We start from the raw sequence: 144,179 nt of genomic DNA, 5'->3' as shown, positions 1-144,179 counted from the left end.
CATGTCATCTTGGTGATTTCCATTTCAAAAAACAGCCTGATGTTTAAAAAAAATGTTTAATGTTTATTTTTTTTTTTTTGAGAGAGATAGAGCACAAGCAGGGGAGGGGCAGAGAGAGAGGGAGACACAGAATCTGAAGCAGGCTCCAGGCTCTGAGCTGTCAGCACAGAGCCTGATGTGGGGCTCGAACCCACAAACCATGAGATCATGACCTGAGCTGAAGTCTGGCACTTAACCGACTGAGCCACCCAGGCGCCCCAACAGCCTGATTGATGGTTTTTATAAAGTTAAACATTCACTTAACATGTAGTTTAGTAATCCCACTCCTAAGTATTTATCCAGGTGAAATAAAGATAAGTTCACACAAAAGCCTGTATACAAATGTTTATTTGTACAATTATATGTTGCTTTATGCTATTTATCCCCAAATGGAAACAACACAAATGTCCTTCACCTGGTGAGTCAATAAACAAAATGTGGCAGAACTGTAAATGGAAAACTACTCAGCAATAAAAAGGATTAAATTCCATACACACATGGATGAATTGCACATGTGTTATGGGGTGTGAAAGAAGCCAGACTCCATTTACATGACATTCTGGAAAAAGCAGAGGATCAGAAACAGAGCCCTGCCTTCTAGGAGTTGAAGATGGGAGAAGGGGTTGAGTACAAAGGAGCACAAAGGAATTTTAGGGGATAGAGAACAGTTCTAAATCCTGATTGTAGTGGTTGTGTGCATCTGCCAAAGCACAGTATGGTACACTTAAAAGGGTGAGTGTTACGGTATGAAAATTATACCACAATAAAAAATAAAAAAGTTTTTAAGTGTTTATTTTGGAGAGAGAGAGAGAGAGCAAGCTGGGAAGGGGCAGAGAGAAAGGACGACAGAGGATCCGAAGCTGGCTCCCTGCTGATACAGCCTGATGTGGGGCTCCAACTCAGAAACCTTAAGATCATGACCTGAGCCGAAGTTGGATGCTTAACCGACTGAGCCACCCAGGCGCCCCCAAAAACAAAAATTTAATACTATTTTAAAAATCAGCTTTAGCAAGAGGAAAGATACAAGTTTACACACATAAGAGAATACTCAATCATTGTGGAAACCAATTATTTTTAAAAACAAATACCATTGGTTTTATTTAAAAATTTTTTCCAGCTTTATTGAGGTATAATTGACAAGATTATATATATTTAAAGTGTCCAACATAATGACTTGGTATATATAAACACCGTGGAATGATTATCACAATCAAGTTAATTAACACACCCATTGATCCACAGTTAACTTTGTGTGTATGTGGTGATACTGCTTAGGATTTACAATTTTAGCAAATTTCCTAATAGTTATTATTTACTGTAGACACCATGCTGTGCATTAGATATTCTTACTCATAACTGAAAGTTTATACCCTTATAGCAACATCTCACCCTTTTTTCCACCAATTAGTCCATGGCAACTACTATTCTATCCCTGTTTCCCTGAGTTTGACTTTTTTGTTTTTGTTTTTGTTTTTTTGATTCTGTGTAGAAGTGAGATCGTGTGGTATTCGTCTTTCTCTGTTTGACTTATTTCCTTTCTCTGTCTGACATTTCACTTAGCATAATGCCCTTAAGGTCTATCCATGATGTTGTAAATGGCAAGAGTTTCTTTTTTCTCATGGCTGAATAATTTTCCACTTTATATAACACATTTTTTTTATCCCTTCATCCGTGGACACTTAGGTTGCTTCTGTATCTTGGCAATTGTAAATAACGCTGCAACAAATACGGGAGTGCAGGTACCTATTTGAGATCCTGGTTTCATTTCCTTTGGATATATACCCAGAAGTGGGATTGCTGGATCATATTGATGAGGGAGCCAAAAGCAATCTAAGGGCAAAGCACGAGCTAACACCCACAACCCCACCTGCCCACCTCCCTACTCCTGTGGTAGGACATGTGTGACATTCCTCAGGCACTCCTGGCTGCCCAAGAACAAAGGAAAGAAAAATGGTTAACTGATAGAGATCACAGTCATGCAGGACATGAGTCTTCATAAGTTTACAAATGTTTTAGTAAATTACCAGAGAAAGGAAATTTTATCAATAGCTTAATCTCCAGTGGTGGCTGCCTGCAAGTCTGTAACCCAACCTTGACCTGGTTTAAGAAAACCTGAGGAACAGGGTTCTGTATGGTTTTGCTCCACTTGGGACTGGGGGCATGGGAGCTGATGCCCTTTTCCTCGTTTCCCAAGAGGGATCCTCCTTCCTTATCAAATTTAGATCGGCGTTGATTTGCCCAGTGTTTTCCTTTTCTACATCTGGGACTATCTTTATTGGGTAACTTACTGGTTTGTCCCCTGTTCGTTGGTGACGGTCCTTTTGCATGTGCCCTGGTTTTCCACATTTAAAGCAAGCATGAGAGGCTGGAGATGGCCTCATAATAGCTGCAAGAATTTGTGTGCTATGTGTCTCAGTTCCCACATTTTGGCACGCCCTAATGAATTCAGGGATACCTTTGGCTTGAGTACGTATGCCAGAGAGAGCGGCCTGCCAGTCTGCATTAGCATTTTCATAGGCCAATTGCTGCAATAAAACTTGAGCAGTTTCTTCATTATCTATGTACCTGGAAATACTCTGTTGTAACCTATTCACGAAATCAACCTAAGGCTCAGTGGCTCCCTGCCATATGGTGGCAAAGAAACCTCTTTTTGTTTTTATGTCAGGGACTTGGGACCAGGCAGCAATTGCAATAGTAGAGCACTGTTGGAATAACCTATGATCGGCTTGGGCGTGATATAATGGCCTGGAGCATTTCCACTCCTATCAGAATACCTAAATCTTGATTATGAATTGCCTGTGTTGTGCAACCCACTTGATATTCTAAAGTCCACACAGCTGCCAAGTGGCTTTTGCACCACCTCCCGGTTCTACTATACTAGCCAAGGTTTTACTCAAAGACATACAAGGTGATAATTCATGGAAAGGACTTTATGAACTGATAACTTGGGGAAGGGGGTAAGCATGTGTTCTCCCATTAGGATCACGCTAGGCACCTGCCCGTCTGATTAAACCATACCATGAGTTGGAAGGATCAGCCCCTCAACCCTCCTCTCAGATGGCCAGAAAGCAGTGTAACACGTTCCCTATAATCTCCTTTACCAGGACATAGCTATTTGATTTCCCACATGTCCTGAGAATTGTTTGTTGGTATGCCAACGTTGGAATTGGTGACCAGAACCCTAAGGACCTTTGCATATATTTTAGTTGGATTGTTTTCTTGCTGTTAAATTGTCTGAATTCCTTATATATTTTGGATATTAATCCCTTATCAGATAGATTAGATATATCATTCAATATCAGATAAATATTTTCTCCTACTCCAAAGGTCACCTTTTCGTATTGTTGATGGCTTCCTTTGCTGTGCAGAAACTTTTTAGTTTGATGTAGTTCCTCTTGTTTATTTTTGCTTTTATTACCTTTGCTGTTGGTGTCCAGTCCAAAAACTATCACCAAGACCAAAGTCAGGGAGTCTACCCTCTATGTTTTCTTTGAGGAGTTTTATAGTTTCAGGTCTTAATTCAAATCTTTAATCCACTTCGAGTTAGTTTTTGTGAGTGGTATAAGGTTATAAGGTAGAGGTGTTTTTTTTTTTTGTTTTTTTTTTTGTATGTGGATATTCCGTTTTCCCAGTACCACTTATTAAAGAGACTCTCTCAGAATTTTGTGTTCTTTGTGCCCTTGTCAAAGATTAGTTGACTGTATATAGGTGGGTTTATTTCTGGACTCTATTCTCTTCCTTTTTTTTTTTAATTAAAATTTTTTTCTATGTTTTTATTTATTTTTGAGAGAGAGCATAAGCCAGGGAGAGGCAGAGAGAGAGAGAGAGGGAGAGAGAGAGAGAGAGAGAGAGAGAGAGAGAGAGAGAGAATGAGAGGGTGAGGGGCAGAGAGAGAGGGAAACAGAATCCAAAGCAGGCTCCAGGCTCTGAGCTATCAGCCCAGAGCCTGATGCAGGGCTCTAACTCACGAACTGCAAGGTTATGACCTGAGCTGAAGTGGGAAGCCCAACCAACTGAGTCACCCAGGTGGCCCTATACTCTCTTCCTTTGATCTGTGTATCTATTTTTCTATATGTACCATACTATTTTGATTATAGTAGTTTGAAATCAGGAATATACCTCCAGTTCTGTTCACCTTTCTCAAGATTCCTTTGCCTATTTGGGGTCTTTTGTGGTTTCTTATTTTTTATTTTAAAATAATTTTATTCTGCCTGGAAATGGTGGTGATGTTCTTACATTCTGTCCACCCAAAGGAAGAGGAACGAAATTAAAGGGTCCAGAATTTTCCTCACCATATTGTCATAATTCTTTCTTTCAGATTCCAAATAATTTGCATATGAATTATATCATGTGATCTCAAAACTGCCCCATGAGGGTAAGCTGAATGAATAATTATATCTCATTTTATAAACAAGGCTCAGGTTAAATATTTAGCCAGTATTTCCAAAAATGATATGTGTACCTCATTCATTTTCTAGAACTTGACAAGGGCCTAGTACTAAGTGCCCCCTGCTCTTCAGTTGCTCACAACGTTGACATCTTCAAGGGAGTGACCATGACTCCAGCTAGGTATGACCCCAAACCTGGCACTTAAAGACACATAAATGTCTATAGTGATACTTATGACTAAACACTTACTGAGAATTTACTTTTCCAAAAGTATAAACTTAGATTATTTGAAGAATTAGTATTTCGATTAGCATCTTAATTAATAAGCATATATATATACAGACACACACATACACACATGTATATAGTATCACCACATGAGTACAAAGAGACTGCTAACTGTAAACTGTTTGACCTAGGATAAGTATCTTTATCTTTCTAGTTATAAATTTTCTCATCTGTACGATGAGAGGACTGTGCATGTCCATCTCTAAATCCTGGATTGGATTTGAAGACATCAATATGAATTCACGTTTACCTTACTAATAGATACAGATGGACAAATACAGAAATAATTATGAATATGTGTGTATTCATGTGTTAGTATATGCACATGTATTTCCAAGTTCTGGCCTCTGAAGGGCCTAGAAAAAACATCCCAGTATCAATGAGCACACCTAGCACCTAGTTTTTGGGTTCTAATATAATTCTCGAATAAGAGGAACCAGGACTCTTGGGAGAAATGGCCCCTCCCCTGCTCATGCTCTGTCTCGCACTGTCTCTCAAAAATAACTAAATGTTAAAAAAAATTTTTTTTAAAGTGTCAGGGTACTGAAAGACATTTCAAAATGTTAAGCATCCTTAAGCTCCTCAATCACTTTTTAATAAAAGTATTATTTATTGGGGCGCCTGGATGGCGCAGTCGGTTGAGCGTCCGACTTCAGCCAGGTCACGATCTCGCGGTCCGTGAGTTCGAGCCCCGCGTCGGGCTCTGGGCTGATGGCTCAGAGCCTGGAGCCTGTTTCAGATTCTGTGTCTCCCTCTCTCTCTGCCCCTCCCCCGTTCACGCTCTGTCTCTCTCTGTCCCAAAAAAAAAAAAAATAAATAAACGTTAAAAAAAAAAAATTAAAAAAAAAAAGTATTATTTATTATTTTATTTTTATGTATGTATGGAGGTATATTCACAATTTTATTTAATCCTTTAAAAAATTTCTATTTTAAAAAATATGTTGAATTTATTCATTCAATTAATTAATTACTAATTTACTGAGGTCTTACTGTATTTTAAGCAGCCTGGGAACATACAGAGTAATTACAAAGTCTCTTCCTCCAAAGAATTAGTAGTTCAAGGAGGAAACAGGGGAAAGAACCAATTGATACTACACAGGTGCCAAAAATATTCACCAAATAAAATTAAGCAACATACCGGGTACGATAAGGGTGCAAAAGGTCACCTGTTTCAAATTGGAGATCAGTGAGAGATTCCTGGAAGATAACAGATGAAGTGAATCTTGAGGGTAAAAGAAGTGCTAGCCATTAGGGCAAGTGGAGAATTTACCAAGAGGAGGGTACAGCAAAAGAATGTTTAGAGAAGCATGGAAAAACACAGCACTTCGGAAAATTCCAAGTAAGCAGTATGGAGGATGTTTATATCCTATTGTATATTATATTGCCATTGACAAAAGTAACAGGGCACAGACTCAGTATTAAGCAAAATCATCTCATTTATGAATGTACTTACCATTAATATACCATAAATCTTGCTAGTGGAGACTATAAGCTCAATCTGCTCAGCTACAGGAAAGAACTTATCTAAGTGATTTCAAGAGGTCTCTTTTGACCTTATTTCACTGTTTTCTCCTCTCTACAATGGTAGTCTATATTTATTCAGCAAAGAAAACAAAATTGCTAAAGTAAGTTATATTTTAAAAATTTTTTTTTAACGTTTATTTATTTTTGAGACAGAGAGAGACAGAGCATGAACGGGGAAGGGTCAGAGAGAGGGAGACACAGAATCGGAAACAGGCTCCAGGCTCCGAGCTGTCAGCACAGAGCCTGATGCGGGGCTTGAACTCACGGACCGTGAGATTGTGACCTGAGCCGAAGTTGGCCGCTCAACCAACTGAGCCACCCAGGCGCCCCGCTAAAGTAAGTTATATTATGCTTTATTAGAACAACTTAATATATAATTAAGGGAAAACATAGTAATTTAAATGAATGATACTATCCAATATTCTTCCTCTTTCTGAGAAAGTTTCACTACAAAGTGGCTCTGGGTCAAGCCCTGAACCAAAAAAAAATGTATTTCTTTATTTTTTTAAATAATTTTTAAACTTTAGAATCATTTTAGATTTAAGAAAAGTTGCAAAAATAGTAGAGTTCCTATATACCCCACAGCCAATTTCCTTTATTGTTAACATCTCCCATTACTATATTTGTCACAACTAATAAACCAATAATGGTACATTCTTATTAACCAAAATCCATACTTTATTAATATTTCTTTAGTTTTTTTGAAAATGTACTAAAATTTAATCATTCATAAAAGCTGTCATTTAATCTGATGGTAAAATACCAAAAGCAATATTAGAGTTGATTTATTATATATTTTAGCTTTGAAAACCATAGAAATCAGTTATCCCAGTTTTTTTCCTATAAAAGACTCATTTTTGCAAAGGATTATGCACAATTTTAATTAGAATATCATGACAAGGGTATTTCATAATTTAATTTTGAGAAAGAGACCGACCACGAGTGGGGGGAGGGGCAGAGAGAGAGAGGGAGACATAGAATCCGAAGCAGGCTGAGCTGTCAGCACGGAGCCCTATATGTGGCGCTCGAACTCACAAACTGTAAGATGATGACCTGAGCTGAAATCGAATGCTTAAGGGACTGAGCCACCCAGGTGCCCCCATAATTTTTTAAATACAAAATGAAGCCAGTGACTCAAAAAGTTATCTGGTGCAATGGGTTTGAGGGGAAATTTCATAATATATATCATTACAGATATGAAGTATAATAGTTCAACTTTTTTAGTGCTGGACAGGGAAGAATCATGATAAAGAGGTCGATATGAAATCATTTGATTACAGTAATACTATCTAACATTTGAAATGCATCCATGCTCTTTTTTTGTAATCATATTAGAGTCAAGTATATTTATTTTCACATCTGTTATAACTGCTATTACAAAGGAGACATACTATTATTTTCCAAGTGATAATACAGAGAGCAATTTTTTTTTTCTCCAGGGAAATTGTGCAAGCCGATACAAGATTTAAACTCTTCACCTAATATATAAAACAGGAGAAGCCTCTTCAGATTTAATTTCTGAAGTTTGGAATGCTCGTATTTCCCAGTTAGGCCACAGTTCATTCCTGTAATCTGGCCCAGAGCTGCTGCTTACTGCGGGTCTAAAGCGGCAGACAGGATTTCTTTTTGGGCTTCTTCTTTTCTACTGGTGTTTTTCTTTTTTCTTTTAAAAAAATTTTTTTTTGATGTTTATTTTTTAGAGAAAGAGACAGAGAGAGACAGAGTGTGAGTTGGGGAGGGGCAGAGAGCGAGAGGGAGACACAGAATCCAAAGCAGGCTCCAGACTCCCAGCTGTCAGCACAGAGCCCAAAGTGGGGCTCGAACTCACAAGCTGTGAGATCATGACCTGAGTAGAAGTCAGACACTTAGCTGACTGGGCCACCCAGGCGCCTCTCCCCACTGGTGTTTTTCTATTTATATGTCTGACCAGGTCATAAAAGATCTTATTAATGTTGATCTTTAACTTTGTAGTAGATTCTAAAAAGGCATGGTCATACCACCATCTTCCTAACCCTTTTTCCTTTTTTTTTTTTTTTTTTTTTTAACCATCTTGCTAAATTCTGACCCTGTTCTTTGCCAACTACTTGCTCATCTTCCAGGTCACATTATTGCCAGCTAAAATCATTGGATATCTTCTGCGTCCTTAACCCATACAATCAGTTCCTTAAGGTCCTATAAGTCATTAAACACGGACTGAGCTGTAATAGGATATGCTAGTGCAAACCCTTGGCCGTTGTTCATACACAAATCCCTCATTGCTATAAATTCCTCTGTCCTGCTGTGTCCAGGATTTCAAGCATACGCTGTTGGCAATCTACTTTAGCTTGCTTTCTGAAGAATTCTGGAGGAATCTTCTATTGTTGGGTCATATTTTTCAACAAAAATTCTGGGAACAAACTGAACTGTGAGATCAGATTTCCCATGCCTCCTGAACCAAGGACCACTAGCTTATACTCACACATGACCTGGTCTGTTTGAATCCTGACAATCTACTCAATGCCACTGAAGTTACAGTGACACACACACTGTTATACACAGAGTAAACACCCTCTGATCCAGTCATCCCACTTCTGGGAATCTATCCCCCACTTGGGTCTGGGCCTCCTCCTCCCTCCCCTACACAGTGGCTGTGCTGTGGCTCTGCTCAGGTTCTGGGTGGTGGTGGTGCTGGCAGTGGTACCTCCAGAACACACTCACATGCCTAATATTTCTGTAATTTTTACTTGGTGTCCTTTTTATGTTCCAGGATCCTATCCAATGTTCATATGCAAATGATACAATGGGAAAGGGATATAACCTTTCAACATTATTACAAATGCAAAGGATGGTAAAGTGATGAATATTAGTACACATTCATCAGCGACGAGGGCTTTGTATCTTGAGTTGTTTTTAGATACATTACATTTAGATGTCAGGTCTCTTTAGGCTCCTCTGTACTATGACAATTTCTCAGACTTTCCTTGTTTTTGATGATCTTGATAGTTTTAACATGGTTAGCTATTTTGTAAGATATTCCTGAACTTGGGTTTGTCTGACATTTCCTTATGATTAGACGGTGCTATCATTTTTGGGGAGGAAGACCACAGGGATAAAGTACCCTTGTCATCACATATTAAGGCTGCATGACTATCAACATGACTCACTGGTTATGTTCATTTTGATCATGCACCTGAGGCAGTGTTTGTCAGATCTCTCCACTGTAATGTTATTTTTTTCCCCTTTCCATACTGTTCTCTTTGGAAGGAATATACTCTCTGTAGCCTATACTTAAGGAGTGGGGAGTTATGCCCCATTTCCTTGAGGGTAGAATATTTATATAAATTGTTTAGAATTCTTCTGTATGGGAAATTTGTCTATTCTACTCCACTTATTAAATTATTCAATCATTTATATATATCTGTATGGATTAATTGATATTTTTTATATTTTATTATAATCCAATATTAGGTCATCTGTTTTGTGGCTCAGATTGTTCTAACTTTGGCCACTGAGACCACTTTAGGTTGGCTTCTGTATCCCTTTGACATACCCCCATCAGTTTGTTTTTTGAGCACTTTCTTACTTTCTTGGCATAATAAGACTCTGTGTGTGTGTGTGTGTAATATGATGGGAAAGTGATATAATGGGAAAGTGATATAACCTTTCAACATAATTACAAAAGCAAAGGATGGTAAAGTGATGAATATTAGTACACATTCATCAGCAGTGAGGGCTTTGTGTCTGGAGTTGTTTTTAGTTTGGTTTCCTATTCATATATTACTTTTAGCTTGGTTTACAAGTTAACCAATGATTTTTTCTGTAACCTTGCATATTATAAATAAAATGAGAGAGTCAATGAAGTTATAATTACATACTTTTATTTAAAGAGGAAATAGGGGTACTTATTGCTGATAACTGGTAATTACATTATCAAAGGGCTGTTCATTCAATAAGCTTACATGTTAAAAAAGGCAGATTTATATGTTAAAAGAAGGAAATGAAAAAGAAGTAAGCAACCTTTACTTTTGGACTAGAATAATCTGCAGATTGTAAGATATTGAGTCCATTTTTAAAAGATGATAAATCACTAGTATCACAAGTTTTAGGGAAGGGAAAAGACCTAAGAAGTAATACCATTTCTTTGTTCTCTAATTTTCAAAAGGCACTTCTACCTGTAAATTAGGCCAATAGTTAAATAGCAAATAGTTAAATGAGCAAATAGTTAAATGATTAGGAGCAAGTTGTAGTTCTTACATTTCTGGTTCTCTTATGTGCATTTACATTGGGAAATAATAATTTCTAATGTTTCTTTAGCTGTTCAGATTTGTCCTTTGGTTATATGACAGGCAGCAATGTGAAAATGTATTGCATGACAGCTTATTTATCAATACAAACCTGGCTGGTACATCTAGTCCCATTGCTGATGAAATTTGGTGTGCCCAATAGCTAACACTTGTTTAACTTTGTGAGACAAGAACAGAATAGAGCTTCTACAAATGAGAAAACAAGATCAACAGCAGTCCTGGGATATAAACGGGAGTCTGCTTTTCATTTGCTGTTTTTCAGAACTACATTGTATGCCATTAAGAGAACTGTTTTTTTTTTTAAGTTTTTTTAAAATGTTTATTTTATTTTTGAGAGAGGCAGAGACAGAATGCGAGTGGGTTAGGGGCAGAGAGAGACGGAGACACAGAAGCAGAAGCAGGCTCCAGGCTCTGAGCTGTCAGCACAGAGCCTGATGTGGGGCTCAAACTCACGAGCTGTGAGATCATGACCTGAGCTGAAGTCAGACACTCAACCGACTGAGCCACCCAGGCGCCCCTAAGAGAACTGTTTTAAGCAGACTGCCCCTGTATTTAGTTAGTATCAATTTTGTTTTAATACATAAATAACCTCTTTGAATATTGACTACTTAGACTCTGTGTGTGTGAGGGAGTGGAGAGGAGAAAGTAAGAGTGAGGGGAGACAAATGACATTTGTAGGCCATACCACAAAAGTTGGCAGCTATGGATCATATTTTCTAAGGCAAAGTCTTGTTGGATCCTAATATGGGAACTAAGAGATCAAAAGAAGATCAGACAGCTAACTTAAAATCCCAAGTTTTTCAGCCAAGTCAAATCTATTCACAGATGCTGGATTATTAGGATGACCCCTGAGCATAGAAAGTTGAAGGTAGTTTCTTCATTGAGAAAATAAAGACAGATTGCTTAGGGGAAAAGAGTAAAAAGGATGAGGTATCAGACACACTAGTGAATCACTAGTGAAATAAAATGTTTTAAGTGTTTATATATCTTATCTTAGATGTATATAAGACCATTAATTCTCTGATCTCTCAGGAAACCTACATTTAGTTACAGTATTAAAAACAAAAGATTGATCTATTTTTTTTTTCCTTAGAGAGAGAGAGAGAGCAAGAGCACACTCAACAGAGGGGCACAGGGAGAGAGAGATCTTAAACAGGCTTCATGCTCAGCATGGAGCCTGACACTGGGCTTGATCTTACAACCCGGGGTTCATGACCTGAGCTGAAATCAAGAGTTGGACACTGAACTGACTGAGCCACCCAGGTGCTCCAAGATTGAACTTCTAATAGAATATCAAATCCTATAAGAAGCAGGGTTCCATGGAGTCACCCAGTATACAGATATTGACTTCTCCCCACCATAATATTGACAACATTTATCAAGCACATACCACATGTCAAGAAGTCTGCTAAGGACTTACAAAGATGACTGAAAGGATACTTGAGCTCATAGTCCAGGGGTTATTGAAAGGAAAAAGTGGTGGGTCACAAGAGGACGGGAGGGAAATCAATATGAATGAAAAGCTAGAGTCTCACTGTAAGGAAAAGAGGAAAGAAGATTAATGCTTTGGCAAGAGAAAAGTAGATTCCTGAACAATGTGAAGCCAAGAGCTGTTCAATCTCATCAGATTCTGAAGGCATCTCTAGATGCAGCTTTCCAAAGAAAACTGGGGCAATGACAAATGGGACAGCTAAAAGTAGGTCACAATTATAGCAAAGAAAACAACAGCCAGCATACACTTAGCCATTGTTATTGTTGAAGTCGTGGAATTAGTGTGTTCGATAACTCTTGTCATCAGTGGCTTCCTGATACGATCTTCTGTGGTGAGGATAGCTTTTCGGGCTCCATCCCATTTTCCAGGGCCTTGTAGACGATACTGGATTGGAGTGCAGGGTCCCCAGATGATCTGTATTGCCAATTTAGGGTCAGTGAAGGCCAGAGACAGCAGACTGGGCCTGACACCCACGAGATCAGCCAGCTCTTCCATGGTATCTATATAGTCTCCCTGAATGGTATGGCGTTGGCTCTCCACATACCTGAAGCAGAGAAGACAGAAGCCATGGCCTGTCAATGATTCAGTCAATTAATCAGTGCTTTCTGATTGCCTGTTATTGGCTCCGTATTTGGCTAGGAGCTGTAGAAAACAAAGAAGAAAGGAAAGACATTGTCTTTATCCTTAAGGACCTTATAATCTACTGGAAGATAGAAGATAGATACACATAAAGCACAAGAAAATATAAGATTTTTGGTATATTGTGTGGTTTTAGATTGCTAAGTAGAAATGTTAGAAGAGGGTAGTTAAAATAGAGCAGTATGTCCTTGAAAGATGTGGAAGACATATCTGCTAGCAAACAGCAAAGTGTTACAAGTCAGGGGAGCAGCAGAGTGAAGGAATAAAGCAGGAATGAATGTGGAATAGGAGCATAGAATATCTGTGGGTGCTACCTACAGTAGAAGAGTCATGTTGTGGAAAACAAAGATGGATAGAGGCAAATATAGCAGATTCAGAGAAGACTCTGATGTTATGAGAAAACTCACCACAAAAATTCTCAAATTTGGGACCCTCAATTGTTTTATGAGGCAGTGGTAGTGGGGTCCACAGAGCAGGACTTCCCCGGGCCAGTGCTAATTTGGAATCCTGAAAGGAGTGGGGGGATGACTTATCCCACAAGAGGTAGTGGCCATCCAAACAGAGCCAGGTGGAGGCATTACACCAAGTGCAGATTTGAAGAGCTAGAACTTTTTAGAGGGAAAATGTGGTAACAGATACTTGTGGCAGGAGTGGGATTTAGAGAGCTCACTGGTAACTTTTCTTCCTATAAAGAAAATAAAACAAAGAAGAGTAGGACAGAAAGGAAGGAAGAGAAAAACCAAATCAAACTAATTGAGATTAGATGGGATTGCTTGAGGAATCCAAAAACAGGGACAGGAAAAAAATGATAGAAAATAAATTTGAGGTAGAATTAGTGAGATAGAATTTCAGAGGAACTGACAGATGGTCAAATAGCAATTTCCTGAAATGGGACTAGTTTCAAAGAGAAGTGAAGACAGGAAAGAATTTGAGAGCTTCCCCTTATGGATGTTATGTTGGCTGAAGGGACTGTAGGCATACATTTATCCTTCAGTGGTGGGTCAAGAGCTGAGTATTCATAAAGGTTTATCAAAAGGGATTCACTTGTACCAGCCTTGTAGGGTTGTTGGGAGGATTAAATGAAGCCATGCATATAAAACACGTAGTGTGCGTACACAGTTGACCCTCGATAAAGGTTAAATTGTATCTTTGGGGACTGCTCACAGTCAAAAGGTAGTTAGACAAAAATAAGTCTGGGGAAAGAGAGGCGGGAAGTTGAAATAGGATATTTACTGCCAGAAAAGCAAGGAAAGAAAGCACTCCAAGAAGGAAGAGACATTTACAAGCACCAAACTCACCAGTGAGAAGAAAAATGGAATTGGTCATAGATGACCTTCAAGAGAACAGTTGCAGAAGGATAGAAGTTACAATACAGGAGGCTTAGGAGGAAGAAAAGAATGAGAATTTAGAGCATATAATGTAGAATATTTATTGTAGAAATCTGGCAGTGAAAGGAGAAAAACAGCAGAATACCTGGAAAGGATATCAGGGTTAATTAAAAACTTGCTCCTCGGGGCACCTGGGTGGCTCAGTCGGTTGAGCGTCCGACTTCGGCTCAGGTCATGATCTCACAGTCTGTGGGTTCGTGCCCCGCATCAGGCTCTGTGCTGACCGCTTGCTCAGAGCCTGGAGCCTGCTTCAGATTCTGTGTGTCTGCTCTCTGCCCCTCCCCCGCTCACGCTTTGTCTCACTCTGTTTCTCAAAAATAAATAAATGTAAAAAAAAATAAAAATAAAAAAACTAAAAAAAAAAACTTGCTCCTCTTCCCAGACAGGGGAGAGTTATGCTAGTAAAATCAATGAAAGAAAACCACCTCTTTGGGCCTGGAATGATTATACCCCTAACTTTTGCACAAAAATTTAGGAACTTACCATCAACTTCCACTTTGTCCAAATAAAAATCACCTAGTGTATAAACTCAAGTTCCGAAATTCAGATTGCTAAATTACCATGTTGGCCCAAGCATTAAGCAACTAGCTGATGTTACCACTTTCCCAGATCACAAAGACTGTTCACACCATGAGCTGCTGTGACCTGAGGGTGCTGTTACATGATGACAGCTGACAAAGTAGCCTATGCTGGTTTGTTTTTTTGTTTTTCTTTAAGGAGTCTCTATGCCCAGTGTGGGGCTTGAACTCATGACCCAGAGATCAAGAGTCTGATATTCTACCAACTGAGCCAGCCCCGTGCTCACCTGTGTTGATTTGTAGATACACCTACAGATTTGTGACTGGGCCATATTTTCTTCCCATTAAATCATTGACCCTCTTCCTTTGGCAGCTCCACTAGCATTTCAAGTAATCCTGCCAAAATTAATACACCTGATTTTCCCTCCATGTACTTTTTCCTATCTTTCTTTTAGGTTCTAATCATAGGATTTTAAATGCTTTTCTGTTCTTTTCCATGCATATTCAAACCATTTGGTGCTATTTCCCCATTTTATTGTCACACAAACTATCATTTCCCTTCCCTTCAAAATATACTCTAAATCCTGGACCACCTGCGTGGTTGAGTCAGTTAAGCATCTGACTTCGGCTCAGGTCATGATCTCACAGTTCATGAGTTTGAGCCCCACATCAGGCTCTGTGCTGACAGCTTGGAGCCTGGAGCCTGTTTCAGATTGTGTCTCCCTCTCTCTCTGTCCCTCCCCCACTCGTGCTCTGTCTCTGTCTCTCAAAAATTAATAAACATTAAAAAAATAAAAAAAAAATCTAAATCCTTAAAATAACATGAGGAAGATAAACATAGTCCAATATTGCTCTAATTAAGAACTAAGAAGGAAATTACCACACACTCTCTTACCTTTTTGCCATTTGCTCTTGAACCTTAGCTATCTCTGCTTTCATTTTGCTTTGTGAGGGCAATGTCTTTAGCCCTAAAGAGAAAAATCAAAATTTTAAGTGTAAGATTACCTCACTGACAACAATAATCCTATTAACAATTACTATGCCATGGAGAATTCAAAGAAATACAAAATAATTTTTCGTACTCGAGTAGGTTACAATTCACTGGATCACCTTCCCCTATCACCACCACAATATGATGCCATTAAGGACGGTAACTTACTCTATTCTACTATCTCTTTGGGAGAGATTTCTCCGATACTGTCTTCCAATCAATATCTTCCTCCTCATCTTCCAATTGGGAAATGAAATATGGACATAAGGAAATGATAAATGGTCCCAAAAGTATGTGAAAAATAAAGAGCAAAGTAAAGGCCAGGGTACATTTGTACTCTTAGTAACAAACAGGCTTTACCACAGAGAGAAGGAAGTAAAAATGAACTCTTGATCCCATTTTATGACTAAAGTCCTATGAAAGATAAGGCTTTCCTCTTCTGTTTGGATTTTTCACAATTTCAGAGGCGGCCATTTCATCTTGAAATGGCAACAGCTGACAAAAAACACTTGGCGTGGTTGTTTTTAATTTTAAACTGATTTTGTGCAACCCTCAAAGTTTCACTCCTTGGTTCTGGTCAACCCTTTGAAGTGATACTGAGCAAATCAAATCCTTCTGCCATGGGACATTCTTTTTTTTTTTTTTTAATGTTTATTTTGAGAGAGAGGGAGAGAGAGAGCATGGGGTGTCGCAGAGAGAGAGAGAGAGAGAGAGAGAGAGAGAGAGAGAGAGAGAAAATCCCTCTGTGCTGATGGCACAGAGCCTGATGCGGGGCTCGAACCCACAAACTGTGAGATCATGACCTGAGCTGAAACCAAGAGTTGGATGCTTAACCTACTGAGCCACCCAGCTGCCCCTGGCATGGGACATTCTTGAAATATTTGAAGGGAACAATCTCCTATCTCCCCTGAATCTTATCTTCTATAGGTAAGCCTCTCTAGCTCCTTCAGTTGTACTTCAAATGGTAGGTACATTTTCAAATCCCTGAACCATTCTTGTCTCTCTCCTTTTCATGCACTCCAGTTTCACTTGTAAAATATGTCTTTGGGTATGGGCTGACCAGTTTAGAGAAGAACAGTTGTAAATTCTAGGATATTACAATTCTTTAATGATGCTAGATATAATTAGGCCGTTTAGAAGCCATATCATTCTCCTGATTCATGTTGAGCCTACTATCCCAAATCCTAAAGTTTTTTCTCATGTTCTCCTGGCCAAAACTGAAACAGGGGATGTTAAAGGGGGAAAGTAAGAATTTGAGAGGTTGAATCTTATACATTCTGGACTAGTCTTTAACCAGGTCTTAATTTTTGGCTGAAATCAATCACACCATTTCTATATTTGCTTTTCTCTATAATGACTTTTGCTTCACAAATCTATATCTATATCTATATCTATATATCTATATATCTATATATCTATATATCTATATATCTATATATCTATATATCTATATATCTATATCAGTTGTCTAAAATATAGATGAGTGGATTCTAGTCTGGAGTGCACATTGGAATCAACTGAGGAACACTTTCTTAGCGATCTATGTCTGGCCTACCCCAGACTTTTAAAATAAACATCACCAGGCAAAGCATGCCTATTTTGGGCAAGATTTTCCAGGAGATGCCAATATATGTCTATGGTTATAAATTATTACTTTATATTCACTCAAGAATAATTTTTGAGCACTAATTTTATGCCAGGCACTATTACAGTTATACATACTTTCTACCTATTTAAAAGCAAGAACATAAACATAATTAAACATACCATTAAGTAATTAGTCAACTTGTCTGGTCACTTACCTTTAAATACTTGAGTGACCCAGCGTCCTTGGAGCTCTGAAATCGGCATAATGGCACCCAAAGGCTGGATCAAGCCTATGATTGCAAGAGTTGGCTTTTCCAGGTTAGGAGGGAAGACATTTTTATATAGGGATATCTTGTTTTTGACTACTTGAACAGAATCTTCAAGAAAAGGAAAGGCAAAAGTATAGCCTGTGGCAAAGATAACAGCATCAATGTCATCCTCCCTGGAACCATCTTCAAATAGGGCGGCTGTCTCTGTGAACTCCTTCACATTTCCTTTCACCTTCACCAAGCCAGAAATTATACGATTTGGCAGTTCATCATTCACTGTTGGATGCTGACTCAGAGCTCTGTGAGTGGTGATAAAGATCAAAAGGAGAAATGAGAGTGAGATAGAATGTTAGTAACATGTAAGTAAAATTCTACTTTGATGGAAGTAGTTAATATGTCAATGGTCTCTCTCTTGGTCTATCCATGAAATGTGGGAAAGGTCTAACATATACCAGCTTGGAACAGATCTGGATCTCAGAGCAGAAGTTGGGCCCTAGATGGCACTGAAAGAGAAGACATTGAAGAAGTAAAAGAAAAATGGTCTTATTTGAAGAGTGTATCTATGGTTTCTCAAGGAATAGTAATATTTTCAGTGATATGAAATGGCCACAGGCCTATAGTTTCTATCCATATGTCAATAGGTCTATAAGACTGGACTATCAGCGTTCTTTTGAGTCTCATTTCCACTTTCAAACCACCATGAGCTAGAATTAGACCATCATTTTGCAAGCTGTATAATAAATTACATGTATTTAGCAATTTGTAAATGGATTCTATATACACTCATTTATTTGAGTCTTACATAAACTCAGTGAAAGACCCAGCACAGGGGTCATTATCCAGGTTTTAGAGATGAGGAAATTGAGGCCTAAAGAAGTTAAATGACTTACCCAAGGTTACACAGTCTAGGATTTGAAAATTTATATCAAAAAAAAATTTTTTTTTATGAATTCTCTTGGGATCCCCTGGGCCTGCCTGTTAAGTAATATTTCCTAGAAACAGCATTTATCTTTCTCTCCAAACTTATTCCTTTTCACAAATAGTACCACAATCCACGTAGTTTTCCAAGCCACAAAACTGTGAGTCTTCTATCTGTTCACATGGGCTTTCCCTTTCTCCTCTTAATATCCTCAGAATAGTTTTATCTATTCTCTGTGTTACCTGGACTGTTACAAGGGCCTCCTTCTCCATTCCCCTTCAGTTATCTTCTACATCATTTTTGGAGTAGTTGTTCCAAAATGTATTTATTATTAGGTTACTCACTTGTTTAAAATCTTTCAATGGCTCTGGACTGTCTTCGCTTCAAAAGTTTTATTTAGCAGAGGATACACAGGTTTTAATGTACCTGTTCAGTGAGGCTGGAGAGGTACTCAATCACTCTTTGATCTTTGCCATTTTATTATAGTCCAGCCAAACCAGGCTACGTGCAAGTCCAAGAGCAAGATGTATTTTTCATTATTCTAAGACCTTGTACTTAAGAATGCTACTTCCTGGGGCGCCTGGGTGGCGCAGTCGGTTAAGCGTCCGACTTCAGCCAGGTCACGATCTCGCGGTCCGTGAGTTCGAGCCCCGCGTCGGGCTCTGGGCTGATGGCTCAGAGCCTGGAGCCTGTTTCTGATTCTGTGTCTCCCTCTCTCTCTGCCCCTCACCCATTCATGCTCTGTCTCTCTCTGTCCCAAAAATAAATAAACGTTGGGAAAAAAAAATTAAAAAAAAAAAAAAAAGAATGCTACTTCCTTACCCTATTTGCTTGACTATCTCTTATTGTTCTAAAACCCCAATTCATTTTGTAATCACTGAAGTCATGGATGCTACAGTTTCCATAATTGGGTGAAATAAATGAGTGAAAAGTTGTTGAAGAACATAGTCTCAAACTATCACCCGACTGATTAATTTCAAAGGAAGAAAATCTTTACAAAGGAGAAACCTGGTAGGTGCCACCTTATTCAAGGGATCAAATTTAACATCATTAATACAGGATAAACTGATGTCATGTGGCTCCTGGTGTGATCTACCAAGAAGGCAAAACCTGTAAATATTTGTAGCAAAGATGTTTCACCTGAATATAATAGTAAAGGTGGAACTATGCAAGTCCGAATTTTGAGACTTTTTATAAAACAAGTGGCTCGATTCTTTTAAAAAAATGTATGTCAAAAAATGGTGAATTATTTCAATTGAAGAGATTAAAGAGATATGACAATAAAATGCAATGGGGTAATGGGAATGCAAGCTGGTGAAGCTACTCTGGAAAACATTATGGAGGTTCCTCAAAAAGCTAAAAATAGAACTACCCTACGACCCAGAAATTGCACTACAAGGTATTTATCCAGAGGATATGGGTATGCTGTTTCAAAGGGACACGTGCACCCCAATATTTATAGCAGCACTATCAACAATAGCCAAAGTATGGAAAGAGCCCAAATGTCCATCGACGGATGAATGGATAAAGAAGATGTGGTATATATATACAATGGAGTATTACTCGGCAATCAAAAAGAACGAAATCTTGCCATTTGCAATTATGTGGATGGAACTGGAGGGTATTATGCTAAGTGGAGTTAGTCAGAGAAAGACAAAAATCATATGACTTCACACATATAAGGACTTTAAGACACAGAACAGATGAACACAAGGAAAGGGAAGCAAAAATAATATAAAAACAGGGAGGGGGACAAAACATAGAGATTCTTAAACATGGAGAACAAACCGGGTTACTGGAGGGGCTGTGGGGGGGGATAAATGGGTAAGGGGCACTAAGGAATCTACTCCTGAAATTATTGTTGCACTATATGCTAACTAATTTGGATGTAAATTTTAAAAAATAAAAAATAAAATTAAAAAAAATAAACCCACACTTACGTGATCAATTAATCTGTAACAAAGGAGGCAAGAATCTGAAATGGGGAAGAGACAGTCTCTTCAACAAATGGTACTGGGAAATTTGGACAACTACATGCAAAAGAATGAAACTGCACCACTTTCTTATATCATAAACATAAACTTAAAGACCTAAATGTGAGACCTGAAACCATAAGTGTCATAGTAGAAAACATGGACAGTAATCTCTTCGACAGTCTTAGCAACATTTTTCTAGATAGGTTCCACAGGCAAGGAAACAAAAGCAAAAATAAAGTTTTGGGACTACACCAAAATAAGAAACTTTTGCGCAGTGAAAGAAATCATCAACAAAATTAAAAAGCAACCTACTGAATGGGAAGATATACTCATAAATGACATATCCAATAAAAGAATAAAATCTAAAATATGGAAAGGACGTCTATGACTCAACATTAAAACAAAAACAAAAAATTTTTAATTAAAATTAAATTAAAAATTATTTTAAAAGGCAGGAACCTGAAACAATTGTTTTACACAATGTATAAGTAGGAAGAATTTCAGGAGCAGCATGGTATGATCAATTGCTATTTAAAATATAATTTAATGTTTAATGTTTTATTTTAATATAATTTAATGTTATAATTTATTTTCATGTTAATATAATGTTGCACAAATATATATGCAATGCTGTATATTTAGATATGAATGGGGGTGGGGAGGAGCCTGGGAATCTAATGTCAACGTGTGGGGTGTAATAAATAAATAAAACTTGAAAGTTAAAAAAAAAATGCAGTGGGGTAATACCTGAAAGGATCCTGGATTTAAAAATAAAAGAGCTATAAATAGTATTATTGGGACAATTTAGGAAATTTGAATGTGATACATTAGATAATAGTATTTTATTAATGCTGAACTTCCCATGTGATCATGTATTATGTTTATGTAGGAGAATGCCCTATTTCTTAGGCAATATATGCTAAAGAATGTAGGGTAAAGTGTGTTAGAGTGGCTGTAACTTACTCTCAAATGGTTCAGGAAAGAATATGTAGTATTCATCTATGGATGGATGGATGGATGTGATATAATCAGATGGATAGATGGGATTTACCTATCTTCAGAGAAAGGGAGAGAGAGAAAGCAAATATAGCAAACTGTTACTAACAGGTGAATCTAAGTGAAAGGTGTATGGGTGCTCATTGTACTTACTATTTTGTAGGAAGTAAATCTGAGCATTTAAAAGGATAAAAAATTGGAGGGAATATATCAAACTCAACACCCAAAAAACAAATAATCCAGTGAAGAAATAGGCGAAAGACATGAATAGACGCTTCTTCAAAGAAGACATCCAGATGGCCAACCGACACATGAAAAAATTCTCAACATCACTCATCATGAGGGAAATACAAATAAAAACTATGAGAAACCACCTCACACCTGTCAGAATGGCTAACATTAACAACTCAGGCAACAACAGATGTTGGCGAGGATGCGGAGAAAGAGGATCTCTTTTGCACTGCTGGTGGGAATGCAAACTGGTGCAGCTACTCTGGAAAACAGTATGGAGGTTCCTCAAAAAGCTAAAAATAGAACTACCCTACGACCCAGAAATTGCACTACAAGGTATTTATCCAAAGGATATGGGTATGCTGTTTCAAAGGGACACATGCACCCCGATATTTATAGCAGCACTATCAACAATAGCCAAAGTATGGAAAGAGCCCAAATGTCCACTGATGGATGAATGGATAAAGAAGATGTAGTACATATATACAATGGAGTATTACTTGGCAATCAGAATGAAATCTTGCCATTTGCAACTACGTGGATGGAACTAGAGGGTATTATGCTAAGTGAAATTAGTCAGAGAAAGACAAATATCATATGACTTCACTCATATGAGGACTTTAAGATACAAAACAGATGAACATGAGGGAAGGAAGCAAAAATAATATAAAAACAGGGAGGGGGACAAAACATAAGAGACTCTTAAATATGGAGAACAAACAGGGTTACTGGAGGGGTGGTGGGAGGGGTTGTGGGAGGGGAATGGGTTAAATGGGTGAGGGGCTTAAGGAATCTACTCCTGAAATCATTGTTGCACTATATGCTAACTAACTTGGATATAAATTAAAAAAAAAATAAATTTAAAAAATTGGAGGGAATAAAGCATTCAAAATCAGCTTCTAGAAATGCTTTCATAGTCTCCCTCCTTGACTGTGTGGACTCCCATCCTTCATACCCCCATAGCACTCCATGCATTCATCATATTCTATTGTCTGTCTCCTCCTTAGAGTATTTAAGGTAAAATCCATTTTTAGAGTCTGACATTTATTGTGTGACCTCAGACAAATTAGTTTCTCTAAGTGTCAATTTTTATAACTGCAAAATGGAAATGAAAAATAGTACTAACCTTTAGGGTTGTAATGAGGATTAAATGAGATAATGTATTTAACTCCAGTCTAGCACTGTGCTTGTCTTATATTAAGTCCTCAAAAATAAAGTGTTGTTATTTTATTAGCATTACTATTAGGTCTTTAGTCTCTGTGTTCTCGTGCCCAGTATAATGCTTGGCTCATTACGCGTGTTCAGTATTTGTTGGATAAATGAATGAACACTGCTCTCTGCTCCCATTTTGTTGTTTTTACTGGGCATCATGTAAAAAGAACTTGTGGGGTGCCTGGGTGGCTCAGTGGGTTAAGCATCCACCTTCAGCTCAGGTCATGATCTCATGGTTCGTGAGTTCGTGCCCTGCGTTTGGCTCTGTGCTGACAGTTCAGAGCCTGGAACCTGCTTTGGATTCTGGGTCTCCCTCTCCCTCTGCCACTCCCCTGCTCGCTCTCTCTCTCTCTCTCTCTCTCTCTCAAAAATAAAATAAAACCTTAAAAAAATTAAAAAGAAGTTGTATCTGAGGAAATAATAAAATGGTTAAGGTCATGGAGAGTCATAGCTTGAAGATTACAGATGAGTAGATCTTGGACTCCTATGAGGGCAAAATAGAAATCTGATCTCAGATCTGTGGATTTTCTTTCTTTTTCTTTTTCTTCTTTTTAGGAATCTTTGCACTCAACGTGGGCCTCAAACGCACAAAACCCTGAGATTAAGAGTTGCATGCTCTTCCAACTGAGCCAGCCAGGTGCCCCACAGATCTGTGGGTTTTCTTAATGTATGGGTAGGAGTAGTTCTGTTAACCTGTGCCAACAGTCCTTGTTCTTGTGCCTTGGCTATTACTGCCCCACCCCCATCCTGGTAACATACCTGTGTTTAGGCTTTAGGCCAAACATTTCATGGTCAAACCTTTGGTTCATCTTTTTCTCCAAAAAATTGTTTGCTAATGATTGACCACAGATCTTCAAAAGAAAATGTTTAAATCGAGAAGAGACTAACACATCAAGGGGATATCCATAGTCTGCTACACGATTCAGGACCCAAGATCCTCTCCTGGTGCTGAGGAAAACCTGGGGCATGGAAAAAAAAATGGTTTGCTTTTGCCATTCTCTGGCTCATAATCCTTTGATAGCACCTGCTCTCTTCAAGATTAAGTCCAGACTCATTCATCTCTCTTTTTAGTCCCTGCACGATCTTTGTTTTATTTTCTGCAGTTTTCCTTCTCAAACACTATGTGTACAATTAGATTAGGGCATTCACTAAGAATGTGTCTTGCTCTGAACCACCACTGCATTTCTGCTTAATGGCATTATGCCTCCTTGAAAAGTCGCCTATCCTCTTAATTCTCCAAAGCCTATTTATTGTTAAGATCCAGATCAAGTCTGCCTCCTCCATAAGACACTACTGACCATTCTGGCTGACAATTTTCTCTCCATCCTCTGAGCTACTCTAGCACTTACCACTTGTCAACTCATTTAAAATTATGGAGCAGTTGAGCTGAAATCAATTGCACATCATTTAATCCAAAACCTTCAGCCTTTTTTGCCTTTGACATTGTTAGCACTATTACCAACACAAAACAAAACACCCCCCAAAACCCCAAAACAAACCCACACCTGTTATTTATCATTTATATCCATATTAAACTTTTTACACTCATTTCTGTCTCTCCAAATGTGTTTCCTCCACGGTGGGGGGGGTCTAGCATACACATCTTCTAGTCTCCCCAACATATCATCCTCATTGTTTCCATTTATTGTTTCCATTTATTGAGCATTATGACCTGTAAGTGATTGTGCCAGGGCCTTTATCTATATTTTATTTAATCAATACAACAGTCCCTTGAGGTAGTTCTTCTTATCCTCATTTTATGCATGAGAAGATGAATAACTTGCCTGAGATCATACAGCTAGTAAATGGAAGGGCTGAATATCCAACTCAGGTCTGAGTCACCCCAAATCCTGTGCTGCTGAAGAATTGTTTCACTGACTGCTTAAAGGAAAAACTGTAGATCGCTAATCAAACAACAGGAAGCTGATAAAGTTTTGATATTAGTTACTTGGCAAAAGTACCTCCTTCTCTACAAGACTTTCTGGGGATGTAATTACCTGCTTTATGGTCTTTTGTCTAAGCTCTTCCATAAAACGGTGACCTGTCTACAGAGGGATGATAATGTACTTTACACATACCTTCTCACTGATGGTAACCGCATGGGCTCTCATTATTGAGCACTTTGACATATCATAGTCTAAGTATGCATGGTCCTAGGAATCACACAGCTTTATGTGCAGTCTGTATAACTTTTGTTATAAAAGTATATGAGTCCTATAAATGCTCAGAGTCTCAATTAAAAGGCTCCCTACATACAAAATTGTGACAATAATACATCGCAAGGCTGTTGTCAGAATTAGTGTTTTTGCAAAGGGTGTGGCATATGGTAAACATTCAATAAATGCTTAATGGTTATCATCATACTTCTTATTTCAGTTTTCTATCTATACCTTGTTTTAACACCATATTTATAAGAAAAAATGGATTTATAAGAAAAAAATGTGAGGAGAGTTGTTTTATAAGAAACAGATATGTTCTCTTCACAAAAGCATTATACCACAAGAATTATTATACCAAAACTTCCTTGATATACTGAAACTTACAGATCCACTTAAATTTTTTGATTTACAAACAAATTCTAATAAATACAATTTAATACATAAAGCAAAAAGTTAGAACCTGGCAAGTGAGTGTCTTTGGCTTGCTTTGTGGGATGTCGGCACTGCCCCTGCCACGCAGACATGGTTTTGCTGTGCATTGTCCCGGCCTTTCTCAGACACAGCCACCTTACCTCCACCCGCTCTAGATGCTTTGTTCTTTGGCAATCTACAGTTCCTCAGTGCATGGAAGTCTCAGCGCCCTTATAACTGACCATTCAACGTGTTTGGATCCCTACCATATCCTTGCACAATCTTTCATCATTACACCTACACACATTTTAACCCTTTTTTTAATACCAATTTCCTGATAAAGCTTGTTGAATTGATGCATGGAATAACATATGAAATTACTTTTGTGGTGATGGATGGGGATAATACTGAGAAGTGTTATTGAATGGAGTTTCTGAGTAAAGGTCACTTAACAAAGTTGCAGCATTAAACTTCTATTGAAAAATAGTAATTTAAAACATATTTGTGGAGAAACACAGCTTAATTAAAGTTACTAGAAAACAACCAGACATTCCCCTATTGCCAATAAAGTTATGATTCAATAAAGACACGAATAACAAAATGTAACAATGACACATCTTTTTCTAGGAATTTACAATGAAGGCACTCTCTTCCTAGTTCAAAATCTATGATAAAAAAACAAAACAAAACAAAACAAAACAAAAAAGACCTCTAGGACATAGAAATTGCTTTAGGGTGAATGTCCTTCTATTACTGAACTGTATGCAGAGCTGAGGTGAACTTGCATGTACTACAGCGTGGATGCTTTCCATACTGATATCCACGTTATCTTCGGAAAGATTAGACTGCTTCTTTTTTTCCATTTGGGGAGAGGAGAGGAAAATTCCCCCACCATCCTATGAGCACAAAGCCTTCAGCTAAACCAGTGTGCTTTCCTTCACGTAAGACTGTGGCACTTCTGCTGTCCTAAACAAGAGCCACACTCTGAAGGCTGCATTTGACCAAACTCCCCAAGGAACTGCATGGTCTTTAAAGTCAGAGGCACATTCAGAAGAGACAGCTGATTGGGATCACTGGGATTCTTTAGTGTGAGGTCAGCTGAATGATGGGAATCTAACAGGGAATGTTGGCTCCCTCATATCATCAACATAATGTTGCCAACTGAGGTCACAGAGCCAAGCCCTGTGTTTGCTGCTATATGGGCTATATGAAGAGGTATTTATACTCCATGTTGGGTCCACATACAGCTTCTTTGGTGAAGCAAAGTAATTTACTGATTCAAACCTGCTTGGCTGTGTGGGAAATTTCCACAGCCAGATCCCCTCCAGAATTTCCAATGCCAATTACAATGACTCTCTTTCCAGTGAAACTCTCTGGATTCTTATAGTCCCGGCTATGGAAGTACTGTCCTTTGAACTTCTCAATTCCTGCAAGGGAAGGGAAAAGAATTATCCAATGAGGTTTATCTGCTATCATTTGTCAAATCATTCATTCTGTTAGCGGTGTGTAGAGTTTAAGCACACATCTCCACATAGTCTCCCTTTACACAGCTGCACTCTTGCCTTCTGAATATATTTGCCTATTTTCTTTTCTCACAGTCTCAGAGCAGAATCTTGTGATTTCCTTATCATGAATAGTTGGCTTAACTCAGGATCTGTTTATATTTTGGACTTGTGGACTCCCAAATCCAAACTCCTTCAGAAAATCTCCATTACCTTTTATCTTTTCATCCTCTTTAAATACCTACTTTTGGGGTGCCTGGGTGGCTCAGTTGGTTAAGCCAACTGACTTGATTTCCCTCAGGTCATGATCTCACGGTTTGCAGATCAAGCCCTGAGTCAGGCTGTTCCATGCCGAGGGTGAGGAACCTGCTTGGGGCTCTCTCTCTCCCTCTCCCTCTCCCTCTGCCCCTCCCCTGTTCCTGTGTGCACACACACATGCTCGGGTGCACTCTCTCTCTCTCTTTCTGTCTCAAAAGAAATAAACTTAAAATTAAATTAAACACATCCATTTCAATTGGAGTTTATATGTTTTCATATACTCTAGAATATAATAAATAGAGTGCTTTGTTTTTTTCAAAATGAAAATCCAGGTCAAAGACTATAATTCTTTCTTGAAGTTTTAATTTCTTCCTTAGAAACTCAGTATTCATTTGTTCCCTCAATTGCTGAAAAATCCTTCAACCTTCAAGTTCATGTTCTTTCTTTTGATCCTTAGAAAAACTAAGGTTGTTGTGAAACCAAAGATAGAGCCTTCTAATTTTTCTCTAGTCCCCGAAAATGTTATTTCTGCCTCCCAAATGGCAATAATCAAAGTCACCCCAACATCTTTTAGGGGAACATGTAGAATTATTATAAGCCCTTTTTTCATCCCAAGGTAGGAATCACTTAGACCACCATTTTCCCATTCCTCAGAGATCAATCACGGGCATGGCACACAGGCTTCCCTCCTTGTAGACTACTCACCAGGGAAGCTTTCCAAGGGTAAGTGAGCATTGGTGTGATGGCCGGTGCAAACCATGACTCCATCAAAGACATTTACCTCCTTTTCCCCTTCAGATTCTGTAACTACCTCCCATTGGCCTGAAGTGGAGAAATCAGGCTGCTTCTTCACACTGCACACAGTGGTCTGAAAGAAAAGTGATAGCTACGGGAGACTGTAACCATAGCCTGTACAGTGGACATCTTCCCTGACATGTCTCTCTTTGCAGGGTATTAACACATATGATATCACATATGATGTCACAAGTATGATATCACATAATAGAGCTAATGCAGGAATATTTAATTTTCATATTTCACAAATAAGAACTTTTTTGTTTGGGGCTGGGGTCAGCGTGAGAAAACTCCCGTGAGGCAGGCTAAATAAAATGGCAGGATAATGCCGCACTCTCCCCTGCTTCTAGAAAAGTGCAAATTACTAGTTCTCTTAGACCAGTACCTAACATGTCATGCGACACTCGAATAGAACTTCGGCCTCCCCAGTGCTTCTGAGACACCTCATGTATTAAGTGCCTATTCCTCCCCTGACCTCCAGACAAGTCCTATTTGAAAGTTGTTGAGGGGTGCCTGGGTAGCTCTGGGGCACCTGGGCGGCTCAGTCAGTTAAGTGTCTGATTTCTGTGCAGGTCATGATCTTGCAGTTCGTGAGTTCAAGCCCTGCGTCAGGCTCTGTGCTGACAGCTCAGAGCCTGGAGCCTGCTTCGGATTCTGTGTCTCCCTCTCTCTCTGCCCCTCCCCTGCTCATGCTCAGTCTCTCTCTGTCTCAAAAATAAATAAAACACTAAAAAAAAAAAATTAAAAAAAAAAGTTGTTGAGAGAGTAGATCCAAATAGTTCTCATCACAGGGGGAAACAAAAAGGTAGAAGATTTAGGCTTTTTGCCAGTTGTCAGAAATAGCTGTGTTGTTGTTGTTGTTGTTTTGTTTTTTATGGCCATGGTTAAGGATGACAGAAAAATCATGGAAGACTTAACAGTAAGGAACCATTGGAGTGATCTAGTACAACCATCTTGTTTTACAAACAAGAACATTTTTACAAACAAGAGACATCAAAGTTTAGGAACTTACTTGCCTGAGGTCACAAGTTGATTAGTGGTAGAGCAAAGACTAGGACTCAAATTTTCATTCCCCATTTCAGTGTTCTTTCTTCTACACCAGAGTTAACTTCTTGGCTTCCTCAATAAGTTCCCGATAACTGCTTCACTGGGTTGTTGTGATCACATAAAACTAATGCATTGGCAAGTACTTCAGAAAGTATAAAAGGCTAAGCAGTAGCAGGTAAGTTGTGGCGGACTGAGAAGGTTTTAAGTTCCCATATCTGTCAGTTCCCCTCTCTAACCGGGAAAACATTTCCCCTCATTTGTTTTATTGCAATTAAATAGTATAAAATGAAGGAATGGAACCATTGTGGCAGGTGGCTTCCAAGATCTGAAGCCCAAAATATACAGAAAAAGGACCTCTCCATGGATATATTTCAGGCACAGAGAAGACATAAGAATAGAGTTGTTGTCTGGATAGGATAGATACATGGGCATATTAAGCCAGTCTTTACTTGTAAACACTGGTAAATGAAACCACATTATTCATTTATTTGACAACTTCAAACACAAAGACACTCACAAAATTTCCTACCTTGAATCGAATATATTTTAGAAGATCAAATTCTTTGGCATACATCCTGAAATACTCCAGGACCTGGGAGTTGTGCATGAAGTTAGGATAATGATCTGGGATGGGATAGTCACTGAAGCACATCATCTCCTTAGAAGTGTTGATGATCACTGATTTGTAAATGCTGGCCCTTCCTTCTTCAGGATTTTCCTACAGTAAATAAGAAGCATTCATAGCAACTTGAGAATTAACTTTATGGTTTATAAACAGTCACTAAACATTTGAAAAAGTTTCTGAAAGAAATGCCAGTGAAAAAGTTATACAGACACATAACATCCCTTCACATCTCCAGGTATTTGTGCCCTTGGGTAGTCTCTTCCCCTTGAATCTGAGTGGTCTCTATTACTTGCTTTTGACCAACAGCATGAAGTTGGAATGATACCCAATAGCTTCCAAGACAATCCTAAGGAGTCTTGCAGCTTTTGCCCTCTGTCTCTTAGAAAGCTTGATCTGGCAGGAGTCAGCAGTTATGTAAGAAGTCCAACTACCTTAAGCCACCATTCTGTGAGTAAGCCCAAGTCAGCCACATGAAGAGAATGTTTGGGAAACAGAGATATGCAGCTAGCCCTTGGAAATTCCATTTATCCCAGCTGAAGTTCTAAATATGTGAGTGAAGAGACCATAGCAGAAAATGAATTTGGAGACATCTAAACTATAATTTTCTTTAAAAAAAATTTTTTTAATGTTTATTTATATTTGAGAGAGAGACAGAGAGAGAGAAAGAGAAAGAATGTGAGCAGGGGAGGGGCAGAGAGAGACGGAGACAGAACCTGAAGCAGGTTCCAGGCTCTAAGCTGTCAGCACAGAGCCTGACGTGGGGCTCGGACCCATGAGCCATGAGATCATGACCTGAGTTGAAGTCGCACACTTAACCAACTGAGCCACCCAGATGCCCCTAAACTATAATTTTCAAATCTATGTAGGAACACTGAAAATGGCCTATGATACAATTTCTAGTTAAAAAGGTAATATTACAAAATTAAATTCACATTCTCACCACCAAATGCATAAAACTATGTATGCATAGGGCAATTGTATACCTATGTCTACCCACATTTATATAATTATACATTGTATAAGTTTTCTCCTGTTAGGTAGTTCTCTCTGAATATATTTCACTTATTTATTTTTAATTTTTGTAATGTTTATTAATTTTTGATACAGAGACAGCACAAGCAGGGGAGGGGCAGAGAGAGAGGGAGACACAGAATCGGAAGCAGGCTCCAGGCTCTGCTGTCAGCACAGACAGGGATGTGCTGCCCAGCACGACGCAGGGCTCTAACTCACTGACCGCGAGCTCATGACCTGAGCTGAAGTCAGACACTCAAACGACTGAGCCTCCCAGTGCCCCTATTTCATTTATTTTTAAGTCAGTATGGCCTGAAAATAGGAAAAACAAGTTGATTTACGAAGGAGGTAGTATTTTTTTCTTCTGTTTTTGTGAAATGTTGTTTATATAACGCCCGTACATGACTTTAAAAAAAAAAGCCTTCAGCAAACTAAGAGAAAATTTCTTCAATTTGATAAAAACAACTGACAAAATACCTACAGCTAACTTCATAACTTAATAGTGAGAAAATGGACAATTTCCCCCTACAATTGGGAACAAGGCAAAGATGTCCTCTCTCACCACTCATGTTCAACACTATACTAGAAATCCTAGTTGGTGCAATAAGACAGGAAAAGGAAATAGCGGCTGTACCAGATTGCATTCCCACTAACAATGCAAGAAGGTTCCCCTTTGTCCACATCTTCACCAGCACCTGTTGTTTCTTGTGTTGTTGATTTTAGCCATTCTGACAAGTGTGACGTGATATCTCGTGTAGTCTTCATTTGTGTTTCTCTGATTATAAGTGATGTTGAGCATCTTTTCATGTGTCTGTTGGCTATCTGTATGTCTTCCTTGGAAAATGTCTATTCATGTCTTTTGTCCATTTTGAAATTGGATTGTTTTTTGGATGTTGAATTTTATAAGTTCTTTATATATTTTGGATACTAGCCCTTTATCAGATATGTCATCTGCAGATATCTTCTTCCATTCTGAAGGTTGCCTTTTAGTTTTCTTGATTGTTTCCTTTGCTGTGCAGAAGCTTTTTATTTTCATGAGGTCCCCAGAGTTTATTTTTGCTTTTGTTTCCCTTGCCTTAGAAGACATATCTAGAAAGAAGTTTCTATGGCTGATGTCAAAGAGGTTACTGCTCATGTTCTCCTCTAGGATTTTTATGGTTTTATGTCTCACATTTAGGTCTTTAATTCATTTTGAAATTTTTTCTTTAAAAAAATTCTTTTTAAACATTTATTCATTTTTTAGAGTGAGAGAGACAGAGCATGAGCCGGGGAGGGGCAGAGACAGAGGGAGACACAGAATCAGAAGCAGGCTCCAGGCTCCGAGCTGTCAGCACAGGGCCTGACGCAAGGCTCGAACTCACGAACTGTGAGATCATGACCTGAGCTGAAGTCGGACACTCAACTGACTGAGCCACCCAGGCACCCCTTGAATTTATTTGTCTGTGTGGTATAAGAAAGTGGTCCATTTTAATTCTTTTGCACGTTGCTGCCCAGTTTTCCCAGCACCATTTTTGAAGAGACTTTTTCCTGTTGGATATTCTTTCCTGCTTTGTCAAACATTAATTGACCATATAGTTGTGGGTTCCCTTCTGGTTTTTCTATTTTGTTCTATTGATCCATATGTCTGTTTTTGTAGCAGTACCATACTATTTGGATCACTATATATATAATATATATATATCATATATATATTATATATATATATTATATTCAATATAACTTGAAGTCTGGAATTGTGATGCCTCCATTTTTGCTTTTCTTTTTCAAGATTGCTTTAGCTATTTGGGGAAAATAGTATGGAGGTTCCAATAAAGTTCCAATAATAGTTAAATAGAACTATCCTATGATACAGCAATTGCACTACTGGGTACTTATCCAAAGAATACAAAAATACTAATTCAAAGGGATACATGCACCCCAATGTTTACAGGAATGTTATCTACAGTAGCCAAACTATGGAAATAGCCCAAGTGTTCATAGACTGATGAATGGATAAAGAAAGTATGGTATGTATGTGTGTACACACACACACACACACACACACACACACACACACACATATTGGAATAATAACCATAAAAAGAATGAAATCTTGCCATTTGCAACAATGTGGATGGAGATAGAGAGTATTATGCTAAGTCATAATGACATAATCAAAGAAGTCAGAGAAAGACAAATGCCATATGATTTAACTCGTATGTGGAATTTAAGAAACAAAACAAACAAGCAAAGGGGAAAAAAAGAGAGGTAAACCAAGAAACAGATTCTTAACTACAGAGAACAAATGATGGTTACCAGAGAAAAGGTGGGTAGGGTGATGGGTTAAATAGGTGATGGGGATTAAGGAGTGTACTTGTCATGATGAGCAATGGGTGTTTTATGGACGTGTTGAATCACTATATTGTTTACCTGAAAGTAATATTACACTGTATGTTAACTAACTGGAATATAAATAAAAACATAATAAATAAACAAAAATAAATAAAGTGGCATTAAAGCAAAAAAAAAAAAAAAGGAAAGGAAATAAAAGTATACAGATTGGGATGAAGAAATAAAACTATTTTTATCCATAGGTGGCATCACTGTTTATGTAGAAAATCCCAATGGATTAAAAAAACAGAAAAAAACCCACAACAACCTGGAACTAATAAGCAAGTATAGCAGGGTTGGAGGATATAAGGTTAATATACAAAGCCAATTACTTTCCTATATGCCAGAAATGAGTGATTGGATTTAAATTTACAAAAAAAATACTATTTACAATTGGACCCACAAAATTAAATACTTAGTCATGAATCTAATAAAATATGTGTAAGACTTATATGCAGAAACTATAAAACACAGATGAAAAAAATCAAAGTTCTAAATAAGTAGAAAGATCTTCGGTGCTTGTAGATTGAAGGACTCAACATTGTTAAGATATCAGTTCTTCTCAAGGTGATCTATAGGTTCAGTGCAATCCCAACCAACATCCCAGCAAGCTATTTTGTAGACAGTGACAACTTGATACTAAAGTTTATATTGAAAGACAAAAGGCCTAGAAAAGCCAACTTTGTTCTTAAGTGTATACTGTGCATAGTGACTTTCTTTCAAAGAGTAGAGTATGGGAAGGAGTGTATAGTATGGCAAGGGAGAAAAAAGACGAGGGACTTTACAGTGGCAAAATCTGACAAACACAAGGTCATCAAGGTTAACATCAATAGTGGTAAGTCATATTGAGAGTACATACTACTGATGTGATACGATGAGAATGTTACTTTACCTTTATGGTCTTCTTCCCCCAAATCCATAGCCGCAGTCTAACGGTGACAAAAACATCAGGCAAATCCTGACTGAGGGACATTCTATAAAATAACTAATAATCCTCAAAACTGTCAAGGTCATCAAAACAAGGGAAGCTGATAGGGTGCCTAGGTGGCTCAGTGGGTTAAGCGTCCGACTTCAGCTCAGGTCATGCTCTCATGGTTTGTGATTTGAAGCCTCGTGTAGAGCTCTGTGCTGACAGTGTGGAGCCTGCTTGAGATTCCCTCTCTCCCTCTCTCTGTGTGCCTGCCCTGCTCATGGGAACCCATGTGCATGCACTATCTCTCTCTGTCTTTCAAAATAAATAAATAAACATTTAAAAAAAGGTACAATGTCATCCTCATTTATCACCTGAGAAAGCTGGGGTAAAAACTATAGGGAAAAGGTCTCCACATCAATTGCAATGAGAAATAAGTAATGGAGACCTTTATTGAGACCACAGACCAATAAAAGAAGAATCTCTGGATGCACTGACATCAGTATTTGTTAAAGTTTCCCAGGTAACTCTTCACAGTACAGCCACTGCTGAGCACCACTGCTCTATACCCTCTTTGAAGTGCTTCTGTATTCATTCGTCTTTTTTTTTTTTTTTTGGTGGGAAGAGAGTTAATAAATTTAAGAATTATTTATTTATTTATTTTTTAATATTTATTTTTGTGAAAGAGAGAGATAGAGCGCAAGCAAGGTAGGGGCAGAGAGAGAGGGAGACACAGAATCTGAAGCAGCCTTCAGGCTCTGAGCTGTCAGCACAGAGCCTGATACAGGGCTTGAACTCATGAACTGTGAATTCGTGACCTGAGCCAATGTCATGGGCTTAACTGAGCCACCCAGGTGCCCCTAAGAATTTTTTAAAAGCTACTCATATAAGGGTATTTATTACTTAACTTTATATTTTAGGTATGCCTGGGTGGCTCAGTCAGTTAAACACCTGACTCTTGATTTTGGCTAGCGTCATGATCTCACAGTTCATGGGATTGAGCCCTTCATAAGGCTGTTCACTAACATTGTGGAACCTGCTTGGGATTCTCTCTACCTCCCTCTCTCTCTGCCCTTCCCCTGCTTGTGCTCTCTCTCTCTCCCTCTCAAAAATAAATAGGGGAGCCTGGGTGGCTCAGTCAGTTGAGCATCTAACTTCAGCTCAGGTCATGATCTCACGGTTCGTGGTTTGAGCCCTACGTTGGGCTCTGCACTGACAGCTCAGAGCCTGGAGTCTGCTTCAGATTCTGTGTCTCGCTGTCTCTCTGGCCCTCCCCTGCTCACGCTGTGTCTCACTCTTTCTAAAAAATAAATAAACATTAAAAAAATTTTTTTAATTAAAAGTAAAGAATGTTTTTATATTTTAAATTAACATTTATCAATACACCACATTTTACATTATATTGTATACACATGGTAGCTTTCTTTATATTACATATATATATATACTCTGTTTTTTAAGATACTATTTTTAAATAATCTCTACACCCAACCTGGGGCTCAAACTTACAACCCTGAGATCAAGAATCACATGCTCTACTGACTGAGCCAGTCACGCACCCCTACATATGCTGTTTAGAGCTTTACAACTGGAAATGTAGTTCTCAGATTAGCAGCATCTATATAACCTAGGGGCTTATCAGATATGCAGAATCTTTGAAGGAGCACATGCACCCTAATGTTTATAGCAGCACTATCAGCGATAGCCCAAGTATGGAAAGAACCCAAACTGATTCATCGACTGATGAATGGATAAAGATGTGGTATATATGTACAATGGAATATTACTCGGCCATCAAAAAGAATGAAATCTTGCCATTTGCAATGACATGGATGGAGCTAGAGGGTATTATGCTAAGCAAAATTGGTCACAGAAAGACAAATATCATATTATTTCACTCATATATGGAATTTAAGAAACAAATGACGAACATTTGTTTCTTAAAAGGGGAAGGAAAGGAAAAATGAAATAAGATATAAAAACAGAGAGGGAAGCAAACCCTAAGAGATTCTTAATTATGGAGAACAAAGTGACAGTAGCTGGAGGGGAGGTGGGTGGGGGGATGGGGTAAATGGGTGATGGGCATTAAGGAGGGCACTTGTGATGAGCACTGGGTGTTATATGTAAGTAATGAGTCACTAAATTCTACCCCTGGAACCAGTACTACACTATATGTACACAACTAACTTGAATCTAAATAAAAGTTTGGAAGAAAAAATTTAAGAAAGAAATGCAGAATTTTGGCAGCACTCCAGATTAATGAATCAGAATGCATTTTGGCAAAATCTCCAGTGATTCATATGCACATTAAAGTTCGAAAAGCACTGCTTTGGTATGCTTTAAGGGTTTAGAAAACTCAGATTGACTAAAGACTCTTTTTTTTTTAATTTTTTAACGTTTATTTATTTTTGAGACAGAGAGAAACAGAGCATGCATGGGGGAGGGGCAGAGAGAGAGGGAGACACAGAATCAGAAGCAGGATCCAGGCTCTGAGCCATCAGCCCAGAGCCCGACGCGGGGCTCGAACTCGCGGACCGTGAGACCGTGACCTGAGCTGAAGTCGGACGCTTAACCAACTGAGCCACCCAGGCGCCCCTAAAGACTCTTAAAAAACGTATTTCCAGCATTAAATACGTATTAAATCCTCAGCATTCATAAGGAGTTTATCATTTTAAAGCTATTTCACTCCTAAAGTAATATTAAAGTGTGAAGAATCAAAAAGATACATTTCCCATTAGCACCTACTTTCCACTATCAGTCTGATCTAATGTTAATGAGGAGACCAAGAAATGACTGAAATTAATGTCTTGAGAACTTATAAGTAATTATTACTGCAAAGTATTCAGCAATAACAAGAAGAAGGCAAGTGGAGACTGAATCCTACTCCTGTTTTGCAAGTGGAATGGAGACATAGGAAAAGAGATGGGAGAATGCAAGCGACAGTGTCTGAGAAGAAAAACATGTATGCTGAATCTCTAAGACCTATCACAAGAAAAAGAAAATGGCAGCCCTGAGTGCCCGATGTCTTACTGGACACGTGGCAGCAATGGTAGAATTCCAAAGTGCTTGGGATGATCCTATGTGTGAAACCCCCAGTGAATCACAGAAAGGTTGTGGGGGCGAGGAAGCAGGACTCCAAATAATAAGCAAGGGGGTGGTAGAAACAGATCTCAGAGGAAATTCTTGACAAAACAACATTGGCATGTAAGAGATGTTTATTTCCAAATTAATGGATGTTTATAATACCTCAGGACCCACAACTGTATAACTGTGGAATATATGAGAATGAAAGTCTCTATTTACATAAGCATTCTTTTTTTTTTTAATGGTTGTTTATTTTGAGAGAGAGAGAGAGAGAGAGCGAGCCTGCACGCTCGTGAGTGGGGTGGGAGCAGAGACAGAGGGAGACACAGAAAATCCCAATCAGCTCCGTGCTATCAAGCGCAGAGCCTGACACAGGGCTTGAACCCACAAATGGTGAGATCACAACCTGAAATGAAATCAGTTCACCACCCAAGTATCCCTCCACAAGCATTCTAAGCAGCCAATCAAGACATTGTGCTTCTCAAGGAATTAAAAAAAATTTTTCTTAATGTTTATTTATTTTTGAGAGAGAGAGAGACAGAGCCAAGCAGGGAAGAGAGAGGGAGACAGAATCCGAAGCAGGCTCCAGTCTCTGAGCTGTAAGCGCAGAGCCTGATGCGGGGCTCGAATTACAGACTGCGAGGTCATGAGCCGAAGTCAGAAGCTTAACCGACTGAGCCACCCAGGCGCCCCACGGATTTATTTATAAAGCATAAATATATTTGACACTTAGCATGTGCCAGGCATTACACTTGGCTCTAGAAATATAGTGTGTGTGTGTGTGTGTGTGTGTGTGTGTACATGTATGTATATGTGTAAGTATATTACATACAATATAATAATGGGCACAGATGTAGTCTGTCTTAACAGAGGTTAGAGAGTTATGATGAAATATAGCTAATTTATTTTTAAGGAAGCAAAGCCCGATGCAGGACTTGAACTCATGATCCATGAGATCATGACCTGAGCCAAAGTTGGACGCTTAACTGACTGAGCCATCTAGTCGCCCCTCAAGTTAAGTTTTTAACAGAGAACAAGTTTAAACCACTTTGGAATTAAAAGCCAGAAACCTGATAATCAGGTAGAATGGGGTCCTGAAGTGATTTCATGCCTGATCAGTCATTGCCAAACCTGGCTGTGATGCTTACCAAAGACACCAAAAGCTTGGGCCCCACTCCAGGGTCTCTGAATAATAATAATAATAATAATAATAATAATAATAATAATAATAGGGGCACCTGGGTGCCTCAGACATTTAAACTTCTGACTCTTGATTTTTTTCTGCTAGTAGGTACAGACACAGGATTTGAACCCAGGCTATGATTTTAACCTCTATACTAAGTTCTGGCTGGATTTCAAAAGTATGATTTTCTACTAATTACCAAAGACTAATTAACAGCCTTTTCAGCTTGTGCCCAAAACTAAGGCATGGGGGTTCTGCCAAGGAGTATTCACTCTAGGTCTGAATAAGGACTATTGTCAAATAGAGTTTGTTCCTCAAGACAGAGTCAAGATGCTATAAAGCCATTTTTAAGCAGTTGGTCAACATTGTCTTCTTTTATGAAATCTGAAACACATCTGGACACCTTAATGCCATTCACTGGTTTAGAAAGTGATTTTATTTTATTTTTTAATGTTTGTTTATCTTTGAGAGACAGACAGAGACTGAGTGTGAGCAGGGAAGGGGCAGAGACAGAGGGAGGCAGGCTCCAGGCTCTGAGCTGTCGGCACAGAGCCCACCCAATGTGGGGCTCAAACTCACAAACCATGAGATCATGACCTGAGCTGAAGTCAGACGCTTAACCAACTGAGCCACCCAGGTGCCCCTAAAAAGTGATTTGAAAAGCAAACCCAAATGCATGCCACTTTGAAGATCAGTAAAGGAGGTTGGTATTCTTTGGCACATAATTATTTTAACTATCTTTTAAGTAGATGATACCTAAACTTAGTAACAAGTTGTAGGACTGGATGTACATATTAATAACTCAATTTTAAAACTGAATATATGCAAGGACAAGAAATCCCAGTTGCAGGCACCCTCTGCCCTCTTAAGACAGGCTGTGAGTTTGAGCCCCGTATTGGGCTCTGTGCTGACTTGGAGCACACAGCAAATATATTTATGCTTTATAAATAAATACTTGGAGCGCCTGGATGGCTCAGTCGGTTAAGCTTCTGACTTCGGCTCATGACCTAGCAGTCCGTGATTTGAGCATCGGGCTCTGTAACATCGGGCTCCGTGACATCGGACTGTGCTGACAGCTCAGAGCCTGGAGCCTGCTTCGGACTCTGTCTCCCTCTCTCTCTCTGCCTCTCCCACCGCTCATGCGCTGTCTCTCTCTCTCTCAAAAATAAGTTATAAAAACATAAAAAAGTTTTTTACATTGAACCAGAACTGAAAGAAGGAGAGGGGACGAGAGGGGAGTGGAAGGATCATAAAGTTAGAGAGGACTGAAAAGGGGATCCCCGGAAGGAGTTGTAAGCAGGTATTTCAAGATCACTTACTTATTAATGCAGACCAGGAGCAACCACTCTAAATTTTCTAACTACTTTACATTTTCTTTTCTTTTCTTTTTTAAAAATGTTTATTTATATGAAACAGAAAGACAGAGAGGAAGTGCAGCGGAGGGGCAGAGAGAGAGAGAGGGAGACACAGAATCTGAAGCAGGCTCCAGGCTCCGAGCTGTCAGCACAGAGCCTGATGTAGGGCTTGACTAAGAACCGTGGGATCATGTGAATGACCCTTCACCAACTGAGCCACCCAGGCACCCCACCACTTTACATTTTCTAATATTTGTTATTTTTTTACACTCCACCCTCACACTGCCCACCTGCAAGATTGTTACTCTCTTTCAGATAGCAGCAAAACTCATTAAATGAAAATGATCTCTGGGGCATTTTCATAGACATCAGTAAAGAAACCTGTGTCCTATTTTGCTGCCAGCATAGGGAAAGAAGAACCTGAATAGCACCTGAGGTGGTAGCAGCTGAGAAGAGGTCAGCAGGTTGAATTCTTCCAAGTTTAATCATTGTTAAACCCATCATATATTTACTGATGAAAGATAAAATATCTTGTTGTTGAAGGAGGTCATCAAGAGGTAATGATCACTGGTTGACTAAAAGGCTAGGCTTAGGCAGTTGGAGGCTCCTCACCCCTTCTCCTATCTTTGGGCAAATCTCCATTGAATTCTGGGTAAATCAAACAAGTGCTGAGGGGAAGGATCAACTGGCAACCAGTAAGCCTGTCATCCTTGCAGACTGGTAACTGTGAAACAATATAAATTGCCTGTGGGGCACAAGGAACTAGGAGAAGCAATCCAAAACTGCAGTAAGTGACCATAGTGCTTTCAACAGCCCAACATTGCCAGTGAAAGAGTCAGATGGCTCATGGTGAATGACCACACACTACCTAGAATTGAACAAGGTAGTGCGTCCCCATCCAGACAGCTGTGCCCAACGTTGCCACCATCTTAGATACCTTGGCCAGAGTCCTAGGAGTGCACTGTGCTGCACTGGACTTAGCAAATGCCTTTTTTCAGTATACCCCTGACCACTGAGTCACAAGACCAATTGGTGTTTACATGGGAGAGGCAACAATGGGCCTTCCAAGTGCTTCTCCAAGGTTACCTGCACAGCCCTACCCTATGTCATGGGATGGGAGCCTGAGACCCACCCTGGTCTCCTCTCCATATCACTAAAATGGGCCCATTACATTGATAATACAATGTTAACATGGGAAGACTTGCTTCTGCTGCAGGACACCCTGGAAGCTTTATTGGAGAGAGAGAGGATGGGCAGTGAACCCACAAAAAATTCAAGGCCAAGACATCACTGTAAAGTTTTTGGGAGTTGTCTGGTCATATAAGACTTCTGTTGTCCCAGATAGGTGCAAGCCTATCCAACCCCTAAGAATGTGATGCCAGTCTTTGTAGAGATTTAGGGGCTTTGGAGGACTTTTATTCCCCAGCTGATATAGTGTCCCCTTACCTTATATCACCTGGTAAAGAACAGTAAGACACCCCCCCCCCCCAACTGGGGATCAGAGCAGTAAGCTGTCTTTGAAAGGCCAAAATGCTAGAAGGCAGGTTAGTTCTGAGCATCGCTCAAGCAAGACTGCCATTTGAATTAGATGGGTCTGTGACTCCGGAATATATGAGCTGGACACTGGCAGAAACAAGAGAAGGGGAGAGTACTCCTAGGAATTTGGGTCAGCTCTGGAAGCAGGCAACAACCTGACATACCACCATAGAGCAACAGCTCCTATCAGCGTACCAAGGTCCCCTTCAGGTTAAGCCTCTCACTAAGGAACAGCACATTGTGGTAAGAGCTTCCCTATCTATGAAGGGATGGGTTGAAAATACGTTCCATTGACCCACCTCTGCTATGGCTCAAACTCCCACTGTGATTGAGTGGCATGCCTGTTTGCAGCAGAGGAGCACCCTGTCCAGCAGCCTACTAGAAATGCAGGTACAGTTAGGACCTGTGGGGTATATCGATCCTCCAAGTGCCCCTGCCCCTATACCTGTTGTGTCCCTGTAGCCTGTGGGGAGGTAGTGGGGAAATTTTGGCTGATGTCTGGTACACAGATGGGTCTAGTCCAGGAAATCCCTCTGTGAGGACTGCAGTCACTACTTAACCCAATAATGACACCATCTGGATGGAAACAGGAACAAAGAACAAAGTTCAGCAGCCAGTGGGCTGAACTCAGAACAGCTTGGCTGGCGATCAATCGCTCGTAAGTTCTAGCTGTTAATCCTTTGTTAACCCTTTGCACTGACAATTGGATTGTTTTAAAGGGATGAGACCCATGGCTTGGACATTGGGAAGCCGAGGGGTGGATGATCATGAATAAGCCCTTGTGGGGATCAGGATATGTAAAAAGATGTTTGGGTCTACCTACAAGGGGCTGTGGTACAGGCTCTCTTCTACATCCCTGCTTATAAAGTATGACATCCCCTGGCAATCAGGAAGCTGATACCTTAGCCCATATTGCCCTTGAACTACAGTGACTCATGTTTTGTGTGTTCTAAACAATGCCAAAGGTAAATACCAAAGGAATCTTGAGTCACCCACCAGCGTTCTCAACCAGTATGGGACTGGCAAATTGATTATATCATCTCCGTCCCTCTGTGTAAAGGTTGTACATATGCCTGGTTTGTGTGGACACTGGCGTCTGGCCTAGTCCAAGCTTTCCCCTGGCACTATGCAAACCAGGCTGTCACCATTAGGGGATTATAGAAACTGAATATCATGTATGGATACCCTCATCAGTAGATGTGATGGTGGGGGGGGGGAGGGTCCCATTTTAAGGGTCATGATGTGCAAGACTGGTCAAAGTCATGACAGTGAGGAGTGCCTGGGTGGCTCAGTCAGTTAAGCATCTGACTCTTGATTTTGGCTCATGGTTTGTGAGATCAAGTCCCACATCGGGCTCTGTGCTGACAGCATGGAGCCTGCTTGGGATTCTCTCTCCCTCTCAAAATAAATAAACATTAAAAAAAGAGTCTTGACAGTAAAAAGAGGTTCCTGCTCCCAAGCAGCAGGGTTGGTAGAAAGGAAAAATGGAATATTAAAGGAGCAGATGACATTACTAACAGGTAAAACCACCTTGGCCAAGTAGACTAAGGTACCATTCCAGGCATTAACACATTTTCATAATCAACCAGTAAGACCTGTTGCCCCAACTCATACCAAGGATCAACAAGTTATGCTGCTGAAAACACCAAATCCCATCACACCTGGGAAAGGCATTATCTACTGGAATTTGCAGTGGGAAGTTCTGGGATTGGTGGTTATTTTGCACTCCTGGGTGAGGAGGAACTAGTCAGTCTCCTCTGGGATCCCATTGTTCTGCTATAAGCTTAACCTGTTGTTGAAACATACTATACCTGAAATGGAACAGGTACCATTAAAAGAGGGGGAGAAGATGGGGGTCTTGCTCTGGCATAACCCACCCCTAATCCATCTCACGCCTGACAGTGCCGCCTCCCCTGGCCAACATGGATGGTATACATGACTTGGTCAAAGTCCTAAAACTGTAGCCACACTAACATCTAAAGATGAGGCCTTGGCATTCTTGTAGCAGGGAAATACCTCCCCATACAATTTCCTACTAAACATCTGTTTGACTTTAGACTCTGATGCTCCTTTGGTGTCCAGTTGCAGGATGGGCACCTGATGGAAATATCTTGCTACAGTGGGCCCACTCCTATGTCCAACAAAGAAGTCAATCCAACTGATGGGTATGTGGGCAGCTGCCCCCCTCTAGCTCCTCAGGCTTGCCACGGTGGGTATCGCCCTTCCAGGAAAGGGACTAAAAGGCCCTAACACAGTACATTAAGAAGGATGAGCTAGGACTAGCACTCTTGATTTCATCACTCTTGATGTTACCAGTACTAATCTGGAAACCTGGCCCATGGCACACATGATCAATAACACTGGGCATGGGTCTTCTTTTTCTATCAATTAAACTACACATTTATTAAACTGCTGAATGGATTGGTTCTAGAAATACCACCACTGAGCCAGATCTGGGATAAGTTTATGGACATTTGAACACCTGGGCACCCCTTTATTAGGAAGAGAAAAGTCATTCTAAACAGAACCAACCCAACTGTAACAGGAATATGAGATAGACATCATGGGAACTGTGTAATCATCCTGTCATATTAAGGGAAAGTGACTGGTTTGGTACTGACTGGTCACATCACCCGGGTATTTATTGGGCAGCCACCCAAAGGGGCTCAGTGGTTGTGTGGCACAAATCTTTGGCTATGGCTCCCACCTGGGTGGTGGGACCACTGCACCGTGGGGTTTCCCTTGGCACAGGGGAGAATCGCCCCCCTCCCCACCACCATGGTAACAACAGTTGCCAATTTCTCTCTTCTCAAGACTAGGTAGGTACACCGTGTCTTTCACTGACATGGATTATTTGGCTGTGGCTGTTGTCTTTGTTTCCTCCATTGGTTTGGTGGATGTTATAGCACATATAGACGCCCTTACTAAATTCATCCAGGAAATATTAAATGATAACCAACAAAACTTGTCCTTACTGAATACTGAAATATCTCTAGTGAGAAGAACTGCCCTCCAAAATAGAATGGCTTCGGGCATTATTTTTGTCTCAAAAGGAGGCACCCGTGCCATTATCCGAACAGGTATGCTGTGTGTTCATACCTGATGAGTCTGCTAATGTATCGCCTGTACTAAATCACATGAGAACACAAGTGAATCCCTGAAGGAGCCACCCCCAAGCTAGGGAACTTAATAAATCAGTTGTTGGAATCATGCAGCTCTTGGTGGAAAAAATAATTGTTTTGAGAATCATTATCTTAATCTGTGTTTTCTTTTGCATGTAACCACACTGTTGCTATGGTATCTGCCCCCCAGTGCAGACAGACACCAAATGAACCACCTCCATGATACTGAAACCCCTTGCTGACTGCTTAGGGGACACTATGGAAGAGGGGGTTGTGTGACATTCCCCCCCCCCCCCCCCCCGTAAAAGCTGGTCAGGAGAAGTGGCATGTTGGGAGGAGGTCATCGAGAGGATGTAACCACAGGTTGACCCAGGAATTGGACCCTCGGAGACTTCTTGGAATGTGCATTCTGCTTGCCTTCCTAGTGATGTGGTGTTGAGACCATGTGCATGGTACTGATGGAAGCCAGTTGATGCCTCTGTATGAATTTTTAACATGTGGTGGGTGCAGAGATCTACGTGTATTACTGCTGCCCAGGACAAGCCTCATATTTAAGGTCCCTTGCTTATTTAAACCTGCCACCTACCAACCTGGAGTGGCCTGCCACTTTTTTGGGTCTTTCTGTGTGCTCAAGTTTCAGATTACACCTGGGGAGCTCCTGAGGTTGCAAACTAACACTCCTGTGTTAGTTAGTGGCAGAGAGGTTTACAAGTATTAAAGAACCAGGAGACTTACCTGGAACCTCCAGAGTCCTCCGATGTCGTGAGTCCTTTCAAAACAGACTGGTTCCAAGCCTTCTTCCAGGCAGCACTTGATAGAAGAGAGCCCGCTTGCACCTCCTCCAATCACAGCAATTCTTTTCTTAGTCATGGTCTCCAGATGTCTTCACCAGGCTGGATCAATGTAACCTGTCCAAAAAAAAAAAAAAAGGACAAAAGACAGAAAGCACACATCAGTTAACACATTTCGAGGAAGAGAGACCTTGGTCTCCGCATCCAAATAAATGCTGCCTCAACAGGTGCTTTGGGGGAAGCCAGATTCTGCCTTCCCTTTGGCTGTAGGGAATGGCTGCGCAAGGGATATGGGAGCCCTGCGTTTGCAAGACCCAGAGCTGAGAGCCCCACTGCGGTAACCCATCTCACTGTCTTTTGCAGCACTTGGCCGATCTTTCATCTGTCATGCAGGGGTTACTCTGCCCTTCAGCTGTTATCAAAGACTGATAAAGCAACTGAGTGCAAACAGCAACAGCCAATGGGGAGGAGCCATTCCTCTCCACCTCCTTCCAGCCAAAGCCCAGCCACTCAGCGGCACCCACTCCCTCCTGCAGCGAAAATATAACGTGGGCCAACCCTGCTTTGGGCAGAAAAAAATCCTACAACCTTTATTTTTCAGCTGTGGCCACCCAGACACGCAACTACCCTCCCTGGAGACGGAGTGGCCCAGTGTCTCTATCCCTCCCCGCCCTTCCACATCCACTTTTAACTTCCTGGTATCTGCCTTAAAGTGACAGACTCCTCCTGGTGAAAGGAAACTAGCGACAACCCCAAAGCAAGTCTTGCTCTAAAGGCTTGAGTGGAGAACGCCTTTCAGGAGATCTGTTAAAACAGACCCCAGCACCCTCCTTCCCCCTCCCACATCACTCTCACCTCACAGAGTGGCTCTTTAGTTCCCCGCTGGTGGTAGAAATTTACTTACAATACCTGTGCACTAAGCTGGCTGCTGGGATTCAGTGAGAAAGGGATTGTTTCCTCCTTAGAGGAGCTTATAGTTTAGCAGAGAAGTCCAAACATAAACAGAATTTCAATAAAATAGAAAAACTTTTTAAAAGTGGTTTCTCTCACAGAGTTACATATGTGATTAAAAACATAAATATCCACTTTGAAAATAGAACTTGAGGGGCACCTGGGTGGCTCAGTCAGTGGCCAAGAATCTGACTTTGGTCAGGTCATGATCTTACAGATCGGGCCAGTGAGTTCTAGCCCCTCCTGCACGCGCATCCAGCTCTGTGCTGACAGCTTGGAGCCTGGAGCTGCTTTGGATTCTGTCTCTCTCTCTCTCTCTCTCTACCTCTCCCCTGCTCATGCTTTGCCTCTCTGTCAAAAATAAACATTAAAAATACAAAAAAAAAAAACAATTTTTTTCAAATGTAAAATCATGCAGAGGAGGCCAGTGTAAGGGATGTAGGATTTCACACACCAAGTCAGAATCAGCGCCTGTCCAACCCAGGAGTCTGCTCTGACAGATGTGAGGGGTTGTTGGAGATAAGCAGTGGCTGATGCCATCCATCCATCTGTTTACCTTCTACTTACTCTCTCAGTCAACTTGGCTTAAGATGGTTTGATGTCAATAATGTCAGCCCTGGGTTTTGACTTGCTGGCCTCCCCCAAAAGCATCCTCCATGGACCGATAATTATCATTTCTCAAGGACTCACCTTGTGTGTTTCAAAAAGCCTGATGGGAGTGAACCCATGTAATTTCTCAGCAACCCCATGAGGCAAGCATATCATCACCCTCATCTTCCCAGTAAGTGGAAAGGCAAGGATGCAAACCACGCAGTTTAATTTACAAATGAGTTATTCATAAATTGGATAATTTTGAATGTACTAGAGATGCCTAGGTTCAGGAAAACAGTGAATACTTTTACAAACTGCATATTAATCTCTCCCTTATTGATTTACTTTTCCAATTTCAGAACAATGCAAGAATTACTTTTAAAACTTAATATTTTAAAATGTAATATTACTTTAGTTCTTTACTACTTAGTGTTTTGCAGTCAATTACAAATAATTAAGGACCCTGCTTCAGATTCTGTGTCTCCCTCTTTCTCCGCTCCTCCCCTGCTTGTGCTCTTTCTCTCTCAAAAATAAATAAACATTTAAAAACAATTTTTTTAGTTTATTTATTTATTTATTTAGAGACAGAGACAGAGCGGAGGAGGGGCAGAAAGAGGGAGAAGAGAGAGAATCCTAAGCAGACTCTGCTCTGTCAGCACAGAGCCCCACACAGGCCTCATACTCAGGAAACTGTGAGATCATGACCTGAGCCAAAACCGAGAGTTGGATGCTTAGCCAACTGAGCCACCCAATTACTTTTAAATTTGGAAAATATGTTTTGTATTATTTTTAAATTACTTGTAAAATGTTTTAAGCCTTGACTCAAATTCTGTTTGGTCTAACTGCCAGTTTGCAAATGAGAGGATTTCTTCACGGGGCTGTAACAATACGTACAAACTAAAATACGGGTAGGTTCTACCCAGTTACTCATGCTATTGGGAAAGAACAGTAACACAAATAACAGGATTGATGACAGTGACTAATTCCAAGGTAATATATATGAGGCTTTTGAAGGAGTGTGTGTACATGCATGTATGCATGTGTGTGTGCATACATGTGGAATTGTCCTGAGGAGTTTCTGCAAAGGTCTAACCCAGGAGGGGCTTTTGAACAACATAGCCTTACCTCTAGTCAGAGGTTCTCCCATGTCCTAATTCTGTTAAGTCTGCATTTTACATTCATTCAATAAATATTGCGCTTTGGAGGCCACTTCTTTTAAGATGGCAGCCGTAAAAGAAGGATCTTAGCTTAGATCTTGTTTGAAGAACTTCCAAGGAAATCTGCCTGATCAGCACCGGACTGTGACATGAGTGAGAAATATACATTTGTTGACTTAACACTTGGAGATTTGTTATGGTAGTAACGCCTGCATCAATTAACCCTGGCTACTACAGGAGTCACTTACAGCATAGTAGCAGCTATTCTACGCCTGCTATGGGCTAGGTTTTTTGTTAGGCACAGAGGAGGGAGGGAAAAATCATACCGAAAGGACCTGAAGAGATCAAGCACAGGCATTGTGGTAGACGGAAAACATGGTCCCAAAGAGATCCATGTTCTAATCCAAAGAACCTGTGGATGTTACTTTATATGACGAAAGAGACTTTGCAGATGCGGTTAAGGTAAGGATCTTTCAGATGAGGAGATTATCCTGGATTATCCAGGGAGGCTAATGTAATCAGAGGTGTCCCCATAAAAGGGAAAGTGAGGAAGGTTTGATTTTTGAGACAGAAGGCCACATGGATGGTTGAAGGCGGATGGTATGCTGCTGACTTTGAAGACGGAGGAAGGGCCCAGGAACCACAGAATGCAACTCTAGAAGCTGGAAAAAGTAAGGACACAGATTCTCCCCTAGAACCTCTGGAGGGAGCACAGCTGTACAGACACTATGATTTGGGGCCCAAAGATACCATTTTGGGTTTCTGGTCTCCAGAAATGTAAGAGAATAAATGTGTATTGTTTCAAGCCACTAAACTTGTGGCAGCTAGAGCTGCTCTAAGAAACAAATACAGATGTGGTAAACCCTTGCACAAGATGCGGATACAGAGATTCGTTCAAGCGTAATCTGAAGGACACGTTCTGTGAATCAGCTCACTTGAGATGAAACGTGGGGCAAGCATCCATGCTGTGTTTCCCGTGGCTCCTGGCTGCACGCCATACTGTTATAGAACGAGCAATGGAAGACCCTGCCCTTCGTGATTTTCAAAGATGGTTAGAAACACAGACTATAAATCCATTTAAAAGATTTAAAGATACTTTAAAATACTATTAATGGGGCACTTGGGTGGCTCAGTTGGTTGAGTGTCCAACTCTTTTTTCTTTTTTAGAGACAGAGTGTGGGAGGGGTGCAGAGAGAGAGAGAGAAAGAGAGGGAGGGAAGGAAAATCCAAGTAGGATCTGCACTGTCAGCATGAAACCCTATGCGTAGCTCGATCCCAGGAACTGTGATATCATGACCTGACCCAAAATCAAGAGCTGGATGCTTAACCAACTGAGCTACCCAGGCATCGGACTTTTGATTTTGGCTCAGGTCCTGATTCCAGGGTTGTGGGATGGAGCCCCGCATCAGGCTCCACACTGAGTTTGGAGTCTGCTTAGGATTCTCTCTCTCTCCCTCTGTCCCTCTCCCCTGCTCACTCTCTCTCTCAAATAAAAAAAAAAAAAAAAAACTATTAAAACAAAACAAAACAAAACAAAAAAAACTAGGGACAACTCCCCAGTGAGGGAATGATTGGGTTCTAAAAAGTTTTCTAAACAATTGTTGAAAATCAAAATGCATTTTCCCATAGAAACAATGTTACATTCTATGGTTAAGGCTCCAGAAGAGTCATAAAAATCTTAAAGTAGCACAAAAGACAACAGGTTAAGTTAAAATCCTGAATCAATAGGGTATGAAAGTTTTGTGGTAACGGCTCCAACCCATTCACATAGAGAACACCACTCTTACCTAACGAGTCCTCTCATTTACTCCTCAGGCAGAAGGGTCCTTTTTCTGGCATGTACATGTAGAATTGACATGTATTAGTTTCAGGTATGCAGCAGAGTGACTTGATGTTTATATATTGTGAAATAATCACAGTAAGTTCAGTTAACATCCAGTAGTCTTACTTGTTCTTGAACTTTATTTAAATAGAATTATACAGTATGTACTCTTTGTGCTTGGTATTGTTATACAACTTAATGTTTTTAAGATTTATCCAAGTGGTTTGCATGTAACAGTAGTTCACTCTTTTTTTTTCTATGAATATACAATTTGTTTATTCATTCTCTTATTAATGAGCATTTGGATTAATTCACTTTTTGGTATTATGAAGAAGGCTTTTTATTTTTCTGTAAGTCTCTGTGTGTGTGCATGAGTACACGTGTGTATTTGTGTGTGTGTGTGAACATGTGTTCTCATTTTTCTCGTGTGCCTGAGTGGAATTGCTAGGTCATCACGTAGGCATATGTTTGATTTTTTTTTTTTTTTTTTTTTTTTGAGAGAGCATGCAAGCAGGGGAGGGGCAGGGGGAGAAGGAGAGAGAGAGAAGCTCAAGCAGGCTCCATGCCGAGCCCAGAGCCAGATGCTGGGCTCTATCTCACAACCTTGAGATTATGACCTGAGCAGAAATCAAGAGTCAGACACTTAACCGACAGAGCCACTCAGGCGCCCCAGTATATGTTTAATTTTAGCTGAAAATGCGAAAAATTTTCAAAAGAAGTTGTACTATTATACACACCTCCCGGCAGTATATGAAAGTTCCAGTAGCTACATAGCCTCTCAGCCCTTGGCAGTATTACCATTGATGTGGGTGTGTGATACTATCTCATGGTGTTTGAATTTCCCTAATGACTAAAGATGTTGAAATTCTTTCCATTTAATTTTTTGGCCATTTGTGTGTATGTGTGTGTGTGTGTGTGTATTTTTTTTTTTAACGTTTATTTATTTTTGGGACAGAGAGAGACAGAGCATGAACGGGGGAGGGGCAGAGAGAGAGGGAGACACAGAATCAGAAACAGGCTCCAGGCTCTGAGCCATCAGCCCAGAGCCCGACGCGGGGCTCAAACTCACGGACCGCGAGATCGTGACCTGGCTGAAGTCGGACGCTTAACCGACTGCGCCACCCAGACGCCCCATGTGTGTGGGTATTTTTATTTGTAATGTTTATTAATTTTTTAGAGAGAGACACAGAGTGAGAGTGGGGGAGGGGCAGAGAGAGAGAGGGAGACACAGAATCCCAAGCAGGCTCCAGGCTCCAAGATGTCAGCACAGAGCCCGATGCAGAGCTTGAATTCATGAACTATGAGATCATGACCTGAGGCGAAGATGGACGCTTAACAGACTGAGCCACCCAGGGACCCCAGTATATATATTTTTTGCCAAGTGTTTGTGAAAATCTTTTGCTCATTATTTAAAAGCTGGGTTGCCTTATTATTGATTTGAAAGACTGCAGTCTGCTTACAAACCCTTCACATAACTATGCATTTTAAATATTTTCTCCCAGTCTGTGACATAACTTTTCACTTTGTGTCTTTTGATGAGCAGAAGTTTTAAATTTTGATGAAATTTATTTAACAGTTTTTCTTTTACAGTTAGTACTTTTTACTCCTATTTAAGAAATTTTTGACATCCGAAGCTCATATAGTGTCTTGTGTTTCCAGCTAGAAGATTCATAATTTTAGATTTCAAATTTAGATCTATGATCTGTTTTATTTCTTTTTTGAGAGCGGTAGAGGCAGAGGGAGAGGGAGAGAATCTTAAGCAGGCTCCATGCCCAGCATGGAGCCTGACATGGGCCTCGATCTCATGACCTTGAGATCATGACCTGAGCCTAAATCAAGAGTTGGATGTTAACCATCTGAGCCACCCAGATGCCCCTATGATGCATTTTAAATTAATATGAATGGTATAAGTGTAAGGGTCAAAGTGAATTTTTTTTCCATCTGGATATTGCATTCTTCCAACAGTATTATTCTGTGAATTTTCTTTCCCCTTAAATTGTATTGGTGTCTTTGTCATTGGTCATATATGTATGAACCTATATCTGGACTCTGTTCTGTTCCATTGATCTATTTGTTTATCCTAAACCTATACCATATTGTATTAATTACTTACCTTTAATCTAAAATTTGAAGACTAGTTATATATATCTTCCATCTTTGTGCTTATTTAATTTAATTATATATATATATATTTTAATGTCTGTTTATTTTTGAGAGACATAGAGAGACAGAACATGAGCAGGAGAGGGGCAGAGAGAGAGAGAGAGAGAGAGAGAGAGAATCCAAAACAGGATCCAGGCTCTGAGCTGCCAACACAGAGCCCGATGTGGGGCTCAAACTCACAAGCCATGAGATTATGACCTGAGCTGAAGTCAAACACTTAACCAACTGAGCCACCCAGGTGCCCCATATTTTATTTTATTTTTTAATGTTTATTTATTTTTGAGAGAGAGAGAGTGCATGAGAAGAGGAGGGGCAGAGAGAGAGGGAGAGAAAGAGAATTCCAAGCAGCCTCTGTGCTGTCTGCACAGAGCCCAATGTGGGGCTGGAACTCATGAACTGTGAGATCGTGACCTGAGCCGAAATCAAGAGTTGGATGTTTAACTGACTGAGCCACCCAGGCGCCCCTGTGCTGATTTTAAATATGATTTTGACTCTTCTAGGTTTTTTTCAATTCCACATAAATTTTAAATTTAACCTATCAATTTCTACCAAAAAAAGTCTCCTGGCTTTTGATTAGGATTACATTGATTGTGTAGACCAGCCTGGGGAGAACTGACATCCTAACAAATAAGTCTTCTAATCTGTAAAATAGACTCTTTTTCCTATTATTAGGTCTTCTTTGATTTTTCCCCGTGTTGTTTCATGATTTTCAGTGTGGAATCTTGCATGCTTTATTTAGTCTTGTGTATTTTATTTTTAAAATCCTATTGTAGATGGTATTGTCTTTACATTTTCATCTTCCAATTGTTTCTTGCAAGTATGAAGAAATACAATTGATATTTGCATATTGACTTTATTTCACATGGCTTTGCTAAATTCACCTATTACTTCCAGTACTTTGTAGATTTCTTGTATAGTGTATGTACACAATTATGTCATTTATGAATAAAATGCTACTGTTTTCTTTCCAATTTTTTATTAAAAATTTTTTTTCTCTCCTTATTGCACTGGTTAGGACCACTAATACAGTATCGAATAGAAGTGGTGATAATAAACATTCTTGTCTTGTTAGGGGGAAATATTCATTATTTTATCATTGAGTGTGATGTGATTTGTATATTTTAGGTAAATAATCTTATCAAATTGAGGAAGTTTCTCTCTATGCTTAGTTAACTAAGGCTTTGTATTATGAATGGGGGTTGAATTTTATAAAATGCTTTTTCTGTGTCTGATAAGATGATCCTGTTGTTAAAATTATATTGAATGATTTTTTTAATGTTAAGCCACCTACGTCTTTCTAGAATAAACTCACATAACCATAATGTGTATAGTTCTTATATAACATTGTATTTTATTTGTTAAATTTTCACTTTGAGTTTTTTTCTGTCTATATTCTAAAGGAATATTGCTCTAATTATTTTTCCTTGTAATATCCCTGATAGGTTTTGGTATCAAGGTTATGCTGGTCTGTCTGAAAGATTTTGTATAGCATTGTTGATCTTTTTCCTTAAAAGTTTGGTAGCATTTTCCAGTGTAGCCATCTGGATCTAGCATTTTGTTGTTGGAATGTTTTAAATTATGGATTTAATTTAATTGAAAGATACAGGATTGTTCCAATTTTCTCTCTTCTTGTGCCAATTTCTGTAAGTTATGTTTTTCTAGGAAGTTGCCCATTTCATCTAGTCTGTCAAACTTATTGGCATAAAATTAATCATGACATCCCCATATTATTCTCTTAAAGTGTGTGGTATCTAGAGTGATGTTGTCCCTGCCTTTCCTAATATTAGGTATTTCTGCTTTTTTCACTCTTCCTTTTCCTTGATCAATTTTGTCAATTTTATTAATCTTTTTAAAGAACCATCTTTTGGCTCCACTGATAGTCTCTGTTTTATATCTATTTTCTATTTCATTAATTTCTGATTTTATGTTTATTATTTCTTTCATTTTACATTCACTCTTTCTTAAGCTTGTAGAGATATTTACTTAATCAAATCTCCATCTGAGAACTACTATAGCTGCATATGTTGTATTTTCATTACTATTACTTTCAACTATTTTCTAATTTCCACTGTAATTTCATCTTTGATGAATGGATTATCTTCTTTGTTTTTATTAAAAAGTTTTTAATGTTTATTTAGTTTTGAGAGAGAGAGAGAGAGAGCCAGCAGGGGAGGGACAGAGAGAGAGGGGGAGAGGATCCCAAGCTGGCTCTGTGATGACAGCAGTGAGCCCGATGCAGGGCTTGAACTCATGAACCGCAAGATCATGACCTGAGCCAAAGTCAGACACTCAGCCCACTGAGCCACCCAGGTGCCCCTAGAAGTTACTTAATTTTCAAATAATTAGGGATTTTCTAGATACTCTATCATTAATGATTTCCAACTTAATTTTGTTGCCTTTAAAGAATGTAATTTGTATGATTTTAATCCTTTGAAATTGATTACTAGTTTAATGGCTTAGCATATGTTATATCGTGTTCAGTGTTTCATATACATTTAAAGAGACTGTGTAACCTTCCGCAACTGTGACTTAGGTTAAGTTGTTTGATATTGTTGCTAAAATATCCTATAACCTTAGTGATGTTTTGTCTGCTTGCTGTATTGATTATCAAGGAGGTATGTTAAATTTCCATGTGTAATTCTAAATTTGTCTTTCCCATATAGTTCTGTTAATTGTTTGCTTCATAAATTTTGAAGTATTACTAAGTACATACACACTCAAGATTATGGCTTCTTTCTATGGAATGTATCTTCTAATTATAAATTTCCTTCTTTTTTCTTTCACTTCTTCCTTCAAACTTACTTTGACATTTATTAATATCACCATATCAATTTTCATGTGGTTTCTATTTGCATGGAATATTTTTCTCATTTTATTTCCAGTTACTCATATTTAAATCAATTGCTTATATTTAAAGTGTGTTTTTTTGTAGGCAGGATATTGTTGGGTCTTTTTTTTAAATAGTCTGACAATCTTCTTTTCTTTTTTTAAGATTTATTATTATATTATAAGTAAGCTCTACACCCAAGGTGGGGCTTGAACTCATGGCCCTGAGATCAAGAGCCACATGCTCTACCAACTGATCCAGCCCGGCACCCTGACAGTCTTTTTTTTTTTAAAGAGTAATTAGTGCTGTGGTGCTTGGATGACTCAGTCAGTTAAGTGACTCTTGATTTCCACTCAGGTCATGATCACATGGTTCTTGAGATTAACTCCTGTGTCGGGGTCTGCACAGTGAGGAGCCTGCTGGTGATTCTCTCTCTCCCTCTCTCTCTGCCTGTCCCCTGCTCACACAAGTGCTCTCTCTCAAATAGATAAATAAACTTTAAAGACTAATTAGTCCTTTTAAATTTATTGTGATTACTGATACAGTTACTGGAAATTGATTTATTTTTATTTTTAATTTATTACTATTATTTTTTAAATGTTTGTTTATTTTTGAGAGAGGGAGAGAGACAGAATGTGAGTGGGGGAGTGGCAGAGAGAGAAAGAGACACAGAATCTGAAACAGGCCAGGCTCTGAGCTGTCAGCACAGAGCCCAACAGGGGCCTCGAACCCACAAACCATGAGATCATGACCTGAGCCGAAGTCAGACGCTTAACCGACTGAGCCACCAGGCACCCAAAACTGATTTATTTTTAAAAATTTACATCTCTTCTTTGTTTGTTCCTCCTTTCCTTTTGCTTAACCAAGTGTGTTTTAGTTCTTAGGGATACCTGGGTGGCCCAGCTGGTTAAGCATCTGACTCTTGATTTTGGCTCGGGTCATGATCTCATGGTCATGAGATGAATTCCCATGCTGGGCTCTGTGCTGAGCATGGAGCCTGCTTAAGATTCTCTTCTACCCTCTTACTGACCCTTCCCTGCTTGCTCTCTCTCTTTCTCAAAGAATAACAAGTTAAAAAAAAAAAAGTATGTTTTAGTTCTTCATTTTTCCTCTTTTATTATCTTTTTAAATCATTTTTTTTACATTTTTAGTGGTTATTCTAATGATTACAATAAGTATCCTTAATTTATTACTGTCTACCTTGAATTATTCTTTAACTGCTCCACAACATAAGAGTATTACAACAGTATGCTCATAATTTTATTTCCCCTGAATTTCGTTATTATTGTCATATATTTCACTTCACATGTTATGAAACCTACAATACATTGACAGTCTTCTTGTTTTACATGGCAGTCTTTTAAAAGAATTTGAAATGAAAATTTAAAAAATGCCATTTTTCTCATATCAAAATATTATATTCCTGGGGATAAACCCCCAAAGATGTGCAAGTTCTCTAGGCAGAATGTGGAGAAAAATATTGGAAAAAATGTTAAAAATCTACATTCATGGATGAGACACCATGTTTGTGAGTTGTAGGAGTCAATATTGTAAAGGTGTCAGGTCACTGCAACTTAGTCTTCAAATTCAATGCAATGCCAATCAAACCTCAACATGTAGGAGAGTGCGTGTGCACATGCACATGTGTGTGAGGCTGATTTTAAAATCTTGGCCAAGACATCCAAAAAAGAACAAGACTCACTAAAGAAGATGAATAGGTGGCAAAGAAGCATATGCAAAGATGTTCCACATCATGTGTCATCAGGTAAATGCAGATTAAACTGACAATGAGATAATGCCACACATCTATTAGAATGGCCAAAATCTACACCACTGACAACACCGAATGCTGACAAGGCTGTGGCATGACAGGAACTCTGATTCATTGCTGGTGGGAATGCTTAACAGCACAGCCACTTTGGAAGACAGTTTGGTGGCTTCTCACAAACTGTATATGCTCTAACCATACATGCAGCAATCATGACCCTTGGTATTTACCCAAAAGAATGGAAAACTTATGTCCAGGGGCACCTGGTTGGCTCAGTCAATTAAGCATCTGACTCTTGGCTTTGGCTCAAGTCATGAACTCATGGTTTATGAGTTAGAGCCCTACATTGGGCTCTGCGCTGACAGCATGAAGCCTGCTTGGGATTCTCTCTCTCTCCCTCTTTCTCTACCCCTCCCCTGCTTGCACCTTCTCTCTCTCTCAAAATAAATAAATAAACATTTAAAAAAAAAGATTAAAAAAAAGAAAACTTCTGTTCACACAAAAACTTGCCCATGGATATTTCCAAGTTTAATTGAGGAAATTATTGACAAAGTAAAGTATACATATTTAAAGTGTACCAATGATGATTTGCTATACACACACACACACACACACACACACGGTGAAATGATTACCACAATTAAGTTAATTAACACATCCACAAGCTCATGTAATTACCTTTTGTGTGTCTCTGTGTGTGGTGGAAATGCTTAAGATTTACTCCACTAGCAAATTTCAAGTATATAATACAGTATTATTAACTATAGTCATCATGCTGTACATTAGTTCCTTAGAACTTAGTCATCTTATAACTGAAATTTCATATTCTTTGACCAACATCTCCTCATTTTTCTCTACCTCGTGGGCCCTGATAACCCCTATTCTACTCTGTTTCTATGAGTTCAACATTTTTTTTTCAAGATTACACATATAAATGGTACCATACAGTCTTTGTCTTTCTCTGGTTTATTTCACTTAGCATAATACCTTCTAGGTTCATCCATGTTGTAAAGAATGACAAGGTTTCCTTCTTTTTTAATGGCTGAATAATATTCTATTGTGTCACAGTTTCTTTTTTTAATTAATTTGTTTAACGTTTATTTATTTTTGAGAGACAGAGCACAAGCAGAGGAGGGGCAGAGGTGGGGGAGGGGGGAGACACAGAATCCAAAGCAGGCTCCAGGCTCCAAGCTGTCAGCACAGAGCCCGTCGTGGGGCTGGCACTCACGAACCATGAGATCATGATGTGAACTAAAGTTGGACGCTCAACCGACTGAGCCACCTGGGCATCCCTATATACCACAGTTTCTTTACCCGTTTACCTGTTGATGGATGTTAAGATTCTCTATCTTAATTATTGTGAATAATGCTGCAATAAACATGGGAGTGCAGATATCTTTTTGAGATACTGATTTTGCTTCCTTTGGATATATGCACAGAAGTGCAATATTTCGATCATAATGTAGTTCTATTAATTTCTTGAGGAACATTCATACCGTTTCATATAATGGCTCTACCAATCTACCAATAACATCAAGAGTTCCCCTTTACTGGGGCATCTGGGTGGCTCAGTCGGTTGAGCGTCTGACTTGGGCTCTGGTTATGATCTCATGGTTCGTGAGTTTGAGTCCCCTGTAGGACTCTGTGCTGACAGCTCAGAGCCTGGCGCCTGCCTCAAATTCTGTGTCTCCCTCTATCCTTGCCCCTCCCCGCCTCATGCTCTGCCTCTCTCTCTCAAAAATAAATAGGGGCGCCTAGGTGGCGCAGTCGGTTAAGCGTCCGACTTCAGCCAGGTCACGATCTTGCGGTCCGTGAGTTCGAGCCCCGCGTCAGGCTCTGGGCTGATGGCTCAGAGCCTGGAGCCTGTTTCCGATGCTGTGTCTCCCTCTCTCTCTGCCCCTCCCCCGTTCATGCTCTGTCTCTCTCTGTCCCAAAAATAAATAAACGTTGAAAAAAATTAAAAAAAAATTAAATATATATAAAAAAAAAGAGTTCCCTTTTTGTTACATCCTTACCAACATTTGTTATCTCTTTTTGATAACAGTTATCTCTTTTTGATCTCTCTTTTTTAAGTGGTGTGAGATGATATATCATTGTGGTATTGATTTGAATTTCCCTGATGATTATTGATGTAGAGTACCTTTTTCATGTACCTGTTGCAGAGAACACATTTATCCACATAAATGTGGATTCCAAGGAATGTACACAAAAAACTACTAGAACTAATAAGTGACTTAACAAGGTCATAGAGTACAAGGTCAACATAAAAAAATCAACATGTGCTTTTCAGTCTGTGGATATCACTGAGTAAGCATTGTTAAAGTCTCCCCGCCTGGTGCACCTGGGTGGCCCAGTTAAGCTTCGAACTCTTGATTTTGACTCAGGTCATGTCTCATTGTTTGTGGGTTTGAGTGCTTCATCGGGCTCCAGGCTGACAGTGCAGAGTCTGCTTTGCTGGAAGCCGAGCTATCCCACCCAGCCTGAGTGGCAAAGCCAGGGCTGTGGACAGATTGATGACTGCAGGGCGGCCCGCTGACATTGAAGCTTATTGTACTCCCGCTTTTAGGTAATTTGGCCTTAAAACTACCTGAGGTTTTGTCTGTTGGGGAATTGCCCTTGGCAGGCCCCCTGGGAAAAGAACCATTAGGGAAGAAAATAAGGTTCCGCAAGAGCCCTTGCCATCCCCTATGGGGACTCCTCTACTTGCAGGAAGGATAGCCTCGGGCATTTGCCAGCAAAGGCGGCCAACGAAGGAGAGACATGGATCCGAGAGCTCCACTCTGGTAACTAAGGAGTGTATCTACGGACACAGCTCACTCTGACCCCTGGGCCCACTTGGCCCCCAGTGGCCAAATTTGGAGGCATTCCAGATGATGATTGAACCTAGTCAGTTAAAGTACAGAATGGTTCATTGGTTCCTAGGTGCATTGTCTCTCTAAGAATGTATAAGGTGTGGGTTTCTAAGGCCCTCTTGGCCCCCTTCCTGGCACCTTGGACCCAAGCGAACACTTTTGTTCTTCAAAACCACGAATGGTTCAGGGAAACAACTAAGAGGTCATGTCCCTGTAACTGTTCGACTTGAGGTGTTGAGAGATAAATGGCCTTTCATAAAAACAGCAAAGCAAATACTTTGTAAATTATAAATAAACATAGACATAATAAAAACAATAAAAGAAATTAATCAATAAGCAAAGGGCAGGAGGGAACGTTATGACAAAACAATCATGTTATTCATTATTGGGTGATTATACAAAGGAACAATTTTAAAATTGGTAATGTTAGAAAAACATAGATGACGTATGTTACAAGAAAATCACTAGCATATATAATGCCACGTTTACTGCAATAAATCGGCCAGTTCAACACACTGCTGTTGTCTGTGTCCGTTTTATTTTAGTTTTAGTTTTTTATTTTAGTTTTTTATTTTCCAGTTTTTTATTTTAGTTTTATTTTATTTTCACCGACCCCGTTCTTCCTTCGGGAACCCCTGGTTGCTGGAGCTGGTCTCCAGCACTGCTTGGGATTTTCTGTCTTTCTCTGTCTTTCAAAATAAATTAAAAAACTTAAAAAAAGAAAAAAAGTCTCCCCTCCCACTGCCATTGTGAACAGCTGCACCTTGAAGAGCTTGAACAGCTGTGGGAGCTCTTCTTTGGAGGTTTGAGTTTTGAAACAACTAATGAGCATTTTGAGCAATGGAGAATGCTTACAGACTGTGTGGTAATGACAGATCCAAACACCTCACACTCCAGAGGCTTAGGTTTGTCACATATGCCACTATGGAGGAGGTGGATGGAAGAGTTGTGGAACCAAAGAGGGCGGTCTCAAGAGAGGATTCTCGAAGACCTGGTGCCCACTTAACTGTGACAAAGATTTTTGTTGGTGGCATTAGAACATCATCTAAGAGATTATTTTGAACGGTATGGGAAAATTGAAGTGATTGAAATCATAACTGACTGAGGCAGTGGCAAAAGAGAGGCTTTGCTTTTGTAACGTTTGATGACCATGACTCTGTAGACAAGATTATTATTCAAAAAGCCATTCTGTGAATGGCCAGAGCTGTGAAGTAAGGAAATCTCTGAGCAAGAGACGGCTAGTGCTTCATCCAGCCAAAAGGTCGAAGTGGTTCTGGAAACTTTGTTGGCGGTCATGGAGGTGGTCTTGGTGGGAATGACAACTCTGGTTATGGAAGAAACTTCAGTGGGTGAGGTAGCTTTTGTGGCAGTCAAGGTGGTGGTGGATATGGTGGAAGTAGGGATGGCTATAATGGATTTGGTGACGATGGCAGCAACTTGGAAATGGCGGAACCTATAATAATTTTGGCAATTACAACAATCACACTTTGGATTTTGGATCCATGAAAGGAGGAAATTTTTGAGAGCTCTGGCCCCTAAGGTGGTGGAGCCCTAAACTTTGCCAAACCATGAAACTAAGGTTGGTATGGTGGTTCCAGCAGCAGTGGTAGCAATGGTGGTGGCAGAGGGTTTTAATGACTGCCAGAAGACCAAACTTAGCAGGAGAGGAGAGCCAGAGAAGTGACGGGGAAGCTACAGGTTACAAAAGATTTGTGAACTCAGCCAAGCAGGGCTGGCTTTAGTTGTGGTGGCAGGGCCTAACTGCTACAAAGAAGACATGTTTTAGACAATTCTCATGTGTATGGGCAAAAAAAAACCTCAAGGATTGTATTTGTAACTAATTGTATAATAGGTTATTTTAGTTTCTGTTCTGTGGAAAGTATAAAGCATTCCAACAAGGGGTTTTAATGTAGATTTTTTTTTTTTTTTGCACCCATGCTGTTGATTGCTAAATGTAATAGTCTGACACTGAATAAATGTCTTTTCTTAAATCAACTTGCATTTCTATATACCAGCAGTAAAAAATTAGAATCCAAAAGTTAAAAACAGTACCATTTATAACAGCTCTTCATAAATGAAATAATAGGTATAATAATAGTAGGATATGCAGGATCTATATTTTGAAAATTAAAAAATCCAAATGAAAGAAATTAGAGAAGACCTAAATAAATGGTGAGACATATCCTTTTCATGGACTGGAAGATTCAACATTGTTGAGATGTCACTTTTCCCTAAACGGATATAAAGACTTAATGCAATACCAATTAAAATTCTAGCAGAATTCTTTGCAGATACAGACAAGCTAATTCTGAAATTCTTATGGAAATGCAAATAAACTAAAGTAGCCAAAACAACTTTGTAAAACAAGAACAAAGTTGAAGGAACACATTACATGCTTTTAAGACCTACCATCAAGCTACAGAAGAGAAGACCATGTGTTATTGGTGAAAGAAAAGACACTTGTATCAGTGGGACAGAACAGACTGCAGATATAGACCTTAATAAATTTAATCATTTTAAAAAATGAAAGTACAAGGGCAATCCAATGGAGAAAAGACAGTCTTTTTAACCAATGGCCCTGGAAAAAGTAGACATCTAGACACAAAAAATGAACACTGACCTATATCTGACACCATACGCAAAATTAATTCAAAATGGACGGTAGACCTAAGTGTAAAATATAAAACCATAAAACTCCTAGAAGCAAATATAGGAGAAAATCTTCATGACCTTGAGTAGGGCAAAGATTTCTTGGCTATAAAACCAAAAGCATGATCCATAAAAGAACAAATTAACAAATCCAACTTTGTCAAAATTTAAAGCTTCTCCTCAAAAAACATTAAGAGAATTAAAAGACAAGCTATGGATCAGATAAAAAGTTTGCTAATCATATATCTCACAAAGAATTTCTACCTAGAATATATAAAAAAAAAAACTCTTAAAATTGAAAAAAAACACCCCAATTAAAAAAAAAAGTAGGCAAAAGATTTGGACAGATACATCACCAAAGAAGACATATGGATAGCAAAAACCACGAATGAACTCATTAGTCATTGGGGGAAATGAAAATTAAAACCAAATGGGAAATGATTACATGCCTATTAGAATGGCGAAAATGAAAAATACTGACAATATCCAGTGCAGGTAAGGATCTAGAACACTGGAGCTCTCATACATTGCTGGTGAGAATGCAAAATGGAGCAGTCATTCTGGGAATCAATTTGGTAGGTTTATATTATATAAAGTTAAACACCAACCACATGACCCAGAAATCCTGCTTCTACATACTTAGTCTAGAAAACTGAAAACAGGGCCATACAAAAACTTGTACATGAAGGTTCATAGTTGTATTACTCATAACTGCTCAAAACTAAAAATAACCCAAAATATTCTTTCACATTTGAATGGATAAACAGTGTGATGTATCCACACAAGGGAATGCTACTCAGCAGTAAAAATGAATGAACTATTAATACATAAACAACACGGATGAACCTGAAATGCATTATACTAAGTGAAAGAAGCCAGGTTCAAAAGCCAGTATATTTCCATTTATGTGACATTCTGGAAAAGATAAAACTATAGGGATGATGAACAGATCAATTGTTTCCAAGGGTTAGAGATGGAGTGAGAGACTGACGAAGGAGTGTTAGAGTTGTTCTGTATCCCGTTTGTAGTGGTGGTTATAACAATCTATGCAGTAAGACTCATAGAACAGTAAACCAAAAAAAAAAAAACCCCAAACAAACAAACAAAAACACCCAACCCACATGAATCTGCCATATGTAAATTTTAAAACAATAAATTAGTTGAAATATATTAGAGGTTGGACTCATCTTGGGTCAAACTGAAGGTCCACACAGCCCACAATTCTATGTCTCTTAGTGCCATAAAATAGGATGGTTGCTATTTATCCTTTCTGGTCTTATATATACAAGCATTTTTTAATGGTTATCTGTCATTCTATTAGGTATAATGGACTCATTCTTGCGCTGAAAACACATTTACCTTTTTAAACCACACACCAAAGGTCACAGTAACATTTAGTAACATTTTCTTATAAGGGGAAATTTCAAAAGTCCAAAAGAATCAACTGAGTAACTATTTGTACTAAAAACAGAGTTCAGGGGCGCCTGGGTGGTGCAGTCGGTTAAACGTCCGACTTCAGCCAGGTCACGATCTCGCGGTCCGTGAGTTCGAGCCCCGCGTCAGGCTCTGGGCTGATGGCTCAGAGCCTGGAGCCTGTTTCCGATGCTGTGTCTCCTTCTCTCTCTGCCCCTCCCCCGTTCATGCTCTGTCTCTCTCTGTCCCAAAAATAAATAAATGTTGAAAAAAAATTTTTTTAAAACAAACTAGAGAAATACTAGGAGAAAATACAGGGAAATATAATCTGAGAGAAAAGGCAGGCCTTTTAACTAAGAACAGTAAGGGAAAAGTTTTACACATGGAAATTCAAAACTTCTGTACACAAATAATACTAAATAAGGGATATAGAAAAGCTACAAGCAGGAAAACATATTGCAACGTTTTAAACAAAAGATTAAAATTAAAAAAAATTTTTTTTAATGTTTATTTTTGAGAGACAGAGCATGAGCGGGGGAGGGGCAGAGAGAGAGAAGGAGACACGGAATCCGAAGCAGGCTCCAGGCTCCGAGCTGTCAGCACTAACTGTGAGATCATGACCTGAGCCGAAGTTGGACACTTAACCGACTGAGCCACCCAGGTGCCCCTTCAAAAGATTAAAATTTAAAATGTGGGAAGAGCTTCCACACAACTGTAAGAAAAAAAGGCCGGTGTGCCTGAGTGGCTCAGTTGGTTAAGTGCCTGACTTCAGCTCAGGTCATGATCTCTCAGTTTGGGAGTTTGAACCCTGTGTCAGGCTCTTTCTGTCAGCACAGAGCCTGCTTCAGATCCTCTGTCTCTGTCTCTCAAGAATAAATGTTTTAAAAAAAAGAAAAAGACAGGGGCGCCTGGGTGGCTCAGTCGGTTGAGCGTCTGACTTTGGCTCAGGTCATGATCTCACAGTTCATGAGTTCGAGCCCAGCGTCAGGCTCTGTGCTTCTGCTTCTGTGTCTCCCTCTCTCCCTGCCCCTAACTCACTCTCATCCTGTCTCTGTCTGTCTCAAAAATAAATAAACATTAAAAAAAAAAATGAAAGGAAAAAGACAACATAATAGAAAAATAAACAAAGGATATAAATAGGCCATTCAAGAAAGAAGAGATTAAAAATGGCCAATTAGTTTATGAAATAATCTTCAATCAGATGTGTAACCAGAAATTTAGGCAATGAGATAGCTGTTTTCCTCATCAGGTTGGAAAACAAAACAAAAAGACTGGTCATATTAGCTGGCATTAATAGTGAAAAATTTGAAATAACTTCTTATGTATAAAATATTATATGTTGATATATTAGAACAATCTGAGCCAGCACATTTAAAGCTTTGGCTCATGTACTAGATTACCTCATATCCACTTGCATTGCAGTGGTCAAAGCAAATTAAACAGACTCAGCCTATTGGAAGGCACTAACGTCAAATGGATAAGGACATAGATGTCTCATCATTTTATAGGATGTCGATAGTCACATATAGGGAGAAAGGAAACAGTTGGGAACAGTAGGAGAGTCTACCAAAGCTGGCTGTCCACGTCCCCACCATTGAGTAGAGAGGCCACACTGTGTGTATGTGTGTGTTCTGTTTACTTTCAGAACCTGTATCTGTGGGCCACACTAATGAGAAAAACACAATGGAACATTTTTTGGTGGATTCCTCAAGCAAATGAGGTTATGATGGGACCTCAACAATGAGGGACAATTCCCAATTTCTTTGAGTCTCCATTGGTGAGATGTAGATACTTCAGCGATCACCAGGCTAATTCCTAACTTAAGTTTTTTGGTCCTTCACAATACCCTGGAGATTCAAATTTGTGTTTAGTTCCTTGTAAAAATTATTTCGTTTACTTTTCACAACATCATGGGGTAGTTGTTATTATCCTTATTATAAATTATTCTGTATCATAGACCTTGCAGAAGCACTCTCTGATTTAAAACTGTGATTATGAAGTTTTTTTTTACATGCCAATTTTGAGCAGTTTTGGGGGATAGAAGTGGGAGAACTCCCTTGCATCAAAGTTCTAACAGTGCTTCAGGAATACAGATATGTGTGCTCATTTTTTAAACCTGAGACCCAGGCTTTATGTAGTCAGGGTGAGAAGAAAAGCTAGTAAAAACAAGATAAAAGGGTCCAGCCAGATGCCAGAGGCTGGATACTCCCCTACCTACTTTTGGCTTCTGTAATCTTGTTTGCTTCCTGTCCACCAACTGCCCGGATAGCACCACTGATAAGGGCCCCTCCCCTTTTTCTTTTGTCTCTCAACCCCCTATAGTCCCAGCCATAAAAGGAGGCTGAGGCCAAGGTTCCAGGCTCAGCCTTTGGAGATGATTCCGCTGGGCCGACACCAGTACGCACAATAAACAGTCTTTTCTGGTTCCCCGAGTGCATGTGGCTTGTCTCTTCCTGGGCACCAAGTATTTGCTGTAACAAGGGCATAGGATAGCTTTGGGCTCTGGTCAACCAGAGCAGGAGAGAATTCTTAGGATTGTAGCCTCTGGTAGCAAGATTACACCATTGAAAGATATTTTAATTGTAGGCCGAGTCATGAGTAACATTTTGGCTTCACAGTTATTATGGAGACTTCTTTTCCTTCTGTGGAAATATGTCAACCAGTTAAATTCCAGAGTTGGGAAACTCAAAAGCATCCATCCATTCTACTGATGGATGAGGAACACTGTGTGAAACTCCATGTGATTAATTTAAAAAAATGTTGTTACATTTTTATTATTTTTTTTATTTTAGAGAGAGAGAGAGAGAAAGAAAGAGAGAGAGCATATATGAGTGGGGGAGGGGGCAGAGGGAGAGAGAGATCCCATGACCCTGGGTTCAGGAGAGACACTCAATCTACTGAGTCACACAAGTGCCCTGCATGTAATTAATTTGATGGCGAGGCTTGGCAGTCAAAAGGCATTCAAATAAAAAGGGGAAAAAGAACCCCACAGCACTGTAAACCAAAATACCCGTGGACAAATTTTGACCTGGGGCCAGTTTACAACCTCTGTACTTTGTCTTCAGAGATTTACCTGATAATATTCCAGTGCTTTGCTAATACTGTATTCTTAATATGCTAACCAGGTTTGTTTCCTTTGTAACCTTTGAGATTAAAGAGCAGTCACTTTTCTAAAGTGGCTGGGCAAGAGTCCTGTAAACCAGATTTACCTAGTTGATATACTTAAATGTGTACTCTCTCTAGTACCTTTCCTCTGATTTTCTGGGTTTTAAATTTATTATATGTTATTTGATGCAAAAGATGTATAATAATATCAGGAATCTCCTTTCTTGGGAAAAAGAAAACTCTTCCCTTTCATCCCAGTAGAATGATTTTTCCACTTGAGGGCCATCACCTAAGCCTAACGTGAACCCAAAGATCTAAGTCCGTATACTTAAGAAGAGGTCTGTATGAATTTTCCTCTACGTGACAGCTTTTATTCAGGCTCCATGACTGATTCACTGGATGCTGCCAGTGGGTATCCTGCTGTTACCCAACAGGGACATAGGGACAACAAACAACTTGTTTGCTAACCTGTGCTTGATCCTGCTTGTTTTTGTAGAGGGAGCAGATACTAAGGCCTATCACAAGCATGATCTGGTTACCACTAATCTCCCTGAGTTGCTATTGCAAGAGGATTTATCATCTCTGTGGAATAATAAAACAAAGAATTAATATGAAACCATGATTATGTAACCTGAGCAATAAAGGAGTTGAGTTAGATCTTATTATGGCAGTTAGCATTGTCTTACTAAAAGATATTGGACCAAGTTGCCTAAACTTTTCTGTGCCTTAGTTTGCCCATCTGGGAAATGTCTTCTGTGTGCCTCGTGTTTATAACAATCATGGGTCCTGAAGTTTAGAACTGTTCTATAGGCAACCCATTTAAACATTCAGCAATACTTGCTGAGTGCATACATGTGCCAGGCACTGTTCTAGGTACAAATTCAACATATCCTTTCTTTTTAGGGAGAGAGACAGAGAGTGCATGTGGGTGAGCAAGGGAGGGGCAGAGAGAGAAGGAAAGAGAATCTTAAGCAGGATCCATGTCCAACATGGAGCCCGACACGGGGCTCCATCTCACAACTGCGAAATCACAACCTGAGCTGAAATCAAGAGTCAGACACTTAACAGGCTGAGCCACCCAAGCACCCCCAAATTCAACATATCCTAAAAGTGAAATCGTTATCATCCCTTCCTCAAATTAGCTGCTATTTCCTGTGTTCTCTGTCTCAGTGCTGGCATCAACATCCATCCAGTTTTCCAAGGCAGAAGCCCCCAGAGTCAATGTCAACATTTCTTTCTTCCTCAGTGCTATATCCAATCAAGGACCGAGTCCCCTCAAGTGTACCCTCATCAATCTAAAGAATCTTTAGATTCTTTGCTAATCCTGCCTCTGTGCCTTTTCCTTGTGGTTTCTGTCTTGAACACTCTTCTTCCTGACTCAGACAGCTGGCTTCTCATCATTCAGATCTTAGCTCAAATGCCATCCGCTTGGTGACCTGCTCTTTAATCCACCCTATTCACAGCTGCTTCTCAGCCCTATTCTTTTTTTTTTTTTTAATTTTTTTTTCAACGTTTATTTATTTTTGGGACAGAGAGAGACAGAGCATGAATGGGCGAGGGGCAGAGAGAGAGGGAGACACAGAATCGGAAACAGGCTCCAGGCTCTGAGCCATCAGCCCAGAGCCCGACGCGGGGCTCGAACTCACGGACCGCGAGATCGTGACCTGGCTGAAGTCGGACGCTTAACCGACTGCACCACCCAGGCGCCCCTTCTCAGCCCTATTCTTAATCTCATTACCGTTTTGCTATCTTGTTAGCACCAATACTACCTGATAACTTACTTATACCCTCCCCCCTTTTTGTCTTTCTCCATCATTAGAATTTAGGCTCCATGTGTACAGAGACTTTTTTCCGCCTTGTTCACCCCTGTTACAGACACTGCAGATATGGCCAGTATAATCATTGTCTATTCTCATTTAGCAAAAATCCAACCTTGGTAAAATCCAGTTCTCTAACTATTCCCCACCTGCACTCAACACACACTGGTTGACCACACCATGCTGGCTGGTCTCAGGACCATCAGCCTTGCTGCTGCTTGGCAATGCTCCATATTTCTGCAGTCAATTCACTATCCCACTTCCCAGACAACTATTTCACACATTTTCCTCTTGAAACCTCCCAAATCTCCTTCCCCTTCTTTAAGCTTGTCTGATGACCTTGTTTCTTATTGCACTTAAATAACAGAAACAATCACAAGAGACCTTGCACATACTTTTCCCCACCAGACCTGTGTACTGTGCCTTTGTGTGTTCCGGCACACGAACTGTCTGTGCTCATCCAGGTCGGCGCCTCCACTGTGCGCTGGTTCCCACCTCCTCTCCCTCAAGGACATCACTCCTGCAAGATCAGTTTTTCTCTCTACTGGATCATTCCCATCAGTATTCGACATGTTTAATATCACCCATCTGAAAACAAAACAACCCTCCCCTGGGCCCCATATCTCCTTTCAGTTACTGCTCCTGTTTTTCTGGGAAAACCCTCTTACAGCAAAACTAGTTGAAAGAGATGTGTGACATTCTGTCTCCGTTTTCCTTCCTCCTCTTTTTGAAACACACTCCAAACAGGCTTTTGGCTTCATAATATATAGAAATCATTCCTGGCAGGGCATCTGGGTGGCTCAGTCAGTTGGGTGTCCTTCTTTGGCTCAGGTCATGATCTGACGGTTCATGAGTTTGGGCCCCGCGTCGGGCTCTGCACTGACAGTGAGGAGCCCGCCTGGGATTCTCTCTCTCTCCCTCTGTCTGCCCCTTCTGTACTCTCTCTCAAAATAAAAAAAATACAAAAACTTAAAAAAAAAAAATCATTCTTGGCAAGGTCATTGATGACCACCATCTTGCCCAATCCAGTGTTTCTTTCTCTATCCTATCTTTATCCCACCTCTCAGTTGCATTTGACACAGATAATCACTTCCTTTTTCTTGAAATTCCTCTTTATTTGACCTCAGGGATGCCATGCTTTTAGTTCTCCCATTATCTCACGGGCTGCTGCTTTCAGGCTCCTCTGCTGGTTCCTGCTCCTCTTCTCAACTTCTCAATATTAGTTATCCAAGGCTAAGTTTCTTTTATAATTCCAATCATCCTCTAAGAGGTCCCAACTATACCAAGGTTTAAGATCCATCTGAAGGGGCGCCTGGGTGGCTCAGTCGGTTGAGTGTCCGGCTTTGGCTCAGGTCATGATCTCACGGTCTGTGAGTTCGAGCTCCGCATCGGGCTCTGTGCTGACAGCTCAGAGCCTGGAGCCTGTTTCAGATTCTGTGTCTTCCTCTCTCTCTGCTCCTCCCCTGTTCGTGCTCGGTCTCTGTCTCTCAGAAATAAATAAATAAATAAATAAATAAATAAACAAACATTAAAAAAAAAAAAGATCCATCTGAAAATGATGACTTCTGTTTTAACACATTCAGTTCTATCCTCTCCTGTGAACTCCAGACTAATCTACCTGATTATTCAAAATCTCTACTTGGATATATCTCAGAGAAGTTCCATGCTACTGTGTCCAAAAATGAATTCTTTTTTTTTAAATCGAAGTATAGTTGACATTAAAAAATGAATTCTTCTTGTTGCTCAAACCTCCTCACTCTGTCTTACCCCCTCCATAAGTGGAAACTCCATTCTACCATTTGCTCAGGCCAAATTCCTGAAATCATCCTTTATTCCTGGACTTTTCTCAGATGCTCAATCTGTGTACCTTATGGACTCTACCTTTTCAATATACCTAGTATCTGACCATTACTCACCACTCCATTGCCACCACGCTGGTCCAACAGTTATTATCTCTTGTCTCGCAATGGTCTCCTAACTGGTCTCCCTACTTCCGCTCTGCCCCCTTCTATAGACCCCCTTTCATAGACCATCTAGAGTAAAACTTTTATAGGTGTCATCTTACTAGCTGACGTGGAGTTTCTCAGCTACCTTTCTTCGCTGTATTTTAGATGTCAGACTCAATCTACCAACAGAAATTTTAGCTGATAGCTAGGACCCTATTGCTGGTACTATGCTAAAACAAATGTATTTTAAGTTAAGAATAATAAATCTCTTTTGTTTGAGTGGCAGGTGGTTGATATTGCTGCTTTAGTGGATAAGTCTCCCCACAGAACCTGGAGCAGAGGAAAAAAGTCAAACATAGAGATTAGAATGTGAAAATCACTCATAAGCAACCACAAGGGGGCAGAAGCCCCTCCAGAGAAGCCAGGAAAGGATACAAATCTAAGTATGGTTTTGAGAAAACATCAAGTAGGAAATCAGTGTAGCCCCATTATGTGACTCTCTTTCATCTTAACATTGATAACTACCTGATTTTTATTTGCTTATTGTCTGTCTCTTCCTTTTAAAATATACACTTAATTTAAAATATAAGTTTAAAATGTTTTACTTAAATGTTCTGCAGGTGAGATTAGTGGCCTCTATCTCCAGTGCCAAGAGTGCTTGACACATGGTAGGTGCTCAATCGGTATTAGAGAATGACTCCACACAAAAGTTGCTACACATAACCGTGCTTTGGGTTTTTATGAATAAATCAACCCGAAGTCATCTCTTTTGTGGCTCAGAACTAATTTCTCCCTTTTATTTTAAGAGTGGGTGATATGGGGGAGGGAGCGCAACTTTGATCTGAGTTTACAGAAGATAGAAGCACCAAGGTTAACCTAAATGGGACTAATTTGGGGCTAATGGTAGCCTAATGACATTACCCAGAGAATAATGTGGTTCCTATTTAAGATTTTCTCATCTAAAGTGGGAACAATTCTAGTGCCTATTTATAGGGTTACTGAAAGGGTTAAATGAGAAACTAAATACTTGTAAAACCTTGAGGGCAGCACCTCTAACTGCATCATTAACTGCAGTTATTTGGTTATTATACTTTTGTATCAAGGGTACACTTTTTTTTTTTAAACACAGATGAAGACTTAGTTTTATTTTTTTAATGTTTATTTATTTTTGGGAGAGACAGCATGCTAGTGGGTTAGGGTCAGAGAGAGAGGGAGACACAGAATCCGAAGGAGGCTTCAGGCTCTGAGCTGTCAGCACAGAGCCCGAGGAGGGGTTCGAACTCATGAACTGTGAGATCATGACCTGAGCCGAAGTCGGAAGCTCAACCGACTGCGCCACCCAGGCGCCCTTAGGGGGTACACGTTTAATTATAAATTACGACATCACAAATCCACTCAAAGCTGATGTTGTCATGGTGACCCCTAATCTAACACGTTGCTTCAATTTGCTTCCCATAATTCACTTGAGAAATGGTAATGGTAATGACAATTTTCATGATTTTAATTTCCTACAGAGTTTCCTAACTTTGATCGACAGCCAACATGGAAGATTAAAAGGATTTCAGGGCTCAAACTAATTTATCCCTGGTGCAAACTGAAATGAGCACATTATCCTTTACATTCTTGCTGTGAGTCGCTGGAGGGCGAGGACCATGTAGTATTGAATTCTGTAATCCCAGAGCCCAGCAGTTATGCATGTACCTGGCACAGAGTCAATGTTGGTAATAAAAGAATGGTGAGGGGCGCCTGGGTGGCTCAGTCGGTTAAGCGTCCGACTTCAGCTCAGGTCACGATCTCGCGGTCCATGAGTTCGAGCCTCACGTGGGGCTCTGGGCTGATGGCTCAGAGCCTGGAGCCTGCTTCTGATTCTGTGTCTCCCTCTCTCTCTGCCCCTCCCCCGTTCATGCTCTGTCTCTCTCTGTATCAAAAAAAAAAAAAAAGAAAAAAGAAAGAAAAGAATGGTGAGCACTGTCTGAGCTTCCCACCAGTCAAGAGCATGCAGAGCACAACCGGAACAGGCAGAACTGAGCCTGAAGGTTAACTCCGAGCACTGCTCTGGCCACAACTCAGCGCAGGACGCGCCCTCTGGCGGCCGCTGCCCGCCGGGGTGGGGTGGTGAGCGTCGGAAAGGATGCGCGCGCGCCGTAGGGCGGAGCCTCTCTGGGCTGGATTGAGCGTGCGGGCGCGGGGCGCGGGGCGCGGGGCGGACCCTCTTGGGCGGGATGGAGCGTGCAGCAGCGGGGACGTGCAGTGGCCGTATGCCCGGGTTCCTACTGGCCCTTCAGACCCGGAGCCGAGCTGAGGCGGCGCGGGCTCGGGTGCAGGAGCAGGACCTAAGGCAGTGGGGCCTGACAGGTCAGTGGCGCCGGGCCGACTTCCTCCGGGGCTTGCCATCTCGTTGGGACTCGCCTCTGCCGGGCCGGGGACTCCGCGCCCGAGTGGACCTGCGGCTCCGCGGGTGGGCGGTCCTGTGGGTTCTTTACCTGCTTCCCTTCCCGCCTGAAGTGGGCTGGGCACAGAGGAACCCGGCCTGGGGCCAGGCGGCCATTGCCCCCGCCTGCGCAGCCGAGGGTCGGCGGGCGGGCTCGCGATGAATGGGATTCGGTGCGGGGAAGTGAGGCCTGCCTGCCGCCCTGAGGCACTGGCCCCGGGGAGGAGGAACTCGATGAGACCCCTGCCCCGAAGGTAAGACCTTTCTTTCTGAAGAAGCCGAGGCCGTCCTGGCGCACCAAGCATGTGGGTTTAAAGTTTCTGTTCTGGTGGGTTTGGAGGCCTGTCCTGATGAATTTCATTAGTTGCTCCTGTAAAACTACCAGAATTGGTTTCCTTGCTACAGCTTTCTTTTTCGTTTACAGTGTCCCTGCAGTTCTTTGATAATTCTCCGTTGGCCAGTTCTCCCCCAATGCTCTGTTTTAAAATATGCAGCTCAACAAAGTTTAGCTCTTTACCTCAATAATTGTATTTTATTGATACTAATCCTTCCCTAGAATCTTTGAAGCTCGAAACTTGTCTACAGACAGCGAGGGTGGCGCCATCTCCTGTGGATGGAAAGACCCAGTCCCTAATTTTCCAGCCTGGCTACGCTTGACTCAACACCTAACCTCTCCAGTCCTCATTTTTAAAAATTATAAAATGGGGAACACAGTGCCTGCTTTTTAACTGTATTATAGAAACTTGGATTAATAATAACAGTGGTGTAGTCGTTCAATCATTTATTGAGTGCTACTGAGAGCCACATACTGTGAAGTGTTAGGTACAGAGATGAGCAGAACAAATACAAGGGCCCTCCCCTTCTAGAGTTTCTACACTGGGGACTGTGAGTGCTTCCAAAAGTACAAAAGAGTATTTATTGAACTCTTATTATGTACTAAATGCCAAGGAAGTGTGAGGTTTTGTTCGTTCTCCGAGTGAAACAGAACATGGCAGTTCAATGTGCAGCTTAGAAGAGAGGTGGGTAGAAGATGAATGGGTAGGATACAGACAGGAAAGAGAAAAGACCCCTCCTTTCCTGAGTCTCTAAGAATGTGTATCTCTGTCTATAAGGAGTATGTATCCAACCTAAGTAGGAATTTATGGACTGGTGTTAACATGGGTATTCTGACTGAAATTTACATGTTTGTGTATGTCTATTTCCATGTTTTTTTAAGGTAGGATGCTTTGATAACATTTGTGGGAGAAAGCTAGATTAAGTATGCACATTGATACTGAAGAAATGTCTACATGGATGTGTACTATTTTAGTAAAAACGAGAAGATAAGTGGTTGCACCTTTGCTTAGATGAGTTGGTGAATGAGGAAGGAAATAGGTGGAAACTTAGTGGTGGCAATGGATAAATTGGTAGTGGAGGGGAAGAAAATGATAGAAAACAGGTATAGTCACAAGAATAATCATTAAATATTTTAACTTGAAATTCCCATTTTCTTTTTTTTTAAAGTGTGTATGTGTGTGTGTTTAAAGTTGATTTATTTTGAGAGAAAGCACAGACATGAACGAGGGCTGGACAGAGAATCCCAAGCAGGCTGTGCCGCTGTCACCACAGGGTCTTGATCCCACCATCGGTGAGATCCCGTGAGATACCGTGAGATCGTCACCTGAGCTGAGATCAAGAGTTGGACACCTAACCCGCTGAGCCATCCAGGCGCCCCTTAAAACTCCTATTTCTATTTACTAGAATTTTTATTCTACGAAATGATTTTTTGTGAGTTGGTTAAAAATCCTTAGTGATTTTTTCTTCTGATTACAGAAGTAGTACATATTCTCTATAAAACATTTAGAGTAATATTCTTTGCATAAAGAAAAAAAATTAATTGCCATAGCCTCATTACTGTTGATATGTTACCGATTTTCCTGCCAGTCCCTTGATCTGTGTATGTATGTATTTTTTCTCCTTTTCTGAGTCAGGGTGTGGAGCAAGGGAGAGGAGCAAAAATGGGGTTTCATGTGCATGTTTTTTGGAAACAACTTTATTATCATTTAGTGTTTTTAGTCATTTGTCTTCTTCAGTATCATATTTAGTGGGTACAGATCTTCCAATGAATGGATGGATATACCATAGTTTAGCCAGATAATATGTAGGTATTTAGGTTCTTACTTTTTTTTGCTGTTATAAATACTAACAAATGTCTTTGTAACCAAGTATTTATTATGCTCCAACATTTTTAATTCTTCTGAGGCAGCATTTCTAGGCCAAAGAGTATGCAAAATTATTGCTCATTTTCCCACATTCTTACCAACACTGATATTTTCTGATTTGAGAAGTTAAAAATGGTGTTTTGTTGTTTAATGTTTGTTTCCTAATATTGATGGATACTTGGATATTTGTCTTCTTTTTGTTCCTTGTCTGTTTATGCTCCTTGCCCATTTTTTAACTGTCTTTTGCTTTGTTGGATCTTTCTTGCATTAATATTAAATATTTGCCATATGTATTGGAAATATGTTTTCTAGCTTGTTATTTGTCTTTTGATTTTGAAGTGTGTGTGTGTGTATATGTGTGTGTGTTTCATTGGTGAAGTTTACAAATTCTTTGTAGTCAAATCTTTCGGCCTTTTTCTAAATGATTTTTGTCTTTAGTGTTTTGCTTAGACGGGGCTTTACTACTATGAATTTATCGTTGTTGGCTTAATATTTTTATTCTAGTACAGTTGTGATTTCTTTATATTTAAATTTTTATTTCCCCAGAAATTTATTAGGAAGGAACTTGACTATCTTTTTTTTTTTCCTTGAAATACAGAATTAATCACCCACTTTTTGAAAACTGATGAAACAAATATTTTGTTCAGCAGCATTCTTCCCAGTGAGACATTTTTAGTTTATCTTCTTCCCCTGAATAGTGTGACAGATGTATCCCATACATTTCAGTGAATTTTGGAAACCTGAAATACATTGGATCATGAATGTTAGGACAACTTTGTTTTTGGAATATGCAGACCTATTCTTGCTTTTTTCCCCCTGCTTTTCCACTACAGACACACCTGAGAGATATTGCAGGTTCATTTGGTTCCAGACCACTGCAATAAAGTGAATATTGCAATAAAACCAGTCAAGTGAATTTTTTTGTTTCCTAGTGCATATACATGTTATGTTTATACTACACTGTAGTCTATTAAGTGTGTAATGACATGTAAAAAAAAAAATCCCCAAATGTACATACCTTAATTAAAAAATACTTTATTGCTGAAAAATGCTAACCATCATCTAAGCTTTCAAGTAAGTTGTAATCACTGATCACCTCACCATAACCAATACAATAATAACAAGAAAGTTTGAAATATTGTCAAATTACCAAAATGTGACACAGAGACACAAAGTGAGCAAATCCTGTTGGAACAATGGTGCTTATAGACTTGCTTGACTCAGGGTTGCCACAGACCTTTAATTTATAAAAAATAAACAAACCAACTATAGCATCTGTGAAGGGCAGTAAAGTGAAGCACAATAAAACAAGGTATGCCTCCTGAGAGGTGGGAAGAGAATTCAAACAACTCTGTGATGGATATAGCTGATGGGCATTTCTTCAATCCGAAGCCTGCCTTACCACGTCCTGGAGGCTATAAAGCAAAAGACTACATTTCTCAGACTTTGTAGTTCTATTGTGCATGATGACTGTGGAGAGATTTGGAAAGAGGATAAGGAGAGAAGCCACGGCCTGGGAGGGATTTGGGTTTTCAACATTTCTCTTGGAGCCTCGTCCTAACTTTAGGATAGATTGTGGCCGAGGTGGGTAGGGTCCTGGAGCTGACAGTTGGAGTAATGGTCTTGTGAGATAATGAAAAATACATTTTTGTCTCTGCCCCCTGATTCCCAGAAGAGGGCTCCTGAAACTCTTGGGTGATAGGATTATCTTTTTTTCTAATGAAGTGACTCTTGACTCTGTATAGGTTTCTGGATGGCTCTTGGGTGGGGACTGGTCACAAGAAAGGCCAAGCCATAATTAGAAGCTTGGAATTGCCAGCTCCATCCCCCATTCTCTTGGGAAGGGAAAACGGCTGAAAATGAAGTTAATGATTGATGATGCATGCATGATGAAGCTTCCATTAAAAATCCCAAAAGTACAGGCTGGGAGCGGATAAAATAGAATTGTTTTTTTAATTTCTCCGATAGTTTGTTATAAGTGTATAGAAATGCAACAGATTTCTGTGTGTTGGTTTTGTATCCTACAACCGTACTGAATTAATTTATTTTAATAGTTTTTTGGTGGCATCTTTAGGGTTTTCCGTCTAGAATATCATGTTATCTGCAAATAGTGACACTTCTACTTCTTCCTTTCTGATTTGGATGCCTTTTTTTTCTTGCCTAATTATTGTGGCTAGGGCTTCCAATACTGTGTTGAATAAAAGTGACAAGAGTCACTTTGTCTTGTTCCTGATCTTAGAGGAAAAGCTTTTAGCTTTTCACCATTGAATATGTTTGCTGTGGGCTTGTCATATATGGCCTTTCTTATGTTGAGGTATATTCCCTCTATACCCACTTTGTGTAGGGTTTTTATCATAATTGGGTGTTGATTTTTGCCAAATGTTTTTCTGCCTCTAGGAGATGATCCTTCATTTATCCTTCATTTTTTTTAACGTTTATTTATTTTTTTATCCTTCATTTTTTTAAATGTTTATTTATTTTGAGAGAGCGAGAGAGAGAGAGCGAGCAATCATGAGCAGGGGAGGGGCAGAGAGAGAGAGGGAGACAGAATCTGAAGCAGGCTTCAGGCTCTGAGCTGTCAGCACAGAGCCTGAGGCGGGGCTCGAACTCACGAGCCGTGAGATCATGACTTGAACCAAAGTCAGATGCTCAACTGACTGAGCCACCCAGGCACCCCTATCCTTCATTTTCTTAATGTGGTGTATCAAATTGATTAATTTGTGGGTGTTTATCCTTTTATCCCTGGAATAAATCCCACTTGATCATGGTGTATGATCCTTTTAATACATTGTTGAATTCAGTTTTCTAATACTTTGTTGAGGTTTTTGCAGCTATGCTCGTCAGGGACATTGACCTATAATTTTCTTGTGGTGTGCTTGTCTGGTTTTGGTATCAGGGTAATATTGAACTGGTAAAAACAGTTTGAGAGTGTTACCCCCTTTTCTTTTTTTTGGAGACTTTGAAAAGAATTGGTATTAATTCTTCTTTGAAAGTTTAGTAAAATTTACCAGTGAAGCCATTTGGTCCTGGACTTTTTTTTGGGAGGGACAGATTTTTGATTACTGATTCAGTCTCCTCATTAGTAATTGCTTACTCGTCTATTCAGATTTTCTGTTTCTTCATGATTCATTCTTGGAGGGTCATTTCTAAAAATGTTGATTTCTTTTAGTTTGTCCAGTTTATTGGTGTATAATTGTTGACAGTAGTCTCTTATGCTCATTTGTGTTTCTGGGGAATCAGTTGTAATGCCTCCTCTTTTCATTTCTGATTGTATTTATTTGAATCCCTTTTTTCCCTTGGTGGGTCTAGCTTAAGGGTTGCCAATATTGTTTATCTCTTCAGAGAACCAGCTCTTAGTTTCATTGATCTGTTTCTATTGTCTTTTTAGTCTGTATTTCATTTATTTCTGCTCTGATCTTTGTTACTTCCTTCCTTCTACTAACTTGAGCTTCATTTGTTCCTGTTTTTCTTGTTCCTTGAGGTGAGACGTTAGGTTATGTGAGATTTTTCTTGTTTCTTGAATTAGACATTTATCTCTATGAACTTCCCTCTTAGAACCACTCTTGCTGAATCTCATAAGTTTTTATATGTTGTATTTTTACATTTTCATCTGTCTAAAGGTGTTTCTTCACTTTGCTTTTGATTTTTTTTCATTGACTCGTTATTCAGTAGCATGTTGTTTAATCACATTTGTGAATTTTCCAATTTTCTTCTTGTAATTGATTTCTAGTTTCATACCATTGTCATCAGAAAAGATGATATGGGGCGCCTGGGTGGCTCAGTTGGGTAAGCGTCCGACTTCAGCTCAGGTCATGATCTCACAGTCCGTGAGTTCGAGCCCCGCGTCGGGCTCTGTGCTGACAGTTCAGAGCCTGGAGCCTGTTTCGGATTCTGTGTCTCCCTCTCTCTCTGACCCTCCCCCATTCATGCTCTGTCTCTCTCTCTCTCTCTCTCTCTCTCTCTCTCAAAAATAAACGTTACCCAAAAAAATCCACTTTAAAAAAAAGAAAAGATGATATGACTTCAATCTTAATTTGAGACTTGTATTGTGGCCTAACATTTGATTTATAATGGAGAATGTTCCATGTGCACTTGAGAAGACTGTGCATTCTGTTGCTTTTGGATGGACTGTTCTATATACATCTGTTAAGTCCATCTGATATAATGTGTCATCTAAAGCTTACTAATTTTTTGTCTGGATGACCTAACCATTAATGTAAATAGGGTTATTAGAATCTCTTACTGATACTGTATTAGTCTTTTTTTTTTTAATTTTTTTTTTTTAACGTTTATTTATTTTTTTGGGACAGAGAGAGACAGAGCATGAACGGGGGAGGGGCAGAGACAGAGGGAGACACAGAATCAGAAACAGGCTCCAGGCTCTGAGCCATCAGCCCAGAGCCCGACGCGGGGCTCGAACTCACAGACCGCGAGATCGTGACCTGGCTGAAGTCGGACGCTTAACCGACTGCGCCACCCAGGCGCCCCTGTATTACTGTCTTTTACTGTTATTGTATTTCTAACTACTATTACATTCTCCTTTTAGGCCTGTTAACATTTACTTTATATATGTAGGTATTCCTATTATGGGTACATAAATATTTACAAATGGCCTATCCTCTTGTTGGATTGACCCCTTTATCATTAGGTAATACCCTTCTCTGTCTATTATTACAGATTTTGTTTCAAAGTCTATTTTGTCTGATATAAGTATAGCTGCCCTCAATTTCTTTTGATTTCCATTTGCATGGAATATCTTTTTCCATCCCTTTACTTTCAGTTTGTTTATATCCTTCGGTCTGATGTGAGTCTCTTGTAGGCAGAATATAGATTGGTCTTGTTTTTTAAATCCATTTAGCCACTCTGTCTTTTGAGTGGAGAATTTAGTCTTTTAACATCTAAAGTGATTATTGGGGCTCCAGGGTGGCTCAGTTGGTTAAGTGTCCTGACTTTGGCTCAGGTCGTGATCTCATGGTTTGTGGGTCTGAGCCCCACATCAGGCTCTGTGCTGACAATGGGGAGCCTGCTCTGGCTCCTCTGTCTCCCTGTCTCTCTGCCTCTCCTCTACGTGTGCACATGTGCACTCTCTCTCAAAAATAAACGTTAAAAAATGTTTATTAATTATTGATAGGTATGTGCTTATCTCAATTTTGTTAATTGTCTTCTGGTGGTTTTGTAGTTCCTTTGTTCCCTCCTCTCTCTTGTTCTTCCTTTGTGGTTTGATGACTTTCTGTAGCAGTATGCTTGGGTTCCTTTTTTATTATCTGCTGTGTATCTATTACAGGTTTTTGTTTTGTGGTTACCATGAGGCTTACATATAACAATATATATTTATAACTGTGTTTTAAGCTGATAACAACTTAATTTTGAACTCATTGTAAAACTCTACATATTTACTCTTCCTGCACCAGTGTGTTTTATGCTTTTCATGTCACATTTTACAACTTTTTATCTTTTGGGTAACTTAATTGTAGTTACATTTATTTTTACTATTTTTGTCTTTTAACCTTCCTACTATTGTCATAAGTGATTAATCCTCTCCCTTTAGCATATATTTACCTTTACCAGTGAGATTTATACTTTTACATGTTTTCTTGTTACTAATTAGTGCCTTTCTTTTCAACCCAAAGAAGGCCCTTTAACATTTCTTGTAAGGCTGGTTTAGAGGTGATGAACTCCTTTGGCTTTGGTTGCCTGGAAAATTCTGTTTTTCTTCAATTCTGAGTGATAACCTTGCTGGGTAGAGTACTCTTGTTTGGAAATTTTTTTTCTTTCAGCACTTTGAATATATTGTGCTACTCCCTTCTGGCCTGCAAAGTTTCTACTGATAAATCTGCTGATTGTCTTATGAGAGTTCCTGCATACATACCAAATTTTTTTCTCTTGCTGTCTTTAATATTTTCTTTTTGTCTTTAGCTCTTGACATTTTAATTATAACGTATTTGTTGTGGGTCTCTTTGGATTCATATTATTTGGAACAATTTGGACTTCCATATTGGAAGTTTGTTTTGGATGTTTGTTTGTTTGTTTTTTTCCTTCCCTAGGTTAGGGAAGTTTCTGGCCATTATCCCTTCAAATGAGTTTTCTCCCTCCTTTTCTCTTCTCCTTCGGGGACTTCTATCATGTGAATGTTAGTGTGCTTTATGTTGTCCCAGAGGTCCCTTTAAGCTATCTTCATTTTTAAAACATTTTTTGTGCTATTCTGTTTGGGTCAGTTCCTCTATTCTGTCTTTAGGTTCACAGATCTTTTCTTTGCTTCATCTAGTCTGCCGTTGAACTCTGTTGTTGGGTTTGTTTTGTTTTCTGTGTTGTTTTTTTTTTTTTCTTTCAGTTATTGTGTTCTTCAGCTCTCTGAGTTTTGTTTGGAACTCATATTTTCTGTTTCTTTGTTGAAGTTCTCATGTAGTTCATCCACTCTTCTGAATTTGATGAGTGCCTTTATGCCTTTGAACTCTTTGTCAGGTAAATTACTTAACTCAATTTCCTTGAAATTTTTCCCCAAGGTTTATCTGTTTTTTGGTTGGAACATATTCATCCTCATTGTGCTTTTGACTCTCACTCCGTATTGGTTTCTTTTTTTGTTGTTTATTTACTTTTTAGAGAGAGAGAGCACGAGAGCACGCAAGTGTACCCACACAAGCGGGAGAGGGGCTTAGAGAGGGAGACACAGAATCCAAAGCAGCCCCAGGCTCAGAGCTGTCAGCACAGAGCCTGATGTGGTGCTCGAATTCACGAACCATGAGATCATGACCTGAGCCGATCGGATGCTTAACCCACTGAGCCACCCAGGAACCCAGGTTTCTATGTGTATGATGAAACAAACACCTCTCCCGGTCTTGAAGGGTTGGTTTTGTGTAGGTGATAACGTAGGTGATAAAACTGACTTTCAGCCCTGTTAAGCTCTTGGTTATCTCTTAGATCTTTGTGATTACCCAAGCAGCCTATTTTATTTTTAATAGTTCCCATTAGTGGAGGGTGTGCCGAGACCAGTCAGTTTCCCAAAGGTGAGGATCTTAAGCATTTAGATTCAGGCTGATCGGAAGCCAGGCCCTTACAGCTTTTAAAGGATGCAAATAAATATATATAGTCACATGGGACTGCAAGCAAAAGCCTCACTGCCTCTAAAGCCAGGCAATTGTAAGGTGACCCCTTAAAAAGTTGGTCAGTAGTGACAAAATTGGGGTTCCAGACATGTGTATAAGCACCTTTCTGGGAGACACGGGCAAGCTGTGAGAGTGAGGCAGAGTGAGAGTGCAAAGCTGGCACCCTCTGGCCTACGTTCCCTGAGAACACCTCCGTAGCCTCTAGATCGTGAGAAAGCTGAAGCTTGCCTTAAGGCTGACGTTCCCGGACAGGTGTTTCAGTCTGGAGTCTGTTTGGTTCTCTGGGGGTGGCAGCATGCCGAGAACCATCTCTCTGGTTGTTACAGACCTGTGGGACCCAGGAACGCAGGCCCCCCTAGCCACCAGAGCCAGGCAGTCACGGGTATCAATCACAAAAACCAGGGCACCAGATGTAACAAGCGGGCACCAGACATGGAAGAGCTCCCCTGCAGAGATTCTGGCACTCTGGAGTGTGACAGAGGGACAGTGTGAAGATGGTGCCCTCCCTCCAAGGTCTCAGGAAAGGCTTATAATTAGCTCTTAGATGTGTGTTTAATTAGAAGCTAATAAGCCTCATTTATAGAAAGATTGAGCTCTTGGGTCTCTTGGCTCTTGCTGTGCCCTGGGGGTGGTAGCTGTTTAAGAACTCTTTCTTCATTTGTTAACGTCCTGTAAAGCCATGACTATAAGCCCTGCTGGTCACCAGAGCTAGGCAGTGTAGAGGTGTGCCCTGGCAGCAGCTGCAAAACTCAGGGCTCACCAGGGAAGGGTGTAATCTCCTTTCTGGAAGATACTGGTGAATTGGAATGAGGCTGAGGGAAAGTGCAAAGATGGCGTCCACCATCTTCCATTCCCGGAGAGTACCTCCGTAGGCCCCTGTGCGTGTACCAAACCAGAAGTTTGCCATTCAGGCCAAAGCTCATGGACAAGCAAATAGGCCTCTTTCTCAGAAAGACTGGGGGTGTGTTTTGTCTGCTATCTGTTCAGTGCCCTGGGTGTGGTAGTCTGCCAAGAACAGAATTTCCCAATTGCTACTGTCTCATGGGACCCAGCAACACAAGCCCTCCTCACCTCCAGAGGCAGCAATCAAGGAGCATCCCCTGGGTAGCATTTATAGAAACCAGGGCACCAGAGGTTAAAAACTAGGGCATCAAGTGTTTGTAGAAGCTCCCATCTGGGAGATACCGGTGTTCTGGAGCACACAGAGGGATAGTGTGAAGATGACACCCACTGAAGAAAGAAAAAAAGGGGGGGTGGGAGGGGAAGAGGAAAAAGGGAAATGAAAAGAGAAAAAGAGATGGCATAGCAAGGCAGAGAGAGCGCAAGAAGATGGCGCCACCGGCTTCCACCCCTGGAGAGTGCCCAGCAGGCCCCAGCCCCCACACCAGTGCTTTACAGTTTGGAAGGGAGTCTTTTTCACATAAAGTCCGCACTTGCAGAGGGTTGCTTCTGTGTAGGTGAGTCTGTGTGTGGGTCCTTTTAGAGTTGTTCCTCAGTTTACTACAACCCTATGGATTTTTGTGGATGCCAGCCCCATTGGTTTTCAAAGCTACATGTTTTGGGTGCTTGTCTCTCAGGTGCTGGTATTGAGAGTTGGGTGCCCACTGTGGGCACCCCTTGGCCCTCTCCCGATTGTGGGTCCTGTCTTGGGGTGGGGTTTATGGTGAGATTGTGTCTCAGTTTTTCCTGCCCTCTGCAGTGTGGTTTCCCTCTCTTGCCCAAGGTGGAGAGGTCACTGCCAGTTTTTAAGTTTTTTTTAGAGGAAATGGTTCCATATATGGCTGTAGATTTGGTGTATCCATGGGAGGAAGTGAGTTCAGGATCTTCCTACGTTGCTGTATTTTTAAAACTTTTATTTTATTTTATTTTATTTTATTTTATTTTATTTTATTTTATTTTATCTTATTTTATTTTATCTTGTCTCTAATTTTGTTTATTTTTAATTTGAGTATAGTTGACATGCAATGTTACGTTAGTTTCAGGTGTACGACATAGCAATTCAGCATCTATATGTTATGCTATGCTCACCACAAATGTAGCCACTGTCTGTTACCACTTAATGCTATTAAAATATCATTGACTGTATTCCTATATTGTCTACAGCTGGAAGCCTGTATCTCCCACTCCCCTTCACCCATTTTGCCCATCCCTTCACCACCACCCCCACATTGCCATCTTGAACTGGAACCTCAGTTATCTGAATTTGCTAGCCTACAAATGGGGATAATACCTAGTGCATGACATCGTGGTAGATATTAAATGAGACAGTTTATGTAAAGTGTTCACTGCTCTTCCTGGTATTTAGGAAGTGCTTAATAAAAATAGCTTGTTCATTTTTTTTAATGTTCTACAATTATTATATACCATCTACTTTATTTTTAGAGGTTATTAGTTCAAACCAGAAAGTTATGTTCTTGTTAATAGTATGTTTGGGGTCTTCCCTTTCCCCTAGATATGGTTATTGTCTGAAATTGGATTTTTTTTTTCTTAAAGGAGAGAGAAATGTGGCTCCATGTGCATTTCAGATATCTTCTGCTGTCCTTGTGCACTGTTAAACATTCTGTATGCAACATCATTTCAGTTCTTAAGTGCTCCTCCTCTGTTGAAACAAAATTTAATCCTGTCCTGTCTTGAGTTTTCCCTTTAGCACAGATAGCAAATTTAAATGGTTGCAATTAAGCAGACAGACACATGTACCCTCCATGTGTTGTTGTTTGTAGTTATGTTGCATTAGTAATGCCTCTTTCCTAGAATGGACACTGGCATGAGAGCTAGGCACCATACAGGCCAGCTCCCAGGTTGACTTCCTCATCTGTCAAGTGCATCCCGTGACAGTGACAGGCTGTTTAGGTCTTCAAATGTAACAGTGACTGAGTCTGCTCAAAAAGCCATTTGGGGGGGAAAAAAGTCATTTGGAAGTCAGCAAATGTTTATATTTCTATGACTTCTGAGCAAAGGATATAGCTATGGTGTTGTTTAGTTGAAGTCTTTAGGAGATAGCTTAGCTTGTGTGTGTGCTGAAATGTCTGCTCTTCAGACTTGCTGTATTTTTTATTTCTAGGGATTCATCTACGTTCTTATCAACTGGAGGGGGTCAACTGGCTAGCCCAGTGCTTCCATTGTCAGAATGGCTGCATCCTGGGAGATGAGATGGGCCTGGGTAAGACCTGCCAGGTATGTTACTGTGAGTGACCAGTGTTCATCTCCACTAAGATACCTCCTCACATCATTATTGGTAGCTGGTAGCTGCTAGCTACCAGTAAGTGTTTTTATATTAGGAGGTGAAATGCCTGAACCTTTGTTAAGAGATCATGTCCTTGGTATTGACTTTTCTAGTTACGAGGATGGTTTTGAACTGTCACTATGCTTATCTAAACTTGACATTGGATTGCAATTAATGGGCAAGGTTTTTCTCTATGTAAATCAAATATACCTGTCCCAGGGATCAAATTGACTCTGCCCTCCTTTGTAGTAAATACTTCTGTCTAGTTAATGGGATTACTTCTGACATTTCTCTCTTTTCCTTAACGGGTGGTAGAGCTACTTCTCATTTCTGTGCCATGCTAGGGAAGTTCAGAGGAAGTATCCTGTCTTCCAGAATGCCTGGGCTATCTAGTGGTAGGACCTAGTTTAGAGACCTGGAGAACGAGATGTGGCCTCCTTGCGCATTGATAAGCAGACGGTGTGTTGAGATGAATTATTCTGGTAGGGTGATCACCAGCACAGCCCTGTGTTGACAGATGTCAGTGGTAGGGTTGGATTGATTGAAAGTTCAGATACGGACATCCCTTCGGTTAGTCACACAAGGTTTACTCATCTATAGAATACCAAAGAAAGTCAGTGCGTCAGGATATACAGCAGAGGCCACTTGATCAGAAACTATGGAAGTGTAAGTTTCCCCATACCAAAAAGGTTTTTGCCAGTAAACACACAGAATGAGTGAAGGTCTCATTGTCCTTTTAGAAGCTCAACTGGCCCCTGCAAGCCTGACCCTCCATACATAAACAGTCCAGTTGGAGCAGTTCGGCACATAGCCCTGCGCATTGTGTGTGACTGTGTGTGGGAGACTACTTTATCTAAGCCAAGTGTAGCTCATTGATCTTGGCGCTCTTCAGAATACAAAATGACCTGTGAGTATGGTACCCTCAAGGACGTCATTTGTCACTCTCAGGTTTCTCAGGCAAATAAATTGGGTTCTAGTGCATTCCTGAACTGAGAGCTGTAGAACTAGAACAAAGGTAAGTTTTCTGGATGTCTCTGGGAGCCAGTCTTCTGAAGAGACACTTGGGTCATGGGGCGTCTGGGTGGGATAGTCAGGCGGCAGACTTTGGCTCAGGTCATGATCTCATGGTCTGTGGGTTCAAGCCCCGCGTTGGGCTCTGTGCTGGCATCTCAGCCTGGAGCCTGCTTCTGATTCTGTGTCTCCCTCTCTCTCTGCCCCTTCCCTGCTTGCTCTCTGTCTCTCTCTCTCTCTCTCTCAAATAATAAACATTAAAAAAAAAATAAAAAAAAAAAAGAGAGACACTTGGATCATGTACAGAGCCCCCCACCTGCAGTCTCCTTTGCTTCCCGCACTGAACCCCCTGACTTCATTCAGAGCCAGCAAATTCCACTTGTCCTTTGCCTTTCTCCAGAGTGTTCATATAGCTCTACTTGAAGTGCCCTAAAAACATTCTATCATCTTGCTAAAATTTTGTTTAGAATTTTCACATTTGTGTTCATGAAGGATATTTGTCTCTAGTTTCCTTTTCTTATGACGTCTTTGGTTTTAGCGTTGTGGTAAAAAAGATGGGCTCATAGAATGAACTGAGAAATATTCTGTCCTCTTGAGTTTTCTAAAAGAATTTGTGTAGAATTGGTATTGTTTCTTCTTTAAATGTTTGGTAGAATTCACTAATGAATCCAAATTTTGTAGATATATCTGGTTTATGGTAACAAAAGATAAGTTTTCTCTCAATAGTAACCTCCGTGAAAGCTGAACAGAATGATTTTCTTCTAGTAAGTACTTAATTTGGTGATTGCTCTGGCACAGTCTGGGCTGCGAAGCAATGGATAGTTAAAAAAGGAAATGATTTCCATTGTAAAATTAATGTTATCTCAGTTAAAAAGTAATTGCCACCCTCTAACCACAACACTCTAACCATAACCGTGCGCAGCAAGGTATCTGAAATGGCTGACATTATAGTGAGCATATCATTTGTTTGCTTGTTTGTTTTAAGTAGGCTCCACGCTGGTCATGGAGCCCAGTGCAGGGCCTGAAGTCATGACCCTGAGATCAAGACCTGAGCTGAGATCAAGAGTCTGACACTTAACTGACTGAGCCACCCAGCAGCCCCTATAGTTTGTATTTTATTAATCTAACATTGTCATTGTAGTTACCCATTTGATTATATTCTTCACAGTCATTTTCTGCTGGCTACATAATACTTCATCAAGAGAATTCATAATTTACTTAAATATTCTGCAGATGAGGAATGACCAGTTCCCCTCCTTTTGTGCTACTTAAATTAACCTTACTGTGAACATCCTTGGGCATATAACCTTTTCAGGATTTTGGATTGTATCTTTAGGATAGATTTTCACAGAAATGGTTCAGCATTTGGGAATGGGCTCCTTAAACATTTTGCTTTATAAAAGCAAAAATGTATTTTCTCTGTATATCACAGCAGACATTTATTTATTTATTTATTTATTTATTTATTTATTTATTATTTTTTTAAATAAAATTTTTTTTAAATTTTATTATTTATTTATTTATTTATTTATTTATTTTTAAATTTTTTTTCCCAACGTTTATTTATTTTTAGGACAGAGAGAGACAGAGCATGAACGGGGGAGGGGCAGAGAGAGAGGGAGACACAGAATCGGAAACAGGCTCCAGGCTCTGAGCCATCAGCCCAGGGCCTGACGCGGGGCTCGAACTCCCGGACCGCGAGATCGTGACCTGGCTGAAGTCGGACGCTTAACCGACTGCGCCACCCAGGCGCCCCTATTTTTTATATTTTAAAATTTACATCCAAATTAGTTAGCATATAGTGCAACAATGATTTCAGGAGTGGATTCCTTAGTGCCCCTTACCCATTCAACCCATCCCCTCTCCCACAAACCCTCCAGTAACCCTCAGTTTGTTCTCCATATTCATGAATCTCTTATGTTTTGTCCCCCCTCCGTTTTTATACTATTTTTGCTTCCCTTCCCTTATGTTCATCTGTTTTGTATCTTAAAGTCCTCATATGAGTGAAGTCATATGATTTTTGTCTTTCTCTGACTAATTTCACTTAGCATAATACCCTCCACACAGTTGCAAATGGCAAGATTTCATTCTTTTTGATTGCCAAGTAATACTCAATTGTATATATATACCACATCTTCTTTATCCATTCATCCATCGATGGACATTTGGGCTCTTTCCATACTTTGGCTATTGTTAGTGCTGCTGTGTCCCTTCGAAACAGCACACCTGTATCCCATGGATTAATGCCTAGTAGTGCAATTGCTGGGTTGTAGGGTAGTTCTATTTTTAGTTTTTTGAGGAACCTCCATACCGTTTTCCAGAGTGGCTGCACCAGCTTGCATTCCCATAAAAGTTTTTTAAAAAATATTTATTTATTTTTGAGAGAGAGCGAGAGAGACCGAGTGCAAGTTGGGGAGGGCCAGAGAGAGAGGGAGACACAGAATTTGAAGCAGGCTCCAGGCTTTGAGCTGTCAGCACAGAGCCCAACCCAGGGCTCAAACCCATGAACCTTGAGATCATGACCTGAGCCGAAGTTGGATGCTTAACCGACTAAGCCACCCAGGTGCCCCTATAGTAACCTTTTAAAGAAACTTTTAAAGGCTGTGTGTACAGCCTTATCCTAAAATGTGCCTATTTGGCTTTACAAAGATTTTTGTTTTTTAGGCCTACTTAAGCTTATGAATTATTTATTGTTTGTTTTCCTCAGTAGAACATATGTTCCAAGAGAGCTAGGAGTTTTGTCTGTTTGGTTCAGTGTTATATTCTAGAACTTAAAACAGTGCTAGCAAATAGAAGGTGCTCTATAAATGCACATGGAAGGACGGCAAACATTAGGGAAAGGAGGGAGGGAGTTAGGAAGGAAGGCATCCTCCCTCAGGAGAGTGTGGCAAGCAGCGGAGGCCACCTCGTGGTAGGCCATCTTTAGTCACATCTTGGAAGTCCTTGCCTTAGGTTTTTGGAGTGTTCTTGATCTTGTGCATTATTTGTATTTTTTCATTTATTTCTGTTTGTCTTTCCTGATTTTTTCCCTTTGCATTGCAGGGTTAATTACATAAATACTGAGCTTCATTGCTTGTTAACTATTGATGTAATTGAGTACCATGAATTTCTTTGGCAATTATATTTACGCTTAAAGGATTTCACTCTAGGATTGGATGACTCTCCCATTGTGTGGAAGATTGTACATTATTGTTTTATACACCAAGTCTTCTGTAAGAGTTTGTGTTCCCTACAAGGTTGTGGGAACTTTGTGGTTGTTTCTCACGGAAAAGTAATAAATGTTATAAAAATTGCCTTCTTTTTGTGTATTCCAGACTATTGCTCTCTTCATTTACTTGGCAGGAAGATTAAATGATGAAGGACCATTTCTGATTCTTTGCCCCTTGTCTGTTTTGAGCAACTGGACAGAAGAGATGGAGAGGTACAGAGTAGATGTAGCTGAAATTTTGTTTTTTTACATTGAGTATGATTTTTTTTTTTTCTGGTGATAGTGAAATGTGATAAAGCAACATATTGTCCTAAGCAGTGATTTTATTTCTTCCAGAATACTCTGACCTGAGCAATAAAGGTAGAGACAGAATCTGATGGGGGGAGGATTAAGTGGGTGTTATTGTTACTCAGTAACAACACAGAACGGTACTCAGTAAATTTTGCTGAACTAGAGGAGAAACTATCTTTTTCACAGTGACATAGGAAGTAACCAACATGGAAAAAAATAGTTTTCTCTTTAGAATTAGCACAAGGCCCTTGTAGATGTTCATCTGATCCTTCCGTCTGTTCACACAGAAACTTACCTATAGGTTTACCTGTTACCATAGATGAGATTTCAGAGTTCAGGACTCTTTCTGGTTGCAGGACATCTTGAAGTCTGCATGTCAGTAATCCTTCCATGAAATGTAATTTTCTAGATATGCACACCCTTCCCTTTGGCTGTACATTGGTGTTCATCTACCTCTTTTCTTGGATCCAGATTTGCTCCAGGGCTTTCCTGTGTAACATATGCAGGTGACAAGGAGGAGAGAGCCCACCTACAGCAAGACCTGAAACAAGAGTCACGTTTTCATGTGCTGCTAACTACCTATGAGGTTTGAATTTATTTCTATCAAGAACTCTTAACTGTGGGACCGTAGAGGTTGGAGAATCTACTGGAATTAATTTTTTTGGAGAGCATGCATTTTTCTGGGAGAGAAGTCTACTTTCATTAGATTGTCAGAGAGGGATTGTGACCAAAGGAAGTGAAGGACTACTGTGTTCCAAATTCGCTGAATGTCTCTTCTTTCCTGGTGCGGCAAGAGCAAAGGTGCCCCGGTGAAGGGGGTGGCATTTGAGCTGCCTGTTGGCCAGTGAATAGGAGGAAGGAGGAGGCAGGCAGGGGAGAGGGTTTTGTGGGCTGAGGGGTTGCCTGTTACTGCAGGATGAGAGTAGAGGGTACTCAGTTCCAGTCTCATTTGAAGTTTTTAGTCTTAAAGTGAAGGCAAGACCTTCCACTTACTCCTGCCTAGGTTTTGTTTTTCTTCAAGATAGTGCTACTTAGAAGTTATGCTCACAACTTTTTTTTACTTAGTGAATGATTAAGACTTAACTCTCCTAAAGTATAAGATTTAGCTAACAAGAAACTAGTTTATTAATATCAGTTGTATTAATACTAGCCTTTATAATGTGTCTTTTTCCTTAATTTTTCAGATTTGCTTGAAAGATTCATCATTTCTAAAATCGTGAGTATGTTGCGGTACTTCAGAAACTGTTGAATATATCATGAGAGTCACGTCTTTCCTTTACGTTTTAGTACTTTATCTTTCATGTCATATCTGGCACACTTCCTGGTATGTCTTCCATGAGTGTTACTTACAGATTGGTGTGGCATAGAGTAGTCCTGCAGTCTAGCCCTTACTCATTAGCTGTGTGTCCCTGGGTTACTTAACCTTAGTGAACCTCAGCTTCTTTGTTGGTAAAAGGAGGATAATCTCTACTTTGGATGGCTGTTGTGAGGATTAAATAAGGTGTCTGTGATGGGTGGTTAATAAATACTAGATTCTTTGCAGATTGCACAGATACCTTTTAGGACTGCTCTTTAGAGATTTTACTGCAATATAGGAGGTGAATTATTTGAGCCTTTTCCTGGAAGTATCTTAAAGTAGCAGTCAGTGCTATGAAATTAACTTTTTAGGAAGGGAGTTTTAAATATACTTTTAATTAGTTCGCTTTTAGGCTTTCACATCAGCTCATGATGCATAGGAAGCTTAGATTTAATTCTTCCATACCACCTAACACCATGGGTGATATGTTGCAGTATAGGGTTGAGACTACAGTTACAATGTAAATTCAACACTAGCTAGACTTTAGGTACATAAGAAAAGGTACATTGACACGGTTTCATTCTCCAAAGCATGCGTAGTTTTGATGTGGTTAGGTGGGGAGAAACTTCTGTTTTCAAAGTGCTTCAATATTTTAAATGTTCTCATCTAGCTTCTTCTGAGTTGGATTTCTGTTTTCATCTTATTTTGAGATACTGAAGGCCCAGTCATAGATTTCATGACTTCCAACCCATAAGTTTCCTTTAAGTAAGCATGTTATCTTACTCTTCTTAAGAAGAAAATAGGCTTGGGGTGCCTGAGTGGCTTAGTCGGTTGAGCGTCCAACTCTTGATTTCAGCTCAGGTCATGATCTCAAAGTTCGTGATTTCGAGCTCCGCGTCGGACTCTATGCTGACGGTGCGGAGTCTGCTTGGGATTCTCTCTCTCTCCCCTCCTCTCTCTCTCCTTCCCCTGCATGCTCTCTCTCTAAATAAATAAACTTTTTTTTCTTTTTTAAAGAAGAAAATAGGCTTCCCTCTCTTTTTCTTTTTTCTATAATTAGTATCTAACGTAATATTTGTTGAAGATCTCTTCTCTGGAAAGACACTGTTTGGGAGTTACCAGCAGTGCCAGGAAAGTAAACTGTAGAGCTCCCTAAGAGGACATAGACTCCAGTAGAGGGAGAGGCACTATACAGATATTCATAGTACAAGGCAGGATGTGGGAAGTCTCAAAAGGCGAGAAAATTGGGACATAAATGGTTTTTTTTTTTTTTTTAAGTTCATTCATTTTTGAGAGAGAGACAGAGTGTGAGCAGGGGAGGGGCAGAGAGAGAAGGGAGACACAGAATCTGAAGCAGGCTCCAGGCTCTGAGCTGTCAGCACAGAGCCCGACGCGGGGTTTGAACTCATGAACTGAGATCATGACCTGAGCTGAAGTCAGACACTTAATCAACTGAACCACCCAGGTACCCTGTTACATATATGTTTTTGATTACTTAAAGTATCCTAGGTGACCTTCATGAAAAGCCTAGTAGGCAAGTATAGATCTTCTAAATGAAGAAAGCAAGAGATTAGGTAACTCAGCTGAGGCCACATTGCTAATAATGGCAAAGAGACATCCAAATGTACCACTTGGTGTTGTGGAGACTTTTTCTTTTAATTTTTTTTTTTAATGTTTATTTTTGAGAGAGCGTGAGTGGAGGAGGGGCAGAGAGAAAGAGGGAGACACAGAATCCGAAGCAGGCTCCAGCCTTTGAGCTGTGAGCACAGAGCCCAATGTAGGACTCAAACCCACGATCCATGATACCATGATCTGAGCCGAAGTCCGATGCTTAACTGACTGAGCCACCCAGGCACCCCTCTTTAAAAAATTTTATTTATTTTGAGACAGAGAGAGTGGGGGAGGGATAGAGAGAGAGAATCAGAAGTAGGCTCTGTGTGCTGTCAGCATGGAGCCTAATATTGAGTTCAGTTTCATGAACCATGAGATCATGACCTGAGCTGAAATCAGGAGTCCAACACTAAACCGACTGGGCCACTTAGGTGCCCCATGTGGAGACTTTTGAAGAGCATCTCAAAAAAAATAAACATCTTGGGGCGCCTGGGTGGCTCAGTCAGTTAATCCTCTGACTCTTGATTTTGGCTCAGGTCTTGAGAAATTGTTGTTGTAATTTACTATGCTACAAAATGTGCTTTGGAAGTAGCCACCAAAGACCTCCATACTAGTATATCCAACAGATGTATCTTCCTGGATGTCTGTAACATTTGATCTTATTCACTGCTTCCCCATTTTTTTAAATTACGCTTTTTAAGCTACTGTGACACCAATTTCTCATAATTTTTCTTCTGGGTTTAAATCTCAGCTCCACTGCATTCTAGCTTTATGACCTTGACCTAGTTACCTAATCTTTCTGAGCTTTAGTCTCCTTGTTGCTAAAATGAGCACAATAATGTCTACTCACCATATTCCTTTGGATTAAATAACAGACATAAAGCTCCAAGCACAGTGTCTGGCACATAGTTGGTGGTCATAAATGTTTCCTTTTGCTTTCTGTCTCCAGCTCCTTCTTTTCTGCCTTTATGCACAGGTCTTTCCTGTCTTGGGAAAAAAATTCCCTTAAATTTACTGCCTTATCCAGATGTTGTCTCATGTACATGGCAGGCTTTCAGATAAGAAAGAAACTTGAGTGTGTTTCTAATAGAATGGGCTTAATATTAGTCTTGCCAACAATAGTTATTTTTATGGTAAGACTTTTTGGCTACAAGATATATGTTGGAGTTTTTACACAAAACTGAAAGCTTGGATTTTTTTCTCACAGCTTCCCTTGGAGTGTTCTTGTTGTGGATGAAGCTCACAGGTTGAAAAACCAAAGCTCCTTGCTGCATAAGACACTTTCAGAGGTAAACTCACAGGATAGTCTTAGTTTTTGTATAATCTCCTTTTGAAAAATACTATTTTAGGCCTGTGTAGAGTTAGTTAAGTTGAAACATTTTTTTTTTCAGTCCCGATTTCTCTAGGGCTAAATAAACATTTCATGAGTGACAGAGGTAGTACTTATATGGCCTCACTGCTCCTTCCTCTCATCTTTTACACAGGAAATAACGTGTACTGAAATCTGGTTATCAGGTAATAAGATGCTATCCCAGTAAAATACATTGTAGTTTTAGAAATGTTTCAGCTCTCTTTTGATCTTCTTCAAAGGGGTGGTTCTTTAAAATTAATCTTATTATAACTCTTCTGTCTGCAATAGCAGTTATATCTGACATATTGTACCCTTCCCCCCATTTACCATCTTAAAAAATTTGACAGTTCACGTGGAGTCATAAAGAGACCATTGCATGCCATTGACTATTAGCTGCAGTCTCTCTTGTCTTTGTCATACTTTTGAGTGTGACACCCTTGATCTCCTTCCCTTCTCTTGATCTTTGCCATCATTCTGGCACAGTGAGAAACGAGAAATGTCAGTGTAGCCCTAGCCTTGCCCTCTTTTCTGAGGAGCCAGTGGAACAGCTTGTGAGTAAGAAGTGCCTTTCTGTTTGCTGACCTCATAAAGGCTTATTCATGAGACCACATGTGTGAATTCCTGTGACCATCACTGAAGTTTGGTCCCTGTCCTATAACCAATCAGATAATAAGATTAGAGGTGACTTAGAGGAAAGTCTTAGGTCTGAATTCTGTATTTAATGGCTAAAAGTTGGAGTTTTTGATATTTTGATGAAGATATGGTCACTGTTATTGGTCCAGTCTCAGAGATTGCTATCCCCTGGTGGGGCTGACTCTGCTCTGTGTTTGCCTTCATTTTGGGACTCTTAACAGTATCTTTTTCCCAAAGGATTGTCATATTCTGGCACCTCACTCTATAAGACACTGCGTCATAAACTACCATGCCAGTTTACTAAAATATAATGGGAGAGGAGAAGCAGGTGTAGTAAAGGAACCCCAGGTTTGGAGTGGGGAAACTAAGTTCTATTGCTGGCCCCAGAGCCTTTCCTTGTTCATAAGGAAACTAAGGCTCAGAGATTATGTGAGGAAATTTTGTGTGTCATCTAAGCATTCCTTTTTAGGTGACGTTTGAATCGCAAACTACTTGTTGGTTGGAGAGAAATGCATTTATTGATAGGGCTGAGAGGTGGGCTAATACTGTTTTCAGCTTGTTTGTGAAAGTTGGAAGCAGTTTGTATTGAAACATAGGGAGTTGGTTCTACAATTTATGCTACGCCTCGTTGACGTTTACAAAGTACATTCACAAAAGTAAGTACGGTACCTTGACAGAGTAAGGCTGCTGTGGAAGATTATGTAGAAAAGTTTATAAAATACTGTATACAACGAGATCAGCTCCGGATTTTTTTCACCCAGTGATAAAATGGACACACTACTTTGAATAAGTACGTGAGCTCATGTGACAGTCTAAGTTGACTGTAGTGACTGGCAGCCCTCATCTTTTTCAGTCACCCCAGCTCTTTGCTTGGTGAACACATATAAAAATTTGAGTTGGTTATTGGAAGCATTTATTTCTGACCAGTTCCCATACTTGAAGTACTATGAAAACATTGTCCTACAAGCAGAGCAGGCATGAGTGGATGGACATTGATTAGACAATTTAAAAAGAAAAAAAATAAAAGAGATTGCAAAAAAAAAAAATAGTAATGACATTCTCAAATCAGTTTTAATTGCATTTCATTTATTACCTTACTACAAAGCTGTATCATCTTATGACCCTTTCCCAAATCTAAATACAGAAACACAAGAATAAAAATAAAAGGCATTAGGGGCGCCTGGGTGGCTCAAGTCAGTTGGGTGTGCTTATAGCTCAGAGCCTGGAGCCTGCTTCAGATTCTGTGTCTCCCTCTCTCTCTGCCCCTCCCCTGCTCATGCTCTGTCTCTCTCTATCTCAAAAATAAATAAAAAAACATTAAAAAATAAATAAAAGCCACTAATAATTTACTCCCCTGCATACATTAACATTTGACATATCTGCTTCCATATCCTTTGCTGTGCATATGAACACCTAAACATATAAGTATGCATATTGTTATTCTAGAAATCAAAATATACTGTATTTTTGTATTTAATAAGTATGTCTATATACATAAGGGTATATATGTACATATACATACACTATATTTCATTTTTTTAAATGAAATATATAAGATATGGCTTTTCAGTTTTGCTTCATTATTTAACTCAAATGGTATAAGTTCTTATAAATGTGAATTTAGAGCTTGTCTTTTGCTTAACCTAGTATCTGTTACTGTTTTTCCTAACCTTTTATTTCATTATTCTCTTACTCTTGGTGTTCTCATCACCTGCTCAAAATTTAAAGACTTTCTTTCATTTATGCTGTATGAGGCTCAGAAACATCCAGAAGTCTTGATGTTTTGGATGTGATACACTTACGTTTTATAAAAGGACATTCTTTTAGTCTAGATCTTTTTGCTTCCTGCTTGTAGTGGTGGGCCTGATGCTATAGCTTTTTCAAACTCTTGAGTATATACCATGTGCTTCTGAAGTCTCAATAGACTCACCATGTGGGTAGTAACATACTGCTTGAATTCTCACAAAGATTGAACAATAATAATCATATAGAATATTCATGTAGTACTTCAGAGTTCACATAGTGATTTTACTCACCTCCTTGTAACAGTTTCTCCTTCCCAGGATTATCATCCCCTTCTTACAGTTGAAACTGAAGAAGTATTATTCCTGCCATCAAACAGCTGGCATACAACTTGAACCTGAGTCCTCTGATTTCATGTCTTCATTGTCACCCCATTAAATCATGCCTCTCTCTGTAAAGGTTTTCATGGGTAACTCAGTCTTGCTTTCCGAGGTCATGGATTTTTAATTTTTATTTTATGTATTTGAGTTCTCAGTAGTCTTCAGTCTCCTGTTGACCGGAACTCCCATCCAGAATAGCCTCCAAGAGCTCTACTCCCTCCTCAGTTTTGTGGAGCCTGATGTCTTTCCCAAGGAGCAGGTGGGAGATTTTGTTCAGCGTTACCAGGATATCGAGAAAGAATCCAAGTCAGGCAAGTTCCCTTCCTACAAATCATGCCAAGAGGTCTGGGCCCAGAAATTGGCCTGGTGCATAATAGACACTGGTTATAGATAGAAAAGAAAGAGAATTGATAACCAGACGACACCTTCTAGGGAGAAAGAGCCACCCAAAACTAAGGTGGTGCTAGATCCCCTCATGTCGTTCCCAGTTGTCTGCTATTCATGATTCTTATTTGCTTGTTACGTGATTTTACAGCGGGGCTTCATGGGTCATTTTTGGAAGAAATGGAAAGTGTCTGCTGGTTTGCAGACTTTTTTTTCCCCCTCACCTGTCATTTCTATAATTTTGTAATCTGTTAACTTTCTATGCTATTTCCTGAGGCAGAAAAGTATATGGGGTGCCAGAGTCCCGAACTACTCTTCAGCATTCCACAGCACTGGTGTTTCTGTTCTCTGTGCACCAAAATCAGAAGTCTGGGATGGATGCATGGTGGGAGTGAAGCAGGAAGCATCCTCGTTTGTACAGCTGCCAGTTGCGGTCTTCCTCTTGCACCCTTGCCCCTCTGCCTCGTAGAATTCTCTGTCCCTGTAGTATTATCCCGGGACGAGTGTTCAACACCAATGCTAGGCAAGCCTGCCAGTGGGTGTGCATGTCCTGGGTGAGTAGGAGTTGGAAGGGCTTCTCACACCTTGCCCATCCTGCAAGCTGAAGATTGCCCATCCTGCAAGCCTGCTCTCATTGCCCCCATGTTTAGGGTCCAGATAAAACACACGGCAGCCCGTCAGATATTACATGGGACATACTCCTATTAAAAAAGTGTCTGCTGTTTATGTGGAGTTTATATTTCACTGCATTCTTGTATCTTGTTTGCTGAACCTGGCAACCCAACATGGAGCAGAATGCCAGCTCAGGCCAGTTTCTGAAGTTCATGACCCCTGGGGAAGGAGCAGGGGCGTTGAAGTGAAAGGAACTAAGTTTGAATGCAACATTAACATCCAGCTGTGTGACTTTGGATAAGTGTGCTTAATTTCGCAGAGCCTTGCTTAACGTAGCTATAAAAATGGGGACAATAGTCCTTGTCCTACACTTACTTCTAAACCCTTATGCTAGTCAATCAAATTAAGTGCAGAAGTATGCTGGAAACAGTACAACTCCATGCAAATGAGATTATTAATAAAAATCAAGTTCTTTGCGTGTTCCTAGTTCTTGAGTTGAGAGCCAGGAATAGTTCCAGAAGGAAATGGGAAAAGGAACCCGGTGAAGAAAGAAACACAGTTGATCCTTCAGTACAGGGATAGGGTGCTGACTGCCCTCTCCCACGGTTGAAAATCTGCTATAACTTTTTGACTTCCCAAATTTAACTGCCAATAGCCTGCCATTGACTGGATGCCTTACCGATAATGTAAACAGTTAAGACCTATTTTGTGCATTACATGTATTGTATGTTGTATTCGTACAATCAAGTGAGCCAGAGGAAAGAAATGTTAAGAAAATCCTAAGGAAGAGAAAATACATTTACAGTACCATAGTGTATTTGTTGGGGGAAAAAAAAATCTGCACTTAAGTCAACCTGTGTAGTTCAAACCCACGTTGTTCAAGGCTCACCTGTATTATGAAAAATGACAAGACTGGTCTAGCATGTGGAATTGGTATGAAAATTTTGTCCTACTTCTTGTGTTGTTGGTTTCTTTCCTTACACAGCAAATGAACTACACAAGCTCTTGCAGCCATTTCTGCTGAGGCGAGTGAAAGCCGAGGTAGCTACAGAGCTTCCCAAGAAGACAGAGGTGGTGATATACCATGGCCTGTCAGCATTGCAGAAAAAATACTACAAGGCCATTCTGATGAAAGACCTAGGTAATCAGAGGGCACTTGACTGCTCAGAAACTCAGGATGTGATTTTCATGGAGGGGAATATTTTATTATCACGCATGCTTCGTATAGCAATACGGGATGGGATTTTGTATTCTGAATATCGTTCAGTCAGCTGCAGTGAAACTGTGCAGGGTATCTTTACTGGAACGCAGACTTTACTGGTTGTTGCACTGGTGAAATTTCCTTTTCTTCCCCCACCCAGTTGTCCATACTGTGTAGCAGTTAGTTAAGCAAACATTCTAGGTAGGCCGGTGACACCTTTCATCTTTCCACCCTGTCACATATTTAACATATTGCACACCTTTTTTGTTTGAATAAGACTCACTGGGAGGAGTTGGGAGTGGAAATGTGGAGTCTGTCGCTTTGCATTTTTTTTAGAGAGAGCATGCACGCGTTGGGGAGAGGGACAGAGGGGGAGGGAGAGAAAATCTTAAGCAGGCCCCATGGTCAGTGTACAGCCTGATGTAGGCTCGAGCCAATGACCCTGGGATCATGACATGAGCTGAAATCAAGAGTTGGATATTCAACTGACTGAGCCACTCAGGTGCCCCAATATGCTGCTAATTCTTAATGCAATTCAGTGAAATTTAGGAGGTTATTATAGGTTTGAGAGATATATACTGAAATAAATAAGGTTATATATGGAAACGTAGAGTTTTTGAGTTTTTTGTTTTTGTTCAAAAGTCCATTTCTCCCTGTGTCTCTGTTTACAGCTGCATTTGAAAATGAGACAGCAAAGAAAGTTAAACTTCAGAATGTCTTGTCCCAGCTTCGGAAGTGTGTGGATCACCCGTATTTGTTTGATGGTGAGACAGTGCCCTTTTTTCTCACATTGCTTTTCATGAATATTTCTGTGGCCAACATCATAGCAAAATTCTTGAAAAGAATTTTCCATATTTACTGTCTAGTGTTCTCCCCATTTTCTTTCTAATTTTTCTATGTTGACGTAATTTAGTATACTGTTCATATTCAACTTTCTTCATTTGTCCCCTTAATGTCTTCCCCATGGCTTTGATTTTTCTTTTCAAATTCAAGATCCAGCCACAGATCCTGAATTATATTTGGCTGTCTCCTTTGCTTTTTTTTTTTTGCCTTTTTTGGTCTTTCATGAAATTACAGTTTTGAAGAATCAAGGCCAGTTGTTTCATGGGTTGTCTCATCTGGATTTAGGGATCATGTCTTCGTGTTTAGATGTCCCATTGTCGGGGCGCCTGGGTGGCGCAGTCGGTTAAGCATCCGACTTCAGCCAGGTCACGATCTCGCGGTCCGTGAGTTCGAGCCCCGCGTCAGGCTCTGGGCTGATGGCTCAGAGCCTGGAGCCTGTTTCCGATTCTGTGTCTCCCTCTCTCACTGACCCTCCCCCGTTCATGCTCTGTCTCTCTCTGTCCCAAAAATAAATAAACATTGAAAAAAAAAAAAAATTTAAATAGATGTCCCATTGTCTTAAACCCACTCCATGGCCAGCCTTTCATCATCGCCATTGAACTTTGCAAGTTTACCAGTGATACCTTCAATGGTTGTCCGTTCACATTTTAATTAACCTCTTAAAACCTTTGACACGGTTGATCACTTCTTTCTTGAAACACTTTCTTCCTTTGGCTTTTGGAATGCTTTCTATTACTTCTCCATTTGCCTGTATCCACTCCTTAGCCTCCTTCGCTGCTTTCCCTGTACCTTAGAGATGTCTGCAAATTTCCCTCTAAATGCTGTTTTAGCTGCACACCGCACATCTCAATATGTAGTGTTTTCATTTTCATTCAGACTAGGGCTTTTTTGAGTCATTCTGACAGGTAGCCTTTGGGACGCTTCCAGGACTTTTGCGGCCTTGGGAGGACTAGAATGGGTAGGACCAATGTGGAGGGTTTGCTGCAGTTCTTTTAAGGGAGTGTTTGCCAGGTAGTACTATGAATTGCAGAGTCTTAATCAGGTGCATTTCAGAATCTTTTTTTAAGGCAGGGGGGGATTGGGAACTTGTAGATTTTGAAAGAAGCCCTCTAGGTTATTCTGACTGCCATCCCCCAGCTTGAGAGTTACTAGTTTATACATCTAAGCTGTATTTCTTGATTTGTTTTCTCAAGCGAGAGTCTCAAATTTTCAATTCTCTGGACTTTAGCATGTCCCTGTGCCTCCTTTTCCTAAAGAGTGGGCTTGTTCCTTGAATGGACATTTTTTGTCATATTGGGGGTATTGGCTCTGTGACTGATGTTAAAAGCAGCACTGAGATTATCATGCAAACACATAATTATAAATGCCTCAAAGAGAGATGAGACTTGGGCCCATTATCAGAAGGAGCTTGGCCTCTTGCTGTGGCCTTGCCTTTGGCTTCTCTACTCAAGGAGTCTGCCCTGACTGGGGACACATTTTTCAGGTGTGGAACCAGAGCCTTTTGAAATTGGAGACCACCTGATTGAGGCCAGTGGGAAACTTCATCTACTGGATAAGCTCCTGGCATTCCTGTATTCCAGGTAGGTGGTTGGTTCACATTTTCTGCTCTGAGCTGGTGATTTTTAAAACCAGAATAATGAACAACTCATTGATTTCTTGAGACTAATTCCAGTTTCCCTTTTTTTTAAGACCCCGATTCTGGTTCCATCTTCTCGCCAACTACACCCACAGCCATCCCCATCCCACCCCATCCCCTCCATAATCATCCTTCCTTTTCCCGAATTCCTATAGCACCTAGGATCCTAATCTAGCACTTGGCAATGCACTGCCTTAATCTGTTGTCTGGTTAATTGGTATTAATCTTATCACTCCAGCTGTATTGTTTAGTTCCACAAAGAGATAACATCAAGCATTTCTTTTTTAATTACTTGCTGGTACCTTGCATTAATTGGCACCTAATGAAGGCTTTGTAAATCTTCACTTTGGTTAACCTGTGGCATTTGGTTCAGGGCGAACTTGGGGGATTCTTTCCCAGAGACATGAATTGGGTAGCAGAAGACTAAGTCACTTCTGGAGCTTGAAAATATGTTCAGCTAAGTGTTCAGTAGGCTGGTGGCCAGCCTCTACCTGATCCTTCTGGTCCCCAGTAGGACAGAGGAGTCTAGAAAAAGCCCAGCTTCCCAAGGGTTTCTAAGTTGTCCCTATGGGACAACTGCCCCAAGTGGGCCTGAACTAACCTCAAAACCTCAGATTTGGCGAAATCACCCAACATTAGGAATGTGCAAATCAAATAATTGCATGTCTTACTATATTTTATTGGCTGTGATATATCTACTATAAGTGTGTTTGAGGTACAGGAGGACCCATAAACATCTTCTGTCCAACCTTTTCATTTCACAGGTGATAAAACAGGCCCAGAGTGGTCATGACTTGTCTAAAGTCACACAGCCAGCAAATGACAGAGATGGGATTAGAATTGAGGCCCTTGGCTTCAAGTTCAATGTCCTTTCCAAGTATTTGAGGCTACAGTCTTGAAAGGGTTCTTCATAATTGTTCCTTTATGTGCATCGCAAGCTCAGATTAAATTAGTTTTCCTAATGAGACTCTTGTTTTGATAGTGCCGTATTTCTTTATGAAAACTTAAATATTACCTGATAACATAGGACTGTAGGCTCATCTTCATTCTTGACTTAATTCATTTTTCCTTTTCCTTTCCTCTCTTCTCCCTGTACATAAATAAGTTTTTTTAATGTATTGTAGGGGATATGAGATGCCACCTGCCCCTTGCTTCTCTAAAGTGATACTTTGCAGACTTTTCAACTAATATAGCTGGAGATGAGAGGCTAGTGATTTTATACTCCCCAAGTAGAGAATGGCTATGGATGGCTGACCCCAAGTTCTTTGGGGTTTCTGACTTGGGCTTTTGTGCATTTGAATTTTGCATTTTATTCTTCCTGTATCTTTCTTTATTTTTCTGTTAAAAAGAAAGTGTATTTTTCTCTCCATTAGTAAATTGACATTCTAGAAAGAGGTTTCTTGGTTGTACTAGGACTTTCTATAGCCTCTAGTGCATTGACATTTGCTCCTGGGAATATCCCCACTCCAGTTTGAGAACTTGTGCTCTGCAGGATATGACTACATGTGGAGCTATTTATGTGGAACATTTAGCATGTCTGAGGAAGTCTCTGTAAATGATTATGATATTTATATTTCCCCTTTGGTAATTGTATTCTTTGGTAGGTTTCACCTGAGGGAAACTCACCTTAAATACCTAGAGTTGGCAGCCTTTCCTTTTCTCTTTCTTGCCAGGGGCCATCGAGTTTTACTTTTCTCCCAAATGACCCAGATGTTGGATATTCTCCAAGACTACATGGACTACAGAGGTGACATCCCTTGGCCATTACGTTGCTTAATCCTTTTTAGCAGTCCATCAGGTCCATGAAGAGTAATCTGGGGTGTGGGGATATTACAGAGGAAAGTAGTAAAAGAACATTAGCCTGAACCAAAGGAAGATTGAAAGTAAGGAGAGAGGTGTGTCACACAAGGATTGACAGCTGGGTAGAGACACATGGGCAGAAATAAACACACACATTCCCACTGGCGATGTGATTTAAAATTATGGGTACTTGGGGCGCCTGGGTGGCGCAGTCGGTTAAGCGTCCGACTTCAGCCAGGTCACGATCTTGCGGTCCGTGAGTTCGAGCCCCGCGTCAGGCTCTGGGCTGATGGCTCAGAGCCTGGAGCCTGCTTCCGATTCTGTGTCTCCCTCTCTCTCTGCCCCTCCCCCGTTCATGCTCTGTCTCTCTCTGTCCCAAAAATAAATAAACGTTGAAAAAAAAATTTAAAAAAATAAATAAATAAAATAAAATTATGGGTACTGGAAGAAATGTGAGTTGCAGAAATGTTGAGTGATTTGAAAATGCTTGCTAAAAAAGAACTTTCAGTGTCTTGTAACATTCAACTCAACATTTGAGCATTTGTTCAGGAGCAGTAGAGAAGATGATATTATAGAGATACCACATATCAGCTAAGCGAAAGGAATTTTTTTTCTGTATAAACAATAGGGAATTGTTGCGACCAGCGCAACAAACACCGAGATCAGGGTCCTGAGGGTAGGGGAATGTAAGAAAGAAAAGAGAAGCCAGTTTGGGAACAGGAGGGTCCCCTGGGCTGATGGCCCAAGTGACGGCTTTATTGTTGCTGTACACAATCTTTTATATCAAGACTCTTATGGGTCAGGCCATTCTAAGAATAAACAGGTTTCGCATGATCGCTGCCAGCCAAAACATTTAGTTTCGTGTATATTGTGAACTTTCTTTTTTTAAAAATTTTTTTTTTCAACGTTTATTTATTTTTGGGACAGAGAGAGACAGAGCATGAACGGGGGAGGGGCAGAGAGAGAGGGAGACACAGAATCGGAAACAGACTCCAGGCTCTGAGCCATCAGCCCAGAGCCTGACACGGGGCTCGAACTCACGGACCGCGAGATCGTGACCTGGCTGAAGTCGGACGCTTAACCGACTGCGCCACCCAGGCGCCCCTATTGTGAACTTTCTAAACGGGTCACGGCAAGGTCCTGTTGATAAATTGCTAGCAAAACACAGTTCCCATGTTTGTTTCTATTTGACCCGGGGTAGAAAGAGCACGTGCATACTAGCAGGGGAGGGGCAGAGAGAGAGAGGGAAAGAGAGCATCCCAACACCCACAGACCACAGGCTTCAGGAATTAGCTTTCTCAGCCTTGACAAGGCTTGCGTATGCCTTTGCAAGTGGGAGAATGGGAGGGGGAACCACCGGGTTGGCTGAGTCAACAGGGAGCCGTTGCTCAACCCGGTCTCAGCCTGGCACCGGGGCCCAGCCTCCCACAGGGAATGTAAGTTATTACCTGGGTATCTTGTTTAACATATAATAAAATTATTGTGGAGGGCTTCTGAATGACTTAGTTAAGTGTCTGGCTCTTGATCTTGACTTAGGTCATTATCTCACAGTTTGTGTGTTCAAGCCCTGTGTCCGACTCTGCACTGATAGAGCCTGCTTGGGATTCTCTCTCTTCCTCTCTCTCTGCCCCTCCCCCACTTGCATGCTTGTGCTCACTCCAGCATATTCTCTCTCTCTCTCTCTCTCTCTCTCTCTCTCTCAGGATAAATAAACTTTGAAAGAAATGTATGTGGGATGATGGAAAAAGGCTGTAACATTGATTGTTCATGAGATCAGTGGTGAAAGAGTATCAGCTTCAGACCGTACGAATTTAAAACATGAATTTAGAGTAGGTCTCTCAGAGCCACTTGATGCCCTCCAAGTACTGTAGTATACCTGGTCCATTGGACACTTGGCAGGAAATGCCATAGGCATGTTGAGGAATCTCTAGATTCACAAACAGCGCTTGAGAGTAGGATTCCCCTTCTTGACAGGGTTCTGTGGTGATGGGTGGAGAATCTGTAGCTTCATTGAAGGTTAGCTGCTGGGCCATTGGGCAGGCTCACTGACCAGCTCCCAAGTGCTTGTCTTACTGCTTGCATAAGTTAAGAACTCTGTTGAGGCACAATTGGAAACTGCCATGCAGCATGGTTCACAGTGTGCTTCAGGGTTGGTTGGGATAGTCAGAATTGACTGTTAACTCCACAACTATCAGATACATCAACTGCATGTATTTCAAAAACCCAGAGAGCTATGTTATGTTGAGTTCTTTTGTTTTTAAATGTTTTATTTTTTTGAGAGAGAGACAGAGCATGAGCAGGAGAGGGGCAGAGAAAGAGTGAGACACAGAATCCGAAGCAGGCTCCAGGCTCTGAGCTGGCAGCACAGAGCCCACCACGGGGCTCGAACTCACCGACTGTGAGATCATGACCTGAGCCAAAGTCAGATGCTTAACCGACTGAGCCATCCAGGCACCCCTATGTTGAATTCTTTTGTAAAACAATGAAATGTCCCCTAAATTTAGATTTTTCCCATGGGATTTGCTTGAAGTAGAGGTATACCTGTATACAGAAAGGGATAAAATTAGCATTTGCTTCTGAGCTGACAATGTTTTATTCCCCAAAGAATATGTGAAAAGGGTTTATATTTCTGTTTTCTTTTTCTCTGTGAAGGGTACAGCTATGAGCGCGTGGATGGTTCTGTGAGAGGAGAAGAGAGACACCTGGCCATTAAGAACTTTGGACAGCAGCCTATTTTTATTTTTCTCCTGAGTACCAGGGCAGGTAGGCCACATAGCCATTGACAAAAGCAGACAAATAAGGGGAGATATAGTACTTTTACATCCTGGCCATTAGCATGTTTTTCCTTAATTCTCTGAAAGGTGAGGTCATTAAGGAGGAGCGTAAAACAGGGGAATTGAGGGATTTGTTGTAAGTGTATCGAAGTACTGGGCTCCTAGCATGGGGTTCTTTTCCTGTCCAAGTTTTCTAAGCTGCCAAGTAAGGCTGAAACCAGGGGTTGTTGGAAAGTAATTTTAACCTGCTTTGACCACTGAGCTGGGTTGTCCTGTAAGATGTCTGTAATTGACATTCAGTAGAGACCGCTCTCTTTCCCAGCTATGAATTTGGGAAGTGAGATAACAACCTGTCTGCTAGTTATCCCTCCTCCTTACGTAGTCTGGAATAGTGCTGTCAAAGCTTAATCAAGTCTAGCTTTTTAAAAAGTTGTGATCCTAATGAAATTGCCACCTCTTTGGAATTATTTTTAATGTGACTTAAGTCATAAATATTTTTATATGACATTTGTAGTGCTTTTATACACTCTTCAGTTGTTTGAAATCTGTTCATGGAGATGAAATTATTATGTCATGGAGCAAGCAGACCTTAGTGTTGAACTTCTAGAATCTTAGTTTCATTATCTTAGTTTTTGTAGACCTGAATCTTAATGGAATGGATGCAAGAACATTAGGGGGATGTGTGTCCTCTATTAAAGAGAGATCAACATCTTTCTAAAGAGAGAGTTCTATCTTAAAAAGTATTTAAGTGTCTAGTACGGTGAGGGTGCATAAAAGACGTGTTAAATAGAATCCCTGACCATAAGGAGATTTTCTCACCTGTGTGTGTCTCATCTCTGTACTACAAAGATATAATCTGATTTGTTTGGCTTCACTTGCTTCCAGTGTCGTAGACTGCACCCTGCATCAGCCATTTATTCATGTCCTCAGTTGTCTCTGGGGTGGTCTTAGGAGAAGCTGGAAGGATCAGGGCAAATGCATCTTCAGTGTTGGGAAAACAGCTCTCCTTCTGCTTTAATGATTTTGTCATCTTCATATTGTGAGAGTGGCATCACGTTTGAAGGTCTAAAATTAGGAAGAAAGAGTAAGCTCCTGGGAGTACTAGAATCAGTCAAAACAGAGTAATCTTTTAAGAACGGAAGCAATCCTGGACATGAGCCTTTTCCAAACAATGATGATCACATTTGCTATCACTTTTTAGCTGTAAATTAGCAGGGTTATTTATTTAACAGGTTTCCCTCCAACTTTCAAATAGTTCTGTGGTTGAATCATGTTGCCACCGGGTGGCAGTGGTAGCTCGTGAGATGTTCCAAACAAGAATGGAGAATAGCTTATTTGTAAAACATCACCCCTTAATTTAATGAGGAAGCGCTGAACTCAGATGTTAACCCAAGAAGAAGAAAACTTTTATGGCTCATGCTGTGATGAAATAAGTGCCAGGGAGATTCTCTGGAGTAGTGGGTGAAAGCGAAGGCTCTGGAGCCAGACTGTGTGGGACTGACTCCTGCCTCTCTCACTTCCTGGCTGTGTGATCTCTGCTGAGTCCCTGGACTTCTCTGCTCTTCTGTCTATAAAATGAGGGTAATAATAGTAAACTACTCATAGGGGTGTTGTGAGGATTGAAGGAGTCAGTATACATAAAGCGCTTAGAACATTGCTTGGCACGTAGTAAGCACAGCACAAACGTAGCTGGCATTATTATAAGGTCTAATTTAGCATCTCTCAGTAATCAGTCTTTATTATGTCTTTATTCCAGCTTTAATTTTATATGAAGGCTTTAATTAGAATGTTCCTGCCTGACTTGTCTTGAGAGCCAGCTTACAGTCGGTAGCCCATCTCAAAAGTTAGTCCTCAATTCAAGCTGTTGGAACAAGCCCTTTCAGGCTTGCTTGTCTCCGCAATGAGCTGTAACGACCCTGGCAAGAGGGAGTCCCTCTTGTACTTGTTTCCACATTAATCAAAGACAAAGCTGTAATTTGCTTTCATGGTTCTCTTAATTAATTCTCATCATCCAAGAAGCCTCCTCAGCCCTTTTCCTACAATGCTGAAGAAAGATCAGAAAGTTGTCCCATGGAGTGTCCTTATCCTGTGACTGGTTTTGTTACCCACTCTTTGATTAATGTGGAAACAAATACAGAAAAGACTTTCTAAAGTTTTCTCCAGTCAGAGGGAGGTAGTTTCCTGCTCTGCTGAGGAGTGTAATAAATAAATGTCATCCCCTGCTCTCATTAGCTTGCATCAGGGATCTTGCTACCTTAGCTATAACCTACAGTGGATATTAACTCCTCTCTTAGCAGTGTCCACAGCAGAAGACCCCTTGCATATTTAAAACTGTTTTCTTTTGAAAGAGTGTGTGTCCTCTTTCACAGACTATTCTAAATAGACCAAGATTTTTAAACGGAAGAGATGTAAATTGGCTTCCTGGGACTAACTTCACTATGCACTTTTACTGTTTGCCCCTGCTCCCCTCATTCTGTTACTTTCAATACTTAAGTTTTCCCAAGTCAGGCAATAGGCAGCAGTGTTAACCACTGCAAGGTCCTGGAGTTAGGGATGGGTGTTAGTTTGAAAGGTGAGGCCAATTGTTTTGTCTGATCTTAATTTACCATTCGTCCCCTTGCCTTGCACCTTTATGGTCTAGCCCGTAGCCAGCTTGCTGCTGATCACATTCCTTTTGCATTGTTTTCAGGTGGAGTGGGCATGAACTTAACAGCTGCAGATACTGTTATTTTTGTTGACAGTGATTTCAATCCGCAGAACGACTTACAGGCAGCTGCCAGAGCTCACCGGATCGGCCAGAACAAGTGAGAGATTTCAGCATCAGTGTTTTTCCACATCCCTGGCTCCTCAGCGGTCCTCGGTTGGGGAGGGAGGTGAACGACCTGGTGGGCCCGGTGACATCCCAGACTGGAGGGTGAGAGAGCACTGGGTTTTAGCCCAGCTTTGCTGCTGACTCGTTGAAGACTGCTGGCCAGCACACATTCTTCTTGCACACGTGATTTGTTAAAAACCACAGTCAAGCCATGAAATAGAAGCCATGAACTTCTAAAGACGAGAAGGAACCTTTAGAAGTTATTTAACTCTTTTTTACCTGAGTTAAGGTCTGATTCAGTTTAAAAATGAAGTTCTGGCGTTGTAGAGTTAGGCTACAAAGATCATGGAGATCTGCCTGAGGTTTTCCTTCACTGTTCCCATCAGGAACCTCAGTTATGGCCTCTCCTCATCCCTTGACTCTCTTGGAAATCTTCAGTGAGTACCTCTGGGAGGCCAGATCTCACTAACAGATGCTCATGTCCACAGTACAGTCTCCCTTTAGCTGTACCCTGAGCATGGCATTTGGGGTTTGTTTCCCTTTAGGTGTATTGACCTTGCATGCTGTGTTCATCTCACGGCACATTTGTCTCTTTTGACCCTGTACAGGTCTGTTAAAGTTATTCGGCTGATCAGCCGAGACACTGTGGAGGAAATAGTCTGTAGGAAAGCGGCCTCCAAACTCCAGCTCACCAGCACAGTCATAGAGGGAGGCCATTTTACTTTGGGGGCCCGGAAACCTGCAGCCGATGCTGACCTCCAGGTATAAGATCTTATTCTTCCTTTAAGAATGTGTCCTGTTGTCAGTATTTTCTTGTGGGTGAGAAAGCGGATGCAAAGAACTAGCTTTAAAACCCATTGTCCCCAGCTACACATTTGTTCCCAGGTCTGTTCCACATGTACCTGCCATACTGTCTACTGCATGCAAGCAAGGAGCTAAAAATGATTGTGATGAATAAAGGTAGCAGAATATGGAATGACAGGGATGGGTTTTAGATCCCCTGACTTGGATTCACATCCAAGCCTTGACACTTACTGGCTGTGTGGCTTTGAGCAGATAGCTTGACCTCTCAGATCTACTTCTATTTGCATTTTCAAAAAATGAGAATATTGCAAGTTACCTCAGAGGAGTGTTAAAAAAAAAAATTAGATAAAATAGAGAACTCGGCATAATAAATGATGGTTAATCTCATACCTTGTCTTAACCCCAGAGCTTTTGATCAGTGAGTGATCTTCATAGTCAGAGGATGGTATGAGATCAGGAATTCAGAATTGTTCCATAGGAAAAAATGGATGAAAGATGAGAGTTAATTGCTTGAGGAAGGGAATATTGGATAGGAAACAAATGCTGACTTACAGATTTTCTCTTCTGGAATGGGGCTTCGAGTTACTCTACAGCAGCCCCTGGGTTAAAATTAGAACTCATGATATATCCTAGATTCTTCCATTTTGCCCAAAGGGATCATATTCACTGAAACAGTTGGAGAGACGCACTTCCGATAGTACTTAGCACAAAGTAAGCATTCAGTAAATGTTCACTGCATCTGTCTCACTGTAGAATAATGACACTGCTTTCCCTCTTTCAGGACTTCAGAACTCTATACATTTTAGATTTAATAAACCACAACCACATCTTTTATTACTAGGTTCTTTGTATTTTAAAACAAACAACGAAGAAACTGCTTTCATCTGAGACCAGGTCACTGGGTTGTTACCTTCGTTTTTGGCAACCAAAGAGATAACTAGTAGAGTCTGAATGAGAAAGAGAGAAATCAGACATTAGAACCCGAATGTAACCTTCTGGTTTCCTGGAGCTGAGCAAGAATCCCAACAGAGCCCTGTCAAACAGCCAGTGTTGGGAACAGTTTACATTCCTACCAGTATTTGGCCTAATATTTACTAGGCCATCTAGAGATAACTGACCCAGTCTAAAAGGATAAGATACGAACTAGAAGTCAAGATGTGAATCTACGTTGATTTCGAATCTAAGAGTTAGTGCTTAAGGAGGTGCAAAGTTGGAAGTAGTTATTTAAAGCCAGGGAAGTGATCTGAACTGTTTGGATGGTTCTTGTGACCCTAGGGAATGGGTAGGCTCAATAGGTACCTTTGAGATAAGGGAAGAGAGGCAGGATAATGCAGTTGTCAGAGGAGTATTGTGACCCTAGGGAATGGGTAGGCTCAATGGGTACCTTTGAGATAAGGGAAGAGAGGCAGAATAATGCAATTGTCAGAGGAGTATTGAAGAAGATTAGAATTGAGAAATGGCCTTCAGGTCTAGCCATCAGTTGTTACTGGTCTTGGTGAAGGTGAGTCCCATGGAGCGCTATGGTAGGAAACCAGATTGCCAGAGGAGAGAAGTCAGTTGATGGTGGAGGGAAGGTACCCAGCATAGCCTTCTTCCAAGTTTGTCAGTGGGAGAGAAGCTCACTGGGCCTCTGACTTCTCGTGTGGCTGCTGGAAGTGCCTGTGGCCTGTGAGAAAGACTCCTGAGAACTGCCATAGATAACGCAGGATATTACTGTTCTTGAGAAAAAAAGAGGCTAATTTTTTTTTTGTCCTCGAGAGTTGTCAGAGTCATCGTAACTGACCAGTATTTATCACCTCTCTGCTTGGCCATCATCCAACCACTAAACGGCCCTGTTGGTATCATCGTCGTGGGGAGAGTAGAACAGCCGGCCAGCAGGGAAGGAGCCTGCCCTGTGTCAGCAAGCCATTTAGCAAAACACTGACGTCCCAATGCCTGTTTTCATGAGAACCAACTGGACTTTTTCATTTTCTCCATTCAAGTTGAGTGAGATACTCAAATTTGGTTTGGATAAACTGCTGTCATCTGAGGGGAGTACTGTGGATGAGATAGACCTGGAGACGATCCTGGGAGAAACAAAGAATGGCCAGTGGATCTCTGACACCTTGCCTACAGCAGAAGAAGGAATCCAGGAGCAGGAGGAAGGCAGTAAGTGGGGGGTGAAAGTAGAGCAAATGGCACAGCTGCCTGATTTAGATGTGACTGATAGGTCCCGATAGGAGGTCCTGGAGAGTGCTCCCTGGGGCATCTTTTCCTACCCAGCCCTATTCTCATTGTGGGCACACTGTTGAAGTCTTCCTTGGTCTAAGAATTCTTCCTAGACTGACTAGCAATTGCCTGTTCCCTTGTAGCTGAACTTTGAACCCACTCAATGATATTAATGCTCGTGGTAGTATCTCAAGGATTTTAATTTGTACTTTTTCCTGCCTTCGTTGCAAGCATCTTCTCTTTTATTATATTAATAAATCCCACTGTCCTTATTATGGTTGCCCTCTCATGGTGAGTCCTCTTCTGAATAGTAGAATGATTTGGTTTTTACATGGTCATTAATACTGGTTGAGCATTTATTCTGTGCTCAATCAGAAGTGTGTACCGTGTCCTGTGCTTAATACCTGTTTTTTCGTTTAATCTTCACCATACTTTAAGGTGTAGGTACTGCTATTTTTTTACTGAAACAGTACATGTAAATCATGAGATAATTTTTGTCTTTCCTGAATTTGGTCAACATTTGTCTTTTTTGTCCATTTTGGTTCTGAGTATTTGAAATTCTGACTTGAAGCGTTTTTTTACATAGGAGCTTTGTAAAGATATTCCCTGCTGTCTTACAGTCATTTTATTGTCTTGTACCAGTGGCAGCAAGAATTCAGTGTGGACGGGGGTGAGGTTTGAGAGTCTTACTCTAGACTTAATTCAAGAATACCTTAATTCAAGAGAGCTGTAGTTTCTTTACTAGATGATGCCTCCCTTTTTGGTAGGGAGCGAGATTGGCAGGGACTTTGGTAGGGACTTCTGGTTTTGTGATTCTCTTGTTTCTGTAGGATCCCCACTTTTCATCACTTGCTTCCTTTCTTTGCCATAGAACTGCCAGGGGATGTCTCTCTCTCCCCTAGAAGCAGTGCCTTCCCAGATTGCTGACTGCATGCACTTTCTAGTCCCTTCCTTTCAGTTTCTTGGTAGCCAGTGCTCTGACCTGAGTCTGAGACGTGTTCTTACTGTTTTTCTATTTAGGTTGTGGCACTGTGTTCAGGGGGCTGTGTCTGACACTGCCTGTCTTCTGCGTCACTCTCAAGTCTGGTGTGGGCTCTGGAACTGGCTCCATTGGCGTTTGAATGTTCATTTCTCTACTTATCTGCAGATTGAAGTTTGTAATATTCTCAGACTCCCTAGTTTTATAGAAGCCATGGATTAGTGGTGGTTTTACAGGGTATATGGAGAGATTGGGATTTAGGCAACTAGCTTCATTCTACCGGATACAGCTCTTTGACTTTTCTCATTTTGTCTTTTAAATTTCTTAACATTAGTATCCCATTTTTATTCTTCAGATACTCTTTCTTATTCTCTGTTTTACTTGTCTCTTGTTCTCATTTCACAGATGTAATGTCCTCTCTTGAGATGTTTATCATAGCTTTTGAAAAGTATTCTTTTTCTTTCTTTCCTCTCATTGCTGCCATTGCTGTTTTCAAAATTTGTTTTGGAACATCTTGTTTTTGTCTTGAGTTTTCCTGAAATAGCTGGTGTCCTCTGGCTGTCTGAAAAACATGTGCCGGTGAAGGGCCGAAGCTGACAGGCAGCCCCAAGCCGAGCAGGTGTATCTTGATCCTTATTCCAGCATTACTGGTTGGTGACCTGGCTTCTGTATTTGAAGTCTTTTCATTGGGCAACTTAGTTTCTCCAGATGAATCCTTTAGTATCTTTCTTGGGTTGGAATAAACCTGTTTGCTCAAATTGAAGAGACCACGGGAGTCCAAGGTTAACGGTGCTCCTGTTACTTGGTATACAGAACTTCGCTCAGATCCCGTACTGTCCAGCACTCTGTCCTTATACATCCTAACCTTCGGAGGATTGACAGGGTCTCTAGTCTCATAATCACCCCTTGACTAGGCACCTGTGTTTGGCTTTCACGGTTTTTCTTAATCCGATCTGATTGCTTCAGCCACTTTCCGTTTTCCAAGAATTACTGAACTTTTCATTCACTGTTGTCTCCTGGCTTTTCAAAATCCCTTCACTGCTATTTAGTGGTTTTAGGTGGGAGGCAAAATGGATGCATGTGACCTGATTTTGAAGTTCTGTTTGGATTACATTAGTGAAGCTTGCACCCATTTCTGCGCTCATTCTAGATTAATTTGAGATTACTTTCCTCCTGTTACTAGGACAAAATAAAATTTTGTTGTTTTCCAGGAAGACTTCTATTCTTTAGTCAGTCCAGCTGCCAGAAAAGATTTTCCACTTGTATTAAAATTTGGAATCTTCTCTTTGATCAGTGAGTACAGTTTCTGTGGTAGATGGTGCCACTGACAGGACACAGATGAGGGCCTAGGCCTGTGGTCTCCAACCCCCTCTTGGCTGAAGAGTGAAGACAGGGAGCACGATTAAAAATAATATAAATGAGGGGCGCCTGGGTGGCGCAGTCGGTTGGGCGTCCGACTTCAGCCAGGTCACGATCTCGCGGTCCGTGAGTTCGAGCCCCGCGTCGGGCTCTGGGCTGATGGCTCAGAGCCTGGAGCCTGTTTCCGATTCTGTGTCTCCCTCTCTCTCTGCCCCTCCCCCGTTCATGCTCTGTCTCTCTCTGTCCCAAAAATAAATAAACGTTGAAAAAAAAAATTTTTTTTTTAAATAATATAAATGAATATGAAAGACCAGTAGTTAAAGGAGCTCCAATCAAAAATAAATAAAAAATAGGGTTGCTTTATCTGGAATGCTAGGGTTTTTTTAAAAAACATATTTATAGGTTGAGAATTGCATGCAATATGAAGCTACATATGTTGATCATATTTGACACTTCTCAGCTCTTTATTTTTTTCCCACTTGTTGATAGAGCACCTCATTGAAAGCACCCTGCTGATTTAATTAGCAAATGCCAATTAGAATTACAGCTGGTTGGATTTGGGTACAAGTGTGAAGCAGTTGATCTCTTGAGAATGAAAATGTTTTGCTTTCATACTCTCTAGAGAAAACATACTTCTAGCTGATTTCATAATGCTGTGAAAATACATTCTTTGGTAATATGTGCTATTAAATACGTTTCACTTTAGAATCATTATCTCATCTCTCTGTGGTTTACTGGTCTTGGCTGGTCATGACCTCTCTTTATCACTGATTCATGATCTTGGCATATCACCCAACCTCTTTCAGCCTTTGTGTCCTCATCTGTAAAATGGTGCTGTTAGTGTCTGCTTTACCCTTTTAAATAGTTGAAGAATCAAATGTGATAATAGATGTGAAAGTGCTCTGACAGTACAAAATGCTATTCAAGATTACACTGTTGTCATTATTGTTATTACTGTAACCAGTACTTGCTGACTTGTTCACTCCATCCTTCCGCAGACACAGTAATGCACTGAAAAGAGCATGTTGGCTCTTGAGTCAAAATCCTGCCTTCATTTATTAACAGTGAGAACTGGAGTCCCATGATCCCTGTCTGAGCCTCATTTTTCCCTTTCTTCAGCAGGGTTAGTTATACCAAGATTGTGGGGAGGCTTCATAAAGATACTTTATGCGATATGAAAAGAATATTGTAAATCTAAGGGATTATTTTTGTGATTCTCCATTTTCTCATAATTTGCCACTTTTCTCCTCCTTTTCTGTAATATTAAAGGAACAAGTGGAGTATTAAATAGGTGTCCAATAAAAAAAAGCATGTTTTCAGTTACCTTTTATTAAGTGATCTTAGTGAGATCTATGCTGAAGAATAGTGTGGAATGAGTGACAGGGGATCCAAGACTCAACAGGGTGGAGGTATCCAGCAGAGACTTGCAGACCAACCAGAGATGGACCAGAAGGGCAACAGCCATATCCTCTCCTTTAAAGAGTAAATGTGTGAGATCCCCACCCATCAGTGTCCGTGGGATCCCAAATCACAAGCTAGTCTTAGCCCATTTAGAACACAGGTTGTTCTCTTGTTTGCCTTACTTACTGCTTTGAATGGGATTAATCCATTTTTCTTTAGTCTCTAACATTTCTGTTTTGTGTTTTATGTTCTTAGAAAACCATATGTACTTATTTGAAGGTAAAGATTATTCCAAGGAACCTAGTAAAGAAGACAGAAAATCTTTTGAGCAACTGGTGAACCTTCAGAAAACCCTTTTGGAGAAAACTACGCAAGAGGGCCGATTACTCCGAAATAAAGGCAGTGTAAGAACTGTTGATTTATGTAAAAGAATAAATTCTTCCAATTTCTAAGAGAACCAAAAATGATGCTGGGAGTGGTTTATTGAGAAATAAGCATATAAATATTTGTTGAAATGTAAGTATAATTAGGGGCCCCTGGGTGGCTCAGTCAGTTAAGTGTCTGATTTCAGCTCAGGTCATGATCTCGTGGTTCATGAGTTCGAGCCTCACATCGGGTTCTCTGCTGCCAGCACAGAGCCTGTTTTAGATCCTGTATCCCCCGCTCTTGCTGCTCCTTTCCCCCCTCAAAAATAAACATTAAAAAAAAAAGTTGGCATAAATAACATCAACAGGAACAGTGTGTTTTACCATTTAATGCAGGCAAAAGCAGCCCCGTGCATCTAAGCCACCCCAGAAGGGATACACTGTATCACACCAAAATACCGCACTCTACTCCTGATAATTTGTGTCACTAAGAGAGGGTGGCAGTCAAGAATGATACATGTTATGTCCGTGGTATTTGACACTTTGTATGTGCTCATTAAATGCTACCCACCATTAAGATAATCATAATGTTGAAAGACTCTGTTTAAGAAAGAATTCTATAATACATTGTAGGAGGATTTCCTTTAACAGTGGTTAAACCTAAAATGGCCTCCTGCAGGATATGCTTTGTATAAAAAAAAGTAACTTTTCTGAAGCACCTTATTCCTGTTGAAATTAATCAAAATGATGTACTGTTGTACCAGCCATGCCAGTGCTTCGGTTGAGTTTAGATCACAATATCCTGGTCACCAGGCCAAGTGAGTGAGATGTGTAATATGAACAGTAAATTGAAGTGTCTTGCCACGACCTCCCACCACACAAGGGGCACAGAGACGCAGCTTTATGAAATATTAGTAAGCGTGTTGCTTTCACACAGAATGTGTGTTAGGGATGAATGAAACTCAAGAAGGAATAGGCAGCCCCCAACCTTCCTGGTTATGGATCTTGTTCGTCCTACAGGTTCTCCTCCCAGGCCTTACAGAGGGGTCTGCCAAAAGGAAGCGGATTCTGAGCCCAGAGGAAGTGGAGGACAGAAGGAAGAAGAGACAAGAGGCAGCAGCCAAGAGAAAGAGACTAGTGGAAGAGAAGAAGAGGAAAAAGGAAGAAGCAGAACATGGAAAAAAGTACATGTATATTATTTGACTATATTCTAATAAAGCTGAGGGTCACATTTGATAAAGGAATCACTGTTGTATAGAGTCCACAGTTGAATACTTTAAACTTGCAGAAAACTTCTATAGAACTGGTAGTTTCTATGGGTAATAGAATATTTTTTTTAAACATCAAATGTTAACCCTAACAGTTAGTGTGCTTTTGTGAAAAGTCCTGAGTGCCGAAGGCAGAGAAGATTCATTTAGTTGAAGCAAGAAAAGATTTTATTGTAGCTGCCTGACAAAGAGTAGTTCCCTTGAATGGTACCTTATTCTTAAAAACAGGGACATGCGGTGGCTGCTCGTTACTGAAGCATAGTCAGGAGGCAGCTAGGTAATCAGTAAGACTTCTTGTTGACTTACAAATAGGCAGAAAACTGCCATCATGGTGAGTGTCTAATTGCATTTCCACTGGGCACTTACTGTTTGTGAATAGCAGGATGAATTGCGCTCTAAGGGAAATTGTGAGAGGCCAGGTTAATTTCCTTTTCTCTCTGGCCTGTTGAAGGATGGCCTGGTGGGAGTCCAGCAATTACCAGTCCTTCTGCCTGCCTTCTGAGGACAGTGAACCGGAGGACCTAGAGGGCAGGGAAGATGAGGAGAGCTCTGCCCAGCTGGATTATGAAGATCCAGAGTCAACGGCCATCAAGTATGTGAGCGGTGATGTCACCCACCCGCAGGCTGGGGCGGAGGACGCGGTCATCGTTCACTGCGTCGGTAGGTAAATGTAGTACGGGCCCAGGATGGGTGCCTTAATCTTTGTGGTGCTAAGAACTGGGGAGGAGGAGGCAGAAGCCTGACCTAGGAGTGATTGATGGGCATGGTGCAGTCGTGTGGTTAAGAAAGGGCAGATTTTCAAATCCAGAGACTTAAATTTGACTCTTGGTGGTGCTCTTATTTACCTGGTTGCATAGCCTAATCTCCCTGGGCCTCAGGTTCCTTATCTGTGTAATTGGAAAATATCTTTCCTATTCTTTGCACAAGGTTTTTAAGAGGGTAGAAGGAGGCAACATATACAGGACAACTCTAAGCGTGTCCTCTGCCCCCACCCCCATGACCTTGGCACATTTTACTCCTCTGCCTGGAAGGAACCCTCTTTCCACAGGTAGCCACAGCAAGCATTGGTCAAACGTCTGCATCTCAGAGGTCTCCTGAATGCCTCATATAAAACAGATCCCACTTCCAGGCCTCTATTGTTCTCTACTCCTTTTTCCTACCTTATTTTACTTTATTACATGTGTCACCACCACATATTACATATTTGTTTATATGATTATCTCATTGCACTAGAAAATAAAATTCATGGGAACAGTGATTCTTTTTTTTTTTTTTTTTTGGTCTTGTCCACTGCTATAACCCTAGTGCCTGGAACAGTGTCTAACATGTCATACGTGCTAACAATGATTGAATGACTGTAAATGGAAAATAGTAACCAGCTATGGTAGCAGTAACTCAAAGAAGTCATTTAACCTTTCTCCTTCCTTACCTGTAAAATGGGAGTTGTATGCTGTTGTGTCCCCAGTGCTTCAGCTGTTTGTTATGTTACATCTCCTCTCCATCTTTCCTATTAGGATGGCCAGGGATCTTCCATAAAACCTAATATATTTGAGAAGTCCCACCTCTGATATTCCTGGGAGACTAGGTAGTTGTCTCTTCCCTTTGAAAAATCATTCTTTTACAAATCTAGTGGGTGTACCTTTGTTTTTAAATTGTGGATTGGACTCTGCCTTCTATAACTGAAAATTTTTTCTTCTGATAGATGACTCTGGCCGCTGGGGCAGAGGTGGTTTATTCACGGCTTTGGAAACACGATCCGCCGAGCCAAGAAAAATATACGAGCTGGCTGGGAAAATGAAAGGTAAGAAGCAAAACAGAGAGAAGGGGAAGGGATGGAATGAGAGTGGAGAGGACACTTAGGACAGGTTTCACATGGGTTATGAAGCACTGGTTAAGGAGTTGGAAGAGCTGGTTGGAGTCTCATTAGCTAGTTTTTTTTATCATGCAAGCAGTTATGGCACCTTGAGGCGGTCCCTACTCTCCCTGTGCCTGTTTTCTCATTTGTAATTTTGAATAATACTTATTCCACCAGCCTCATGGAAATGCAATGAGAATAGTGGGTGTGGAAGTATTCTGATACGTCAGTCCCTGTGTGCATGTTGTAGTATTGGCACGAAGAGCATTCCATTGCTTACCTCCACTGTGGCCAACTCACCCCATGTTCATAAGGGAATTTTGCCCCAAAATGTCAGAGATCTGTGGGAGAGAAATCAGACACACCATTAAAGTGCTAACAGGAGCTCGGGTTGGCTGTTGAAGAAGAGGAGGCTGTATTAGGAAGTTAGCATAGGCTGAGATCCAACATTCCCTAGAGACAGAAGGAAAGCTGCTTGTGGCCAGAGGAACTTGGGAGTGTCAGTATTCTCCCTTGGCATGGAGAAGGAGAAAGGGCATCTTTTATGTGCAGAAATCACAAAGTAGTATGAGGAGTAAATTTATTATTGTCATTATTTCCTGGGGACTTGAGTGGCCAAGCGACCTTACCTTACCTTCAGATTCCTCAGAGATTGGCTTTTCCTAATTCTTCTGCCTGGTTCTCTAGGGTGGAAAGAGATATAAGGACTTAGAGGCAACACTCTTTCTACTCAAACAGATCACTGGCAGAGGGTTTGATAGGTTAAAATAACTGAGCTCTAGATAGTGATTGGGCAGTTGGAAAAGCAGAGAATTCAGGAGAGGGCAGAGATAGAAATGAAGATTGAGGACTGCCTGTTTGGATTCTTGTTTGAAACTGTGAGGAAGGCAGGACAGGAAGATGAGAGGACAGGGAACAGAACGTGGAAAACACCTCCACTTAGGAACTGTAGCAACAAGGGGAGACAGAAGGAAGTGTCAACTAAGAGAACCTTGAGAATGGAATATTTTGAAGTATAAGGGAGGAGAGGGTGTCAAGAAGTGGTCTGCATGGTCAGGCGCTGAAGTGAGGGTGAAAACTGGGGAAAGGCCATCGGATTTGCCCCAAGCGTAGTCGCGGACCTTGGCCTACTTTGAGGAGAGTCTGAAGGCTGAACCTTGGTTACACAGAGTTAAAGTGTAAGTGGTCAGTAAGGGCACAGGGTTGAGAGTGTGCATTCTTTTCTGAAGACGGACTAAAACAGGGTAGAGCAGGGTAAAGGAAAGTGTGAGCTAGAATTATCAGGCAGGGCTGTGTAGAGGTAGTGAAAGTTACCTTGGGCCTGGAAAAATGGGTTGAATTTTAGTGGGTGGAGGGAAATGGAAAAGGATCCCTGTGTCTCATGCTGTGTGGTATTTCCACAATTCCTGTCATTCCCAGTACGGGGTGTTGAATGACCCAGACAGTTACACAGTGAATGTTTTTAGGGCATGGTGTGTGGGCCAGGCAGGCAAGAGTAGCGGGTTGAGGCTGAGGAATAGAGGAGAGTTAGATTTTAAAGAGAGCGATCTGGACCACAGCAGGCAGACTGCACGTGGCTTGTCCAGGAAGATGCCATTCTAAGCCGGACCTTATCCAGTGGGTAACGGTTAGTCATTTGGGAGTTTTGTAGAGAAGAATGGCATAACACAGCCAGTATTTTAGAACAACTTAAAAGATTCGGGTGTGCGTGAAGTGTATAAAGCCATAGAATTATTTTAGCGCATTTTTTTAGAGCATTAGTTTGCTTTGATTTGGATGAGGTAGGAAAATGTACAGATAGATATAGTAGAGTGCAGTGTCGGAATGGTTTAAAACAAACATAAGCCTTCTGAAGGAATTTCAAGTTCATAATGCTCTCCCCTTTCCGTCCCCAGATGCCTCTGGGTTTGCATTCAGTTTCCGATGCCTGCAGGAGTACTTTGTAGGTAATACGTGAGGGACATTGACTTGGGAGATCATTTAGAAGTGAAGGCGATGACGTCAGCAACATTGGCGGTATAAAACATTCCTCCTTTTTATTCCCCCCCCCACACACACACCTTTTAATCAGTGAATTAGACATCCATACACAAACAAAAGCATGTGTTGGGTCTTTTGGGACCTAGCACCTTCCTTCGAAGGACCCGAGCGGAGTCTTGCCCACCACCACCACCAGTAAGAGACAGACAAACCTCCATACAGGCTGTGGAGCCAGCACAACTGCCTAGATGCCTTTTGCCACTGTCAGGCAAAAATCAGATGAGTGCTGACCCGGGCAGGTACTCACGCATGAGACAGAACTTGCAGGAATCCAGCCTTCCTGCAGGAAGACTCCAGCACACCATTGGAGAAGGGAAAAAAAGAGAAAAAAACATGCGTCGATCACAGTGGAGGTGGTAAGAGAAATACTTCTGCTGCTGCTTCTCCCTCAAGGAAACCCTGAATGGGCTGATTTATCTGGTGAAGGTGACCTGTCCTGTGGGGGGAAAGGAGAGCAGGGAGAATGCTCCTGGCTGTCCCAGCCAAATGGAACACCGCTGGAGAAACCCATTTCTCTCCACCAGCACCCAGAGTACTAAGGTGGGAGCTCTGTGACTGGGAGGAAGCAGATCAGAACTTCAAACGGTGTCAGAGGGATTGGCTCAGGAGGAGGTTCACCCACAAATCTTGGAGTACCACACCCAAGGTTCTCCCTGCTGGGTCTGCAGCTTCCCCAAGACACTGAGTGCGAAACTCCACTTCCTCTCATTCTGCTGCTAGCTTTTTGTGCAAGCTCCCGAGTGTGTCTGGTAGATTGGGAGCGCACTCAGAGCAGGCTCTGGTCGTTGGGCAAGGAAAAACCATAAACTCTAGCTATTGCTTTTCTAGAATGCTGTTTCCAATAGCCAGCCTGGTGAACTGTAACAACCAAAGGTAACACAAGGGCTTAAAAATTTGGCCCCAAGAGAGAGCAAGAAGAGTGGCAGGTATACCTCACAAACACAAGGAATATCTCAGATAGTAACAATACCACAGAACATAAAACCATCTGCTGAAAGCAGCGAGCACAGAATTAAGGATGTATCTGCTACTTCAAATGCAAAAGCAGCAATGCATAACTCTGGGGAATGTAAAAAGTCTGGGAAATACGGCATCACAGCAAGAAAATGACAGTTCTCCAGCAAGTGAGCTCAAAGGCACAGAATATTGCAATCTAACTGACAGAGAATTTAGAATAGCAGTTATGAATAAACTCAGTTACAAGAAAACTCAAAGGCAATTCATTAAAGTCAGGAGCAAAACATACGAACAAAATGAATTCTGTTACAAAGAGATTGAGAATGTAAAAGAGAACCAGACAAATTCTGGAGCTGAAGAATTTGATGAATGAGGTATAGAATAACAATAGAGAGCAGCTGTGGAGGGCTGACCAGATGGAAGAAAGAATAAATGACTTAGAGGATAGCAATTTAGAAATAACACAGAAGAGGTTAAAAAAAAAAAAAAAAGTGAAAAAAGTACATGAGCTATGGGATTGGATCAAAAAGACAACTATCAGGGGCGCCTGGGTGGCGCAGTCGGTTAAGCGTCCGACTTCAGCCAGGTCACGATCTCGCGGTCCGGGAGTTCGAGCCCTGCGTCAGGCTCTGGGCTGATGGCTCAGAGCCTGGAGCCTGTTGTTGATTCTGTGTCTCCCTCTCTCTCTGCCCCTCCCCCGTTCATGCTCCGTCTCTCTCTGTCCCAAAAATAAATAAACGTTGAAAAAAAAAATTTAAAAAAGACAACTATCAGAGGAAGGCAAATATCAGGATAAGTGGGCTTCCAGAAAGAGAAGACAGGGAGAAGGGGGCAGAGAGTTTGTTTGTTTGTTTGTTTGTTTATTTATTTTTTCAATATATGAAGTTTATTGTCAAATTGGTTTCCATAGAGAGTTTATTTTTTAAAAATGATACCTCAGGCACTTGGGTGGCTCCACTGGTTGAGTGTCCGACTCTTGATTTTGGCTCAGGTCATGATCCTGGGGTTGTGGGATTGAGCCCGGCATCGGGCTCTGTGCTGGGCATGGAGTCTGCTTAAGATTTTCTCGCTCCTTCTGCCCCTCTCCCCTGCTTGCTCTCTCTCTCTCAAATAAAATCAGTCAAACCTGAGAACTTTCCAAATCTGGGGAAAAACTTGGACATAGAAGTCCACTAAGCTAATAGATCACCCCATTATCTCAATGCAGAAAGACCTTCCCCAAGACACATTATAATGAAACTGAAAAATCAATGATAAAGGATCTAAAAGAAGCCGGGGAGAAAGAAGGTATATAGCCTACAAAGGACCCTCATTAGGCTGTCAGCAGATTTCTCAGCAGAAACTACAGGCCAGGAGAGAGTGGACTGACATGTTCAGTGTGGAAAGATAAAGACTGCCAACCAAGGAAATTGTATTTGGCCACATTATCTTGCAGATAAGATAGCCCAGACAAAAGCTAAGGGGAGTTTACCACCACCAGCCTTGCCTTGCAAGATGCTGAAAGGAGTTCTTCAAGCAGAAATGAAAAGATAGTGATCTGTAACATGAAAACATATGGAAGTACACAATATACTAGAAGAGGTGAAAAATAGAGTTAGATCACTAATCTATATTAGGATGGTGCTTTAACCACTCAATTCTAGTATAAAGGTTAAAGGAAAAGAGTAGTACAAATAAGTATAGCTGCTATAAATTGTTAACAGATATACCACATAAAAAGAGGTAAATTGTGACATCAGTAATAGAACAAGAAGGAGTAGAAGGGAGAGCCTCAATAGGTGATTGAGCACAAGTTACTGTCAGCTTAAGATGGATTGTTTTATCTGTAAGATGTTTTATGGTAACAACATTGCAAAAGCATAGAACAGATCCACAAGAGACAAAGAAAGGGGAAATAGCATACCACCACAGAAAATAACCAGTTTACAAAGGTAGGCGGAAACGGGAAAAGAAACAATGGAAATACCTAGCAACTAGAAAGCAGTTAGTAACATGGCATTAGTAAGTACTTAACATAAGTTAGTTACTCTAAATGTAAGTGGATTGAATTCACCAAGCAAAAGGCACAGAGTGGCTAGATGGAAGAAACAAATAAAAAACAGGGTACAGGTGTTTTCTGCCTACAAAAGACCAACTTGAACCTTAAAAACACACATAGACTCAAAGTGAAGGGATGGAAAAAGATACTCCATGCAAGTGGGAACCAAAGACAATGTGGGTAGTTGTTACTTACATCAGACGAAGTAGACTTTAAACCAAAATGGTAATAAGAGATAAGCAAGAACATTGTATAATGATAAAGGGCTCAATCCATCAAGAAGATATAACAGTATATGCACCCAACATCAGAGCACCTAAATATATTAAGCAAATATTAATAGATATGAAAGAAGAAATCGACAACAATGCAATAATAGTAGGGGATTTTAATATATCACTTTCAGCAATGCACAGGTTATCCAGACAGAAAAGCAACAAGGAAATGATAGACTTGGACCAAATATTACATCAAATTGGCCTAATAGACATCTATAGAAAATTTCATTGAACAGCAGCACAATACACATTTTTCTCAAGTACACATGGAACACTTTTAAAAATAGATCATATGATAGAACACAAAACGAGTCATAGCAAAAGAAGACTGAATTTATACCAAGTGTCTTTCCAACCACAATGGTATGAAACTAGAAATCTTTCATTGAGGAAAGCTAGAAAATCTCCAGAGATGTGGAAACTGAATAGCACATAGCATACTCTTGAACAATCAATGGGTCAAAGAAGAAATCAAAAGGCAGACCAAAGAATATCTCAAAATAAATGGAAACAACATACCAAAAATGGATGCTGCAAAAACAGTTCTGAGAGAAGTTTGTGGCAATAAATGCATATATTAAAAAATGAGATTTCAAATACCTCAAGAGACTAGAAAAAGAGCAAATTAAGCCCAAAGTTAGCAGAAAGAAGGACATAATATCAGATCTGAAATAAAATTAGAGACTAGAAAATCTATAGAAAAGATTAGTAACCCTTAAGAGCTGATTTTTTGAAAAATAAAATTGATAAACCTTTAGCAAGACTAAGAAAAGAAGACTGAAAGTCAGAAATGAGAAAATAACTTCTGACACTGCAAAAAAACATTAAGATCATAAGTGACTACTATGAATGATTTTACACCAACAAATTAGATCATCCAGAAGAAGTGGATAAATTCATAGTCCCTACAACCTACTAAAACTGAACCAGGAAGAGATATAAAGACTGAACAGACTAAAAATCAGTGAGGAGATTGACTCAGGTTTTAAAAACCTCCCAGGATCAGATGACTTCATGGACAAATTCTGTCAAATATTTTAAGGAGAATTAATGCCAATCCTTCTTAAACTCTTCCAGAAAAATTGAAGAGGAGGGAACACTTCAAACCCCTTCTGTGGGCCCAGTATTACCTTGACACCAAAGCCAGATAAGGACACTAAAAGAAAACTGTAGGCCAATATCCCTGATGAATATTGATGCAAAAATTCTCAAAAAAATATTAGCAAACCAAACTTAAGAACTCATTAAAAGGATTACACACCATGACCAAGTGGGGTTTCTTCCTGGGATGCAGGGACGGTTCATCATAGGCAAATTAACAAATATGACACACCACATTTATAGAATGAAAGACAAAAATCATTGAACCTCTCAAAAGATGAAGTAAAAGCATTTGGCAAAATACAACATCCTTTCATGATAAAAACCCTCAATAGAATAAGTACAGGACATAATAAAAGCCATATAATGCTACCTACAGTTAACTGTATTCAACTGAGAAAAACTAGAAGCTTTTCTTTTAAAATCAGGAGCAAGACAGGTGTGCGTGTTTCTCCTCCCTCTGATCCAACATAATACTGGCAGTTCTAGCTAGAGCGAATCAGGCAAGGCAAATTAATAGACATCCAAATCAGAAAGGAAGAAGTAAAATTGTCATTTGCAGATGGTGTGGTCTTATATATTGAAAACCCCAAATTCTCAATATAATAGATTTAATCAGTTGGAAAAAAGAACTGTTGGATGTAATCCATGAATTCAGTAAAGTTGCAGGGTCCAAAAGCACACAGAAATCAGTTACTTCTTTATGTATTAGCAATGAAACATGAAAAAGAAATTAAAAAATTGTCCCATTCACTGTAACATCAAACACAGTAAAAGACCTAGGAATAAATTTAACCAAGGAAGTAAAAGATCTAGCCAATGAAAAATACAAGACTTTGTTTAGAAATTGAAGAAGACACAAACAATTGGAAAGATATTCCACATTCACTGATCAGAAGAGTTAATATCATTAAAATGTCATGCTACCCAAAACCATCTCTAGATTTAATACAGTCCCTACCAAAATTCCAATGGCATTTTCTACAGAAATAGAAATAGAAATAAATCCTGAAATTTGAGTGAAACCACAAAAGAGCTTGAACAGCCAAAGCAATCATCAGAAGAACAAAGCAGGAGGCATTATACCTCCTGATTTCAAACTGTACTACAAAGTGATACTAATTAAAACAGTATGGTAGCAGCATAAAAATAGATACCTAGACCAATGGAACAGAATACAGAGCCCAGAAATAAACCTCTACATATATGGCCAACTAATATTTAATAAGGGAGTCAAGAATATCCAGTAAGGAAAATGTAGTCTCTTCAGCAAATGATGTTGGGAAAACTAGACAACCAGATTCAGGAAAGTAAAATTGGACCCTACCTTACTCAAAAAAATTACCTTAAAATGGCTCAAAGACAAGCATAAAACCTGATACCATAAAACTCCTGGAAGAAAACCTAGGAAAGAAGCTCCTTGAGATTGGAGAGGACACCAAAAGAACAAACAACAAAGGAAAAATCAACAGGTGAGATTACATCAAACTTAAAAGCTTCTGCACTTTCGAAGAGCCAACAGAATGGAAGGGCAACTTACAGAATGAGAGAGAATATTTGAAAATCATATATTGGATAAGGGGTTACTATTCAACATTTATAAAGAACTCAGACAACTCAACAGAAAAAATAGTCAATCTGATTGAAAAGTGAACGGAGGACCTAAATAGATATTTTTCCAAAGAAGATTTACACATGGCCAACTGGGAATGGAAAAGATGCTCAACATGAGTAATCATCAGGGAAATGCAGATCAAAACTACAATGAGATATCACCTCACACCTGTTAGAATGACTGTCATTGAGAGACAGATAATGAGTATTGAGGATGTAGACAAAAGGGAACCCTCATGCACAATTGGTGGGAATGCAAACTGGTGCAGCCACTATGGAAAACAGTATAGAGTTTCCTCAAAAAATTACAATTAGAGCTATCATATGATCCAGCAATACCACTTTTGGGTATATAGTCAAAGGAAATTAAAACATATAACCCCATGTTTAATTTCAGCATTATTAAAAATAACCAAGATACAGAAACAGCTTAAGTGTCTATTTCCCTTATAGGTGGAATCTAAAACAAACTTATAAAAAAAAAAAAAACTAGAGTGAAATGGTGGTTTACCAGGGGTTGGTGGAAACAGGAGAGATAATGTTTAAGGATATATACTTGCATTTAGTAGATAAATAAGTCCTGGAGATCTAATACACAGTACAGGGACTACAGACAGACAGACAGACAACAAAACTCTATTACAAACTTTAAGATTGCTAAGAGAGTAGGTCTTAATTGTTCCCACCACTAGATGGAATGACGATTATGTGATGTGATTGAGGTGTTAATCGTATTGCAGTATAAATGTGTAAAATCAGTATGTTGTACACCTTAAGCTTACATGATGTTCTGCCAGTTACATCTCCATAGAAAAAGTAGAAAGTAAGTGTTGGTGAGGATGTGGAGAAGTTAGAACACTTGTGCGCTGTTAGTGGGAATGTAAAATGATGCAGCCATTATGGAAAACAGTATGGTGTTTCTTGAAAATATTAAGAATAAAATTACCATCGGGCACCTGGGTGGCTCAATCGGTTAAGCATCCAACTTCGGCTCAGGTCATGATCTCATGGGTCGTGAGTTCGAGCCCCGTGTCAGGCTCTTTGCTGACGGTTCAAAGCCTAGAGCTTGCTTCAGATTCTGTGTGTCTCTCTCTTTCTCTCTCTACCCCTTCCTGCTCGCAGTCTCTGTCTCTCTCAAAAATAAATAAACATTAAAAAAAATTTTTTTAAAAGAAATAAAATTACCATAAAATCTAGCAACGCCTCTTATAAAGAACTCAGGCAATAACTCAAACAGGTATCTGTATGCCCATGTTTATATCAGCATTATTCACTGTGACCTAGAGGTAGAAGTAACCCAAGTGTCTGATGGATGAATGGATAAACAGTGTGGTATATACATACAGTGGGGTATTATTTAGCCTTGGAAACCAGGAAATTCTGACACATGCTTTACAGCATGGATGAATCCTGGGGACGTTATGCTAAATGAAGTAAGCCAGTCACAAAAGAAGGAGTATAGGGGTACCTGGCTGGCTCAAGTTGGTTGAGTGTTTGACTTTGGCTCATGATCTCCTGGTTCGTGAGTTTGAGCCCCGCATCTGGCTCTGTGCTGACAGCTCAGAGCCTGGAGCCTTCTTTGGATTCTGTGTCTCCCTCTCTCTCTGCCTCTTCCTCACTCGTGCTCTCTCAGTCTCCCAAAAATAAACATTAAAAAAACAAAAACCCAAAAGAATGAGTATTGGGTGGTTCTGCTTAGATGCTGTAACTATAGTAGTCAGATTGACAAAGTAAGAGTGATGGTTGTAGGGGAAAGGGAGAAATGAGGTTTCATGAGTATAGTGTCAGTTTTGCAAGGTGAAGAGAGCTGTGGAGATTGACGGCATAGCACTACTGAGCTGCTTGCTTAAAAATGGTTAAGATGGTAAATTTTACATGAGGTATATTTTACCATAATTAAACATTAAAAAAATAAAAGTTTTTGAGCAAAAAGGAAAACATTCAGGAGTGCATCATGTGAGTACCTGGCTGAGGCAGTCACTGAGGCCAGGAGTGTGAGAAAAGGTGAGATTGCAGCCTGATTGGCTGTGGGAAAGGAAGGAACCAGGGGCATTCACAAGAGCCCCTCTTCAGAGGTCTCAGTCTGGAGTGAACCTCATATTCTGTCTGTTGCTCTTTTATTTTACCTCAGACTTGAATTTGGGAGGTGTCCTTTTATTTCCTATTGATGATAAAGAGTCAAGAAACAAAGGGCAAGATTTGGTAAGTAAAAAAACCACTTCTTTTATGAGAACTAAATTTTGGCTCACATCACCTCCTCTTTAAACCTCTCCTGTCCGCTGGCCTGTCAGTGTATTAGTTTGTAAGGGCTGCCATGACAAAATCCCACCAATAGGTGGCTTAGAAAACATAAATTAATTTCTTTACAATTCTGGAGGCTACCAGCAGGGCTGATTTCCTCTGAGGCCTTCTCCTTGGCTTAGGGACGGCTGCCTCTCTCTGTCCTCGCATGGTCTTTCTTCTCTGCACGTGCATCCCTGGTGTCTCAGAATGTGTCCAGATTTCCTGTGAGCACAGCAGTGAGGCTGGATTAGGTACCACCCTAAAGGCCTCACTTTAACTTACTTGCTTCTTTAGAGGCCCTGTCTCCATGTACAATCACATTCTAAAGTACTGAGGGTTGGGGCTTCAACAAAGGAATTCGAGAGGGCACAGTTCAGCCCATAACAAGCAGGTTGGGCCTCTGACTCCACCGCACCCACTCCGTCCCCCCTTGCTTCTGTCCATCACAGCCCCTGGAACACTGTTCTCTAACTTGCTTGTTTCCTGCACTGACCTCAGGTGGGCTCCTTCCAAGGGTGTCGACCCATTTTCTTTTTATCCTCAATACACGCAGTACCAGCTCATAGGAAGTGCTCAGGAAACTCTTACTGAATAAGAAAACCTGACTGAGAACTCTGAGCATTTCATCGTTTATTGTGTGAAAAGTTGTGTAAAACACTGTGTTTAGTAGCCAGCTATGAGCAGAGGAGAGGAGCTGAGGCAGATTTCCTCTGCCTGCATTAAAATTCTCCTTTTGCATCTTAAGTGTCTCTCCTACTTGCCAGTCCTTTAGAATTCCTGTAAGAGATTTCATTTCCTGCACTTAACCTAGCTTTCTCAAGGGCCTGAATTCATATTCAAATTTAGAGCCAAATCTTACTGACTTAGAAAAGAAATTTAGAAACTGAGCTGAAAGAGAGGTGTATTTGCTTGAGGTTGGTTGCCCCTGTGGCTGACAACAGTCATTCGTTCAGTCATTTCTAAAATGCTAAAGAATGTGAACAACACCGTGGTTGTGCATAAATGCTCAGAATCCAGTGACTCAAGAAAACTGTTTACAACTGGTTATGATGTGACTGTAGTGATGTCAGTCCCAGATATGCTCTCTTGGCCCTGTCTCCAGTCCTGTCCCGTCCCGTCCTGTCCCCCCCCCCCCCCCCCCGCCTTAGGTTAGGACACGGTGGGAGTTACTTGAACAGAGATGGAAGACACAGGAACCTGTAAAGTCCTTTCTGCTCCTGAGACTCTGAAAAATTCTCTTTGCCGCTGAGAAAACTTAGGAAAGACAGCATGTTTTAGACCCTGGTTTTAACATACCTTTTAAAAGAAGAGGTGCTTGTGTATTAAGTTACCACAAAATAAAACAATTATGATGGAAGATTAAGTCATGAATTTGGTAGGACAGGGTTGTTCAGCAGAGCATCCAGAACAGATGGAGACAAAGCCTGTCAGGGGAATGCTTGTGCCCCCTCCACGGCAGGGCACTTAGTTGACAGTGCAGCTGTCTCGTGTCATGTCAACCATGTGATGGCTGTTCCTCCTAGTTGGCCTTGATTGTGGCTCAGCACCGTGATCGCTCCAATGTCCTGTCTGGCATTAAGATGGCAGCCCTGGAAGAGGGCCTGAAGAAGATCTATTTAGCAGCAAAGAAAAAGAAAGGTAAGCTTTTCATCTGTGCTCAGGAGTAGGTGAATTTCTGTTTCCAGGCATGTGATAGGATTTTTTAAAAGGAGGTGAGAAATGTCAAGACCTCATTCACTATACATGGTAAAGGTGAAGCCCCCCCATAGGAGACCATGCAAGTAACCACCACATCATCTTGTATTTGAATAGCCTCCCTTCCTTTCCCAGGTCACATTTGTATCCGTTAGCTCTGTGGACCATCTCCCTCCACTGGGTATTTGTATCATGATTTTGCTGATGAGGAAGCTAAGGACCAAAGATGTAGTGATCTGGTCAGATAGGATGTTGTTTATCCTAGCTTTTGGAGAGCTACACACAGTCCACATTAGCAGACCATTCCCTGCCAAAAGTCTGAGTCAAGTTTTTTTCCAAACCCAGTCTGTCTCAGAGTTTGTTGAAATGATTGACTCTTAAAGAATCTGTTTGTCTCCAACATTGATCATGATTCTATTTCCATCGTACCTACTTATTTCCAGGGCCTGTACGTCTTTGTGTTCAATAGAATTATTTACGTTTTCCCATTACAGTCCCTCCCCAGAATATCTTTGACATTGTATTGTAGGCTTTGTGTGGGATACCACATGATTACACATGTTTTGTCCATTGGAAACCACCAAGTGACTCTGCGAGTAGTTTTCTCTTAATGTGTATTTTATACTGATTCAAATTTTGATGAATGAAGACATCATAATCTATGTTCTTTCTTTTTAACAGCAAGTGTTCATCTTCCACGCATTGGACATGCCACAAAAGATTTTAACTGGTATGGTACGGAGCGACTTATTCGGAAACACTTGGCCGCAAAAGGCATCCCAACTTACATGTATCCTTTTGACATCTTAGTAGGGTGTTCCCTCAGCTGAGAGGAAAAAGTCTCACGTTTTCTGTTATCGCTATTTAATCTAAGGCCAAGCCTTCTGCTGCTACGTTATTACTCTGCGCCTCACCAATGAGACAAGAATAAAGTACTTTGTAACTTGGGTATGGACGCTTGTATTCAAGCGTTTCTGGGTGCTGGCCACTAGATTAAAGGTTTATGAAGGGGGGAATTTATTGAATAATTGCCATTTGATAACAGTGAATCTTTTCACATCAATTCTCTAGTTCATCAGTTCTTTAGGCCTGTAGACCAAGGCCTAATTTTAAGAAGTTAACTCTGATCACTAAAACAAACAATTAACTAAGCAAACAAATGAGTGAACTATTTTAGTTTTGAACCTATTCATTGTATTCTTAGGGCACGGTGTGGAATTCTTTCTGACCATTAGACTAGTATTTTCTTCTCATGATCTCCCTGCTGTATCAGTTCGCATTGTTTGAGTCCAAAAATCACTAGAACCTGGATTGACCCCCAAGTGCTGTCATCATACAGAAACTCCATCTTTTTACTTACTTACTGGAATTAATTCACTTCAGTGTTGTTTTTCAAGACACTTATTAAATCACTATAAAAACTTAGCAGAAAAGATCAGTTTTATATGCTTGTGTAACTCAAGCAGTATCAAGAGTTTTAATAACCAGATCACAATAGCAGTAGTAAGTACTAACAGTTTTGCAGGAATTTATGATATGGTGAGAGGAAATTAAGGAATGCTACTTCTGGAGTGATTATTTCAATAATTATTAAACTAGAGGGGCACCTGGGTGGCTCAGTCAGTTGAGTGTCCAACTTCGGCTCAGGTCATGATCTTGCGGTCAGTGAGTTCGAGCCCCGCGTCGGGCTCTGTGCTGACAGCTCGGAGCCTGGAGCCTGCTTTTGGATTCTGTGTCTCCCTCTCTCTCTGACCCTCCCCCGTTTATGCTCTCTCTCTGTCTCAAAAATAAATAAGCCTAAAAAAAAATGATTAGAGAATTTGTAGTTTTAGTAAAATTGATTTTAAAGTGATAAAATACATCTTCCTTGACTATCCTTATCAGATATTACTTTCCTAGAAGCAAAGCTGCAGTTTTTCATTCACAGTCCTCTTCTTCCTCAGGACAGCCAGTGCCTTAACAGTTGGCCAGCGTCAGGTCCAGCTATTTAGCAAGCAGTTGAGATCTTTGCCCAGAGCTACTGATTTAGAGCATTTCAAAAAAGGAGTCCAGACCTGGTGGGTCTCTGAGATACTGTGTGTTCTGATACCTTGTTTTGTTCTCCAGGATGTTACTCTGATTTGGTACCTGTAATACAGGGAGGCACAACTTAATCTGGAAAGTTCCCTGGCAGTTTGCCAGGGCTCCAGTGTGCATAGCTGTTTGCATAATAATAAATTTTCTATCTCTAATTATTTCATTGCTTTCATTGTTTCATTGCTTTCTTTCTCCTCAGTCTAGTTTTCTTCCCTCCGACAGACTGATTTCTTTACAGAGGGCTAGGCCATGTGGATGAAGGAGAAATGACAAGCAATAGAACAGATTGGTCTGGGAGAAGGAAGTACCTTCAGCCAGTTCATGTTTTCGGAAGACAGGACTCAAGGGGCAGACATTTGAGAAGTGAGATTCCTGGTGCAGATGAGCGGAGTCCCCCTGCCCTTCTTTTCCACAGCTCAGTATCAAGATCGGGAGACAAAACATTGGCCTTAGAGGCCTGTCACTTGTGACTTGAGAGAAACCAGAGGATCACCGTTCCCTTTCCCACCAAATTGAGCTCAGCGAAATCAGGGAATTGTGGAAATGCACAAAGCTAGCACTGAGTAGTGGTAATGGGGAGGGCAGGGCGCTGAGAACCACAAGAGTGTCTTGCGGGGAGACACTATATAAACTGTGGCTTTTTATGCTTTTGTATGTGAAATCTTGGTCTTGGCTGACTATCTTCAACAAGCCTGACTTCTGCTTTTAGGACCTCAATATCCTGAGGCCTGCAGAGACCTCTCCTGAAGCTTTAGCCCTAGGCCACTGATTCGGGGAACCCTGGCTAGTGGGGCATTCAGAGTCAGGACCATGACCTTCTAAGGAAGGTGGCGTCTTTAGCACCTGGGTTGTGCGGTTCTGTTGGACTGCCTCCCTGGCACCTTCACCCTTCAACAATTCAACATCTGTGTTGAAGACCTATTAGACCCTAAATTCATGAGTCCTTCATTTTTTTTCTCCTAAAACTTCTTTCATTTTTACTGCCTCTTAACTCCCACTCTTCCTGCTAGGCCTTGACACATAGGTTATTATAATAACTTGAACCTCTTGACTGGGATCTTAAGTCTCTCCTATAATAGACATAGAGTTGGAACTCTTTAAAAAGGGAAAATAGTGAAACCTAAGCTAATGCACAGGTAAGTTGTCATGCCTTCAGAAGCAGCCTAGGTGCAAATCGGTGGGTATTAGCAAATGCAAAGAAAACTTGATTTGCGGAAGCTGTATGCTGTCCTGGTCATTTCTCATGGCAGAGTGCACCGGGCCAGGTGTGAATGTTTCTGAACGTCTGAGAGAAGCATTAGAGCAGGGAACTCCCCGTCAAAGAGAACACAGCTGACCTTTCAGGGACACAGTTGTTCTGGGGGGGAGAGGTGCTTCATTTGCACCCTGCACTCTGTCCCCCAAGCTCCAGTCATATGAGCTTTTTCCTCTGGTTGCAGGCCCTGGACCGTGAACCTCTGTCTCATGAGAAGTTGGGCAAAACAACACTTAAGATTAGAAAACCCACATACTACATTCTCCTGTAAATAGGGGGTCACCTGTTCGTGGTCACCCCCTGCTTTGTCCACCTCAGCAATTCAGAGTCCTCACCGCTGCCCTATATCTCCGTACGGCCTTCCTACCTTTTCTGTCATTGGGGCAGAGAAAAGCTACCTACTCTGTTCATCCCAAGGATTTTGTTCTCTTTCTTCCATAGCTTATGTGGTGTCTCTCCCGAGCAGATGGGAGTCCCCAAATGTGGGGTGACCATCTGGCAGAACCTGATGGCACGGGCAGTGAATTCACCAGAGGCAGAACAAAGGAGATGGAAATTCATTGAATACACCACAAGGGGGTGGCAGGCAGGAGAACAAAGGAGAGGCTCTCTCCAGGAAGGCAGTGGGTGAGCTGTTTTTAAAGAGGGAAGGTGAGGAGGTATGGGGATGTATGGAATTTTTTGGTAACTGTACCTGGTTCCAGGTAAGTAGCTCATTGGTTGGTTAGGGCCTGTGGCTATATTGAGGTGGGTTGCCCAGTGGGCCTGTTTGTATTCAGCCAAGTAGTCGATGTGGGCCCTTTCTACATTCCATTGTTCAAGCCTGTTTGCCAAAAAGCAGCCTCTACACTTAACTTTGATGCCATCTAGCCTGCCTGTTTGAGGATGCTAAGACAGAGCTATGAGGACAATACAAGATTTTATTCACTGATGAGCTTTTGTCGAAAAGTTTGTACCCTCAACATAAGTATAAAAACCCTGCTTATTGAGATAGCAAGGATCTTAAGTCTACTGAAATTTCCCGTATGTACAACCTGATATTTTCTTGATTTTTTTTAATTTTTAATTTTTAAAAACTTACATCCAAATTAGCATATAGTGCAACAATGATTTCAGGGGTAGATTCCTTAGTGCCCCTTCCCCATTTAGCCCATCCCCCCTCCCACAGCTCCTCCAGCAACCCTCAGTTTGTTCTCCATATTTATGAGTCTCTTCTGTTTTGTCCCTCTCCCTGTTTTTATTTTTGTCTCCCTTCTCTTATGTTCATCTGTTTTGTCTCTTAAAGTCCTCATATGAGTGAAGTCATATGATTTTTGTCTTTCTCTAATTTCACTTAGCATAATACCCTCCAGTTCTATCCACGTAGTTGCAAATGGCAAGATTTCATTCTTTTTGATTGCCGAGTAATACTCCATTGTGTGTATGTGTGTGTGTGTGTGTGTATATATATATATATATATTTACCACATTTTCTTTATCCACTCATCCATCGATGCACATTTGGGCTCTTTCCATACTTTGGCTATTGTTGATAGTGCTGCTATAAACATGGGGGTGCATGTGTTCCTTCGAAACAGCACATCTGTATCCCATGGATAAATGCCTAGTAGTGCAATTGCTGGGTCATAGGGTAGTTCTATTTTTAGTTTTTTGAGGAACCTCCATACTGTTTTCCAATATTTTCTTGATTTTTAATAAATTGTCCTTTACTTTTTAAACAAGCCTATGACTTGTTTAATTTTTTGGCCATCAATCTAAAGTATATATGAAGTTAATTAACCTTCATCAAGTATAACTTGAAACAGCCATTTTATAGCCCCAAACCATCTCTAGGCCAGTGGGGTTTTCTTTGGGGTCTACTAACTGCAGTATGAATTTTAGCACTTCTAACCTTCCACCATAATGTAACTTACTTCCCAAAGACATGGTGCAGTTTCCTACTTGGGGTTTTGCTCATCATTCTGGTTCCTCTCCCTGAACTGCCTTAAGTCCCTTCCCCTATCCAACTCTCCACTGTCCCCTGTCAGATCTGGTTTTAAGAATCCAGAAAAAGGCATTCCCTATAATTGTACAAAAAGGTAATCTCTGTGTTTGCTAATAATTGTGTTTACAGCACTTTGTTGTACCTCATACTGTATTCGTTGGTCTATTAGCCCTTGCTGAAATACTAAGGTCTTTGAGAAAGATGATTCCGCATATCGCACAAAGCAATTAGTAGGCACTTAAATACGTTTGACTTGAAATGGTATTGGGATAACTGACTAGCAATTTGGGAAAAGTATCAGACTTCCCCCATATATTATAAACTCCAGATGGCTTAAGTATTTAAATATAAAACTTGAGAAGACAGAAACTTGTCATTTTTTTGGGTATCTGACTAGCAGCTGCCCTTTGAAGCTTCTCAGAACTTCTCACTAAAATATCAGTGGCATTAAGGTGAAGACTCACAACCACACTTTAAATAGACCACCAACCAAATGCCAGAATATGAGAGGAAATGACACTAGTTATAAGGCGAAGTTGAACAGAACAGAGATTTCATTTTAGGAAGCAAAGATGGCTTAAGAACCAGAGGCCTTCATCAACCAGAAAATAGCCATTCCTCTGTCCCCCGAGTTCTACTCTGAAGGTGTCTCATTTCTGCTTCCAGCCTTTGTTAACAAAAGTTCAGCCATCCCCTATCTCAGCTATAAACTGTCCCCTCCACTCTTCTCAATGTTATTCTACCAATTACTCTTTTGCTTTTATATTTAACTACTTTTATTTTTTTTTTATTTTTAAATTTTTTTTTTTCAACGTTTATTTATTTTTGGGACAGAGAGAGACAGAGCATGAACGGGGGAGGGGCAGAGAGAGAGGGAGACACAGAATCGGAAACAGGCTCCAGGCTCTGAGCCATCAGCCCAGAGCCCGACGCGGGGCTCGAACTCACGGACCGCGAGATCGTGACCTGGCTGAAGTCGGACGCTTAACCGACTGCGCCACCCAGGCGCCCCATTTAACTACTTTTAAATGGGAAACTTACATTAACAAAAAACAAGGTCAAATTTCTCCCATTTGAAAAGAACTCCATTCCTCATTCCCTCCCCTATCACAAACCTCAAGACCTGTCCATAGTCACTTGTCATTTCTTCACTCCCGCCCTCCCCCACTTTAACCCATACCATTCTGCCCTTCTACACTGTGTTAGAATACCAACAAACTCCAACTTACTAAATCCAGAGAACAGTTAGTTCTCACCTTGACCTGTCAGCCAACCTTAACACTTTTGACTTCTTCCCACTTGTTGAAAAACTTTGGCCTTTCCTTCTGTGTTAAAATAACCTCCAGGAGTTATATTTTATCATCTTCGCACAATTTTTCTGCCACACTGTTTTTTTAACCTAGTATATTATTTTGCTAGGGCTGCCATAACAAAACCACAGGCCTGAGCGGCTGTTCAACAACAGAAGTTAATTTTCTCTTAGTTTTGGAGACTTGTACAAAATCCAGGTGTCAGCAGATTTAGTTCCTCCTGAGGCCTCTCTCCTTGGTTTGCAGATGGCTGCCTGTTATGTCCTCACATGGTCTTTCTTCTGTGTACACATCCTCCTGGTGTTTCTCTAAATATCTTAAAAGGACATCAGCCAGATTAGATTAGGCCCTACTCTAAAGGCCTTATTTTAATTTAATCACCTCTTCAAAAGGCACACTATCTGCAAATACAGTCACAATCCAAGGTACTGGGGCTGAGCGCTTCAAATGCAAATTTTGGAGAACAGTGCAACCAGTAACAGCCATTAACTGTTGGAGTTCCTGAAGGCTCATTTCCAGGTCCCCTTCTGTTCTGAACTCTCAAGGTTATTTCATCATTTATAAATGTGTGAGTCATCATAGCTATCTCAACTGTCTCCTCTGAGCTCTCAGCTGTTTGACACGTCTTCTGAATATTTCAAGGGGATCATAAATTTATACACCCCACATTGAGTTAACTGAATCCCTTCTTGTTCTCCCAAATTAAGTATATCCATTTAGTTATGCAAGCCCACTGTGTAAGAGTTACCTTTCATACATCTCTCACCTCCCTGAAATTCAATCGGTAATTAAAATCTAGCAATTTAACTTACTATCTCTTGAATTCATCCCCTCCCCTCCATCTCCATCACACCTTAGTGTCAGCCATCATTACAATCTCACCAGGACAACTGCACGCCCTTCTAACTCTGTCCTCATATTGACTCTCACTCCCTTCCAATCTGATTGCCAAATTGCAGCCAAAGTAGCCTTCTCAAAGTCAGATCCTGTCATCACTCAGCTTGAAACCTTCAGTGGCTTCTCATTTTTCTTAAAGTAAAAACCAAAATCCTTAGTATGACTAATTTTCTGCATCCATCGACTGCATATATTCTAAACAACTTGGAGAGAGAACATTCTGGTTCCTGCCAAAATGTCAAATTAACATGGGCTCTTTCCTCCAAGATCAATCCTGGAGGAACTAAAAATGGAAGCCTGGGATCTAAGAAATAACACAAATCTAAAAAATCCCAGGGTGGATGGAAAGTGTTTTTAACTGGTATATAGAGCTAGTTGGTGGCTGGTGTGGCTCTGGGAGGCCGTTCAAGAAGAACTGTTCTAATCATACCACCATGACACCCCCCACCCCCTGACTTTCCCTTGGATCCATTGTTGTCTGCCACCTCCCTATGGAAATTCAAGACAAGAGCCCAGATACCCACAAGGGTAAAATCAGGGCAGGACAAACCTCCCTGGGGCCAATAGATTGAGAATGAACAGTCTCAAACATCTACTCCTCTACCCTTGACCTTCAAATCCCCAGAACTGGTAGGTAACAGTCTATGGAGTGCCTCTCCGCCCAATATTGTTTCTTTCCATTTGAGAGTTAAAAGGTGAAACTCTGATCTAAGGAACTGCTAGATAAGAGTAATGAGCCCTAGGGCTCATTCCCCTCCACTGTTCTGAAGCTCACAGCTGAAGATCAGAATGTCTAGACTGGATTTGGACATCTGTGCTTCTCCAATGTACATTAACAGAGTAGTCAAATATTCCTAGGGTAATATAGCTTATAACAAGACCTTAGGATTAAAACTGCCTCGATAGAAAAAGTTAACATAAAATATTAGGACAGAAAAACTAAGAATTTAGAATATATAACTATATTTCATTTCATGAAAAATGAAAAAAATAACCTCAAAAGATGGGATAAACAGTGGACTAGATCTTTCAGAAGAATGAAATTAGAGTTAAAAATTAGAGGCGCCTGGGTGGCTCAGTCGGTTAAGCAACTGTTTATTTCAACTCACAATTCGTGAGGCTGAGCCCCTGGCTTGGGATTCTCTCTCCCTCTGCCCTCCCACTTCCATGTGTGTGCTCTCTCTCTCTCAAACTTAAAAAAAGGGTTAAAATTTAAACAAATTCAGGACCTTCCAAAAGGAAATGGAAAATAAATAGAAAAGATAAAGCTACACTATATATACACATATGTATGTATGTATGACAAATTTCTCATTATTAAATTGAACTACTTGGGACTGATAGTGTTCATAGGATACTAATAAGAGAAAAAGAAGAATGCACACCTTCAAAGAGATAAGAACTCCCACAGCTAGATACATTATGGTATCTCAAAAGCCTCAAAGTTTACAAGAATTTTTTTTTTTTTTTTTTTTTTTTTTTTTTTGAGAGAGAGAGTGCTGTGGAGAGGGGTAGAGGGAGAGAGAATCTTAAGCAGGCTGCACACTCAGTATTGACCCCAATGCAGGGCTCAATCCCACAACCCTGATATGACCTGAGGTTGAGGTCAAGAGTCAGATGCTCAACCAACTGAGCCACCCAGGTGCCCCTAAAAATTATTTTAAAAACACTTGGTGACTGAGTAGCTCAATCAGTTAAGCATCCGACTCTTGATTCCAGCTCAGGTCATGATCTCATGGTTTGTGAGATCAAGCCCTGCATCAGGCTCAGTGCTGACAGGGAGGAGACTTTTGAGATTCTCCCTCTCCTCTGCTCTGCCCCTGCTGTGCTCTTGCACACTCTCTCTCAAAATAAATAAATTTAAAAACATTTTTGGTAGAATTATTCAAATAAGAGGAATAAAATTAGGAGAGGCTGTTTTGGACAATGTACCACCTTGTTAACATGTTTCCTTCATCCCACTTGAAGAACTTAATGTGTCCAAGGATCTTTTTATTATTCATACACATTTGAAGGACTTGGGCTAGACATGAAATCTTTCAAAGTTCTTTCTTTGCATATGCTGTTGCAGATGAGAATTGGACAGTATGGTGGGGATAAAACCAAAAAGTGGTCTCTATTTAGAGGGAAGATACAAGTACCAATTAAACAACTTAACCCCCCCCCAAAAAAAAACAAAACAACAAAACAAAAACCTGACACAGATTGACATAAAAAAGTAAACTAGTACAAGCAAATCAGTATATAGTTAATCAGTAAATGCAAATTGAGTAAAATTGCCAATTAAGAAATCAAGCTTCTCTGTAACAACCTCTTTCTAGATATGTCTCCTGAAGCAAGAAAAACAAAAGCAAAAACATTGGGGTTTCATCAAAATAAAAATCTGCACAGCAAAGGAAACACTCAACAAAACTAAAAGGTAATCTGTTGAATGGGAGAAAATATTTGCAAATGACATATCCCATAAAGGGATATCTAAACTATATTAAAAAATGTATACAACTCAACACCAAAAAACCAAGCAATACAATTTGAAAGAAGGGCAGAAGACATGAACAGACATTTCTCCAAAGAAGACCTACAGAAAAAACTGTTAGAATAAATAAATTCAGTAGAGTTGCAGAATATAGTCAATAAACAAAAATCATCTATGTTTCTATACACTTAGAAGGAATGATCAGAAAGAAGAAAACCATTCCATTTTAAATTGCATTAAAAAAATACCTAGAAGTTAAAAAAAATATATTAGAAGTGAATTTAACCAAAGACACCTGTACACTGAAAACTATAGGATAGTGATTAAAAAAACAAAACAAAACACCTGGAAATGACACAAATAAATGGAAATTTTCTGTGTTCATGGATTGGAATAATGAATAATGTATACTGTCCATAATAACCAACAGATTCGATTCCATCACTATCAAAATTCCAACGGCATTTTTCACAGAAACAGAGCAAACCATTTTTGGTTACTTTTGGTTATAGTAACCAAAACAGTATGACATTGGCATAAAAACAGACATGTAGATCAAAGGGACTGAGGAGAAAGCCCAGAAATAAACCCATACCTATATAGCCAATTAATTTACAACAAAGGAACCAAGAACATGCAATGATCACAAGACGGTCTCTCCAGTAAATGGTTTTGGGAAAACTGGACAGTCATACAAAAGAATGAAATTGGACCCCTAAGGAAATGTAGTTACCATACACTAAAACCAACTTAACTGGATTAAAGACTGAATGTAAGACCTGAAAGCATAAAACTCCCAGAAGAAAACATTGGGCAAACTTATTGACATTAATCTGAGCCATGATATTTTGGATTTGACACCAAAAGTAAAGGCCACAAAAGCAAAAATAAGCAAGTGGGATTACAGGAAATTAAAAAGCTTCTCCACATTATGGAAACTATCAACAAAATAAAAGAAAATCTATGGATTGGGAGGAAGATTTTTGCAAATCACCTGATAAGGGGTTACTATCTAAAAAGCATTAAAAACTCATGCAATTCAATAGCACAAAATCTGAACAATTTGATTTAAAAAGGCAGATTATCTGAATAGACATTTATTCCAAAGATGACATACCAATAGGCAACTGGCACATAAAAAGGTGCTCAACATCAGTAACCCTCAGTGATCTTGAGAGAATTGCAAATCAAAGCCATGATGAGATATTGCATCACATCTGTTGGAATGACTATCATTAAAAAAAGAGCTAAGTATTGGTGAGGGTGGAGAACAGGGGACTATTGTGCACTGTTAGTGGGAATGTGCATTGGTACAGCCATTATGTTAAACAATATACAATGTATCTCAAAAAATTAAAAACGGGGCGCCTGGGTGGCTCAGTCAGTTGAGCGGCTGACTTTGGCTCAGGTCGTGATCTCACAGCTCATGGGTTCAGGCCCCGCGTTGGGCTTTGCTGGTGGCTTGGAGCCTGGAGCCTGCTTCGGATTCTGTGTCTCCCTCTCTCTCTGCCCCTAACCCACTCGCATTCTGTCTCTGTCTCTCTCAAAAATAAATAAACATTAAAAAAATTATAAAAGAATTAAAAATAAAACTAACATAAAAATCCAGCAATCCCACTTCTAGGTATATATCCAAAGGAAATGAAAACATGATATCAAAAAGATATATGCAGGAGCGCCTGGGTAACCCAGTTGGTTGTGTCCGACTTTTGGTTTTGGCTCAGGTCATGCATGATCTCACGGTTCATGAGATCAGGCCCCACAGCAGGCTCTATGCTGACAGCACGGAGCTTGCTTGGGATTCTCTCTCTCTCCTCTCTCTGCCCCTCCCCTGCTTGCATGCTCTCTTTCTCTCAAAATAAATAAACTTTAAGAAAACTACAAAAAAAAAAAGATGCATCCCCATGTTCATTTCAGTATTACGCACAATAGGCAAGATTGCAAACAATCTAAGTGTATATCAATGGATGAATGGATATAGCAGACATGACATATATACAGTGGAATATTACTTGGCCATGAGAAAAAAGGAAATTCCACCATTTGCCAACAACATGGTTGGTCCTTGAGGACATTATGCTAAGTGAAATAAGCCAAAAAGAGGAAGATTAACACTGCATGGTATCACTTACATGTGGAATCCTAAAAGAAAAAAGTCAAACTCACAGAAATAGAAAAGTATTCCCCAGGTGGGAGAAATAAGAATTTGGGTTACAAACTTTCAACTATAAAATGAATAAGTTCTGAGGGATACCTGGGTGGCTCAGTCAGTTAAGCATCCAACTCTTGTGGTTCAAGGGTTCGAGCTCCTCATCGGGCTCTGTGCTGACAGTGCAGATCATGCTTGGGATTCTGTCTCCCCCTCTTTCTAGCCCTCCCCCACTGGCTCTCTTGCTCTCAAAATAAATTTAAAACCTTAAAATGAATAAGGTCTGAGCATCTAATGTACAACCAGGTGATTATAGTTAATAACACCATTGTATAATTGAATTTTGTTAAGAGAGAACTTAAATGTGAGGTATTGAATGTGTCAATTAACTAGATGTGGGGAATCCTTTAATGATGTATACATATTACAAATCACCACAATGTACACTTTAAATATCTTATGATTTTGGGCGCCTGGGTGGCGCAGTCGGTTAAGCGTCCGACTTCAGCCAGGTCACGATCTCGCGGTCCGTGAGGTCGAGCCCCGCGTCGGGCTCTGGGCTGATGGCTCAGAGCCTAGAGCCTGTTTCTGATTCTGTGTCTCCCTCTCTCTCTGCCCCTCCCCCGTTCATGCTCTGTCTCTCTCTGTCCCAAAAAAATAAATAAACGTTAAAAAAAAAATTAAAAAAAAAATTAAATATCTTATGATTTTATAAATCAACTGTATCTCCACAAGGCCAGCTTTTTTTTTTTTTAAAGAGGATAAACTTAAATCACCTGGAATATGATTAAATAGATCAGCTATCTCAGATGGGAATGGAGAGTTAAACAGAATATAAAAATTTTTTTTTAACATTTATTTATTATTGAGAGACAGAGAGACATAGAGCATGAGCAGGGGAGGGGCAGAGAGAGAGGGAGACACAGAATCTGAAGCAGTCTCCAGGCTCTGAGCTGTCAGCACAGAGCCCGATGCAGGCTTGAACTCACAAACTGCGAGATCATGACCCGAGCCGAAGTCGGTTGCCTAACCAACTTAGCCATCCAGGTACCCTGAGAGTTAAACAGAATATAAAATCTCCATATAGCACAACAAAAATAAATATGTGGATTTAACAAAGAAAAAAATCCTTGACAGAAAGACAAAACTATAGGTACAAGGTCATTGTAGTGGTTAAATTGTCATCAACATTTGAGGATACCTGGGTGGCTCAGTTGGTTGAGCGTCAGACTCTTGATTTTGGCTCAGGTCATGATCCCAGGGTCATGGAATCAAGTCCTG

The 144,179-nt window shown here is 40.5% G+C and overlaps 2 protein-coding genes across 5 annotated transcripts; one reads left to right on the top strand and one right to left on the bottom strand.

Moving 5' to 3' along the window:
• Nucleotides 1-11,883: 11,883 nt before the first annotated feature.
• On the bottom strand, nucleotides 11,884-45,586 carry FMO5 (flavin containing dimethylaniline monoxygenase 5). Of its 2 annotated transcripts, none has more exons than XM_040462505.1 (9): nucleotides 45,489-45,586; nucleotides 44,845-45,017; nucleotides 29,443-29,631; nucleotides 27,777-27,939; nucleotides 26,596-26,738; nucleotides 23,501-23,700; nucleotides 17,354-17,706; nucleotides 15,456-15,528; nucleotides 11,884-12,559 (listed from the first exon to the last, which is right to left on the bottom strand). In XM_040462505.1, the coding sequence occupies exons 2-9, from the start codon at nucleotides 44,977-44,979 to the stop codon at nucleotides 12,214-12,216; spliced, it is 1,602 nt and encodes a 533-aa protein (XP_040318439.1). In that variant the 5' UTR covers nucleotides 44,980-45,017; nucleotides 45,489-45,586; the 3' UTR covers nucleotides 11,884-12,213. The 2 variants fall into 2 exon arrangements, with proteins under 2 accessions (XP_040318439.1, XP_040318436.1); XM_040462502.1 differs by lacking the exon at nucleotides 45,489-45,586 and adding an exon at nucleotides 45,252-45,385.
• A 26,573-nt stretch (nucleotides 45,587-72,159) lies between these two features.
• Nucleotides 72,160-132,985, top strand: CHD1L (chromodomain helicase DNA binding protein 1 like). Of its 3 annotated transcripts, none has more exons than XM_040462525.1 (23): nucleotides 72,161-72,316; nucleotides 84,758-84,870; nucleotides 89,245-89,351; nucleotides 89,901-90,015; nucleotides 90,614-90,645; nucleotides 93,545-93,626; nucleotides 96,593-96,755; nucleotides 98,426-98,581; nucleotides 99,313-99,405; nucleotides 100,968-101,064; nucleotides 102,794-102,867; nucleotides 105,573-105,683; nucleotides 108,384-108,498; nucleotides 109,115-109,268; nucleotides 111,293-111,458; nucleotides 115,513-115,661; nucleotides 116,643-116,806; nucleotides 117,342-117,550; nucleotides 118,593-118,691; nucleotides 128,905-128,975; nucleotides 130,580-130,694; nucleotides 131,433-131,541; nucleotides 132,636-132,985. In XM_040462525.1, the coding sequence occupies exons 1-23, from the start codon at nucleotides 72,184-72,186 to the stop codon at nucleotides 132,709-132,711; spliced, it is 2,703 nt and encodes a 900-aa protein (XP_040318459.1). In that variant the 5' UTR covers nucleotides 72,161-72,183; the 3' UTR covers nucleotides 132,712-132,985. The 3 variants fall into 3 exon arrangements, with proteins under 3 accessions (XP_040318461.1, XP_040318459.1, XP_040318460.1); XM_040462526.1 differs by lacking the exon at nucleotides 72,161-72,316 and adding an exon at nucleotides 72,487-72,646; XM_040462527.1 differs by lacking the exons at nucleotides 128,905-128,975; nucleotides 130,580-130,694; nucleotides 131,433-131,541; nucleotides 132,636-132,985 and adding an exon at nucleotides 120,817-122,217 and having other exon boundaries at nucleotides 72,160-72,316.
• Nucleotides 132,986-144,179: the final 11,194 nt, after the last annotated feature.

The sequence above is a fragment of the Herpailurus yagouaroundi genome, unplaced genomic scaffold, assembly GCF_014898765.1.
Source record: "Herpailurus yagouaroundi ecotype Mexico unplaced genomic scaffold, PumYag 322, whole genome shotgun sequence".
In the NCBI taxonomy this organism is placed as follows: Eukaryota; Metazoa; Chordata; class Mammalia; order Carnivora; family Felidae; genus Herpailurus; species Herpailurus yagouaroundi.
Note: the sequence above shows the minus strand (reverse complement) of the source record. Positions and strands in the feature narration are given on the sequence as shown.

Bases quoted from the DNA above. Each gene is read 5' to 3' on its own strand.
- FMO5 (XM_040462505.1), bottom strand. From the start codon at position 44,979: ATGACTAAGAAAAGAATTGCTGTGATTGGAGGAGGTGCAAGCGGGCTC. The intron at 27,940-29,442 runs GTAGGAAATTTT...CTTTTCTTTCAG, and splicing joins TAAAATATATTCGATTCAAG to ACCACTGTGTGCAGTGTGAA. The intron at 26,739-27,776 runs GTGAGTAGTCTA...CTTCCCTTGCAG, and splicing joins ACCCTTGGAAAGCTTCCCTG to GAATTGAGAAGTTCAAAGGA.
- CHD1L (XM_040462525.1), top strand. From the start codon at position 72,184: ATGGAGCGTGCAGCAGCGGGGACGTGCAGTGGCCGTATGCCCGGGTTC. The intron at 101,065-102,793 runs GTAGGTGGTTGG...CTTTCTTGCCAG, and splicing joins CTGGCATTCCTGTATTCCAG to GGGCCATCGAGTTTTACTTT. The intron at 111,459-115,512 runs GTAAGTGGGGGG...TTATGTTCTTAG, and splicing joins CCAGGAGCAGGAGGAAGGCA to AAAACCATATGTACTTATTT.